Raw genomic sequence first — 110,947 nt, forward strand, 5'->3', positions numbered from 1 at the left:
CTTTACTTTACTTTACTTTAAAAATAATTTGCTATTTCGGGGATGGTTCGCTTACCGATGGGATAGTGTAGGTGCCTCATGACCAGCGAATTTGGGTCGTGACAAGGGACACAAAGACAGACTTCAAGGTACAATTAAATATTTTATTTTTATTTCTGTAATAGAAAAGCAGTTTATTTGAATTTTAATGTTAAAATAAAATTTGAATAAACAGATGTGTCTATTTACGAAATAAGGTGTATTTTCTGAAAGGGTCTGATGGTTGCCTATATAAACAAGAATTCCCAATGAAGTAGCATAGAAAAACCTGCAAGTATATTTTGGCTTTTTGTATCCTGAAGAGAATCATTTGTGTTTCTCCATATCAGTATACGAGCGATAACTCTTTAAAGACAATTGATTTTTCACGCCTCAAAGTCATTCTTTGTTTTATTCTCTGTTAGATTTTCTTTCTATCTTTTTATTTTAAATGAGTGATTGGTGAGGATCCAAACGAGTCGTGTGGGTAAAAAAAACAAGTAACATCAAAAAGTTTCAAAATAGTAAAATATATCACTCTCTTTAGTACAAATTAAGAATTAAAATATGTTACATATAATCATGGCACGTGGAGTAACGATTAAAAGAGACCAAGTATGCTGACTAATATGTTTCTTGCGTCAAATATCTTAGGAAACACAAATGATCAAGAATTGTCGGTCTCTTGGGCCAAATGTCTTGACTCGAGCAATCTTGTTGCCTTCACTTAAAACGAAGAAGGTTTTCTTTGACATTTCAAACGACTAGCACCAAAGATTTCTCATTCTCTAAATGAAAAAAATGAAGTGTTTACCTTGAGCCTATTTGGATAGGCTTAAAAAAAGACAGCTTATAAGTAAAAACAAAAAAATAAGTTGGGCTAGATCAGCGGGCAATTCGCAGAATTGCCCTTCTTTTGGGGTGGTCATTAAATTTTGCCCCTCATATAAGTAATCTTTAAATTTTGCCCTTCGGCTAAAACCCATGGGTTCCAGGTTCGAACCTCCACTCAAACAAAAATTAAAAAAAAAAACGGGAAGGCAGAGTTTAAATTTCGCTATGCCCCCACGGGCAGAATTTTAGTTATGCTTAACCAAAAGCCTGCCGATGGGGTCAGACTTTGCCTTGAGGCATATATTTTTTATTTTATTTTTTATTTTTTAAGGTAAACTTTTAGTTATGCCTTAACTAAAAGTGTGCCCCATAAGACATAACTAAAAGTATGCCCCATAAGGCGGAACTTTTCCTTAAGGAATAACTAAATTTATGCCGGACCCGGCATAACTATATAAGTTCCGCCTTATAAGGCAAAGTTTATTCCTTAAGAAAAAGTTCCGCCTTAGGGGCATACTTTTAGTTATGCCTTAATCAAAATGCTGTACATCAAGGCATAACTAAAAGTATGCCTCATAAGGCAGAATTTTTCCTTAAGGCATAACTAAAAGTTTGCCTTATAAGTTATGCCTATAACTAAAAGTATGCCCCATAAGGCATAACTAGGAAAAGACTTCTAGTTAAGGCTTAGCTAAAATGCGCAATAAGTATCTTGGGGCAGATACACTTGTTAAGGAATAACCAAAGTTATGCGGACCGCATGCTTATGCCAAGTCACGCGTAAGGCATGAGTATGCCGGTCCCGGCATACACGCGACCCAAACCTTGTTGCGATTTTTTTTTTTTTTAAATTTATGCTTGAGCAGGGTTCGAACCCGTAACCTCATGATTTGTGAAGCTCGGTTGCAACGAAGGAAAAGTTTAAAGACCAGTAATATGGGAGCAAAATTTAAAGACCACAAATATGAGGGGCAAAATTTAAAAACCACCCCAAAAGAAGGGCAATCCGCGCAAAAACATGTAGATAAGCTAAGCCAAACGGGCCCAATTATTTTTTGGGGCTTATTTTAAGCACAAAATGGCTTATAAGCTGGCCAGTCAAACACTCAAAAAAGTATAAACTGTTTTCAGCAACTTATAAGCCAATCCAAACAGGCTCCTTGTATAGCCGGCCAAAATAATATCCAGTATATATGTTTATAGTATATAAAAAAAAATATATACTCTTTCCGTCTCAATTCGTTTGTCTTAGTTACAACTTGGACAGTCAAAATATATTTTTTTTAACTATAAATTTTTTAAATACTTTCTCAATATTTGAATTGTTAACTATTATGGCTTATAGTACTTTTTATGTAATTTCTAAATATGTAAATTTTATTTAAAAAATTTATGTCCGAATTCACACTAAACATTTGTTAGTTCAACCGTCGACCCTCGTAAATCAAAACAAATAAATTAGGACGGAAGGAGTATATGTTATTGTATATTGGTTAGCGGCTATAATTATTATTATTTTTAAAAGCAATTTAAAAAAATCAACCGTCAAAACTTATCCAGTTGCAAAATATCTTTCTACCTTATCCACTGAGGCTCACCACAATGATGCTATATAAATTAGAACCCACTCCTCCAAGTACTTCAACCTTTCTGTTAGTACATGATAGGAGTATTGAATTAATCATCTCAAAATGCAGGCAGCACTGTGCTTTACACCACCATATATTCCCCTATGCAGGCAGCATGTGCTTTAGCCTTTACACCACCATATATTCCCCTAGTAACACCATCCAAGACCTTATCAACGTCACCTTTGAGATTTATTTCTACTCTCAAAGCTCACACATGTCCTCCGATCAAAGCAGCTACAGTTTCATATGACACTTCCACTGCTGACTACAGCTCCATGACCTCGTAAGGCAGTTCCCCTATCCTTTTCTTATCATTTTTTTCGGAATGTCTTATCATTATTTAAATGATAAATGATAATCATGGTCAATAATTTTTCACATATTCTATCATAATTTGTTTGCAATGAAGACGTAATTGTTGTTGTGGTCATCGTAGTCTTATCCTTATTGATCTCCAATAACTCCATTTATTTTGATATTTAATAAATTCAGAGTCTTTCCTGCTGAAGCTTGTGAGATAATAGGAGGAGAAGCTTGTGATGTTGAAATGTATCCTGAAAGCAAACTCAAATCATCACCCACAAGCACCCGACGAACCACTACTTTGGAGAGTGTAGACAGAGAATATCTTGCCTACAATGAGCCTAAGACGTACGTTCTGGCTCCACTAAGATAGCTAATTAGTAATATTAAATACTATGGAAAGTGTCCTAATGTTCACTTTTTTTCATATGAATGGGCAGTGTATTCTTAGGAGAAGCTTGTGATGATCTAGGAAGAGAATTCTGTGAAGCCGAGTATCAAACTGGAGTTTACTAAGATCAGCTCGTTAATTATTCATATCGATATGTAGATAATAACCTGTGTATTTATGCTATCTAAATCATTACTTCTACTTATTAACAACTGGTGTATTTTTGTGCTGAAATTCATACAGAAATCTGGTATAAGTAGGCTACAGAGGAACATTTCATTATTTAAATAAAGACCAAAAAGGAAAAGAAAAGGAACAGATTAATGAATATAGTACTACTATATTTTAAATCCCTACATATGTTAGCAACCTAGTACTGGACGCCTAAAAGTTCCAAGGCGTACAACTAAAGTTTTGACCATCACTAGGTTGATCCATCAGAAAATGAAACTCTCTGTTGATCGAACTGTTGCTCTCGTTAAAACTAGTCCATAATTATCAGAGAAGAAATTTAACACATAATTAAATAGGTATGTTACTGTCCTAGCACTGGACCTCTAAATATACATGTAAATATAGAAGATGCATATTTGAAATTGGACATCTTGTATCTGTGGATGCAGCATAGGGATTATATAACTCTGTTACGGATGTAATATTATATACTAATATCCAACTTGTTTTCATCTTAAGTAATACCTTCCAATATTATCGAATACTGAAGATCATTGCAGTGTTTTACCGTTTTGATGCTCTTTGATTGGAAACTTTCAGAATGTTGCTATTGTTGAGAAGTGATGACATAAGGCCGACCCCCTGTAATTGAAGAGACACGGGTAAACGAAACAAGGTGCCACTGGAGGAACTTGACAGATCCCCTACTGGAGAGGATCCAAATCCTTTAAAGATAGTAGAACAGAGAAGACGCAAAGAATATAATCTTCAAAGCACTCAAAGCTGAAATACAACTGTTACCTTTAATCTTGTAAACTAGAAGAATCCATCTCTCTTTCTTGAATTTACAACCAGCAAGAGAAGGATAGAAAATATTTTTGTCACAGTGCTGATTAAATGGATTTTCGACAGATCACAGAGAGAATATGTTCTATTGGGTTAAAGACGTTTTGCCCAAATTTGACTTTCTTTAGATTTTCATTCCTAGTTGGAGTTGGAATTCGCTTTAAAAGAAAGGTCATTCATTACCTATAAACAGAACAACTTTTGAAAAAATTTCTCTTTTCATTGGTATTAGTTTTTGAAAGACTTTTTAAAGCAATAATCTCGAAAGTTCCGGTTCACTTTGTTTCATTACCACTACTACGCGTTTTGTCTTGCGCTTGATTTGTATCTTTTGGCTATGAGATTTAATTTCCTTGTTGTAGTACTAAAGAAATCCAATTATTATATTGGTCTTAGGGTTGATTTAGTGAGTAGAAATATTTGTTTGTACTTGTTCTACAGCTTTCCTATCGCTGTGATTCAGAAAAGATTTTTGTACTGAAACAATTGTTATACTAGAGCTGTTTCGACTCGGTCGTGATTTTTACCTTAGTTGAATGGCTTTCCACGTTAAAAGTTGGTATTCTTTATTTTTTCTATTTTCGAATTTGCCTCTTTTTGATATAACAGTGGTATCAAAAGCTTGGTTATTTATCTGGGATTGCTCTTGATATTATTAACTACAATACAAAATTCATCACTATTTGTTCACTTTTTTGTGACAAAAAATTACATTCGTGGTTAAATACATAAGCCACATACTTTTAGTATTTAAACACTAAATTTTAGCAAAATTTTGTCCCCTAAAGTTTCCCACCAAAAATAAGTTGGCGCCATTTATTGAGTTACATTAGCCACGAATTTTATCGTTTAGTGACATGTTATTTTGTCGGTAATAATGTACCCAATTTGTGACAAACCGTTATTTGTCTTAAAATTGGTTAAATGTTAGACACGAAAAAAATTTCGTCACAAAAAGTGTGTTCTTACAATAGCGACAAATTAGAGTTCGTAGTTACATGTTGTAAGCTTTAGCTATAAAATTTTATGTTTAATTGTGACCTAAGTTTTTGTCACTAAAAATATAAACAATTAGTGATGAACAATTTATTATCTCTAATCAGCATGCAGCTTAGAGACAACAAATTTTTGTCACAAAATATGCAATGTTTTAGATAGCGACGATTTGAAATTTGTAGTTGAATGATTTAACTATTGGCGACGATAATAATTCGTAGCTAAATATAAATGATCTTTGGCAACAATTGTGGTGATAAGTTATCGATGTTCGAGTGTCTACTCATAGCAAACATTTTCGGAAAAGCCTCAGATAATGTTCCAAGAAGGAAATTCAACCAAATTTGGGGGCTTAAAATATGGTAATGATCATATTTAAATTTTGGCCACTTTATTGCAATTATAGTCAAATCTGCTGAAATCAAATTCAAATACTATTTAAAATTTAACCAAATTGAAGTAGAATTGAGATAAATTAATTATCTAATTAAATTATTAAGCTTCTTGAACTTGAACAATAAAATATATTTGAAAAAATAGACTAAATATGATAATTAATCCATATATATAATCAGACATCTATTTTGAAATAATTTTATTTTCAAATTACTAAATATTTATTGTATTTTAGAATTAAAATGTATTTAATTTATATAAGCAAAATAAATACCTTAATTATTAAACAATATATATAGGATATTTTACCAAATGAAATGGCGGAATAGCACAAAAAATAATAGAAAAATATTTTTGACTTTTATAAATAATTATTTTACTCCGTTCAAAATTCAAGAAGCTTAACAAACTAATTTAAAATGGGGTGAGCCAAAAATGGATGTCAACACACACATACGCATAAACACACACACGCGCACAAAAAATTACTGGAACTTTGTAGTTGAATAATTTAACTATTTGTTACAAAAATATTCATAGTAAAATATGAAATGATATTTGGCTACGCTTGTTTACTATTACAAGTGACATTGGCAAATATTTTTCAAGCGCTCTCTATAGAAAATAACAAGATAAAAATCATACAATGATATGTGATAATACCGAACAATATTTTATGAAAAGGCAAGTGTCAATGCAAACATAAAATCTATTGTGCGTTGGGTCCGTGATTTCACATATAGCAATTATACGGCGATTATCAACTTGCAACCCTAGACACTGCAAAGGTGCTAGATGTTTTGTGATCTTCTATTAACTATTTACCACCAATCTAAAAATTGAAATAAACTTTAAAAAAATAAAAATGAAAGCAATAAAGGAAGAAATTAACCAACTAGAAGTTCAAATATATTATGATAAGACACTATAATTGTCAAAAATTGTACGTGCTCGTAACATGTATGGACACATGATATCCAGACCTAATCCAAAGATAACCATCACGCCTAACACAAGCGACCCACACAGCATGACACCGACCTATGGTCCGACTTGCATACGATCGAACCGGAGCTTCAGCCCAAGGTCGTGCGACATATGGGTAAATCCCCCGCATTTCTAGCCTGTACAAGCCATGATCGGGTCCACCTCAACTTGTGTCAATTCCTTTGATCGATCAAGTTTAAAGGGATAAGACACACGTCCAACAATTTTCACAATTAACGGCCTTTGTGAGATCAGAAAAGCATATGTCGGCCCCAATAGGTAATTTAGTTTAATGGACTAACTGAATACCTACAAGTCGGTAGTGGACTCAGGAGCACCTAGACAACTATTAATACAAGACAAATGACCAATTAGTGGGGCATCAAACACCGTACATGACGATATTTTTCTTTCCTTGTCTTACCCTTAGTACTCTCACAAAATAGGACTATGTATTTTCCTTTAACTTCCTCGAAGGACTAGGCTAGTCAACATATTGACTACACTTCATACTTGATCCTTCCTATCTTAGTCCTACATCACTAGAAGGCTATACTATTCTATATGTAGTTAGTTACCAACAATATAGATATGCTTTCTTATCCCTTTTACTTTAATTTTCACCATTTTAATGTCGTTCTTTATGTTTCTTACATCATTATAAGCTTCATTAAAGTAATCAATCACAAAGTGATTCATACGCTTTACAATTTGACGCCCATCGTGGGGCCTTAATAATGATTTCAAAATTATTTCACTAATTACTTACATGATTATGATCTTTCAGCATAGAAATAGAGGAATCTCAATTATCCACTATGACTTTCAACATTCCTTAAGTAGTTGTTTAACATTTGTATATTTACCAATAGATTCATAAATCATCGATAAATTGTGCCCTATGTTGAGGCCACTACCAGGGGTAGAAACAGGCCGAGTAGATGGGTTGGGATTGCAGGACTCATACAGTGACATAGAGAAAAATCAGAACATTTATTGTTGTTACCTGCTGGGGGTCATGCTAGAACTGTTGGTGCCATCACGACATAAGTAATTAGACTGTGACATTTAAAGACCTAAAATATTATTTGAATACTGAAATGTTGTCTTAGCCCTTTTTCATAACATATTGGCTATACTGAACAAGTCACGACACCATGTTTTTATCTTTTATTTTTATTAAATTATGTATTTTATACACACTATATTTACTTGATTTTGATGAGTTAGTTCTATTTATAAATTTAATTCAATTTTTTTTTCTTATTTTACATAGTTCTAAAAAAGAGAAAAAAAGGTGAACAAAAGAAAATTACAAAGATATTAAAATGTCCTAGCCAAATTCCCCCTCCCGCTCCTCCAAATTCTCCTCCCGCTTTCTCCAAATAGGTTCCCTCAAATTCTATTTTTCCATTAAATCATATTCCCTCGCATTTATGCGCATTTCTCCTCGGACCTAGTCGTTTCTCCCTCTAGTTTCTTCGTGGAACTGTTTTCTAGGGTTTAGTTTCATTCTTTCGCTTTCTTTGTATCTCTATTACTTACATTGTTTTAATCTCTTGTGAAGTATTCAGCGCAAAGTGCGGGAATCGACGAGGCAATTGCTATTTTGCAAATTGTAGTCTCTCTCTCTCTTCTCCCTCTCTTTGTCATTGTTACGCTTTTTAATTTGGTGATTATATCTCGTATTTACGCAATGAAATCAAAATAATTAGATATATGTAACCCTACCAACTTGATTTTGAGAAATTGGGAGTGACTAGAATGTAGTCGCAGACGTCCTTAAAGCTGTCACCATATGCTTTGTCTTATTGTTTAGTTCCACGACTTGTTAGTTTTATCTTTATTTGCGTAAGAATGAACTATTCTTAAGATCCATTTTATTTATTAAAAGATTCGCTTCCAAGTTCTGGCGACAAACATTCGGCTTTCCAAAATTCTTTCAAATCTCCTTGGTGTATGTGAAAATTACACTTAGATTTTTGTTCATGATCCTTGAATTTGTGTGTTTGATTCTAATACTGTGTTTTTGCCATCAATGTACTTCCCTCGCTCAACCTTAGGTTCAAACTAGTTGAAAAATGAGACTTCTCATTCAAACTCATTAAGGAGATATGGATAAGTGAATGAAGTTCTTATTGTAGAAAAGTTATCATGGAAAGAAATATTCATTAGTTAACCAATAAAAAATGAAACCTTTTATACGTAAAGGGATGGCGGTACCAAATGCAACGAGATCAAGACAATTGCATATATATATTTCTCATTGACTCAGAAATCTAGCTTCTAATGTACCAATCAGTTATAGGTAAGTGTCTTCATAGCTGAGTAGTAGATCTACTAATTTTTCTAAAGATCACTTGGTAATTTCAATTTACGTTGTACTCACCAATACTTATTTTGACCAAAAAAAAAAAAAAAAAACAGATTTTAACTTAGCAGAAAGTGGAAAACTACTCTTTATATAAGTTTCATTTAAAGAGGACTTGGTTCTTTGTGTTGTGACGCAAGTCCATATTTAAAGGGTTGCATAAATTTCATATCAGCTTATCCAGATGCTTTGTTTGAAGTGCTTCACATATAGTCTCGCACCCTCGCTTACGTGTCCTAGTCCATTGTTTTTGCTAAAGCTGAGAACTATGTCATCATATTTTGTGATTTATCTGAGTCTTTCCTCTTGATGGTCTACATTATGACCGAGATAGTTACATACACATTTTGACTCTTATTTATTTAATATAAACAACTTTTCTGGCTTACAGTGTGCTATGACTAATTTGGGAAGTGGACTAAAATTGAGTTAAATTTACGAGTGCTTTGTGAACTAGGTGAAGTTGGATAAAAAGTATTTAAATTGGTCTAGCCATTTTATTTGAAAGCTAAGCTGGGAATCAACTTGTATGCTAATGTTGCTAGTGTTCTTGTACTACGCTTGTACGGGTGTCTTTCTACTTCTCATACGGTGTCGTCTTTTAGAGGCTTAGCATGAGACATTGAATTGATTTTCATTTGACATACTTCTATTTATGATATGATATTTTGTAGGGTCCAATATATCGGTTATCAATATTGGTTAAGCAAGGAAAATATCAATTGAGTTGAATGACCGAGAAGATAACAATTGTGTTGAATGGCCGGTCTTCCAATGTGGAGAGCTTCACCATCTATAAGTTGGAAGCTTATTACATAACGATTGAGCCATACGAAAAGGCGAAGAAAATAATGGAAGATATAATTCTAGATTTTCATAAGAACTCAAATATGGGTGTCATGATTGAGGTAGATTGTTCTTGTACTCTTTTCTTTTTAGTTTGTGTTTTTTCATCTTTGGTGTGAATTCATCCTTACCTTTCTCTTCACTTTTTGGTTGTTTCTATTTATTTGTATTTCACATGCTCGTTCATGATATCTAGTACATTATTTGTTATGTAAACCCGCTTAGTTTATTTTCTGGTCATCTATCTTCTAATTGACAAGGTTAGATAACCATTTAACTTTCCTATTCTTGAAGGCTCGTGATAATGTTGTGAACTAAGCGATCGAAGTATCTCTTCGGTTGTAAATATTTACCTTCTCAAAGAAATGCTCTCTTTAATTGTTTTCCTTTTGCCTTTTCATTGTTCTTTACCAACTAAACTACAAGCTTTCACTTCTTTGATGTCTGTAAATTCATATATCTTCTTGTGTTACTTTTTTTGTTATATGCCGAAAAAATTACCTTCACTTTATTTATTTGTGAAATTAGAACTATTATATTAGATATTTATTGCTATTTAGAAATTTTAATTATATATATCAGGTAGATATGCTATTTAGCAGTAGCTTCGACTAATTCTAATCATTGATGATTCTTTGGAATTTCTATGTTATTCAAGTCTCAAGGCATCGTTGAAATTCTTATCAAATCTAGTTTCCATTGTATGCAGCACTGCCTTCTCCTCCGAATTTGGTGATTTTGATAAATTCTAATTGTATTGCTATCAAAATTTACTAATTTACTTCTATCTTTCTCCGTTGCTATTTGCGGATTTTATATAGGAAGGATGAAGTTCTTCAACAACGAGAAACAAAGTCTGCGACAACTAAGAGTTTGAAGACAAAGTAAAAGTTTTGGAGACATATTATGTTATTTTTTTGGGTTATGCATATATACAAAGACAATGTATTATAATGTGTATTTTGTATATATTATGTTTGAGTTTTTAGCAATGAGATATTCTTATGTAATTCTATTTTCCAGAATCACCTGCTTATTGTATTAATTATGACAATTTGCAGTGACAATTTTATTTTGTCAGTAAAAGCAATATTTTGAGTGACGACATGATAATTTACCTACAAATTCGTCACTAATTTATACATTTAGGGATGAATTATTTTGTGTATAAAAGGTAGCCTTTAATGACAAAGTTACGTTTGTCGTCACTGATTAATCTAAATAGTTAGTGACAAGATAATTTTGTCGGCATTAGTAACCTTTTTGGTGACAAAAACACACTATCAACTACGAAAATCTTTCCTTTTTATGACAAATATGTTTGTCACAAATACTATGCATTTGGGGACGAAAGGATGATTTCGTAGTTAATAAACTTTATTTAGCGACGAAACATTAAGTTTGTCTTTGTATACTTTTAGCGACCCGCTTTTAGGGACGAATGATTGACGAAATTTTTTTCGTCACACAAGATTTTTGGTGACGAAATATGACTTATAAGTGACAAAATTATTTGTCCCTAATAATCGAATTTGTTGTAGTGCATGGTATGTTTAAATAGGACTAGCTATAATATATGGAAAAGCAAGATGAAAGATCTACTGGTTGTGGAGAAGATGCTTCAATCCATTTTTGCTGCTCATAAACCCGAGTCTATGATTGATGAAAATTGGGATTTCAACCACCAACAAGTCTGTGGATATATAAGACAATGGATTGAAGATAATGCTTGCAACATATTCTAAATGAGACGCATGCTAGATCATTGTGGGAAAAGTTGAAGACACTTATGCTTCAAAAACTCATAATAACTAGTTGTTCCTGCTAAAGCAATTGATAACCTTTAAATACAAGGAGGGTAGTCCTATTATTTTATCACATAAATAATTTTCAGGATGCCTTTGATCAGCTGTCTGGAATGGAAGTTAATTCTGATAATGATATATAGGGACTTTGGCTTCTTAATACTCTGGCAGATTATTGGAAAACTTTTCGAGTTTCTTTGACAAAATCAGCTCCCGGTAATAAGGTGACCATGGAATATGCCAAGAGTGGTGTGTTGAATGAGAAATTAAGGAGAAAATCCCTAGGGTACGTCCTCACAATTAGATCTTTTATTTATAGATGACCTAGGGAGAGATAAATAAGAAGACGAGGAATAGAGGTAAAAGTAGAAGCAAGTCAAGGTCTAGCTACCAGAATTATTCGTGCAACCATTGAGGAAAGAAACACACCAAAAGGTTCCGCGACAAGCTACAAAATGACATTAGAAAAGGAAAAAAGATGAAAATAACGAGAAAAATGTTCTTCTTATTGTTCGAGACGACCTTCTCTCTGCATGTGACGAACACGTCATCAATTTTGTATCACATGGGACTAGTTGAATAGTATATTGTGGAGCTACATCTCATGTCATAACGAAAAAGTCTTCTTTTCATCTTATACTCCTAAGGACTTTGGAGTGTCAAAGATGGGCAATGTCAGTGAGGGTAAAGTGATTGGTGGCACAATTTGTTTGAAGACTAATAATAGTTCAAAGTTAGTTCTTTAGAATGTCAAAAATACTTAGATTTTTTTTCTAAATTGGATCTCTGCAGAGAAACTAGATAGTGAAGATTACTATAATGCCTTCTTTAATAGTCAATGGAAGCTCACCAAGGGTTCATTAGTTGTGTCTTGAGGAAGCAAGTGTTCTAAAATATACGTGGCATAGAGTTATATCCTTAGTGGAACAACCCAACACCTCATTTTGACCAGTTATGCTTTAAATGGTATTTTGATGCTTGAACATATTTGTTTTTATCTTTTGAGACTTAGCGGGGTGGTGGAGATTGAGACCTGAAGGGTTCGCAAAGGGTTTTGCAATGCAATCTTGTCATTTGGAAGGTTAGGGACCAAATCAGCAATCCGACCCCTCTTTTTCCACATTTACATGCCATCGTGTGATTTGAAACCTCACATATGTGTATATTATGTTTTTGACTTATTAGCATACTCGATTTTGAGCACCGAGGGCTTGGGGATATTTCGACACTACTAGAACCTCCTTTGAAATAGTAGATTTTCTAGTACTAGTACCTTCTTCATAATCGTGTGGCCACCGATCGCGATACATAGCATTGGTGGGATGTGTATCATGATCGCGGGCAATGGAGTCGTGAATGTGAAGGAGAAAAAACGTCATACCCCGATCAACTCTTTATCACCACTGTGAGGGATTTAGTTGCTATTACGTAGATAAATCAACCTCGGCTTCGTGAACGCCAGAATGGGCCTCGCAATCGCGAAAGAGGCCATGTAGCCTATAAAACCCGAGTTCAAAATTTCAACAACGTTTTAAGTCATAAACTTGGGTTTTTTGAGAGATAAGCTCTCGGATATGAATCAAGAAAACGAGGAGTTTCCACCTCAAACTCAAGGTAATGATTCCTTCTACTAGTTTCGAGTTTGTATATTAATTTCATTCATTTTGAACCATGAAATCATGTAGATCACGAGACCTTAATCGAATTTTTTTCCCTAATCCTAGAAATGAAAAGTTGTTGATGTGGTCTAGAATTTGATATCAAAATAGGGTTTTTATTATTTTATTGTACTCCTTGGCTTATGGGTAACACACATCTATGCAATTAACTTTGAATTTCACATCGTTGACCCAAGGCGGGTTTGAGTTGACCAAGAGTTGGCTTTGAGCCCATGACATTCTAAAATTGTGAGATTGATTTCTCAAGACTAATTTAGACCCGCTATTGATGAATTTGAATAGATTGAGGCCGTCGAAGTTTGGTTGAGGTGATTTTGACGTTTCAAGTAAGGTTTGATTATCGGATTCCAACCAAGTGAGACTTTAACTCTTAGCTTACTCAGTTTTCTATAAAAGCATATTATATGTATTGTTTATATACATCTAAACCATCTAGTTCGTGTGAGTGGGCAAGCATGAGCTTGGTTGGATAGTTTCAAGTATCTAGAATTGATCATGAAGGGTCCCAATATATTGTTAATCAATTTACGATACAAATTGTTCAATTACCTGCTGGTTGTTACTGATTTTATAGTTATCTTATTTACTTCATTAAATCAATTATTCGTGAGAAAGAAATTGATGAAATATGTAATATTAAATTTGATATCCGAAGGGGTCATCTTTAAATATAAAAATTATAGCCGGTACTCTCCTTGTAATCATTATGTAAATTATTAAAATTATATATTCGAACAAAATATAGTTTATGAATTATAAGGATTAATATATTTGGAAGAAATAATTAATTCATTTAGGGATTCGTATCTCTAAGAAATTAACAAGTAAAGCCACTATTTCCAACATCTTCTCCATCAGCTGAATTCCTATCACGATACTTAAAATTTATTTTCTATAGGCATCACAAAAAGGAAAGACGTTATTTTTATGGTAGTAATCAAAGTAAGAGTACAAAAATATCCAATTTTCTGCAGGATCAACATTTTTTATACTATAAATTTGACAGAGTACGAGTCAAAAAAATTTATACGATAGCCACTTGTCTAGAGACCATTAGACCATGGTGGCAACTTCTTCTTTTAGTGACTTCAGTATCATTCTTTCTGAACTGCATGTCGTACCTTATATTCAGATTTAGTAGCTCCACGACTTGATGTAATTTGGGTTTACTTGACCTTGGACTCCCATGTGGCCTCCTCTGTCGGATGATTAAGCCACGACACCTTCATAGAGGTAATATTTTTGTACCTCGACTTGTCAATAATCACAACGGGTCCCTCCTCATATGCTAGATTCTCATCTAGCTCAATCTCTAGAGGTTGAATTGCATGATTTGAATCACAAGCATACCGTCGAAGCATCGATACATAGAATACCGGATGAGCTGCAAAAATCTCTGGTAGCAAGGACAATCAATAAGCCAGCAAACCAGCAAGCTCCAAGATATCATAAGGACCATGAACCTCAGGCTCAACTTTCACTTCTTACAAAACCTCCTGACGTCTTTCATCGGTGAAACTTTCAAAAAGATTTTTTTGCCCATGGTGAAATCCAAACCACGGACATATCTATCATCATAACTCTTCCAACAACTCAGATTTGTCACCGATCTCTCTCTAATCTGTAACGAACCGTTTGGTCGTTATAGTCTTTCTGGCATTTTCGCCCTTTTTCGAGCATTGATTAGCTCACTTTTGACCCGAGGGGACCGTTGACACGCTTCCCGAGGTGTCTAGATAGAATTCGGGCAACTTTTCGCTGAAATTGGGCTTAAAGTGAAAAATAGTTGACCCAAAGTTAACTTTTGGGTAAACGGACCTTTTTCGTAAATCCGTCGATTCTGAGAGGTTCGGATGGTCGTTTAGAACTAGCATGTATGTCTGGTTCGGTTCCCAATGCACGCGGATGCATTTTGAGACTTGGGTTGGAAAATTGAAATTAAGGTATCGGGGGTTGACTCGGTCAACGAGACCTCCGTTGGGAATTTCGAGGCCAAGGGAGCGTTTGTAGCGTGTTTTTATATGTGTCTATGTGTATGGTATGTGAGCAGATGGACTCGGGAATTAGTCGGAAAATCGGATCAAATTGTGAAACTTGGATGAACTTTCTAGTGTCTGGTGCCTGCTTTGGCTGCACCAGCACCGCGGCAGCGGTACCGCTGGAGCGATCACCCTGCCGCTGGAGCGGTCCAAGCCATTTGGGCTTGACCGCTGAAGCGGTCAAGGGACCGCTCCGGCGCCAAAGCGGGTGGCGGGCAATGGGTATAATTAATGAAGTGTTAAAAGCCTTTAGTCCCTCATTTATTTCCATTTGAAAATTAGAGCTTTGGGGACTGTTTTTGGAGATATTTGGAGAAAACTCTTGGAGGTAGATCTTGCTAATGATCCCTTTACTATTTCATTAATCCTAATCATCATAGATTTCCCCTTCTCTTAATAATCCCTTAGTAATAGAAGTTGGAAGTGGGTTTGATGAACTTTCTCTCTAGGCTTATTAATAGTGGAATTGATGGGGTTTATGCTAGAGTTTGGTGAATCTTAGGTTATTAATCATATATCTTCTATTATTAGAGTTGAATTCTTGAATCAAATAGTTAGGGTTTATACCCAAATTTGGGGGTTTTGCTTCAATTTCGAAATTGAGGGGATTCATGAGTTAAATTAGCAATTAGTAGTTGGGTTATGATCACCTAGTGCTTAATTTGATATTTTGCCTCCGAATTTTCCGTCCCTTGGGGGCCCCGTTTCCCTAATTTCTAGGGTTAGAATTGACCTAAATTGAATGGTAGCAATATTAGTATCATTCTTCATGATTTCTAATCTCGATTTCAATTATGTTTAGACTACTTTGGGTCTGAGGCTCAGCAGAAAGGCAAGGTAAAGGAGTGAGTTGTTGGTGTTGCGGTTCGGCCATCCAGGTATATTATGGCTTACCACTGGTGAGACTTCGCATAGCAAAGCATATATTTAGATTATATCGTCGGAGAAAACATGTGAAACTTCTGGTATGAAGTTGGGATGGATATTGTCTTAGGTTGGGCCCTGTTGTGTTTTTGGGACTAGTCATCCCGTTATGTTGTGATTGATTGTTCTATTGTGTTGGCTTGATGCCACGTGTTGTTAGTAGTTATTGGAATCTGTTGTTCTAGCTTGATCATGATATTGTTGGTGTACCTATTGTTGGTATTTGTTATTAGGATATATTGTTGGCATACCCATTGTTGTTACTTGTGATTCGGATATATTATTGGCGTACCCATTGTTGGTACTTGTGATATTGAGCATGGCTATTGATGATGATACATGCATTACATGCACTCTCATTCTTCATGATATACTGTTGAGATACTGATGATACTTGATGAAACACTTTGATGAGCTGGGCTTAGTTTTACTTGAGTGACGTGAGAGTCCGATATCCGGTGTTAGTCCCGAAATCGTGGATTGAGTGAGTGCATGGACTCTGCGGGTCCCCCAGGGTGGTGCCGGTGAGAACCCCCCATGGGCAAAGATCCGGGGTCCCGTCTGTCTGTTGGGCAAAGATCCGGGACGGGTGGCACTTAGACTTCGCGAGTCACCTTGGGTTGTGCTACCGAGATGTCGATATTTCCGTCCGGAGTACATGTGTACACAACATTTGTATGTCATTGCATTGCACCCATACATTATTGCATTGCACACATACATTATTGCATTGCATTGCATTCACAGATTGATTTGATGTTGTACTTGTGATGTTGGATTTGGACTTGATATATTGTGACTTGGCATGCTTGGGATTAGATGTTCTACTTAGGTGACGACGTATACTTGGCTTCCATTACGTTTGACTTATACTTGTTAGTTTATCTGGTTATCTACTTTATTATCTGAATTGTGTTAGCTATGTTTAGTCGGCCAATTATGCCTACCGGTACCCTGTATTATACGGACCTGCACTTGTTGCATTCCTTTATGAATGCAGAGTATCAGGTTGGTTCTGCTTCCATCTCCCGTGGCTGATCGTCTTCTTCAGCATTGTTCCGAGTCTCCAGGGTGAGCATGGCCGTTCGCTGCCTTGAAGACTTCTCTATCATTTATGTCTTATTCTTATTCAGAGACATAGACACTTTTATGTATTTTATTCCAGACTTGTATTATTTTCTCTTAGATGCTCTTGTATGACTTAGACTAGACCTTGGGGGCAGTTTATTATTCCGCACTATTTCTATTATATAATATCGTGAGACTTACGTATTATTCTATTTTTATTGCTTGATCTGATTAATTATGTATTTATTTATCATTGGTTCGAGGGTTCGCTTACCGAGGTGGGAAAGGTAAGTACTCGCACGGCTTAGGCAAATTAGGTCGTGACATAAACACTTCCACCATATCTAGGGCACCTTAGACAAAATCTTGTCCCAACAACTATGCCTCCTGAGGCTCAAAGCAACCAATAGCAGAATGACATCACGTACCATACAAAGCATATAAATACTTGACTTATTGTTGTAAGCGATTACAGCCAAAGGTAAGAAATCATCCCAATTGCCACCAAAATTGATGACACAAGCCCTAAAAATATCTTCCAGAATTTGAATAATATGCTTGGATAGTGGGTTGGTCTGAGGTTGAAAAGTTGTACTCAACTCAACTTTTGAGCCCAAAAGATCTTTGAAATGACTACCGAAACTCACATGCAAACTGAGAGTCCCGATCAGAAATGATAGAAATAAAACACCATGCAATCTCACTGTTACACCTCGTAAGTTTTGCACATTAAGACTCGCTAGGTGTTAGTGGTTTTATTGCGGACATTTGAGGTACCCCCAAGGATATACGAGATTATATGCGCTTATCTTATGGTTATGAAGGGCAATTTTGGTCTAACTTGGAGAAAGAAAATCTCTTAGTAGATGAAGGGTTTTGAGGAAGAGTAAAAGCCTAAATTGAAGTTCATGAAGTCTAGTTTCCAACACAACAAACCGCGTATCGATCCGACATCGGAGTCAAACGTTATGAGCGTTTTAAGATGGACTGCCAGGGCAGAAATTAACTCTGCGCGAATGCACCTGGAGGTGGCGCGAACGCGCAGAGGACCAACGATCAACTCAGCGCGAACGCGCTGAGCAATTTTTAAGTCCGTCCAGGCAGACTCTAGAACTTAATAAAAGGGGGCTTACCCCCTCATTTCTTATCCAAACACCCCTAGAACCTCTCCAAATTTCTGGAAATTTCCCCCAACTTCCAAACATCAAATTTTAACGCGAATTAAGTATAATCTCCGGATTTAGGTTCGGACAGCGTATAGTTGCGATTATAATATCGTATTATGGGGAATCTTGGTCGGAATTCAAGGTGAATATTGAAGATGTTGTGGTTCTAGCAGAAGTGAGGTATGAATTTCTCTTTATTGCTATTAGCTTAGGTTTAATTATGAAGATAGATCTATTAAATGATCGTATAACAAAGTTGTTGGCTGAGAAGTTGGATAAATATCCTGTGGGATGTTTTATGGAATATTTTGGTATTGAGGATGATGTTATTGGTGTTGGTGTTTTGTTGGTTGTTGAAAGTGTGATTTCGGGCTAGGGATATAAACAGGGGGGATGCTGCCTGAATTTTGGCATATTCTAAAGGAGTTTAATTTAAAGACTTGAGATAGGCATATGACGATAAGTCTAATGGTAGTATGATTTCTCTTGAATGTAGATTTACGAGTCCGGGAGAATAAGCGTTAAGTAGTAGGAGATCAATCAGGTATGTAAGGCTAGTCCCTTTCTTTCTAAAGGCATGATTCCTAGGTTATGATTCCATACATGTCTTTCATAACATTCTTGTTCCCGAATAGCTAGAAGTTCTTGGTTCTCAAGGTTTTTATGATGTTAAAGACAAGATGTTTGCTATGATGGCAATGATGACTCCTTTACTTGTGAACTCATACATATTTTTCATGATGTCCTTATTCCCACGAGCTAGAGATTCATGATTCTTAAAGTTTCTTATGACGCTAAAGATGATTATGTTTTCATGATGATAATGATGATAATCCTAATTCTAGAAGTTCCAAAGTTATGATTTTAATGCTATTATGAGATTATTGAGCTTATTTCATGATTTCCTTGATTTTATTCATTGTTGTTGATCTCACCTTATAATCATTGTTCCTTCAAGGTGAGATATAGCGATGATGATTGTTCCATAATATAATCGGAGGTTACCGACCTTACGTCACTCCGATAAAGTGGTAACTTTTATTTGGGCTCTCGTGTATGCTACTTATATATATATATATATATATATATATATATATATATATATATATATATATATATATATATATATATACGCATAACCACCTAATCAGTTGGTATATTATGACATCGTCCAGGACATGGGATGCCCGGACGCGGGATATATGGGTATGGATCAGGCTGCACGCTCCGCAGCAATATAATATATTTATCGATCGGGCCGCACGTTCCGCAACAATATAATATATTTATGGATCGAGTTGCACGTTCCGCAGCAATATAAAATATTTTATGGATCGGGCTGCACGTTCCGCAGCACTATTATGTCTGTATGAAAAGTGTTTTTTTAAAGAATGCTACGCATGCATGAAGTTCGCCTAAAAAGGCAGTCAGATGTACAGGTTATCCTTAACTTATGTTATATTCCATATCTCTTGTTATGTTGTTTTCATGCCTTACATACTCAGTACATTATTCGTACTGACGTCCCTTCTTGTGGACGCTGCGTTCATGCCCGCAGGTAGACAGGTAGACGTACCTGATCCTTAGGAGTTTGATCAGCGGAGTTTCAGAAAGGCTCCAATTGTCCCGGAGTTGCAGCCTATTAGTACTACTCTTTTGTATATATAGACTTGGGTATGGCAGAGACTTGCCCCGTCCTTATGGATTCCTGTATTCTTTATATAGAGGCTCGTAGACAGATGTATGTAGCTAGATATTCTGTATCCTTATCAGTACATATTGATGTATAGTGTTGTGACAGCCTTGCTAGCTTATGTTTATGTCACACCCCAACCTTGGTGAGGCGTGATTTGCACCAGGCACCTTACGGAAACCGAGCGAACCAACTGATAACTCGCATCCTCTATGTCTTAAACGGCAAAATAAGGCCAAGAAGGACAACTATGAATATAAAATCATGCATACGTATATATGTAATAGGCCTGCGACGTCCACATATCCACTAACAAGACATAACTGAGTTGTACACAGGAATCTGTCTGCAAAGCCTCTATGAACATGACTGAAGTACACAAGTTGGGACAGGGCCCCCGACATACCCTCTTGTCACAAAAAAAAAAACATATACAACTCAGACTCAGCAATACTCCAGGAAGAGATGGAGCCCACGAATAAAAACTGGTACTTGAAAGCAGCCTACTGCGGAAGATCCTCGTCTCATCTACTTGCACTTGCGGGCATGAACGCAGCGTCCACAAGAAGGGACGTCAGTAGGAACAATGTACTGAGTATGTAAGGCATGAATAGTAGCATGATATAAGAATGAAGATAACATAAGATAAAGTAAGTAATTATACCTCGTACTCTTCTGAAGATCTCTGTCATGTAAACTACTCGTCTACAGGAAAACCATTTCATACACATCCATACACAACATACATATATATATATTCACATACACTTACTATACATACATCTGTCATATCCGTACCCGGCCCTTTCGGGACTCGATGTCATCCATACCCGGCCCTTTCGAGACTCGGTGTCATCCGTACCCGGCCCTTTCGGGACTCGATGTTATCCGTACCCGGCCCTTTCGGGACTCGGTGTTATCCCCAACTGATCAGTGGGAGTGCGATGCATACATACATACATACATATGCATAAAAATACATAAATGAAATCAACATCATCATTAGCATTATCATTATCACTATATCCTTCCTTAGAAGATCAACTATCTTAAGGTGAAGTCGACGATGTCATGGGAGTCTCGAGAATCATGAACTTAGATAGCATTGAAAATAGAATCATTATCTTCTCTATATCTCACCTAGAAGGAACGATTAACATGAGGTGAGACCATCAACAATAAGTAAGATCAAGGGATTCATGGAATGGCTCAATAATCTCATAATGCTCTCAAATCATAGCTTCGGAATTTCTAGAATAGAATCATCATCACTGTCACAATCATTATAGAACATTTTTCATTTAACATCATAAGAGCTTTGGAAATCTTGAATTCTTACTTTTGGGAATAAGAACGGCATAGAAATATAGACGAAATCCTAGCTTAAGAATCATGCCTTTGAAAGAAAGGGACTAGCCTTAACATACCTTTCGGTCGCCTTAGTCGTTCAACGTTTATTCTTCCAAGATCGCAACTCTACACATAAACCATCCATATTATCATTAGTCTCAATATCATACACTTGTCTCAAGCATTCAAATGAAATCTTTTTAGAATCGGCCGAAATTCCGGTAGCATCTCCCCTGTTTATATGCCTAGCCCGAAATCACAATCCAACAACCAACAACAACCACAACAATACCAACATCAACCACAATATTATCAATACCAATATATTCCATAAAATATCCCACACGACATTTGTCCAATTTTTCAACCAACCATAACAACATCCATAATACCATAATCAAATAATTATATTTAATTTAATCTCAAGTTGATCCAAAATTCTCTTTCAAAAACACACCTGTCACGACCCAACCGGAGGGCCATGACGGATACCCGGTGCTAACCCACCTGTCACGACCCAACCCCGTAGGCCGTGACTAGTGCCCGAGTTGGGCACCCAAACGCATTCATCAAACCCGAATCACACACAGCTGACTTACGCGCATACAAATATCAAACGCTGTCTCAAACGCATCTCAAACTCAAACACATATATATCGAAAGCCGACAAGGCTAACCGATGGCACATCGGCCCAAAACATATAATATACAAACTCATCCGTACAGGGTAGGCACACAACCCACATATACGTCTACAGACCTCTAAACAAACCAACAGACATATGACGGGACGGGGCCCCGCCGTACCCCCCGAACACACACACACATATGCAACGAACGAGTATATATACCAAGATGTAGGCTCCGAATAAAAGGAGCACTCCAACACAAGCAGACGGTGTCCTAAACCGACGGATCACCAAACCGGGCGTCCGTACCTCGCGGGCATGAAACGCAGCCCCCGAAGAAAGGGGGTCAGTACGGAATATGTACTGAGTATGCAAAGCAGGAAATACAGTAAGTAAATCTGAGTCACATTCGAAACAAAAGTACCGAAGTAAGTACATTTCCAAAATGCCAAATGTTTATTATCAAAATACAAAGCATGCATGGGCACGCTAAAAATATGGTCGCCGCCGTCGTTGGCGCCATAACACAAGATAACACCGTAAGATTTCAAATCTCCGTATCCCCGAACGCAACACATCATCACAACACATCATAAGCCATATCACAAAGATAACTCCATAAACGGAACCCGACCCTATGGCGAGGTCTCGGGAACCGTAACACAGCATAACTCCGGAATATATATCATAATGCGCACGACAACAAACCGGCCCGGGAACCGGTGAAAGATGTTCCAACAAACCGCACGAGCGAGTCGCGAGTAGCTATATGCACAAAATCATTATCATAAGTTCAAAAAGTAAGTAAAACGACCATACTTGGGAATCGGGAAAATCGTCATACCAAACTCTTCCAAACGTCTTCGAAATGCACAAAAAGAAGGTCGCGGGACCCACGGACGAGTGTCGACCCGAGCCGGGCCCGCCTATGAAAAACATACTCTTCACACGCCATACAACCTCCCGCAATGATATCGAGGCAATCCGAGCCCTTAGCCGAAAGTTATGAGCGTTCGTAGTTTCAACACCGTTTAAGAATAAAACTCTTTTGAAAACCAAGTTTTTATGCAACTTTAAAATCAATTTTTCCAACAACATCAAAAACCAATATTTTCTCACATCAACATACGAGTACCAAAAGACAAACGCGAATCATAGACATGCTCGGATTATGAGAATGGAACTTCCTCGAGGCTAGTATCGTAGCCTATATTGAACTAAGACATGCCAAAAGAAAGAAGAGTTAAGCTTTACATACCTCGCTTGCACACAACGGCAATCCAAATCAAACTTATATCTCGAACTCCCCAAGATCTACATGACATTAATAAATACCAACGTCAACCAATCATTTAGAAATTCATCTCCAACTAACACATAATCCTACGGAAAATTGGGCAGCACTTCCTTTATAAATAGACCAACCCCGAGAATTCAACTCGGCCAAATTCAACAACACAACAACACCAACAATCATTCCAATAATATCCATAATCAATTCAAACATATTCGAACATTAATAATCCTTCTCCACACATTCCAACAATATTCCAATTATGCTCACTACAACTACATACACACAAACCAACATGTAATCAAACTAACGCACATTCAATTATCAATCCAAAACCACTCAAACAACATTCAAGAACTCTTTAAGCAATACACACAGTATTTCCAACAATCCAACAAACTCTCCATTCCACCCGAAATGATCCCCAAACCCGAGAACTTCAACTCTAACACATTCCTCGATTTCGAATCATGATTTACTCCAACAATCTATACTCTAACCATGCCATTTCCATAAACATAAAAATCACACTAAATACACAAAATCCTCCAAAACAGCCCATACACTTACAATACCAATTTGCATCATTAAACTCTTATTTCCAACATAGAATCTACATAACAACAACAACCAAAATTCCAAGAAAACTAATTCATTTCTTAACACATACAAAGGGCCATATTCGGCCAACACCCATATATGTATACTTCATGATTTTCATCCATTTCAACACTCTACAATAACCAAACATACTACATAAAACTCATGCACCACCTTTAACACAACATACACACATGCACGGCCAAACTACCATACACACGGCTTCACTTCAAATACAAAACTTTCATGAATTTCATCCATAACAACATACAACAACACACATAAACCCTTCATAACTCATAAAACAATATTAGAATTTACCTTTCTTCACAACCCCTCAACTTATCCAAAGTTGGCCAAAGATGAAAACGAGTGATCCAACGCTTGAAACAACAACTCCACGTTATCAAGCACCCTCAAATTAGTAGGTTTACGTGAAGAAATAAATTTTTGGAAGGCTAGCTCTTGGTCTTGATATTTTCCTCCCATGGCCGAATGGTTGTTGTTCTTGCTCTCCATGGTTCTTGATTTTTTCCTAAGTCTTGAGATGATATAATATGGTCCCTTAGTCATCTTTTCTTTCATATAATAGCCAACCATGTGTCCATGGCCCACTCCTAAGGTGGCCGGCCACATGGCCCCTTTTGTTTCCTCACTTTCTTTCAATAATGGCCAACTTCCACAATTTCCACTTTTGGTCCCGAAGTTTCTTTGATGATTCCATACCAATAACGTCATACACACTTAGGTCTTACGACAAAATCGAAGGTCACACGTCTCGACTTCGTGTCCCGGAATGGTCTTAACCCTAACTTATCATAGTTAACCCGAATCGTCCCAACGTTCAAAATACGGGATGTAACACCACCGGGGCACCTCTTATCATACATTCCCCTTTACATCTAGGTGAGCCACATGGCTAAATCATACTTTCTATCCATCATTCGTACTAATCCCATTGGGTAACGATACATTTATATCACCATCAACAACTATGCCCATATTAATGTACATAAGCCGATGAGGCTAACAAAATGATATACAAAATATAAGACGACAAGGCTAAATACATCTAACCATATATACATGTCTATGAGCCTCTAAGGAGAGTATGTCACATCATATAGGCGGGACAAGACCCCGCCATGCCCATAAGTATGTACACAAAAGAATAGATACCAAAAGCTGTAGCTCTGAATGAAATGGAGCTCCGCTACATAGTACCTGAGTAATAAAGCTATGGATCAAGCCTATCTACCTGGCCACCTGCGGGCATGACGCAGCATCCAGAAACAAAAGGACGTCAGTACGAAGAATGTCCTGAGTATGTAAAGAATGATCAACATCATTATAGAAGCATAATAGACAACATAAGAAATAGCATAAGATGGGAGGTAGTAGAACCATCGTCATAAACACTTACTTGCTTTTCATAGGGACCTTCCATTTCTAATGCGTGATTGTGGACATACATCCATATCCGTATCCATATTCGTATCCGTATTTATTTACATTTCATATCCATATTCATATTCATAATCGTATTCATATTCGTATTCATAGCATACCCGACCATGAAGGATCGGTGTTTCACATACCCGGCCATGGCAAGGCTCGGTGATTATACATACCTGGCCCTACCAAGGCTCAGGGTTATCCGTACCCAACTGCAGTGGTGTGCGCGCAATACATATCATACCCGGCCATATAAGCTCGGTGTTACATAATAGTCATACATAGACACATATACATAAGAGCTCATAAGCATCTTTGGCATCATTACCATCATCGTTTCATTACATCTATCCTTGGAGGATCACTCATCATATAAGGACTTTAGTAGAAGCGTAGCATATCGAGAATCATGAGCTTTAGTAGCTTTAAAGATAGAATCATTTGGAAGACATTATAGGCTCATGAAAGGATAGATATATAGCCAAGGAACCATGCCTTATTGAAAGAAGGGTTAGCCTTACATACCTTTTCATTCAACTATTCTATCACTTGAATGTTCTCCTTCAATGCTCACGTTTCTACCTTCATTAGAGTTATACTGACATTAGAAATCGATAGCTTAGCATACTCGACTAAAGCTAGAGAAAATTGGGCAGCATCTCCTTTGTTTATACAACTTCCTCCAAATCATATATCAACTCCCAAACATCTATAATAACATTCACAACATCATAAGCAATAGTCTTTATTCACCTACATTATCCATATTTCTCAATCCACTTCAAATCATCCATATTCATGGTCATGACACACTATTACATTCACTCATATACAATGTCTATCCCATGTTCTTTAATGCCATTCATAACATAATTATAATCACAACAAATCAAGAATCATGACTCAATCCAAGCTACTACTCAAAAATGATGCTATTCTCACATTCATGACCCATTTTCTATCTCCTTCTAAAATCCAAGTCTTTCAAGCTCTCAATACTTTAAACAATATGAAAAGACCATAAAACTTGCCTTAGATGGTGCAGGAATGGAATTTGGGTGGAAACACTTCACTTGAGCAAAACCCTAGTTCCACTTCCACTTGGATTTCTTGTCTTGGATTAACCTTAATGAGTTTCTTACACTTGATTCTCTTGGTTTGATGAAGTTGATCATCAATTTCTCTTGAATTCTTGTGGAAGAGGTGTGGATAAATATTCTAGAGAGTTTTTAAGAGAAGGGGAGTGAAGATGAAATGAAATGAAATGAACTTGGTCCCCTTTTTAATAATTCATAATTTGTCCCGCTTTGGTTTCACGGACTAACATACGGTCCGTATAATTTATATGGACCGTATGTTTGGCCGTAATTTTGGTCCAGTGAAGGCTTCCAATCTGGGCAAAATATACGGCCTAACATACGACCAGTATATTTTATACGGCCAGTATGTTGGGCCGTATAATGCCTAGCTTTTCCGAACTCGTTCTCGTCGACTCGTTTGATCTCCAATCCTTATGGAACCTTCTTAACACTTGTTTAGCACCTCATTAACAATCTAAGGGATTTTATAACTCTTCACTAAAGCATCATTAAGCCATCATTATCCTGTTACTCATAAATCTCTTCCGATACATAACGTATACCTTGCCTTCCTTGGCAAACTTTCTTCTCTTACCTCAAATGTCTTTGAAATCTCAATTAGGGTAATCAAATGCTATTTCTTACTTATTGAAATATCGTATACTTCGTGCTCTTCGTTAGTCTATTCACTGTGCATTAACGGAAAAAATTTCGAGGTGTAATATCACCTCATGGCCATCAACTTCAATTCAACTCTTTATGATTTTTCTCCTATGATTCTTTCCTCTCTAAGAATTGCTAAACCTTTACATCATCTCAATCATATAAATAATAGGAAGAACATGCCTTATAGTGGAGGATCTTCACTCTATTCACCCTTTTCCAAGATCAAGTTCATCACCACCTTGAAGAGAAACAAGAATAATTACCTTCCATGAATTTTCTTTGAGGTTTTGATGTTGATATTCTCTCTTGATGATATGGAAAGTTATGGAACACTCAAGAGCTCTCAAGAACTCTTTAGAAGTATGAGGGATGAGAAGATGGTGAAAAATGATGAAAAATGAGGGGTTAGAGGAATATTTATAGGTGTGTTGGGCCGGGTACTGTAGCACTCGGGTACTGTAGTATCTCGTTTCTGCTCTGTCAGCCTAACTTGTAACGCCCACAATTCTCTACTCCGATATCGTATTGATGAGCGGTTTGTTACGTTGGAAACTAGATTCGACCAACTTAATTTTAGGCTTTTGAAACACCTTAAAACTCCTAATATACTAGGAGATATACCCCTCCAAAGTTGACTAAAATTCTGCCAACTTTTTTTTTTCAAATTTTCGATAAATTTATTTTCTTCAATTTGCTTGGTCCCGGAGTCTCCCATAGCTTATTATATAAACTTAAACCCTTGTAACTATAGGGTTGGTGCATATAATCTCATATATCCTTGAAGGTAACTCCAGTAACTGTACTTAAAACAACCATCAGTACTTATAAATTTCAACGTACCAAACTACAGGGTGTAACGCATTTTTATGAGCATGGTTGCTGGTGATTACTTAACGAAGTGCCATTATCTTGTGATACATGTCCTTACTGAGTACGATGCATATGATCTAGCTTATGGGCCACCCAGAAATGGTTATGAGATGTATGTTTAGGAGTACTTAGCAGGTTAGCTCCGGTTGCCCGTCATGGCCTTCTAGTTGGGTCGTGACAAAAGTGGTATCAGAGCAGTTCGTCCTAGGGTATATCTATGAGCTGTGTCCGGTATAGTCCTGCTTATGGGTGTGAATTGCGCCACACTTCTAAACAGGAGGTTACAGGTCATTTTAGGAATAATTGACCCTCTTTCTTGTCTTAGATCATGCGATAGAGCTATGTTATCAGGATCCCCTTCTTGCTAATCGTATGTTATGATTTCAGTAATGCATATGAAGAGGAAAGCTACAGCAGCCCAGAAGGGCAAGACGGTGGCAGGAAGAAGGACTGAACGGGAGCCACCGGCAGAGATAGAAGAGGGTGAGTCTCATAACGAGGTTCCATCCCGAACCTCCCCTACTCCACCTCTACCAGAGGAGCATGAAGGGGATTCAGTACCTCCAATTCCTCCGCCAGGCACCTCAGGCCAGTAGATGACCGAGGCTATTCAGTTAATGACCCAGTTAGTTGCCGCCAGGCATAGCGGCAGGGCGCGAGCCAGGGTGATAGAGCGGTCAGCGCAAGAGCCCGTGATTTTATTAGCCTGAATTCTCCAGAATTCTACGAGTCGAAGCCGGATGAAGACTTGCAGGGTTTTATAGATGAGATATTGAGGACGCTACGAATAATACATGCTTCTAATACTGAGTCAGTTGAATTGGCTTCTTATAGACTGCGGGATGTGGCCGTCCACTGGTACAACACTTGGATGTCTTCACGAGGGGAAAATGCACCTTCCCCAGTATGGCAAGAGTTCGTGGATGACTTTCTTTGACATTATTTACCACCGGAGGTTCGACGGGCCTGAGCTGACAGGTTCTTGAATCTCTGACAGGGGAATATGAGCGCCCGACAGTACAATCTCCATTTTAATTCTTTAGCTAGGTATGCCCCAGCCATGGTAGCTGATATGGGAGAGACCGTGTGCACCGATTCGTGAGTAGTTTGGGTCCGCATTTGATTAAAGAGTGCTTGACAGCCTCGCTCCAGGACGAAAATGATATTACTCCTATACAGGCCCATGCTCAGAATTTGAAGGAATAGCAGTAGCCGCAAAGAGACAAGCGTGACTCTAATCGGAGGAACAGTAAGAGAGCCAGATCTTCCGGTGCCACTAGCGAGTTTAGAGGGAGTCGAAAACAGCAATATTCCAATCACTCAGGCCAATTAGCGGCCAGTGCACCCCCCCTCCCCCTCCGCCCCCTCGATTTGCGGGCAGGAGATTTGATCGCCCCATTTATTCGGGACCGGTTCAGAGCTCCAGGATTTTGGGCTCCTAGTATAGAGGTGATTCCAGACAGATGAGACTGCCGTTACCACAATCGCGGTGCAATCAATGTGGTAAGCCACATTCGAGACAGTGCCGCTAAGGTTTAGACGTTTGTTATGCCTGCGGTCAGAGTGGTCATATGATGCGGGATTGTCCATTGAGGGGCGGCAGAGATAGGGTTCAGCCCAAAGGATCAGTAGCCGGTTCCTCATCATCCGTACACCCTGTGGGGCAAGGTTCGCAAGTATCAGCGGGTCGCGGTAGAGGTAGGGGAGGAGCATCCAGTTCCAGTGGTCCCCAGAATCGTATATATACACTAGCTGGACGGCAGGATCTTGAGTCCTCCCCTGACGTTGTCACAGGTATATTGTCGGTATTTTATTATGATGTGTATGCATTGATTGATCCGGGTTCTACTCTGTCATATATTACTCCTTATATTGCTAATCATATTGGGGTGAAACCTAAGCCAATCAAACCTTTTGAGGTGTCCACTCCTGTAGGGGAACCAGTGGTAGCTAGGCGGGTATATAGGAATTGTGTGGTTGTAGTCTGCAACTGCCATACTATGGTTGATTTACATAAGTTGAAAATGTCAGATTTTGGCATTATTATGGGTATGGATTGGCTGGCCTCCTATTACGCTAACGTGGATTGTAGAATAAAAATGGTTCGATTTCAGATTCTGAGAGAACCAATCTTGGAATGGAAAGGTAATACAGCGTCCCCGAGAGGTAGGTTTATTTCCTATCTCAAAGCGAGAAAGATGATTGCTAAGGGCTATATTTATCATTTAGTCCGGGTTCAAGACACAGAAGCAAAATCGCCAACCCTCCAATCTGTCCCAGTAGTGAATTAATTTTCAGATATGTTTCCGGATGAGCTTCCAGGTCTTCCACCAGAACGGGAGATTGAGTTTACTATTGATGTGTTGCCAGATACTAAGCCTATATCCATTTCTCCCTATCGAATAGCCCCTGCCAAATTAAAGGAGTTAAAGGCGCAACTGAAAGATCTACTTGAAAAAGGCTTTATTAGACCTAGTTCATCTCCATAAGGAGCGCCGGTGCTGTTTGTAAGAAAGAAAGATGGTTCCTTGAGGATGTGTATTGATTACAAGCAATTGAACAAGGTGACGATAAAGAATAAATATCCACTTCCAAGGATCGATGATTTATTTGATCAGTTGCAGGATGTCTAAGTTACTGAGAAATTATCCTATGAAGAAGTACCCATTGCCATTCTAGATAGGCAGGTTCGAAGACTTAGAACCAAGGACGTGGCTTCAGTTAAGGTCCTGTGGAGAAACAATAATAAGGAAGAAAGGGCTTGGGAAGCTGAGGAGGATATGAAGTCCAGGTATTCGCATCTGTTTCCACCCCCAGAAGAACTCCAGACAGAGACACCAGCACCCTCAGGTATGTAGTGCTTCTTTGAAGGATTTCTTGGTCGTGCGTGGCCAGTGTGGATATTGATGTTGTAGCCCTGTGAGGCATTGTATATTTTGGGTTGCTATGATAGGGTGGTAGTAGTACAACTACAGGGGAAACTCTGGCAAATTATTCGTAGGAATTCCTAAGAGCTTAACATTCGAGGACGAATTTTCCTAAGGGGGGAGGAATGTTACACCTCGTAAGTTTTGCACATTAAGACTCGCTAGGTGTTAGTGGTTTTATTGCAGACATTTGAGGTACCTCTAAGGATATACAAGATTATATGCGCTTATCTTATGGTTATGAAGGGCAATTTTGGTCTAACTTGGAGAAAGAAAATCTCTTAGTATATGAAGGGTTTTGAGGAAGAGTAAAAGCCTAAATTGAAGTTCATGAAGTCTAGTTTCCAACGCAATAACTTGCGTATCGATCCGACATCGGAGACAAACATTATGAGAGTTTTAAGATGGACTGTTAGGGCAGAAATTAACTCTGCGCGAACGCGCAGAGGTTCGCGCAGAGGACCAAGGATCAACTCAGCACGAACACGCCCCAAGGTGGCGTGAACGCGCTGAGCAATTTTTTGGTCTGTCCAGGCAGACTCTATAACTTAATTAAAGGGGGCTTACCCTCTCATTTCTTATCCAAACACCCCCAAAACCTCTCCAAATTTCTGGAAAGTTCCCCCAACTTCCAAACATCAACTTTTAACGCGAATTAAGTATAGTCTCCGGATTTAGGTTCGGACAGAGTATAGTTGCGATTATAATATCATATTACAGTGAATCTTGGTCGAAATTCAAGGTGAATATTGAAGATATTGTGGTTCTAGCAGAAGTGAGGTATGAATTTCTCCTTATTGCTATTAACTTAGGTTTAATTATGGAGATAGGGCTATTAAATGATCGTATAACAAAGTTGTTGGTTGAGAAATTGGATAAATATCCTGTGGGATATTTTATGGAATATTTTGGTATTGAGGATGATGTTATTGGTGTTGGGGTTGTTGTTATTGAAATTGTGATTTCGGGCTAGGGATTTAAACAGGGGAGATGCTGCCCGAATTTTGGCAGATTCTAAAGGAGTTTAATTTAAAGACTTGAGATAGGCATATGACGATAAGTGTAACGGTAGTATGATTTCTCTTTAATGTAGATTTACGAGTCCGGGAGAATAAGCATTAAGTAGTAGGAGATCAATCAGGTATGTAAGGCTAGTCCCTTTCTTTCTAATGGCATGATTCCTATGTTATGATTCCATACATGTCTTCCATAACATTCTTGTTCCGGAACAGCTAGAAGTTCCTGGTTCTCAAGGTTTTTATGATGTTAAAGATAAGATGTTTGCTATGATGTATTTCCATGATGTCCTTATTCCCACGAGCTAGAGATTCATGATTCTTAACGTTTCTTATGACACTAAAGATGATTATGTTTTCATGATGATAATGATGATGATCCTAATTCTAGAAGTTCCAAAGTTATGATTTTAATGCTATTATGAGATTATTGAGCTTATTTCATGATTTCCTTGATTTTATTCATTGTTGTTGATCTCACCTTATAACCATTGTTCCTTCAAGGTGAGATATAGCGATGATGGTTGTTCCATAATATAATCGGAGGTTACCGACCTTACGTCACTCGGATAAAGTGGTAACTTTTATTTGGGCTCTCGTGCATGCTACTCAGTTGGTATATTATGACATCGTCCCGGACGTGGGATGCCCGGACGCGGGATATATGGGTATGGATTAGGCTGCACGCTCCGCAGCAATATAATATATTTATCGATCGGGCCGCACGTTCCGCAGCAATATAATATATTTATGGATCGAGTTGCACGTTCCGCAGCAATATAAAATATTTTATGGATCGGGCTGCACGTTCCGCAGCACTATTATGTATATATGAAAAGTGTTTTTTTAAAGAAAGCTAAGCATGCATGAAGTTCGCCTAAAAAGGCAGTCAGATGTACAGGTTATCCTTAACTTATGTTATATTCCATATCTCTTTATATGTTGTTTTCATGCCTTACATACTCAGTACATTATTCGTACTGACGTCCCTTCTTATGGACGCTGCGTTCATGCCCGCAGGTAGACAGGTAGACGTACCTGATCCTTAGGAGCTTGATCAACGGAGTTTCAGAAAGGCTCCAATTGTCCCGGTACATTGTAAACGTAAAGTGAAACCGAAAACTCAAAGTAAGAAGAATTTCAGTGATAATAGTTGTGGAGGAAGACGAGGGACAAAAGGAGCAAAGTGTGACCAAACGTTCTATAAAGTATTTTGATGGATTTCAACGTCCCCGTTAACCTATGGATTAGAGAAAATGTTCAGACACAAAAGGTAGAAGTAGAAGGGCCTTAAAGAAGGTAGCGAGAATGGATTGGTAATGCATGAGTGCTTTGGTTAGTTGCAAAGCCCTCGATTAGCAGAGAAGAAAATAAGCCAAGCTATACGGCGGGAGAACCCCAGTATTATAAGAGACCAAAAGAATTAACGGATCGTCAGGATAAGTTAATGACTACCAATACTCGGGAGTTACTAATGTATAAGAACACCCTTAAAAAGGGGGGAACAGCAGATCTAGTCCTGAAACGAGGTATGGCATTGTCAAAATTCCAAGGAAAGAAAGATTTTAGCTTAAAGATGCCAAAATTCAGGACGTAGTGGCATATCAAGAATGCATTAAGAGGGAGCGAGAGACGAATTAAAGATAAGCATACCACAAAGGGTATGAAGGGAATTAAAAATGGATCAAGAGAATACTTCATGCGGATGTGAGATATGATATTTCTAGACCAGGGAAATTTGTGCCGCACCTAAATAGGCAGTGACGTATCCTAAAGAGTAATAAAGAGAGTAAGAAAGGTCTGCAAGCTAACTACAAAGAGAATGACGAAATGTATGATGAGTACAAAGGACACTTTGGGTACAACGGAAGAAAAATCTTGATGTTAAAGGAAAAATATGACAATCTTAACAAAAGGAGTAACGATAAGCGATGTGGTGATCTCTAAGTGGAGGAAGAACGGTGTGGGTGCAGATAGAAAGGCAGCAGCATCACTAGAAATTAGAAAGTATATCACGAGTCACTAACCATACCGAGTACAAGGGTATGTATTATAGAATTATAGGGAACCATCAACGTAAGGTTATGCCCTGGAGATGGGAATGGACACAATGAAAAGCCAACAAGAAATGACGGTAACTAAATGATCACTGGAATAAGGAAGTCAAGGGTAAGTATACCATACTGATGTTAGAAAAGAAGTTGTAGTAAAGTGAGAATTGCCCTAGCTTTATAATTATAAGTTATACTGCAAGATTTGAGGCAAAGGAATTAAAGGGAGAGTTTTGACAAGAACTCGAAGATATTGTGAGCTATAGACCAGTTTGAACTATGATTATTAGTTCATCGCAATCTATAATCCTGCTTTGAGGAATAATAAAGATGGTGATGGAACATTAGGAATGTACGTAATTAAGAAATTGTATTGAGGATATGGGTATAACTGATCATGAAAAGGAATTAAGACGGATGGTTGAAGAAACGTAACCGTTAAGAGTAAGGATTTGTCAGTAGCAGAGTACCGCTGAACAAGCAACTGAACGTTAGTATAAGAAATGAGAACGGAATACTAGTTGACTTGTGACTATATATATATATATGTGAGGATTGAGTACTGCACGACTCACAAATGAATTTGATAAAGAGCTAAGAAAGAACAGGACGAAACTGACCAAATTATACTATAAGTATGCGGTAATTGAACAAAAAATTAAATCAGGCTATTGAGGATCGGCACACTACAACATTCGAGGACGAATTTTTTTAAGGGGGGAAGGATGTTACACCCTGTATCTTCGAAGAAGCACTTATCAAATTTGAAACATAAATACGTTGAGTTATGGTTAAGAAAAATCACTTTGGAATATAAGGAGCAAGCATTATTAAGTATAATTAATAAGTGAAGAATGCATATAAGGCATCTTTTGGAAGGTTTTATAAGGAAATGAGTGGAAGAAATAGAGTAGTACGACTTTGGAGAAAGGATGGGTAATGTTTTGTATGAAAATTTTGGTCTAAATTGACGGATGAATATATCTTAGAATATGAAGTGTTTTGAAGTGAAACAAAAGCCTAAAATGAAGTTCGTCGAGTCTAGTTTTCAACGCAATAAACCGCTCATCGATAGGACATTCGAGTAGAGAATTATGGACATTACAAGTTCAGCTGACAGAGCAGAAACGCGTGTTACAGTATTGCTACAGTGAACCCGACCCGAATTTGACCCCTATATAAAGGGTAATAACCCCCTTTTTTCATCATATTTTCCTGGAAAATTCCAAAAATTGAAGAGAGAGAGAGAGAGAGGGAAACAAAAAGTGAGCAACTTTTAAGTCGCGGAGTAGTGGTTTATGTCCGGGTAACGCATGGTTATGATTATAGTATTGTTTTGCGGTGGATTTTAGCGTGGATATTGAGGATATTGTTGTCTTAACAAGAAAAAAGGCATGAATCTTTCTCTTTTGGTATTATTTAAGGCTTATTTACGGAGACAAAGTCATTAAATAATTGTGTAGTAAGTTGGTTAGTTATGGAAGTTGAAAAAACGTGTGGGCTGTTTTATGGTACATATTGGTGTTGGAAATGATGTTATTGATGTTGGTATTGTTGTTGTTGTTGTTGGTTCTTTGAATTGAGATTTTGGGCTAGGCATATAAACAGGGGAAATGCTGCCCAATTTTCGACAGGATATAAAATAGTTTGACTTGAAAGCTTAGCACAATGATTGTGTGAATCCTTTTAAATGTAGACTTGAGAGCTCGGTCGAATAAGTGTAGATAATTGGAGGCTGAACAGGTATGTTAAGGCTCGTCCCTTTCTTTCAAAGGCCTGATTCCTAAGTTATGATCTCATAAATGTTTTCATAACCTCCTTATTTTCAAAAGCTAGAAGTTCATGACTCTTAAAGCTTCTTATGATGTTAAATCAACTATGTTCTATGATGACTGTGACGATGATGATTCTCTTCTAGAAACTCCGAAGCTTATGATTTGAGAGCATTATGAGATTATTGAGCCATTCCATGTATCTCTTGATATTACTTATTGTTGATGGTCTCATCTCATGTCATTCGTTCTTTCGAGGTGAGATATAGCGATGACGATTCTATTTCTAATGCTATCTAAGTTCATGATTCTCGAGACTCCCGTGACATTATTGATTTCATCATACGATGGTTAATTCTTCAAGGAATGATATAGTGATAATGGTAATGCTAATGATGATGTTGATTTCATTTATGTATTTTTATGTGTATGTATGTATGTATGTATGTATGCATTGCATCCCACTGATCAGCTGGGGATAACACCGAGCCTACATGGTCGAGTAAGATAACACTGAGTCCCGAAAGGGCCGGGTAAGATAACACCGAGTCCCGAAAGGGCCGGGTAAGATGACATCGGGTCCTGAAAGGGCCGGGTAAGATAATACCATACAAGACGCTATGTGTATATATATGTATTACCGCGCCTTAATGGCCGGGCAAGATGTTATATATGTATTATCGCGCCTTAACAACCAGACAGGATATTATATATGGAAAAGTCTTTTTTTGAAAAAGCTAAGCATGCACAACATTCGCCTTAAAAGGGCATTTAGAGGCACAGGTTGATCTCTTTTACATTACTTTATCTTCATACGTTCATTATATTATTTTCCATGTTCGGTATCTCTTACATCTCTTACTATGCTACTATTCATGCCTCACATACTCAGTACATTGCTCGTACTGATTTCCTTTCTTGTGGACGCTGCGTTCATGCCCGCAGGTATGGATAGACAAGACGAGGATCTTTCATCGTAGGCTTCCTTCAGGTACCAATTATGATTGGTGAGCTCCACTTCTTCCTGGAGCGCTGCCGAGTCTGGATGTATATATGTTTGTATGATTTTTGCTCGGGGCTTGTCGGGGCCCCGTCCCGACTTGTATACTTCGTCATGTTCATAGAGGCTTTGCGAACGGTTCCCGTGTATAGCTTCGTTATGTTCCGTCGGTGGCCGTTATATTGGCATCGTGGGTCCATTGGACATATATTTATACATGATATTACGTTCATATCTAGCCTTAGCCTTATTTTGTCATTCGAGACATAGAGAATATAAGTTATAAGTTGGTTCGCTCGATTTCCGTAAAGTGCCGGGTGCCAATCACGCCTTACCAAGGGTGGGGTGTGACAAGGTATGTAAGGCTGGTCCCTTTCTTTCAAAGGCATGACTTCTATATGACGATTTCCTCTCTATGTTTCCATAACCTTCTTACATTCCAAAAGATGAAAGTTAAAGATTCTTAAGAGCCCCTTATGAGAAGGAGACAACATGTGTTCTGTAATAATGATAATGATGAGGATTTTACTTCTAGAGATTCCAAAGCTCATGAATTGATGCTATTATGAGTTTAATGATCTTATTTCATAATTTCCTTGATGTTATTCATTGTTGGCCATCTCACCTCATACTAGCTCCTTCAAGGTGAGACCTAGCGATGATGTTGAATCCATAATATCATCGGAGGTTACCGACCTTATGTCACTCCGATAGAGTTATAGCTTTACTTGAGCTCTCATGCATGCTTTATGTTATGTATATGATAATGACTACAATGTGCCTAGTTGGCCGGCCAGACACCACTACGATGGGCATAGTGGGCGGCTATAATGATGATTACACCACGCCTAGTTGGTCAGGCAGTCACCACTAGTGGGCGGCGTGAGATGATCACCTCGGATGCGGGCCAGTGATGATATATGACCAGACAAATTACTTATGTACACATATACATGATGTGATTTTGTTTAAAGAGTAAAAGTTAACATGCATGATTCTGCCTTAACAGGCGATCAGTTACAGGCTATCTCTTCATCTTATGCTCTCTTATTTCTTGATTATGTTGCTATACATGCCTTGCATACTCAGTACATTGTTCGTGCTGACATCCTTTTTTTTATGGACGCTGCGTTCATGCCCGCAGGTAGACAGAGAGACGGCACAGACGCTTAGGGGCTTTATCAGCAGATATACAGGAGTGTTATGTGATCTCTTAGTGTATACCCTCTGTTTATCATTTTGTAGCCTCGTGGCCTTATGTACATGTATGTTTTGAGAAATATTTAAAGATCATTTCGCGATAAGCTTGTGTTGAGAATGGTGTATATTCAAGTTGAGTTTGATGATAAGTCTGAAGGGTAGTGCTCAGTGGGCTAGCTCTGGGTACCCGTCATGGCCCTCTAGGTTGGTCGTAACAATAGGGTAGAGGCTCACTATGTATACACTTCTAGCCTTCCAATTCTTATCACTGGACCAAGGGAAGAGGAGATAAAAAAAATGAATTTGTCGGTGTCCAAACAGGCTGTTGTAGTTAAAAAATGAAATCTGGCCATTCTAAGTTGTGGGTAATGTTAGAAACAGAAAAGGAATTAGTTAGAAGGAAATCTTTGGTAATAAAATTTAGTCTTACAAGGAATGCTAAAATAGTGAAGTCTCTTGATTTGTTTGAACCTTTGTGTTATACCTTGCCTTTAAGATTTTTCCTGACATAAAAAGGACACAAATTCCATTTATGCTAAACCAAAACCATGACAAACCACTGCATATTTTCCCTATACACTTCTTTTAATTTATTGAATTGATTGGGGCTTGAATGAACACCATATATCTTCTTTGTCTTTCTGAATCTGCCTAAGCTTGTGCTCTTCTGTGTCACCTTATTTGTTTGAGTCTACTGAATTCCTGTGTCCCCTTTATTGCTTGATATCACATAGAACCTTAGGAGTCAGTGTACTTGTTTGGATCTCTGTATTTATCTCATGAGCTGATGAGTATTTGGGCTATATTGAACCCGTTTGAGCCATTGTCCAGTGTTTCAGTTGACTAGTTTGAGTTTGGGTTCGCCTTAGTTCAGGTTTGAACACTGCTGTAGAAGAAGATTAAGGAATCAAAAATAAGCTTAAGCTTAAAAAGAAGGTTTAAAATCAAATATACATAGGGATATATACATACTTAATAGAAAAGAAGAGATATACATGTGGTATACACTTGATATACATATCAGATGTGTATACTATTGGTACATCATTTGTATACATTAATAGGTTGATCCCGTATAGAATGTATATCAACTATTTTAGGAATAGAAGACCCATAAGTTTGAACACTTAGTCAAAAAAATTAGAATTAGTTTAGTCAAAAAAATTAGAATTAGTAGTGCTTGGGCCTAGCCCATTTCATAATTAGTATAGAAGCTCCATATTCCAAACTTACAATAAAAATGAGGGAACACAGGTGGGCTTTGGGATAGATGGTAATGAAACTGGGCTTCCAGCCTGGCCTTTTTTTTTTCTTTTTTTTTTCTGAAACTGAATGTATATATATATGTTTACCTCATATATATATATATATATATATATATATATATATATATATATATATATATATATATATATATATATATATATATGTTGTGTATATTCATAATTATGATAAGTTCAGTTGTATTAATTCTAATCGGGTTTCCCTTTTTTTTCCCTCTCCACTGCATGGGCCACTTGGGCCGGTCCAAGACAAACCTGTTGGGCCAAGGCCAACCAGGTGAATTCGTTCATAATACAAATGAGTCCAACGAAGAGAAAGGGAAGCAAATATTGTAGATGCGCATGAAGGCCCAGCCATGGGTAAAAATGGCCAACTAGGGTTTGGTACACCCCTAGCCTAACCTTCTCTTTTACTTATGTTATTTTTATTTTTGAAATGTTGTATTTGTAAACTTGTACACATTCACATTTATTGGAATCTTTATTTAGAACTAGCTGTCTTAGGACAACAGTACATATGTTGTTTAGTAGACCTTAAGTCCCCAAACGAATTTCAAAACCCGAATTAAGTAGAACGATTTCAAAGGTCAAAGAATAACAAACAATTTTCACACAAGATTAAATTGAAAAAGCTAAAAGGATTTCAAAACTACAAGTAATATGGCATCATTTTTCCAAAACGAAAACAGATCATGCATCTTGTATAAATTGACATAAGTTTGCTGGGCTAAAAACAAACAAGGTTTTTCCTTTTGAAGTTCAGCCAGAGGCAAGCATTTTGGGCCTAAGCCGACCTGAATCTTAAATAGAAAACAAAGGATTTTGGGCCAAAAGCCGACTGATGAAGAACAGAAATACAGCATTTGTTTTTGGGCCAAGCCCACTGAAAGATTATTACGCAGAAAACGTGTTTTTGGGCCTGAGCCCAATTTAAAGAGCAAAAGCAAAGACTAGTTTTATATGTGTGTCTACACCGTTTCACAAAATAAAATCAAACCGTTTTTACGCAATCGGATTAATTCAAAAACAAGTGAAATACGTTCATACAAGGTTTTAGGATAAGACGTTCTAACGTATTATACGGACGGACCTGAGACAAAGTGTGTGATTAAACATAAACGGAAAAGGATACACACACACACACACACACACACACTTATACATACATATCTTCAAAACAAAATAAACCATTTTATAAATTTTATGAACAAAGTACACTATCCTTAGATATAAAGGAAGCTACTCTTATCCGGATATCCTAAATCCGAACATAAACTAGCCTTTATATAAAGGGAATATATTCAAATATTTTTTCAAAGCAAATGATATGCAAGCAAATGACAGATTTTATAAATGCGGGAATAAACACTAAATAAACAGTTCATGCAAATACTCATACATTAGAATTCGAAGGTCAACCGTATAGTACGGATCCTTAATACTAGGGTGCCTAACACCTTCCCTAGGGGATCACCAAAACCCTTACCTAGAACTTTGGATTGCGAAGGCTTTTTCACTGTATATGAATAAATCCTTCGAAACTGGTTTTCCTAATTTCCTAAAAATAGGTGGCGACTCTTTTAAAACAAAGTCCAAAAGAGCACCAACAAGTTCGAAGTAGCTTTTCGAGCGCTAACCCCGCCCGCAAAATGTGAACTGTAACAATAAGGAGGATTCATTTGAAAAAATAGATATCGAATCAGAGCTCCAAAGGACTATGCGAAATAGTCGCAGCATTCAGAAGAACTGCTTTAAGAAACTGGTCCTTACGCAACTGGAGACTTAAGCTATTTCATTACCAACATTGGAGAAACGGAATATTGACTGATTCCTAATCAATGAAGAATTGTATTTTAGTTATGGTATTATTCTACAATATACCATAAGTTGACAAACATGGAAATTAGCATTGTAGTAGGACAAGAAAGCCAACACACGAACATTGAAAGAAAGGAAGATCCAAGTCAAACAAGGTTTGATTTTGGGGTGCAATTAATAAAACTAAAACCTTCTTGGATTCAATCATTGAAGGTGGGGACTACTACTATCTATACACAATCAAGCATTGGAGCTTGGAAGCCACAACCACAAAATACTCCAACGAAGAGAAAAGCGTGACCGGAGTCAACACCTTCATCTCAAGAAGAGCCAACTATCAAACAACAAGGAATCTGAGCATATCAAGATTCACCTATCTAGCTCTTTAGTTGTAGTTAGGTTCTTCTGTGGTTACCACCTATTTACCTTTGCAGATATTATGTAATAGGTGTTCGTTAGTCAGTTACTTCTCCCCACCAAACAACTAGGTTGTTTTAGACCGACTGTTTAAGGAAAAGGTCTCTTAGATTTGACAAGGAAGTTGTAAACCTGTTATCCGCTCGGTTATAGTGAAGTTTTTGGGCAAATCCTATAGGAAGATAGGTTGTGGTTTTTGAATCTCTTGACCAAGGAGTTTTTCTCGTGAAAATTCCTATGTTTATTTATTATTTCTGGTGCATTACCTTCTTAAGAAAACTATTTCAATAATCAGATCCTTGAAACGCATAGGAGTAGGCCGATCCTAACAAGTGGTATCAGAGATACACCTTTCTACAAAGGCTGGTACCTTGAAAGATGGCTACCCCCTCAGCTATTCAAGAAGGCATAAAAATCAACAAATCACCACACTTTAACTGAGTACATTATGGGTGGTGGAGAATGAGAATAAAAAACTATTTTATTAGGGAAGACTCAAAGTTACAGGACATCATTAAATACGGTCCAAGAAGTCACAATGACACAAAACACCAAAAGCTAGAAATTCAGATAGATACCAAGGTAAGAAGAATTCTCATATGCAGTATTGGGCCTAATGAATTCAGCAAAGTCTCCACATGTTTCACAGCCAAATAATTATCGGGCACGTTGCAAAGCAACCTTAGAGATATGAAAACAAACAAAGACTGCAAAGGAGAAGTTACCAAAGAAAAGACTTTAGCTTTTGAAGCCTAGACAATCTCAAAAATTGAGAATGAGATGTCAGATGTACAACTTTCCACTCTAAAGACTAACATTCATACCTACTCAAAGAGGAAATTGGAATGTAGAGCACACATGGTAATGAACTTAAAGATCGAGTTGCTAAGAAGGAAAAGTCTAAAATTACTCAGTCCGAATTAAAGAGAGACTATTAGAAAGGAATGAAGAAGAAATGAAATTTGATGAAAGCAACAGTCTCCCCAAAGGAATTATCCTGGAACACAAAAACACAGAGGAAATAAAGAAAGTATTAACAATCGATAGAGATAGAGAATCTAAGAACTCTCAAGATGAAATAACAAAGGAACAAAAAAGAACAGCAGTAGCCTTCCAAGCTGAACTCGAGATAAGCAAAACTCTTCCGAATGAGCTTAAGAATCTTAAAAGAAAGTGCAATAAAGCAGTTCAAAGGAACAGTTCCTCAAACAAATGGACATTATCACATCCAAAGTACTACAGTACCAAACAAATTGAAAGACCAAAAGGATTCCATACTTATCTCAACCATAGAGACAATATCACTTCACCACCAAAATAAGTTGTTATGATAGAAAGAAACATGGAAATAGGTCAAGAGAAAACCCCTATGCTCAGAAAAATAAAAGACAAAATTCTAAGAGGAAGTGTGAAAGTAGACCAAGAAGAAAACGAATAAATCTACTTCACACAAATAAGTGGAAAGATACAGAACCTGATCCTCTCCAAAAGAAAAGCAGCCTACTAATAAGGACCAAAAAATGCCTGATTCACCCACTATCTCATAAATGGGAACTCAAATTAATGTAGGTTCCTAAGGTTATTACATGATCAAAACTCAAGGGTCTAGGTGAGAAATAATAGGAGCTTGGTTACTATACTCTTCTCACCTAAGTGCCTCTAAAGAGGGAACAAAGAAAGATATCTCCCTCCTAAAGAAATTTCACCTGAATTGGAGACGCTCAGTAGGGACACATCAAAGGAATGCTTATAAAGAACTTGTTCCTTAAAAATTTCAGGTATGTATCAATTTCTAAATATATGTTACTTCAGTAATATCAGTTGCCACGTTTCTTAAATTTATTCTTAGGATTACAGCACATAAGGAACAAATACCCTAGTAAGTTCAACACATACTCCTAATTTCAAATTAAAAAAATCCCTCTCATAAAGTCTAGACTAATAATCACATTGCAAAAAGGGGGAACAAAGTTTTAATTATCTTAAATGCTCCTTAAGTCAGTTCGTTAAGGTCATTTGTGCTAACATATCTGTAACGACCCTCCCGGTCGTTATGAAAAATATAGGATCGCCCTACCATATAGGACCTTCGTAAGGGTAGAACGAGCAAATAGAAACTCAATTTTACAAGTCTAAGAACTGAAAACTAGGCTTGTGTGTGATTATCGTTGATTTGTTTTTAGGCCATTGGGGGTGACGTAGGAGATTAAAACTCGTTTAGAATTTCGAGGCCAAGGGTGAGTCCGTATGGTGTTTTTATATCTATATGCATGTTTTGTTTTTGTTTGTGAGGCCTCGGATGAAATGTTGGGTGGTAGAGTTGAAAAACTGTGAAATTAGGGAGCTTACTGGCTCGGTAGTACCGCTACAGCGGGACCGCTATAGCGGCGGGTCTCTCGTCACCGCTATAGCGGCGGGTCAGCCGAGTTTTCGTGTATCTACTATTGCAGGAACTGGACCGCTGTATCGATAGCGATATAGCGAGATCAGGCCCGCCACGACAGAGGAAGAATTTAGTGAGGCCCGTTATAGCGGGCAAGTGCGGGACCGCTGCAGTGAAGGGTGGACCGCCGCAGCGGTCGACGGGGACAAAATCTCGAGTTTTAAACACTTAGTTCTGAATTCTTTATTCATAAAACTCCAAAACAGTTCCCCACAAGCACCTGGGGCGAAATTCTAAGCAAGGCAAAAACATCCTTGAGAGGTAAGTCTCAGCCATTCCTTCTATCATTGCGCTCTCATCTCTATGATTAGCATCCCTTTTATGGGTCTACAATGGTGAATTGGGAATAGTAACCCTAGAACTTAATAGACTTTCAATAGTTGGTGGGTTATGAATATTATTGTATGGTTATCATCTAATGGCTTGGGTGTTTATCATCTAATGGCTTGGGTTATCACTTTTTAATCAAGAATTGAACCATTAGAGACATGAACTAAATGAATTAAGACTTAGGGTTTCGTAAAAATGGTAGCTTGACCATGGAACTACTTGTAATAGATGTTTTGATTAAATAGCCTTGTAAGTTGATAGTTGGTGGTTGCTAAGGCCAATGTTAGGCTGATTTACACCTAGAAATCATTCACCCATTGGAATGGGGAAAAAAGGGAAGGGTGTTCTTTGAATTGATTTTGTGACTAGAGTGATTGTGACTTATTTAGCATCTTAATTGCTAAGATTGTGACTTATTTAGCATCTTAATTGCTAGACTTTGAGCGTTCCGAGGCTTTACGGAAGGGAAAAGCTATAGCAGAGTAATCTGCATTGTTCCAGCCCTACAGTTGAAGGTAGATTACGGTCTACTTTAGTTAGACTTTGATTAGTTGATTGTATGTGTTGTGAAATTGATAGGAGAAAGCATGTCTAGTCTTCAAGCATAATGTGTGTGATTGAAATTCCTATATGCTATTGATTGAGTGATTATGTGGGCTTCGTGCACTTATTCGATATGTTGGGACTACGGAGTTGATGATCTTGTGGTGAGAAGTTAATATGATCTTCTTGGTGGAATTGAGGTACAAAATGATAAATCGACTATTGAAAGCGATGTTACAATAAATATGAATATATATATATATATATATATATATATATATATATATATATATATATATATATATATATATATATATATATATATATATATATATGAAAAGTCTCATTTGATCGGGGGTGAGGATGAGGCCTAGATATGACAGGCACATTTGACCGGAGGTGAGGATGTGACCTAGTTATGAGCTCGGGTCTGAGGAGTGAGTTCGAAGTGAGTGGTACATGGACACCATGGGTCCCCTGCAAGTCATGACTACTGAGCAATGACATTAGTTAGCATGTGTGTACAGCGTGTATTTGGTTGTTGTTCGTAGACTTATTTCCGCTGTCTGCTTCCATTAGTCTGATTTTTGGAATCATTGGTGACTTCATTATTAATATCCTTGGTTGACTTGTTGTTGGGTTATTTGATTATGTGTTGTTGACTGGTCTGTTTATTTTATTGATTTTATGATTCATGCTTGATACTAATCTTAGTCGGCCTATGATATCTACCGGTACATAGTGTTTGTACTGATACTACTTCTTGTATTCTTTTGAGTGCGATTGTGATCGAGAGGCCACCGCCCTCTTATCTAGCGTTGAGGCCATTTTTGACGTTGAGGTGAGCTTTTATCCATACCAGGCCGCCCGAAGATCTTCTTTTCCTAATGTCTATTTCCATTCCAGACATTCATAATTAGTTCTTTCAGACAGTATACATTTCTTAGACATGTTTTGGATTAGAGTCCTAGTACGGGGACTTTCGAATTTTGGGGTTGTAAGAGTTAGGACTTCCGCACTTACGTTCTTACTTTATGGCATGACTATTTATTGATTTACCTTGTGTTTAACTGTTATGAATTGGTTAAATAAAAATGAATTGAATGAGTAGATGGTTAGGCGTATTGGTTCGCCCATTAAGAGTTAGTGTGGATGCCAGTTGTAACGGTTCGCATTTTTGCGAGCGGGGTAAGCGCTCGGAAAAGCTACTTCGAAATCGTTAGTGCTCTTTCAGACTTTGTTTTAAAAGAGTCGCCACCTAATTTTTAGAAAATTAGGAAAATCAGTTTTGAAGGGATTATTCATACGCCGTGAAAAATCCTTCTTAATCCAAAGTTCTAAGTAAGGGTTCTGATAATCCCCTAGGGAAGGTGTTAGGCACCCTAGTATTAAGGATCCGTACTATACAGTTGACCTTCAAATTCCAATGTGTGAGTATTTGCATGAACTGTTTATTTAGTGTTTATTTCCCGCAAAAGATTGTCGTGTTGCATATCATTTTTTTTTAAAAAGAATTGAATATATTCCCTTTATATATAGGGTATTCAGGTTCAGATTTATGATATCCAGGTATAATTAGTTCCTTTTATATATAAGGATAGTAGTTTTTCTATAGAACAAAAAGTAGAAAGTTTATTTATTTTTTTATGATTTGGGTGAATAGGTTTTATTCATGCTTCTACTCACATGTAGGTCGGGTCAATCCGTCTAATATATTTCCAGAACATCCTTACCTAATATTTTTTTAAATATAGGCGTGTGGATCGGACTGTTTTTAATTTTACAAGAAAGAGATCTTTCTTATATTTTTTGCATATTTTGCCGTTTAGAAAGAAAAAAATGAATCATATTTATGGTCTAATAACTTGTATATGCTCCCTTAAAGAATGTACTTGCTACATATCTATTTTTATAAAGTCTCAGATTTTATTTTAAAAGGTAAGACTTTGACTTTTAAAATCCATTTCGATTTAAGACCCAAAATGCTTTACTGAATTTATTTAAAACATGGGCATTGGCCCAGAAAACGTTTAATCATGGGTTCATTACTTGGAGAAAATCAAATTGGTCTTGACCCAAAGAAATGGTTTTATTTTAAAGGGAAAAAACTGCGTGGGCCTTGGCCCAAATGTACCTCGTTTTGACATTTTCACTATGGGCCTTAATTTCATTTTATTAACCCCAGATCTATGTAAGAACCCAAACGGAATTTCTAGCCCAAATAGTGACTTTATGTAAATTTGTTTTTCAAAGACCAAACTAAAATGGGCTCTGGCCCAAAAATATCTTTTGAAACACTCAGTTTTTAAGGAAAGGATTCAGGTGGGCTCTGGCCCAAAACATCACATTTTTATTGACTCAAAACCCATAAAAAAGAGACGTGCTTCAATAATTTGAAAAGAAAAAAAAAAATTCGCCTAATTTCTCATCCTCTTAATTTTACACAAGTTGTTATACCATTTTTTGCTTTTCGAAAATCTCTTCAGTGTATTACTTATTAAGACTAAAGTAGTTGCTTCCCATTTTTTAAGTCTTCAAAGTCAGTACGAATTTTTCCAGATTTTCAAAAGAACATTTTAGGTGCTAGAGTCAATCTAAACGGCATATGCATCGTTTTGCCTAAGAATGGTTCCAATAATGTTTGTGGGTTTTACAAATAATGAATGCAATACAAGAAAGCAATTTAAGCAAATAGAGAAAATATAATAAAGAAAGTAAATTGGGGTGTACCAAACCCCAACCATTTTCACCCATGGTTGGTCCTTCGTGTCATTTTTACCCATGACTGGGCCTTCAATATATTAGCTTCCCTTTCTTTTCTTTTAGACTCGATAAACTTGCAAGAATTTCCCTATTGGGCTTTTGACCGAGTAGGGCAGCTGGACCTTGGCCCAAGTGGCCATGTAATGGAGAGGGGGAAAAAACAAAAGACCCCTGTTAGTTTAGATTTTACTATTCCTATCATACACATGATATACACACACATATACACAGTGTACTATTCATTACAAGTTCTATTCTATACATAAATATACACATGTACATGCAGTGTATCCTATTTATTTACAAGTCCATATAATGTGTATATGTGTTTTCCATGTCCTTAAAATCAAACCCCAAACCTAGGTGGTGGGAAGGCCAAGTCATCACCTCCCTTATTCCTGATGCCGCACAAGTTCTAAGAGGTTTCATGAACCTCCAGCATGGCTGGTCACCAGGGAAAGGCTCAAACTAGACCCCTCTTTTCACCTAAACTGCCATCTCAACCAACAATAACTGTGGAAGATACAGATCCAGATATACACACATGGCTTAGAATAGATAGGATAGGTCCAATATACATGTATATGGCACAATTATAAGTCCACTAGAACAGATGAAGACAAAGGGGGAAAAGATGAATTGACTCAGCAGGCAATTTGATCTCATGAACTAAAGCCAAGACATCAAGTATAACTTAAACATGGGAAAAGAAGGCAATCTGCATGGGCCCAGTATGGCCAATATGCGAACTTAAAACAAGTAATTACAACACTGGCAACCACATAGGAGTAATGCAGTTCTTAACAATATTAACTCAAATAGATATGGCAAAGTATAAAGACACACAAGGATGGGGTGAATCAGCTTCTTGACATGGCACAATACCACATATTTGGCTTTCCTAAAGTATATGTAAAACTATCTGAGCAAAATCCTCAAATGAGCCTAGACATTTTATGCATAGTTAAAGTAAGGGTTCTTTCCACTTTTAGGAATTATGTTTTGAAATCTAAGTGATCCTCACAGAGAGTACATGAAGGAAATAGAGGGAACCAAACTTTAACAGACATGATATGTACCAATCCAAATAGGTAAAATTAGAGTTCTTCTTATTGAAACAGCCTGTGGATGCACAGAAGATTTACAATTTTTTAGGTTCAGAAATTGAGATTCCTTTAGACCTCTTCTCGTTACCCTATTCTATTGCAGAAAAGAAACAAGTTGGTTTTTAGAGAGGAGGCACATAATTTAAACATATTCACAAACAGTGGTCTACTCCTAGTTTTCATCTCTTCAAAATTGGACAAGTACATCATATTCCTAGCTGATTTTAATACTGCATAAAGGAGAAAACACATCTATCCCACATGACCAAGTTTAATTCTATCTTCTGCTTAGACATTAGACTAATGAACTCAAAACTCATCACAAAATGGAAAAACATGCCATATTGTCCAAAGTATCACAAAGAAGGGTCAAATATAACCCCTCATGTCACACCCTAATTTCCGATAGGGCATGATGGGCACCCGACCCTTACCTAGGGCCGAGCGAACCCGCTGACTCTCGTCATACTCATAATCATACTGGGCCCGCAAAACATGACATAAGCACATAATAAAAAATTACAGAAAATAAACATGCCTTTCGTCTTTTTCAAATCAAATAAAATCTGTAGTCACAACAAATCTGTAACATAATGCATCATAATACACCGGCTTACATAGCCGCTTACAAACTGACGTCTTATACACACGACACTGTCTGCAAAGTCTCTAACATGACCCAAAATACCACAACTCTAACACTCTGACTCGGCAGCACTCCGGGAGAAAATGCAGCTCGCCAATCCCGCTGGAACATCTTCTACTCATCCGTATATACCGCGGCATGAAACGCAACCCCGAAGAAAGGGGGTCAGTACGGAATATGTACTGAGCATGTAAAGCATAGCATACAGAAAACGAGATCATAACCGAAGTAAGGGGTACAGAAAGTGCACAACAGCCAGAATACCAAGGTGCTTGCATCTAAAATACAAATCGTACATACGAGGTACAGAAGACAAATATGATAATCAGAATGCCAAAATGCTTACTCCTGAAATATAGACCACACAAATCAACGTCCTGTATCCTATCCGGCCCATAATGGGACTGAGTGACATAAGCGAATAATCATCATATACATACCGTAACACCCCATAACATCATAAAACATTTCTGTCTTATATATACTGAAAATAGAACATATCATATGAGCTGACATTACCGATGTGGATTGGCCTAAACCAGTGTGGGATTGGCCTAAACCAGTGTGGGATTGGCCTAAACCAGTGTGGGATTGGCCTAAACCAATGTGGAATTTTGCCTCATCATTGGGTTTGCCCCACCACTGGGTTTGCCCCACCACCGGCTCTGATTCCAACTGATCATATTCCAGAATCCATACATATAACATATAACGTAGCATATATACACGATGCCGCCGAAAGGGGCTCTACAGCGTACCGGACACATCATAACCCCATAATATATACACGGTTCCCGGCCAAAAAGGAGCTCGGCCAACCGGACACATCATACTCCGGAATAAAGCATAGTGCGCACGATAACATAACCGGTCCGGGACTTGGCGAAAAATGTAACCACAGAACGCACGAGCAGAATCATGAGTAACCAAATACAGTTTAAAACATTTTCAAAAACTTAATAGGTTAATCAAAACGAACCATCATTTATAAGCCAAAACAGTAGTCAAATCAGATTTTCTTCCGAATATTACCCGGGAACATATCAAACCGAACTTCAGAAACCATAGTTACGTATCAAAATCACATACATATAAATCCTTATTTCAGACTCAACAGATAAATAAGTAATCATACTCGGGGGTCAGAAAGATAGTCATATTGAATTCTTTCAAAAGCCATCAGAACTATACAGAAGAAAGTCACGGGACCCACGGACGGGCGTCAACCCAATCCGGGCCCGCCTACGAAAGTCATAGTCATTATACGTTATAGAATCATTTGCGAGCATATCAAAGCCATCCGGTTCGTCCGTGGAAAGTTACGGACGTTCGTAGTTACAAAACTTTTTTGAAAACAAAACTTTTTATGCAACATTTGAAAACCAATCATACAAAGACATATAAACCATAGCTTAACCATATAAGGGTGCCAACATCAAGAAGCAAATAAGCATCGTAAACATGCTCGGACTTTAGGAATGGAGTTACCCCCGAAGCTCGTAACGTATCATAACTTAACCATATCTAAGACATGCCGAAAGAAGGAAAGGTAAGCTTTACATACCTTGATTGCTTCCTAAGCTAATCCAAACTCAAGTCTCGGCTTCTCAAAATCTACAACACGTCATTAGACACCAAACATTAGTCATAGGCACCTCGGAATCCTATTTTAAGCTCGCACTTTATTTACGAAATTTGGAAGCAGCATTTTCCCCGTAAATTCAACACCCCCGAGAATTCAACTCGGCCAAATATCCAACAACAATACCAACAACCACATCAACAATATCCATAAGCAATTCCAAACGCATTCTAACATTAATAACTCCTTTCTACATAATTCGACAACATTCATGCATATTCAATTCAACTTCATACATTCAAACTAATATCAACGATCGCATATTCAAATACCAACCCAAAACCATTCAAATACGATTCAAGAACATTTCCAACAATCCGCACAATATTTCAAACAATCCAATTAATGCTCTACTCCACCCGAAACCTCAAATTTCCATAAGAACGACAACAATACATTTTCTTCCTTCCAAATTCATAAACTACACCAATAATCCACATATTCACAACATTAACCTTAACAATACAAGAAACTAGACTAAATTCACATTATCTTCAAAACAGCCCATAAACGTTCTCTACTTCAACTTGGACCATTAAATCATCATTTTCACCATAGAATCCATACAACAACAACCAAAACATACTAAATAAAATTAGTTGCATCATGTTCTACAAAACAACACCTATACACGGCCACATACCAACTTCCATATTTCCATGAATTTCATTCATTTCCACACTCCACAACATACACAAACCATTCATAACATATTAAAAAGAGGATTAAAACTCACCCTTTCCACTTTGTTCTTCACTTGGCTAGGTTGGAAATTGCATGAACAAGGGATTTGTTTGCTCCAACAACTACTTCATATTGTTTAGGACCTTTCAATGAGTGGAAAACATAGAAGAAAATAATTTTTCTTCATCAATTTCTCATGGCCAAATCTGGCCAGCTATGGCCGAACAGCCCCCTCATCTCCTCTTCATGTTCTTCAAGTTTCTAGACTTGTCAAAGATGACTGAATAACTTGCTTGGTCATCTTATTATACACATATGTTATTAACCCAAGTGTCCCATGGCCCACATACTCTTGGATGAATTTTATTTGGCCACAAAATGTGTGGGGACCATTTCCAAGCCACATGGCCAACATGGCCAATTTTCATGAATTGCCAACTTTCCAATATTTCACTTTTAACCCCAAATTTTCCTTAATACTTCCATCCAATAAAATCATAAACAACTTGTACCTTAAAATAAAGTCGGAAAATAGCCTTGTCATTAACTTTTCGCAATCAACTTAAAATATTTCAACGTACAAAATGCGGGATATAACACCTCAGACTATACTGCCACCTTAAATGAATGCAAGCCACTGATTTCTTCATTTTTTTTAAAGGTATTACTATGATTTAGGAAACAAGGAGAAAACAGGCTACCTTTCAGATATATAATTTGGAACTACATCAAATGCACACAGAATTTACATGAAGATCCTAATTATGAACTTAACTTAACCAAATGTTAAAGAATCTATTGCACAATGTCATGTTATCTTCATAAAAAAAAACTCTTCTTGCCTTATTTTCAAAATAAACAGTATTCCTTTATGAAAGGCCTTTTCCTCTTTCCAGTTTTTTACTACAGTCTTTCAAATCACCATACATCATCTAAACTAGTCAAACCACCTCCCTTAAGACACAACTAGACTAGGTTTATTAATCTGAGTGGATAGTTGATAAATACACAAGAAACTCACTTTTTAGGATCCATTTAATTTTAAAAAATGGCAAGGAAACACCAAATGGGAAAAGGGAGGAGGTTACACCCCATGGGCCTATGAAGAATGTCATGACAATCTTTTATTTGGGAAGAAAGATACTATAGGTCAAGTAATGCTTTATCCTTTCTCAATCCTCTCCTAAGATGTCTTTAAAAGACTTTTCCCATTTAGCCAAGTGGTTTTCAACCCCCCCCCCCCAATCATATCTACACTTATGGTCCTTTTCATTACCCTTTACCACATATCAAAGAATGACTAAACAGTTCACAGGTCAAAGCCAAACATTTCCTTAAGGTTTCAACCACAGTTTTCCCTCTTCTTCCATTCCTTTTATCTTCTTCTTTTACTTAGACTAGAATTATAAGGTATTCCCTACTTGTTTACATCTTTTAAGCCTAGACAAATTAAAGACCATGAGTCATTATCACTATATCTATTACACCTCTCGTTTTTGTCGCAAGCGGTCCTTGACTTATGAGTGGTTTATACCCATAGTGTGGAGATTTGCATCTGAATTTTGAGAAATTAAGTGCTTTACCCCGCGTGTACCAAAATGTAAGTAAACGCTCCTTGCGATTTGATAGGATTTGAAGCTAAACGAATCGAATCGACGCAGGTCGAAGCGACTCAGGAGATTCTGCAGAACTCAGTCACCATCAGCGGGCCGTCGAAAAGTCGACGAGCCACTGTGGCGCACCGTCCCTGCTCTGCCGCCTCTGAAGTTTTAGGTGGCAGGTCGACGGAGCACGTCGACGAGCCGTCGACCCACCGTCGACCCACACCCCTGGAACTTTCTAGTTTTCTCTATATATATTTGACCCTCACATTTTTTCTCATTATTTACCATTTCCAAAAATAGAGAAAGGCCTAGAATATTCCTCTCAATATTTTCCAACACCATAGTGAAGATTTAGCAAGATCCGAGCCTCGTAAACCCGAACTTGTAAGGGGAAAGTTGCTCCTAGGGTTCTATTGGAGTTGTTAAGCTTTGGGATTGGGATTGGAGTTGGAGTTTGATTCTTGGAACCCTAGACTCCTCAAGGTATGTATATGATTTCTATCTTTGTGTTTAAGTTAATTATCAAGAGTTTTAGTGGCTTTAAGCAAAGGGAATTATAGTTATGAGAGTTGTAAGTTGAATAAGAGTAGAGTTGGACTTGAGGGTTATTTTGAGGGATGATTTGGAGTAGACTTGATTATATTTTGATATGTAAGTATTGATATGGTTGTTGTTAGTATTTTTGTTGATGCTTTAGTTAAATTGGAAGATTGAGGACTTAGCGAGTTATGAAGGGGATGTCGTCTGAACCTCGTCAAGTCCCCTTTTCACTTGAATTGGATGGTAAGTGTTATAAGGCTCTAATTGTGGCCTATGTTATCTTAATTGTAGACTTACGAGTTCAATAAGTAGACGTTGGACAAGTAGATACGCTTCAAGGTACGTTAAGGCCGTCCTTTCTTTCAGTTTGGCATGATTCTTATTATCTGAATGAACAAGTAAGCGAGCGAGTTCCAAAAGACTCTACTCGTAGATGGCACAGGATTCATCGTATTCTTGATTCCTTATATTCATGTTCATGACTCTTAGAGATCTCTGTTATCCACAGTATGTCCTTCATGAGGTTTCAGGCATTATGTATATATACATATGTGTACAGCTATTTTTCTCACACCGTGCCTACATGGCCGGGCAGAACCACTACGGTGGGCGGTATATGGATATTGATAGTAACACCGTACCTATATGGCCGGGCAGCACCACTACGGTGGGCGGCATATGGATGATGACAGCACCACTAGTGGGCGCATGAGATGATTATCGTCCCGGACACGGGATTAGATGAGATATGGATCGGGCCGTACATTCCTCGGCACTATTATATGATATTTAAAATAAGAGCATGCATATTATACAGTATCTTCAGTCATACAGATGCATGCAGACAGTCAGTCTGTTTATGAGTTTCAGATTCCCTCCATGATTCTTATGTCTATGTTTCTCTTATGCCTTACATACTCAGTACATAGTCCGTACTGACTCCCCCATTGTTCGGGGGCTATGTTCATGCCCACAGGTACAGGTAGACAGATAGGCGGTCCCGCTCAGTAGGGCATTCATCCAGCGGTGGTCGGTGCGCTCCACTTGATCCGGAGCAGCAGTTTATTTTGGTATGCTATTTTGAGATATAGACATGTACATAGGTATGACGGGGCCCTGTCCCGTCCTTTCTATAGCTTTTATTCCATTAGAGATATGTAGACAGTTATGTGTAGATGACATGTGACGTAGCCTTATCGGCTCCTATTCTTTTGTGTACAAGTTATGTGGCAGCCTAGTCGGCTTGCATGGTTATCATCAGTGTATATACATGTACATATGCATAGTCTTTGGTGTTATTCTTTCGCGAGTCATATTAGCCCAGATTGAGTTGCTAGCGGGCCCTTAGTATGTAGTGTTATCCAGATACGAGTATAGGGGTGTTTGGTCATTAGAGATCAGGCACTCGTCACGGCCCATCGGTTTGGGTCGTGACAATATCCTTCGCTTATGCACACAGAAAAAGCAAAACAGAATCCATGTCTCAAAACAAAAGCATCAGCCTCCAAACTATTCAAGACTGGAAAAATCAAAACCAAATTGCTTCATTTCATTCTTCTTTTAACACTTAAATTTATTTAATTGGAACACTTATGATCATCTACCAAATTAGGATCTATACATGAATGAAATGCAACAAAAATGCAAAAGTATGGCATATCAGTCCATTTTTTATAATAAGTTTACTTCATCCTTTGGATAAAACAACTAATGTGGATAGGACCAACAATAGGGAATCACAAATAGGAGAACAGACTTCCCTCCTAGACACTACTTCTTTACATTTTTATACTTTTCAATTCCAACATGATCATGACCAAATTACAGAATGGGCACTTAGTCCTACATTTCCTAAAGTTAATCACTTCCTTTCATTTTCCCTTTTTACTAGACTCTGAACCCTTAGGAGTAGACTAATTTCAAATGTAAGACTTGTGACATGAACTACACAAAACCAGTTATGGACACTATATGTTTAGGCAACAACTTTAGACAAGGAACTAAAGTCTTTGATCAAACCAAGGAAAGAAAAGATTTCACACAAAAGCACCTTAACCACATTAGCTCTGGAATTTGCTACAAATCATAGACCATTAGCACACATTTACTGCAAGTCATAGACAACCAACACACATTCACCATAAACCATAGACAATTATACACAATCTGACCTACATTGGATGAAAATACTGATCATAGATACTGTCATTAACAGTCTACCAATCTACAAACTCAAAACTGAACTTGATTCCCCTTTAATCTTATTATTAATTGACGAAACGAGCAAACCATTGATTTATCTTGTCTTAACTCTGTTCTATGTGAGTAAGATCATTTAAGAGGGAAGGAAAGGAAAAATAAAAAAACTACTGTTATATCTTCAAAGGATCAGCAAATAGGTTTAAGTGTTTATTTATTTTTTAAAATAAGAGAATACATCAGGAGTTGTATCAAAATCAATTTGTTAAGTCCAAACATTCATAGTTAAGACTTTGATAAAAGACTTTACTTCACAAGAGGGGCAGTTCATGATGTGATTTCTAACTGTAATCACAAGCACATACTACAAGTAAACTATCCACATTCATCTAAATCAACACATAGACTGCCTCATCTCTTTCAGAATAAGTTGTCTGCCTCATCTCTTTCAAAATAAGTTGAACTTCCCTATGTTGATTCTACTTAGGATTATAATTAATGAACTAACAAGACATTCAAGAAGGAGGGAAAAGGGAAAGGGATTTTTAAAGTACTTCACACACACTCCTTTACAGTAAACATAGAACCTTAGGATCACATGAACATGCAAAGTCAATAGGAGGTTCAAACAGCCTAATTTCCAAGTGAGTTCCAACACAAGCGGTCATATTAATTCCAGTACATCTACCTCAAACAAATCCATAAGTTAAGCACATAACTAAATAAGGCAACCCCTTAGCAGCAGGAAATACCATTAACATGTATCAATCACAAACAAACAAACTAACTTAAATAATATAAATACACTTAGACTAGGCAAAACTATAAATGACAAAATAAAATGAAAAAGGAATTACCTTTTGTGTGCGAAGCCAAGAAAAGAACGAATTTGGGAGCCTTTGTGCTTCCAAACCTCAATAACTCAGCCACACACGAAAATAAATGAAGTAAGAACAAATATTTTAACTAAGAAAAACCCCAACTATTTCAATCTAGGTTTTAAAATTCTTTTACTGAGAAGTTTTCAAAAAATCTAAATTTTCCAACTTCTTCCACTTTCAAATCTTTCTCTATTTTTCAATCTACTATTTTTTCTCTTTTTTCCTGGCCTCCTTTTCTTGTGAGAGTGGGGTTCTATTTATAGAACCCCAAAAGTTCAACTAGAACCAACAACAACGATGTGGGATAAGCCCTCTTTCACAACCAAAACTCAGTAAACAAAGAACCAACGACCCAGATCTAAAAGCGTAGCCAACATACGGTCCGATCTGACCCTTCTTGGGTTGATCTGACCCAACAACCATGAACCAATAACAAAATACGAGCAAAAATAACTTAAAAGCAAAAGAAAATTACGAATTTGACTAAAAAAATTGAAAATAAAGAGTAAACAGAGATTTATACCATATTCGGGTAAAAGAATCATGGAATCGAGTAAATTTTGATATTTTCACCACAATGAGCATGCAATAGCTGTCTATGTCAGCAAAGCTCTGTAAATATGCCATTTTTTGGCATGAGAGAGGTGAGAAAAATCATGGCGGCTGCTAGGGTTTCACAGATATAGGAGAGAGAGAGAAAGCGGGGAAGGGGAGGGGGTTTATTTTTTGCAAAAGAAGGGAAATAAAAATCTGAAGGGGGTATACCCTCTTATGCATTTAAAAGAATTGGGCCAGGTCTCATCCTGGTCTTGGGCTGGACTGGGTCCAAAATCTGAAATAATTAAAAAGGGGCCCAATGGTGTATACATATGTATATCTAGTATATAAAAAGCAAATAATTAGAAAAATATTAAAATTGAAGAAGTTTTAATTATAGGAAAATTTAGGCCATAATTATTTTATTAAAATAATTTAAAAGCCGGCCAAACTGTTAATGGGACTAAAATGGCCTTAATTAATTAACCTAGCATGATTATTTCAATTATGGCCTTTTTGGCCTAATTAGCAAATTTTGAAACTAAAATTAAACTGGTTATTTCAAATAAAACATTAACAGGCCGATTTTGCAAAAATAACTCTAATTTCTTTAAATCATGAACTGATTAATTTAACTATGGCCAAGGCAAAATATATTTATATAAGAGGGACAAATTTTGCAACAAACATTATGGGCAATTATACATATATCATGCAAATTATATAAAAATCAGAAATTTAAAGGGTTAAATAGTTAATTACTTAAATTATTTATATTGCTCAAACTTCATGGATTTAAAAGGAAATAAAGTATTTGCAAATTTTGATAATTTTAAATAATTATATAAATGAAAACCCTTCCCTCTCTTTCTTTTTTTCTTTTTAATTAATTAATTAAATTCAAAAAAATCTCCTAAAATATCATGAAAATATTTATTAATTTCTAAAAAAAATTATGATGCATGAAAATCTCTTTTATTAATTTAAGGGAGTAAATATTGACCTGGACAATTTATAAAAATCATTTAAAGCGTTCAAAATGCCCAGCTCATTTTATTTATTATCCGGGGACTCTAAGTGATTAAAATAAATTACAGGAGCTCAAAAATTAGGTGTTAAAACTAGTCACGGCGGGTTGGGTCGTGAGAGAGTTGGTATCAGAGCATTAGGTTCATCGATCTCGTCGTACAAGGACATGTCTAGTAGAGTCTTGCGGATCGGTACGGAGACGTCTGTACTTATCTTCGAGAGGCTACCGGACACTAGAAAAATTTCCTTTTCTTTCTTTCTTTCTTTCGTGCTACTTGATTCCAATTGGTATCTGGATAATTCAAATTGGTATCTGACTATCCTTCATTCTATCGCACATGGCGAGAACACGCGAGGCAGCAGCCAGAGGCCAAGGTGGAGGTAGAGGGGTGGCACCGGCTGGGGGCGGAGTCCTAGCAGTTGATCCCGCGCCTCCAATGGTTCCTAATGAGGTCACGAGAGATGCGGGCCACCGGCTCGGCGCGGCGGTGCCGATTCCGCCGGGGGCCACGAGCATTTCCAGGTATACCCGGCGATGCGATAGAGCGAGGTCTTTGAAGCGGTTACATGGGTTGGCACGGCCGGGGGCGATGCGGCCATTCCAGTAGGTAGGGGTGCAGGGATAGCAGCCCCAGTTCCGGACAAAGTTCAGGCTCCGGGAGATCAGCATGCCGCAGCAGTGGCGTCTCTCTTGGATGAAGTTCTGACTTTTGAGGCATTTCCAAGGCCAGTTGGAGGGTCGGTGATGACCGGTGAGGAGCATGATTTATTTTACAGGTTCACTAAAATGAAGCCTCCGATTTTCTATGGTACTGAGTCAGAAGATGCGTATAAGTTCATTATAGATTGTCATGAGAGGCTCCACAAGATGGGGGCGGTGGACAAGTATGGTGTTGAGATCGTGACCTTTCAATTCTTGGGTGATGCCAAGTTGTGGTGGAGGGTTTATGTAGAGTGCAGACCAGCTGGGTCACCTCGGTTGACTTGGGTTCAGTTTTATTCAGTGTTTCTAGATAAGTATGTTCCGCGTACTCTTAGGGACAGAAGGAAGGATGAGTTTGATAATATTGATTAGGAGAAATCATTTGTTGCTATTTAAGAGTCCAGTTTCCATTCCTTGAACTAATGTGCTCTTCAGTTGCTGCCTATTGAGGAGGAGAGGATCAGGCGATTCGTGAAAGGATTGAACACTGGGCTTCAGCTATCATCTCTTTAGCTTGTAGCCACTGGGGCTTCATTCCAGGAGGTAGTGGAGCATGTCTGTGTTGCTGAGGGGATTAGACAGGAGAGCCATGCAAAGCAGGTAGAAAAGAAAGCCCAAAGAGGTGGGAATTTTAGCAACTCCTTCTCAAGGGGTCAGAGTTCACAGGTGTATTCGGGGCGTCCGGTTCAGTCCCCTATGAAAGTGTCTGCTGGGGGCCCATCATTGGCCAATTATCAGTCTTTAGGTCAGCATGGGGGTTATACTGCTTCATCAGCTTCTGTTCAGCGACCTACGCTGGACCGTGCTTGTTACGAGTATGGTGAGGTAGGGCATATTAAGAGGTTTTGCCCCAGACTCAGATAGGATGGTCAGGGGACTCAGTATCAGGCTCTCCAAGCTCCACTTACACCAGATAGAGGAGGTAAGGACCATGCACCGGCAGGGCGGGGCGGCCAAACCGCGGGTAGGGGTGGCGCTCAGCCTAATCGAAGTGGTCCTCAGGTAGGCAGAGGTGAACAACAGCCTGGCAGGGACGGGGCTCAGACTGGATAGGGTAATCTTCATGGTTTGCAGGCTACAGGAGGGCGCAGTCACTTGTACGCTTTCCCAGGTAGACCTGAGGCTGAGGCCTCCGATGCTATCATCACAGGTACTATCTCAATTTATGACCGAATGACTTCTGTTTTATTTGATCCGGGTTCTAATTTCATTTGTGTCTTTATATTTTGTTGTGGGTTTGGATATGATGTGTGATACTCTTGATGCCTCTATTCATGTATCTACTCCAGTTGGGGATTCGGTGGAGGTAGATAGAGTCTACCCTTCTTGCGCGATTACGTTTATGGGATATAGTACTTGGGCGGATTTAATGATCCTAGGCATGGTAGATTTCGATGTCATCTTAGGCATGAGTTGGTTGTCTCTGCATTATGCAATTCTAGATTGTCATTCCAAAACTGTTACCTTATATATGCCCGGAGAGCCTAGACTTAAGTGGAAAGGTAACCTTAGTCCCCTCACTAAGAAAATCATATCCTTCATTCGTGCTAAGAAGCTAGTGGAGAAGGGTTGTTTAGCTTATTTGGCACATATCCATGATACCAGCACAGTTACTCCATCTATTGATTCAGTTCCAGTGGTACGCGAGTTTGCGGATGTGTTCCTCGCGGACTTACCAGGTATGCCACCTGACCGTGACATTGACTTTCTGATTGATTTAGACCCAGGGACTCGTCCTATCTCTATTCCACCCAATAGGATAGCGCCAGCAGAATTAAGAGAATTGAAAGAACAACTGCAAGATCTTTTGAGTAAGGGGTTTATTCACCCGAGTGCCACTCTTAGGGTGCTCATGTGTTGTTTGTTAAAAAGAAGGACGGGTCTATGCATATGTGTATTGATTACCGTCAACTGAATAAGGTTACTATCCGAAACAAGCATCCCATCCTCCGTATTGGTAATTTGTTTGATCAACTACAGGGAGCTTCTGTGTTCTCTAAAATTGATTAAGGTCAGGATATCACTAGTTAAATATTCGGGCAGAAGATGTTCCTAAGACAGCCTTCAGGACCAGGTATGGACACTACGAGTTCTTGGTTATGTCTTTCGGGTATACTAATGCCCCAACTGCGTTCATGGATTTGATGAACAGTGTTTTTATGACCTTTCTAGACTCTTTTGTGATAGTGATCATTGATGATATCCTGGTGTATTCTAGAAGTAAGAAGGAGCGTGAGAAACATTTGAGGATTGCTCTTGGGGTATTGCGGGGAAAGAGGTTGTATGCTAAATTCTCCAAGTGTGAATTTCGATTGTCTTCTGTGTCCTTCTTGGGGCATGTAATTTCAAAGGATGGTATTATGGTGAATCCGCAGAAAATTCAGTCAGTCAGGGAATGGGTTAGGCCCACATCAGTGACCGAAATCCATAGTTTTATGGGTCTGGCTAGCTATTATCGTCGGTTCGTGAAAGGGTTTTCCTCTTTTGCTTCTCATTTGACCCATTTAACTCAGAAAGAGGTACCGTTTCAGTGGTCCAACGAGTGTGTGGAGAGCTTTCAAAAGCTCAAGACATTGTTAGCGACAACTCCTATTCTAGCATTGCCCGTGGAGGGCAAGGATTTTGTTGTTTATTGTGATGCTTCACGCTCTAGTTTAGGTGTTATTTTGATGCAGGAAAAGAAGGTGATTGCTTACGCTTCTCGATTGTTGAAAGTGCATGGGAAGAACGATCCTACTCATGACTTAGAATTGGCAGCAGTAGTGTTCGCGCTGAAAATCTGGAGGTACTACCTATATGGTGTCCATTCTGAGGTGTACACTGACCATCGCAGCTTGCAGTATGTGTTCACTCAAAGGGATCTGAACCCTAGGCAGCGGAGATCGATGGAACTGCTGAAAGATTATGACATCACCATTTTGTATCATCCGGGTAAGGCAAATGTGGTGGCCGACGCATTGAGCATAAAGTCAGCAAGTATGAGAAGTCTGGCTCGTTTGATCTCTTCGGAGCGTCTGTTAGTGTCACGACCCAACCCCATAGGCCGTGACTAGCGCCCGAGCTGGGCACTCGTACCCACCTATCAGCTATAATCAGATCATAATCAACATAATAAGAACTTATTCGTACATAAAGGCACAACATCGCACACACATATATACATATGGCATATATACGCTCGAAAATATACGAACGCGAACACCACTAAACAATGCTACCCACAACCCACATTTATGTCTACGGACCTAAGAGTAATAACGAGAATCATATGACGGGACGGGGCCCCGCCGTACCCCCGAATAAGCATATACATATATAACGAGAGAAGTACGTACCAAATACGGGCTCTGGACAGGGAGCACTCCCGACGACGGTAATGGAAGTCCTAAGGCGGCGGCGCACCGAAAATGATCGTCCGTACTGCGGGCATGAAACGCGACCCGAAGAAAGGGGGTCGGTACGGAATATGTGCGAGTATGTAATGCATGAAATACAAGAAAAAGAAACATAAGCGAAGTAAAAGTACGAAGTGAGGGCAATAATCGAATATCGACACTCGCTTTACCCTTAAACACAAACCAGCCTAACAATATCATATCCAACCCGTCATGGGTTTAGTGACACAATCAGACAATCATTCTGCGCATCTGTATACATATAGCGTGTCCCGGCCCTCTAGTGAGGGACTCGGTAGATAAGATCATATCACCATATACATATCCATATAGCGTGTCCCGGCCCTCTACTGAGGGACTCGGTGAATAGCGTGTCCCGGCCCTTTAATGAGGGACTCGGTGGATAGCGTGTCCCGGCCCTCTAAGGAGGGACTCGGTAAATAGAGTCATGTCATCATCATATCATCATATACATAGCGTGTCCGACCTACTATCGAGGGACTCGGTGAATAATAATATAGCAAAGCCGCGCACGAAAACATGTCCGGCCGGGACTCGGTGAATAGAGATCATAATCATACGCGCGAGAGAGTAGTAAGAAGTCACACACACATAATCATCATTACCAATTCAACAGAATAATCAAAATGAACCTTCATTTAAAAGCTAACCAATAGTCAAATCCAGTTTCTCCCGAATGGTACTCGGGAACATATCGAAGTAGAACTTTAGCCATCATAGTTACGTATCAAAATCATATATACATGCAATTCCTCATTACAGATTTAACAGATAAGTAAGTGATCATACTCGGGGGTCGGGGTGGTAGTCTTTAAGTTTTTTCCAAAAGTCGTCGAAGTATACAAAGGAAAGTCTCGCGGGCCCACGGATAGGTGTCAACCCAAATCCGAGCCCGCCTATGAAGGTCGGGGATGTTATACATTATGGAACCTCCTATGAGCGTTTCGGAGCGATCCGAGCCCGTTTGTGAAAATTACGGACGTTCGTAGTTTCAGATTCGTTTAAGAACAAAATTCTTTTAAAGACAAAACTTTTATGCAACTTTTAAAATATAGTCATACGAAAGACATAAGAACTATAATCCGACTACATTAAGAATACGAATATCAAGAGAGAGCTAAGAATCATGGGCATGCTCGGATCACCGGAGTAGAGTTACCTCGAGAATCGTGTCATAGCTTATTTACTCTAAGACATGCCAAGAGAAAGAAAAGGTAGCTTTACATGCCTCGTCTATTCTCCAAGATAATCCAAACTTACGTCGCGAACTCCCCAAGATCTACAATATGTCATTAAATGCCAAATATTAACCAAAGGCACTTAGGAGTTCAATTCCAACTAACACTTATTCTCGAAATTTGGGCGCATTTTTCCTGTAAATGCAACACCCCGAGAATTCAACTCGGCCAAATCATCATCAACAATACCAACAATCATAATAACAACATCAACGATCAATTCGAAATGCATTCTAGCATTAGTAACTCTTTCCCGCATACTTCAACATTTTATTATAGTCAATTTGACTACTCGCATTCAAATCAACATAAACACTCATACATTCAATTACTAATCCGAACCCATTCAAACAATATTCGAGAATGTTTTAAACAATTCATACAATATTCCAAACAACCCAAACAAAACTCTAACTCACCCGAAACCATGCCAAACCCGAGAACAACAACAACCTTACATTCCTCTCTCCAAATTCATGATTTACACTAGCAATCCACACATTAGCAGCATTACTTTCATAAATATAAAAACTACATTCAAATCACATTAACTTCTAAAAACAGCCCCTAACGATCCCCCTTCAATATGCATCATTAAATCTTCATTCTACATTATAAAATCCACAACAGCAACAACCAAAACACTAGGTAGAATTAGCTTGGCATGCCTACATCAAATCAGCCCCTACACGGCCATTCCTCAATATACATAATCTCATGAGTTTCATTCATTTTCTACACTCTACAACAACACATAAACATGCTAAGTACAATTAATTCATCACCCCTTCTACACTACACACACCACACGGCCAAACACTCCTACACACGGCTACACCCCAACATGCATGTTTTCATGAATTCCATTCACTTTCTACATACTATATCATGCACAAACCATTCATAACACATGAAAAGGAAGATTGGACCTTACCTTCTTCACTTGGTCCTTCCACCTATCTAGAGTTTGTTCTTGAATAGATTCTTGTTCTTGCTACTCCAACAACCACTCCATGTTGTTCTCCACCTTCTAATGAGTTGAAATGCTTGAGGAAATAATTTTTCTTGATCAATTTCTCCTTACTCTTTCTTGGCAAGCTATGGCCGAATGGCCCTTATTTTCTCCTCCAAATTTTCTTGAAATTTCTAGATAGTGAAGATGATGAATATGTGATGACTTAGTCATCTTTACTTGCATATATTAAACTTCCATGTGGCCTTGGCCCACGTCCGTGTGGCCGACCACATGCCCTCTTCTTTTTTTTTTTTTTTTTTTTTTTTTTTTTTCCATGAACTAATTATTTTCCAAATTTAACTTTTGACCCCAAATTTCCTTAATACTCCATACCAACCATATCATGCACACTTATATCTTAAAACTCAATTGTGGTAAAAATCTCGTCTTCGTATCCCGGAATGGTCTTGTCCTTAGCTTATCAAGGTTGACTCGGATTATCCCAACGTGCGAAATACGGGATATAACAGTTAGCTAGAGAGGTTCAGACTCTAGCTAACAGTTTTATGAGCTGCATATTTCAAAATGGGAAGGGTGTTGGCTTGTGTTAAGGCTTGGTCATCGTTTCTGGAGCAGATTAAGGCTAAGCAGTCTGAGGATGCTAAGTTGTGTAAAATTCGTGACAAGGTGTTGCGTGGTGAGGCCAAGGAGGTCGTGACTGATGCAAAGGCGGTGTTACGGATTAAGAGGCGAGTTTGCATGCCACGTGTGGCTGATTTGATCAAGACTATTCTGGCATAGGCTCACAGTTCGAGGTATTCTATTCATCCTGGCTCTACAAAGATGTATCGCGATTTGAGGCAACACTACTAGTGGACTAGGATGAAGCATGATATAGTGGATTTTGTTGCTCAATGTTTGAATAGCCAACAGGCGAAGTATGAGCATCAAAAACCTGGGGATACACTTCAGAGGATGCCCATTCCTGAGTGGAAGTGAGAAAGAATAGCAATGGATTTCGTGGCTGGTCTTCCTAAGAAGTTGGGAAAGTTTGATTCTATATGGGTTATTGTTGACAGGTTGACTAAGTCTGCCCACTTTATTCCGGTGCAGATAACTTATGACGCGGATAAATTAGCCAAGATCTACATTCGTGAAGTGGTTAGGCTATATGGGGTTCCTATCTCCATCGTGTCCAACAGGGGCACAACGTTCACATCTCAATTTTAGGAGCATCTGCATGAGGAACTAGGTGCTAGGTTGGACCTTAGTACAGCTTTCCACCCTCAGACTGACGGTCAGTCCGATCAGACTATTCAGGTTCTTGCAGATATGCTTCGGGCTTGTGTGATAGACTTTGGTGGTCACTGGGATCAGTTCTTACCCTTGGCAGAGTTCGTATATAATAATAGCTACCACTCAAACATTGACATGGCTCCATTGTATGGGAAGAGATGTAGGTCTCCCATTGGTTGGTTCGATGCATTTGAGGTGAGACCTTGGAGTATGGACCTTCTGAGAGAGTCCTTAGAGAAGGTGAATGTGATTCAAGCTAAGCTTCTGGCAGCACAGAGCAGCCAAAAGGAGTATGCGACCGTAAGGTATGAGAACTTATGTTTGGGGAGGGAGAGCAAGTGTTGTTAAAGTCTCACCCATGAAGGGTGTGATGCGGTTTGGGAAGAAGGGCAAGCTTAGCCCTAGATACATTGGGCCATTTGAGATTCTCAAGCGTGTGAGGGAGGTATCTTAGGAGTTGGCTTTACCTCTGGCATATCAGGCGTTCATCCAGTATTTCACGTTTTCATGTTGAAGAGGTATCATGGTGACGGTTCGTACATAATCCGTTGGGATTCGATTTTGCTAGATGAAAATCTGACGTACGAGGAATAGCCTATTGCTACCTTAGATAGAGACTTCCATAATTTAAGGTCTAAGAAAATAGCCTCCGTAAAGTTTCAGTGGAAGAATCACCCAGTTGAGGAAGCTACCTGGGAAACAGAGGCAGATATACGTAGCAAGTATCCTTAGCTTTTCACTGAGATAGGTACTTTTTCCTAGATTTCCTCATCCTTGCCAGTTCAAGGACAAACTGTGTTTTAATTAGTATCTGGTGTAACGACCCTCCCGATCGTTATGGAAAATATAGGATCACTCTACCATAGAGAACCTTCACAAGGGTAGAACGAGCTAATAGAAACTCGATTGTATAAGTCTAAGAACTGAAAACTTAGCTTGTGTGTGATTATCGTTGATTTATGTTTAGTCTATTAGGGGTGACGTAGGAGATTAGAACTCCGTTAGCAATTCCGAGGCCACGGGTGAGTCCGTATGGTGTTTTTATATCTATGTGCATGTTTTGTTTGTGTTTGTGAGGCCTCAAATGAAATGTCGGGGGGTAGAGATGAAAAAGTGTGAAATTAGCGAGCTTATTGGCTCAGTGGTACCACTGCGGCAGGACCGCTGTAAGGGCGGGTCTCTCGCTGCCGCGGTCAGTCGAGTTTTGGTGTGTCCGCTATGGCGGGCACTGGACCGCTGTAGCGATGGCGCTATAGTGGGATCAGGCCCGCCACGATGAAGGGAAGAATTTAGTGAGGTCCACTACTTGCCCGTTATAGCAGGACCGCTACAACGACGGGTGGACCGCCGCAACGGTCGACGGGGACAGAATCTCGAGTTTTAAACACTTAGTTCCGAATTTTTTATTCATACAACTCCAAAACAGTTCTCCACAAGCACCTAGGGCAAAATTCTAAGCTAAGGCAAGAACATTCTTGAGAGGTAAGTCTCAACCATTCCTTCCATCATTACGCTCTCATCTCTATGATTATCATCCCTTTTATGGGTCTACAATGGTGAATTGGGATGATTAGGGCCGGCCAGCCCAAGGGTAAGGCGGCCCAAGCTGCTGCTTTAGGCCCCGTCACTATGGGGGCCCAGAATTTTCTTGCACATAGTACATGTTATTTAAAAAAGGAAAAAAAAACAATTGAAAGTACAATTTTCATAAAAATTGGGAAGTGAAAGTATTTTTGGGAAGGCCCACATTATTTTTACCCTTTATTATTATTCTCTCTCTACTTCTACCTCACTTTTACTTTTATATTTCACTTTGACCTTTCTCCTTTCTCCATTCTCCATATTTCAAGTCTTGTTTTTCATTGGAAAAACGCCAATTGTCAATTCTTTTGTTTTTTTTCTCAAATTCTAGCGTTGCGTCAAGAGTACTCGAGCAGTGAAAATAATACCAAGTCTTATATTTGTCGAACCAGTTTGATTGTTCTATATTTTATTATTTTGCATTTAAAATTTGTTATTTTTTATATTTTTTCTTCATAATATATATTATCTTTCTAGTTATCTTTTAAAGTTTAAATATGTCATCTAGAAAGTATGAATCCGGATATTTAAAACTCCAAAAAAAGGGAAAAATTGAAACTTGAATATATGTCAAAATGGAGCCCTTGATAAATTTTATTAATAAACAATAAAAATTCTACAATCGAAAAATATGTGGGAACTTATTATAGATAAGCAAATTGGGGATAAAGTTAAGTTAGACAATAAAATAAAATCCAAGAAGAAGAAGAAGAAGTTGGTAAGAAAACAACAGGTATCTTCAAGAAAATCAATGGATTAGCTATATTATTAATTGAAAATGAACTCTTGGAAGAAATCGATTATAAACAAATTATTATAATAATTTTGCATCTCAAAAACTTAGAAAAAATAATTTTAAATAAGATTATACATGAATTATTTTTCTCACACCGAAAAACTTAAAGCCTCTCGTTAAAGTTTCGTTTTAGGTCACATATATCGTTAAGCCGCCCCGAGGATGATATGCCTCAGCATTGACAGACAGCAATTAGGTACAACAGATTGTACTGCGGAGGCTTATTCCAGTGGGAAGTGGTGGGAGCTTAAAGGCTATAGCCCACCACTAATGACCTCTTGGCTCACTAGTTGATTCTGTGTTTCTAATTAGTCAATCAAACTTCTAAGAAATAATAGTTAAAAACACATCTCAAGTATTGGTCTTTTTTTAAAAAATTTACCTGAATTATCATGTGTGAGAGTTTCCTACCTAAACTATCACCAATTAGTTTGCAAAACACACTTCAATTAAACACACTTTTCTTGCCCAAACTATCACCAACTAGTTTGCAAAACATACCTTAACTATTAGTTGTTCAATTTTAATGACCCGTATTTTACAAACTAGTTAGTAATAGTTCAGGTAGAAAAAGTGAATAACGGATAGTTGAGGTGTGTTTTGCAAATTAATTAATGATAATTTAGGTAGAAAATGAAAAATAAAAAAAAGGTGATTTGAGGTGTGTTTTTCACTCTTTTTTATTTTTAATTAAATTTAAAATGCTACTGCAATAGAAATTCACCGAGTGCACGCATGCAAAAAATAAATAAATTGGCCCTTTAATTGGTACGATGTCAAGGGTTAGTGTGCAAAGGCTTAAGGAACTGTGTTTTCTAGCTTGGTGACACGTTGAAGTGATCTTCCTTTATATGCCAACGTGTCAACTGTTATTTGATGGGATGTGTGCTTTTTCCCTCACTAGACTTAACTCATTTTTTAAACTAGTTGAACTCATCTTATCTAGTATCTAGTGATAAAATGACAAAGAAAAAAAATTAGTAAAAGGAGCTCCCCAATAAGAACAAATTCCACTTTAATTGGCTAGGCCCTAATTACTACTCGAGCAGTACTTTTAAAGTTACACTATTAGCACACTTTTCAAAGAGTATACGTTAGTTAGCAACTACACCACAGAGTTTTTATTCTGCTTGTTTACCCAGTAAATGAAATTCCCACTATCTAATCACAACCATACTAGTGTACAAAATGCTGCAGCAGGCAGCAGGCAGCAGGCAGCAGGCAGCAGCTAATGTCCTTTGGTAGCAACAATGCCAACTTCATCTCACATCCTTAAAAATAGGATTTTTGTTCATGACATATATAGTCTTCGTTTTACTGTTCATCAAAACCTTTATATATGTGCATGTCACTGAATGGAAGTGATTACAATTTACACCATTATTATAATCGTTCCCAAATGAATACTTATAACTTTTTAAATTGAAAATAATTCCATTTAATTTTTTTCATTTTTTTCTCAATAACAAAGTTTTATAGCCACATTATGAGATATTTAAGATCACAAGTTTAAAAAATATTACCCCCTTCATCCATATTTATGTGAATGTGTTTGGTTGAGCACATAGTTTAAGAATAAATGATAGACTTTTGAAACTTGTAATCTAGTACCCATAGATATTTGTATGGTTATAAATTATCTCATTAAGGAAAAAATAAAAAGTTTAAAATCAAATTGTTAGTATATATAGGCGACTAAAAAAAGACCACCACATAAATTGAGACCAGGTGAATATAACCACATAATATATGACATGATACCATAGACAGGGGCGAAGCTAGGTTGGGCCGAGGGGTCATCCGAACTCCCTTCTCCAAAAAGAATTAATTACACCTTTATGTAACAATTCAATTTAAAGTTCTCCTTTTTATCTTTAATAAAAATAATTTCTAACCATACAAATTTTTATGATTTATTTTAGATCACAGTTTCAAAAGTCTTTCTTTATTTTTAACTTTGTATCAAATTAAACACTTTTATATAAAATGGAACGGAGGAATATGTTTTTATAGTTTAAGATAATTTAATTTAAAATTTTAAAGTTTCACCTTAATGGTGCAGTTGTACATAGGTAAAAAATTGGCCAACATGATACGGTGGGCCAATTGGAAAGAAATTACTAGTAGCAGTTCATGGTTAGGGACCAATGAGATGGGGTAGACGGAAAAATAAAATAATGAGACCGCCTTAATTCACTATGTCACCACACCAGGTTTTTCATTTTTATCCACTTCTGCTGATGTCACTCCTTCAGCTGCTTCTGTCGGTCTCTTTCTCTCTCTCTCTCTCTCTCTCTCTCTCTCTCTATTCTGTGGTCTGTATCTATCAGCTGCTCTTTCCTCCTCTATACTTCCTCCTAGTTTTACTTCTAAGTTCTTCCTTCAGATTTTTACAAGTTTTTTCTTCTATTCTAGAGGTATTTAATTTATACTTCTCTTTTTACTTTCTTCTCCAGTAGTATTACATTTGCTTCAATTACAATGAATTTGATGATGTTCCTTATTTGCTGCTCTACATTCTGCTTCTTCTCACTGCCGCATCTTTCTTTGCCTGAAACTCTTTTCCCTCTCCCACTTTGTTCGATCTGTCTATGTAACTCTTAACTAATGGACAGGAGAGGTATAATTTGGGCCAATAATTGTTTCGTAGGAGTACTATTATACTGGAGTAGTAATTCTTTCACAACAACTTGCTCAACTTGCATGAAAATTTGGCTGCATGTAGCTTGAATATCCTTCCTGAGCAGGAACATTGTTTCTTTGAAAACCAGAGCTCTGAGATTATTTTACTGTTATTTCAGTTAGTGCTGTTTCACTGTTTTTAAGATTTTGCAATCAACTCAGTTACAGGGCTAGCCAATCAATTGCCATTTTATGGATAGCGTGCTCATCTTTTTTAAAATACTGCTAGATACTTAGTTCTTTTTTCTTGAATATAAAAACAAGGTGAAGTTTGTGCATTTTCTCATCTTAATTGCAGGCATCTCAGCTAATTTTATTTAATTATTTAGAAATACCCATTCTTTAATTGCTATTTGGAGCTGATGGAAGTCAAAGACAGAAATTCTGCTCCATTGGCGTATGGGGAACCTCCCTGGATTTTTAAAGGCAGGCAAGTGTTGCTCCATTTTCTTACAATATAATTGCCACCAGTCTTGTGGATTTAGATCAGCCTAGAATTGTAATGTCTTAATGTTGCAGTGCTTTATACCAGCTTCATCTCGTCAAAGCAGAGACCGCTCGAGCTTTCATTCCCAAAGAATGCAGACTAGTTGAGGCATTTGGGTATCCATTTTTCTTTATAGCATTTTAGTAAGCTTAGTTTAGTGAATTAAATAATGCCCATTATGCTTAAACTAAACTGAATATGCACTTTGTACTTGCAGGTATACTCTTGGCGGTTTCTTTCTTGCTAGCTATGATGATAGTCCTGCTGGAATTTTCGACGAGGTTTCCTGTCTTATATTTTATATTATATTCCTCTTGATGAAATGATTAGTTTAGTAGACCAAGTGATTTGTCTGTATTATTAAAGTTGAATCATCTCATTCTAAATTGCAAGAGGGGCTTTTTGCTGCTTGCTTTGTACAGGAACATGCATTTCATATAGACAAATTAAAAGAATACTGCTTTTTAGTTTATTTAATATATAGTAGAATGTGTTATTCTAATGCAAGTTGTTCAGCTCGTTGTGATTGCAGGACTAGTATGGAATCCACCTACATCTTGTGCGTAAGTATTTACTCTATTGCCTCTTCCTCTGCTTACTAGTTATTACTAATACATTTTGAAACAATTATGGAAGAACGCATGCAAATTTGGAATTTCTTCTTGTGAAAATTTAGTATGGCCTCTTCCCAACCTTTACAAGTCAGCCACAACCAAATTAATCTGGACCCCTTGTCCGGATTCATGTACTCAATTTGATTTTCTTTAACCATATCTGGTTTCCTTTTGTTGCTTTCTTTCTTGTCCTGAAAGTTAAGGTTACGCCCCTTCTCGTGTCTATTATTTTTTTTTTTCTTCTCTGGTGGTTTAGAAGGGGGAATTTCTGTTTGTAGTTTCATTACTACAACAACAACAACATACCCAGTTGAATCCCACAATGTGGGGTGTTTGTAGTTTCATTATCATGAGTAAATCATTGAACAATAGGAAAAATTATTTTATGGACCTAGTAATAATTTAATTTCCTACTATCTCAGAAGACAATTGAAAACCAATAACTAGGGACAAGATATGAAGAAGTATAGATTTGTACTATGACCAAGGAGTGGGATGAGATGAATCTCACCACCCTTAACTAGAGGTCTCGTATTCGAGCGATGGAAATAGAGAGACTCATAGTAGGCAGGGCTTTCCGCCTTTTTGAACCTTATGCTGCGCAAATCTAGATTAGTTGAGACAGTTCATTTCGTATACCGAATGGTTAAACCAAAAAATATTTGTGTACTAACGAATATGCTTTTGTTAATAATAGATGGGCTGCCAGGGTGCTGGTGGGCAGTGATGAGGCATGCCTTCATGGACGGAAGGTGGGTAAAGATAACTTTCTCATATACATCTATCCTCCCAACCTCAGTGTCAATAAGAATGACTTTTTCTTTTAATCATTTGATTAAAAGAGAAATTCCCAGCATGTGTTTGTTCTAATGAAGGCGTGGAATACCAATAAAGATAAGACACTCACTAGACTTTCTTACTAAGAATCTAGTTTGCATCACTGATTTGAATTTTATATATTCCAGTATTTTAGCATCATCTTAGTCATGTCTCCTGTGTAACAGGTTGTAGGTCTTCCAAGTCAAATTGCCAGGTTTTCAAAGGTACATCTGAGTTGGTAGAGTGGATCTTCTGTTGTTGAATATTTGAATAGCATTTTTGTCTATCAAGCATCATGCAGTTCAACTCTTCTGGTCAAAGTTATGTAAAATGCTTTAGATTATCTTACCTTACTCTTCTTAAACAAAGACTCTTTTCTGCAATATTGCCTATGAATTCCTTTTACCACAAGGTGTGCACGTGGATTCGACTATGCTATTGTAAGGTTTACCAAAGGTAGGTGAAAATGTAGTTGTAGCGAATATTTGTCCAATTACTCGGCTGATGTTTCAACAAAAATTAGAAGTGATATTCTGAGCTAGAACTCACTTTGTTGACCTGCATGCAGAAAATTACAGCACTTCCACGGATGAAAAGTAAAACGAGCAGTTTTCTAAGCACGATTGGCTTGAGGACATCTCCTTGTAGCTATAGGAATCACATGGATATAGAAGTGAGGGAACTCAAGAATCAGAAAGCAATGAATATCTGTAGTATCAACCTTAATGTCACTGGTAAATAAGATGACACCACATTATTCCTTGATAGATTAAATTCATAATCCAATAGTTGATTATCTGCAACTTCCGTTGTAGCAATAGCTGTTATGTCTGATTCAGGACCTGGTCTAACTAGGTAGTTCCATTTTCAATAGGATAAGCAAAATATTCCTCCATTTTTGCATTGTGGCATAATATGCTCATCCCAATATCCTTCCTTGCCATGGGAAGGAGCGTTAATCCATTGGCAAAATCTTGCAGTTTGACCAGTAGTGGGTTATTTGGAAACTTTATGTCAAATATCATACCCATTTTATCAATGTTTCAATGTCCATTTGGAATTGGCAGTTTCTCAGCAGGATTCTAAGGGATGGATGGGTCCATTAATCAAAATGTCACTCCCAAACTTCAGGTAATTGTTTCTATCTTGGTCCTTAGGTTGTTTACCCTTGAAGTAACTGTGGACTTGTAACTAGCAGTTCTGCTTGAAATTTCAGCGGACGGACAAAGTACAATTCTAATCTCCTCAAGTACTCTTGCCAGATTGAGTGTAGGTCTGTGCTGCTAATCTGACCTGTTCATTGCCATAAATCTCATTCTGTATAAGTAAATTCTGCTAATATTCCATTGGTCGCTGTAAAATTGGGCAAGTGAAACTGAAACATCTTCTTCTTGGACACTAATTGGCATTAGAACTAGTTGTTAGGGTTCGTGATTTGTGGTTTTTTACTTTGCATATATAGGGTAAGAGCAGTGCGACCAGCAAAAGTCTCGGGACCATCTGCATTGGATGCAGACGTGGAAGATTCATCTGAATACCAGAGCTCGAATGTGGAATCAGTAGGCAGAGCGCCCATAGGGACCAAGAGAAATTTCAGCATATCCGTTTTGCTGTCCAAGCCTATTTTGGCTTTAGAATTTAATCATCTGAAAATGAGAGTTGAAGCTCCTACTACAGTTATCGCATGCTCCCAGAATACTATTTGATAATCAATGCCTAATTAGATGGCTGATCTTATTTATGCGTGTACATTTATTAAATAAATCACTTTTGTTCATTCCATTGTTCTCGCTAGTAGAAACTTGGACCACATAATACTATCTCCCACTTGTTAGTCGATGTCACATCATTTTCACCTCCTTCAACGACTATTCACATATACAAGAGGCTTTGTTATCCAGTGATCGTGCACACTCTTTGATTTAATTGCCTTGGAAGAATACACAAGAGAACCTTGACATGTTAAACTGACTTAACTTTCTAGTCGAGTCAAAGATCAGCTGCTTAAGAATTGGACAATACCCAATAGAATTAATTAATGCATTAGACTTCAATTTCATTAAACAGTTGGTACAAAGGCAACAATAAATTCTTTATTTTGACAACTTTACAAAACATCTCATATCACGTCCTTTCTATTTTGAATTAGTGATACAAAAGAGTAATTGCATGCAGATTCCTCCAAAAATATGATTAAGAAACGCCTCAAATCTGTGTAAAGCTTACTTGCACATTGTCTGAACTAGGTGGTACCGAACTAATGAAAGAATCAGAATGCATCAGGCAAAGGCTTGCCAGCGACTTGAATAGCACAAGCGATCTCTCCGGTTGCGAGAATGGAGCTTCATGAGACGCCCCTCTTATCGTGGCAAATGATAGCATATCACCATAAACTTGAGTCCAGCCACCAACCTGGAATTATAACAGTCACATTGAAACAAAACACCAGAAATTAACATTTCGTTCTCGTGAAGCCTCACACAAAACAAGAGATATTGTTAGAATGTGATATCCATTTTCATTTCTTGACTTTCTTTTCATATGGCTCTCCATAGCAGCAACTACTACCGGTACTACTGCAAGGAAATAATTACCTGCATTCCAGCAAACCAAACTCTGTAGGGTGTGCTTGTGCTCAGTGCAAGTTGTTCTGCTAGTTTATGGACCAATGTTCGGCTTCCGGTCAGAGGAATGACAGAATCCTGATCCCCACTGTAATCAGTTAACAGGGCTATTATTACTCCACGGAAACAGTGAGCAACTAAAATGAGTGCGTTTAGGTTCAGATGCATTACCTGTAAACCAAGACTGGTATTCCAGCCTTGATGATATTACCCACAGTAGAGATTGTTGGTAGCTCAAGATCAAGATGCTCATAATCCAATATACTGAAATCAAAATTCAGCAAGGATGATTTAGTTAAATCTATGCTTGTCAGGAATTATTGCAGCCCACGTATATGTGCTATACCAAAGCGTAGTTTTTTTTCTCTCAATTTTCCTATAGCATTTATTTTTCCTTTTATAAAGCTTTTCAGGGTGAGTAGAAGGATAATTACCTGCTGCAAACAAGCCATCTGTTAAGCCCTACAAGACATGCATGGAGGGCGTTCTGAACGTCCCTTCTGTTCAAGTAATTTACAGTTTCATCTTCAACACATACATCGATGGTCTCTGTAACTAGCTACGGGAAAAATATATAAAAAGCCAACGAGTTTAGAACTGAATTGATGTCAAAAATCCAAAATGAGACTGCCTACAATGACTACCTGAGGATTGAGAAGCCTGGATTTTGAGAAGACGGATGATATACAGACATCAAGTGTTACGTCGTATTTGTCTACAAATCTACTAGTTTCTTGACTGACAATGCTCATCACTTTTGAACAAATTGGAGACAGAGAACCTCTGTAGTATTCACTAACATAACGTGAATAGTTGCAAGTGGAAGTGAACAATTTGTATGTACCATCTGAAATCAATCCATGTGACCAGAAGTACTCCGCCCTTGAGTTAAAATCAGTCGCAAATTCCAGCACTGGATTGCCTAGCTGCAATAAATACCCAATAACCTAACTTTAGATGAAAGCTAAAGTTAAAATCAGAAGTACTATTCTAGAATTAAAGAACTCTCATCCTTTCTATATTTAATATTACTATTGGAATTTCAAACACATCCAGCTGATCACCTCAAATCAAGAGAATTTGACAAAGGGTAAAAACAACCAAGTATGGAGTAATTTTACGTGAATTTCTGAACGTAAAACTCACAGCAATTCCCTTTAGATGGAACAACTTGTCCTTCCTGTTGGACTGGAGTATCATTTCTGCAAGCTGAGGAATATAGTGGCCTAATTACAAAGAAAAACCATTTTTCAGACTCCAGGCCTATTAAAAGAAAGGTCAAAGATATTGAAACTTTTGCGAAAATGCTTTATGTATACCAGCATAGCTTTCCCCTGCGATGAACAAGCTTCTGTTTTTGTACTGTGCGAATTTCACAAACCACTTTTGCAAGAACACCAAATTGTCTCTAGCTATAATAGACAAAAACAAAGACCAAAAGACAAAGTTTCAATATCCATAAAGTGTGGCTTTCTTAATAAAAGAAAACAAAAACAGTCGAAATTGGTCATGATAAAGTGCAGACTTGGGCGGCACCACACCCATTATAAACTACTTCATTCTAAGATCTCACATGGAAAGGAAATATAAAGAATTAGAAAATAACAAAAAGTTAATTTGTAGTTTTAGCATAGAGAAACAACTTTTCTAGGAATGTGGATAAGGAGCAAAAAGATATTGGAGAAACATACCTGTGATCTTGTCATTCACTCCCTCATAAGAAGAAGAATTTGTAGCGTACGAGAAACCTACTCCTATAGGAGCCTCCAAATACAGCATATTTGCTTCTGCAAATCAATTAGTAGTAAAAAAAACATAAAGATCCCTCTTTTCCTTTTTTTGTTAAAAATACTAACTTTAGAATTCAGTGCAAGAAAAGCAAATGAGTAGTACCTTTATTCCAGCTATGTTCATTTCTGACTAGCACATTTCTACTTGGCCTAAATGGCCCATTTTCAGAGAATACTCCCACCCCCAATGAAGAACACCCAGGTCCTGCCAACACAAAAATGAATGAATTAATAAGCATTTTGTAACTGCAAGAAAAGGGGAAAAAAGAAGTCAGTTTTAAATGTAAGAGACAAAATTGTAGAAAAGATCAACCTCCATTTAACCATAGAACAATAGGCTTGGATATTGGATCCACTTGTGCTTCAACAAAGTAGTAAAAGAGAGCCCTCTGTTTGTTGTCATCAATGGTGACATACCCAGAATATTGCTGGAAATTTACAAGGGGTTGACCAGGTAATTGACTAATTTTGTCAGCAGCTGTTGACTTCACTGATAGATTATGTAAATATTTTGTAATATTTTGTAATCTCTTATTTAGGTTAGAATATTTTGTAATATTTTGTACTCTCCTATTTTGAGCAGGATATTTTTGTATATTAACTAATTCAAGTTTAACGAAAAAAAACTACGGAAAATATTCTTTCACAGACGAAGATCAGGTTTTCTCTCTCTCTCCTCTCCGTCGCCCTAGCTCGCTGCCTGCCACCTCTTTTTTTTTTTCCGCCACCATGTCCACCTCTAAATCATCCCTCCACCCCGCTTTCGCCGTCTCCAACATCCGTAATCACATTCCCGTGGTTCTTGAAACGGAGAATGCACAATATGGCACACGGGCGAATTGTTTAGGATCCACGCCATATCCCATGGTCATACACCATATCATCGCGCGCAGAAAGGGAAGCAGGCGGCCCTCCCTCCGATGACGACAAAGAACTTTGGTCGACCCTTGATGCGACCGTGCTCCAAAGGATTTATTCCACGATTTCGAACGACCTCCTTACAACTATTCTCGAACCGGAGCACCCGCCATGAAGTCGGGATCGCTTGCGTGATATCTTCCAGACCATCAAACCTGCCGTGCCGTTATGCTCGAACAAGAGTTCTCTACAACTAGGATGGGAAGACTTCCCGAACGCGCGTCCGCGTATTGTCGTAGGCTCAAGAGCATCTCCGATGAGTTAAAAAACGGCGGGCCCGGCCTCACCCCGCCTTGTTCTTTAGCTTATTTCGAGTCTCACCGACGCATCTGCGGCGCGTGGGGAACGCATTCATCACAAGAAACCATTGCCTCCTTTCACCGAGGCGCGCTCCTCACTCGTTCGGGAGGAACGAGAACGAGCCGGGTGCAGCGCCCACTCTACTCCTTCGCCATGGTGGTCGCCACACGTGCGAGGGTTCGACTAATTTTTTTTGATAATACTCATTGTCCGGTCAGCGCCGTGAATACTGTGGGGCAAAAATAACAACAAAGGCCGGCACTCGGCCGTCGAATGGCGCCGCCGTGGCAACGCCGGCGGCAAGCCGGCCGTAGCGGCGCCGTGATCACAACCCGGAAATCACCGCCCACCGCCAGCACCGGGCCGCGCGCCCTCTCCTCGCCCGTGGCAGCCTTCCCACCATGCTTGGGACGGATGCCACAACGGGTCGTGCCACCGTGCCCGCATCCGTCCACTTGGCCGACGTTCGCAGGTGGCCCCCGCCAAACACCTCCCGGCATTCTCGGCCCTCGCCCTCCCCGCCCTCCGCAAAGAAAGCGTATGTCGCCGCCCGTTTCGGAGATGTATGCCCCGTCTTATGCTCCCACGGACATCGAATCGGCATGCATACGATGACTTTGAATCCTTCACTGCAAGTGGTACACGGACACCGTGCACACATCTCACATGACATCCACGAATGGTAATCTCTCGTCTTATTCTAATTTGAGCAATAATCATCTTGGTATTGTTGTTGGTAATGGTCATTCAATTCCAATTCGCGGTTGTGGTCATACTCATTTGCCTCCCCCAAACCCTCCTTTCTCGTTGAAAAATGTCCTTCACGCCCCAAAACTCATTAAAAACTTAATCTCTGTTAGAAAGTTCACTACTGATAACTCTGTGTCTGTTAATTTTGATCCATATGGGTTTTCTGTGAAGGATTTTCGTACGCGGATGCCACTAATGAGATGTGAGAGCGGGGGCGATCTATATCCCATCACCACCACCATCACAAACAAAGCCAATTCTCCATCAACCTTTCGCTTTGTCTTCTTCTCTTTGGCATGATCGTTTGGGTCACCCGGGAGCGTCAATTTTGAATTCTCTTAGGATAAATAAAAGCATTGAATGTAATAATTCTAGTTGCTCTAGTATTTGTCATTCTTGCGTGCTTGGAAAACATATTAAGTTGCCTTTTGTTCCATCTAATTCGAACACTTGTATGCCTTTTGATATTATTCATAGTGATTTATGGACTTCTCCTGTCTTAAGTTCCACGGGTCATCGATATTATGTTCTTTTCTTGGATGATTTCTCGAAATATTTGTGGACTTTTCCCTTAGCTAGGAAATCGATGTCTTTGCTAAGTTTTTAGAATTTCGGGCCCATGTCCGAACGCATTTTGAACGAGAAATAAAAAAATGTCCAATGTGATAACGGGAAAGAATACGAAAATAATGATTTTTGGCGTCTTTGTGAGTCGAACGGGGATGTCTTTTCGTCTTTCTTGTCCTCATACGACCTCACAAAATGGGAAGGCCGAAAGGAAAATTCGGTCTATTAATAATGTCGTGCGCACTCTTCTTGCCCACGCTTCTCTCCCGCCTTCCTTTTGGCATCATGCATTGCAAATGGCAACTTACCTACTTAATATTTTACCATGCAAGTTATCAACTATAAATCTCCCTCCATGCTCTATATCGTAAGGAACCGACGTACTCGCACCTTCGGTCCGGGTGTTTGTGCTACCCTCTTTTTCCCGTCAACTACGATTCATAAGTTGTAGGCCCGGCCACACCTTGTGTATTTTTGGGGTACCCATCGAACCATAAAAGCTACAAATGCTATGACTTATCATCACATAAGATCATCCTTAGTCGTCATGTTGTTTTCGACGAGACCCTGGCTTCCCTTTGCTAACTTGTCTACTCCTCCACCCCATACATACGATTTTTGGATGAAGGGATCTCTCCTTATATTTTTCATCACCTTCAAAAAAACCGCACCTCGCCCCCTCCATCGCTCCTCGCCCGCCGCCCGGCCACCCCACCGCTCCTCCGCCGCTCCCGTCACCGCCGGGTCCCACCGCGAGGCAGTTCCCCCACCGGACCGACCGCCCCCGCCTAGCCCGACCGCCGCCCCCGTCCACTTGCTCCCCGTCCCGCCCACCTATCCCCACCCCCGTCCCACCATGGTCACCCGCAGCCAACGGGTATTGTCAAGCCTAAATGTCCGTTTAACTTACATACCACTTGCCATGAAATCTCTACCTCGTAACCCATTGGGTCGCTCTTTTCGTGACCCGAATTGGAAAATGGCTATGAATGATGAATTTGATGCTCTTGTTAGGAATAAGACGTGGGATTTGGTCCCCCGTCCACCTAATGTTAATGTTATTCGTTCTATGTGGATTTTTACTCATAAAGAAAAGTCTAATGGTGATTTTAAGAGGCATAAAGCCCGACTCTAGAAGTGATGGCAAAACTCAAGCAGTTGGCATTGATCGTGGTGAGACGTTCAGTCCGGTGGTAGAAAACCGCAACTATCCGCACTATTCTTAGTCTTTCGTTGTCAAAGCATTGGCCTATACATCAACCGGATGTGAAGAATGCTTTTTCTTCATGGCGAGCTCAAGAACCCGTGTATATGCATCAGCCTATGGGTTTTCGGGATCGCACACATCCTGATTATGTTTGCCTATTGCGTAAGTCTCTCTATGGGCTTAAGCAGGCTCCACGTGCTTGGTATAGACGTTTTGTAGATTTTGTGTTTTCGCTTGGCTTCTCTAATAGCAGTCCGATAATTCGTTGTTCATCTACCATGCGGACCGAAATGGTATACATATATTACTCTATGTTGATGATATTATACTCACCGCATCCTCGTACGTTCTTCGTCGTTCCATCATGGATAGACTTGGTTCCGAATTTGCTATGAAGGATTTGGTCCTTTGAATTATTTTCTTGGCATTGCTCGACCCGTCACAAAGGAGGGATGTTCCTCTCAACGTAAGATGCCGAGGAAATCATTGATCGCGCGGGTATGTCATCTTGCAAGCCCTCTCTCACTCCGGTTGACACAAAACCGAAGGTCAGTGCTACTTCGGGTGCTCCTTATGAAGATCCCACTCATTATCGTAGTCTCGCAGGTGCTCTTCAGTATCTCACTTTCACGAGACTAGATATTTCATATGCTGTCCAACAGGTGTGCTTACATACGCACGACCATGGGACGATCATATGCTTGCTCTTAAGCGGATTGTGCGGTATGTTCAGGGCACTCTTGATCACGGGTTGCATCTCTACCCATCATCGATCACCGACCTTGTCTCCTACACCGATGCAGATTGGGGTGGCTGTCCGGACACTCGTCGTTCTACGTCGGGGTATTGTGTATTTTTGGGTGACAACTTGATTTCTTGGTCGTCAAAGCGACAACCGACTCTTTCTCGGTCTAGCGCTGAAGCAGAGTATCGGGGTGTAGCTAATGTTGTCTCTGAGTCTTGCTGGATTCGCAATCTTTTATTAGAACTACATTGTCCGGTTCGCAAAGCTACGTTGGTATATTGTGACAATGTGAGTGTCATATATCTGTCTGGCATAATCCGGCAGAACATCAACGCACCAAACATATTGAGATGGACATTCATTTTGTGCGTGAGAAGGTTGCGCGGGGACAAGTTCGAGTCCTTCATGTCCCGTCCCGATATCAGATTGCAAATATTTTCACTAAAGGTCTTCCTCAGGTCCTTTTTGAAGATTTTCGTGACAGTCTCAGCGTTCGTAAACCTTCCGTTTCGATCATGGGGTGTGTGATAGATTATGTAAATATTTTGTAATATTTTGTAATCTCTTATTTAGGTTAGAATATTTTGTAATATTTTGTACTCTCCTATTTTGAGTAGGATATTTTTGTATATTAATCAATTCAAGGAATGAAAGAAAACTACGGAAAATATTCTTTCATTCACTTTCATTATAAACCACATTTGGAGAAATACGAGGCCCAATACTACCATGTTTCGAAACGCCATTAGAGAAGAGTTAGAATTTACTACTGACTGAGTAGGCAGCTAAGAATGAGTATATAAAGAAACGTTTCTTTTCTTTTGTAATGAATTTTGTCGTTCTTGACAGTTGAGCGTGGAACTAAGGGAGATGCGGGAATGGTATAGTCAAGAATCAAGTGTAATGGGACCCTTTAACACATATGTTGGGCCCCACTTCCTCTTTCCTATTCGATAATTGTGATGACTGGGAATAGGGAATGGAGAACTCATGAGCTGTGAATGTTGAGAGTAACGTTTGTCCCTTCGTTGTTGCTTTCTTTTTTGGATAATTATAGTTTAAAATTTAGGTGGACAGTCTTCACTATAACAGAAGAAAGGATAACTTTACAGAATACTTTTATTTGAAGTGCATTATGACATTTGAACAGCTTGTGTTACTATTATTTCGTGTAAGAAAACCTTGCAGCAGAAGATTCAAAACAGAATAGAGGTGACCTTCAGTGAGAGATTTTGGGCTTTTAAAAATTCCCAACCCCAAAGTACAATTATGTTGACATCTTGTGTTTTTCTTTCCACTGATTTTCTGAAATTCCCTGTTTATCTCAGTGCATTCAAAGCTCCTTTTCTTTTTTATCTTGCGAAACAAACATTTTATTTGGTTAGTTTTTCTTTTGTGCAGTAAAAGAATTATGTTAATCAAGATTTATTATGTATTTAAAATCATTTCTTCCTGAACTTCACCTTTCTTTAAGATGAACATTTGTAAAGTTTTCGAAAGAAAACCAATACCACTAATTTATTTCTTTACAATTTGGAAAGGTTGCTTTATGTAACTTTTAACCTTGGTTTCATAAATATGAACAAGAATAGACCAAAGAAGAAAGACAAAAGGCTTAAAGCGGATAACTCTCTCGTATACTGTCACATGAGTTGCTACACTTTGAAAGCCTCTAACTTGTCCAGTCTCTTTTGGCCCATATCCTTCGTGTTTTTGCTTTGATGTTCAAGCTTTGTACACATCCTTTTTACCTTAAAAGATTGACCCAGCTTTAAATAAATGGCAAGAAAGTTTATTTTTTTATAATCCAGTAAATATGTATATACTCCTATATTCTACAAAATCATTCCTTCTTCGACCATCTTGTTAACCATAATAACATGAAATTTTGAAAAATGCGAACAGAATGCATTTAAAGGTCGCAATGACTAAAGATTTTTCTTTTCCTTTTTTCCATTTTATGTTTTAACAAAATGTCAATAGTAAAACAAGTCATAGTGGGGTTTGGACAATTTGACGAGAAGTGCGGATAAAATGATGATGAGAAGTGAGACTTTACACAAAAAGATGAGAGGAAAAAAGGTAGGTATTAGAATTTGGAACATGTTGAGCCTGGAGAAGATGATGATGGGGTGCTGGTGGTGGAGTCTTGCCAAAGATGAAATTCTAATTATGTCGGAGGGCATGCCAACAGTCTTTGCATTTCTTGCACTTTACAGCTTTGAAAATTTTTATTTTGTGTTCACAACTGACACTAATTATGTAAAAAAAAATTATATTTTATTAGTGGAATAAAAAAATTATAAGATTCGCGTCTACAAATTTGTGGGACAATAAAACATTCACACAACTAACATTTATCGCGTGAGACTCAAAATAAACTTGTTCTCACCACTTCTGCTTTTACAAGCTTTTAGGATTAATTTTGTTGAAAAATGTCTTTGATATAAAGTATTATCAGTGTTTAAAACCCAACGCAACCCATCGAAACTGGCATTCTTGGGCGTCATGTCACGACACGACAGAACGTGCTTTCCCTGCTACTGAATTGACAATTGACTGAGAACTGAGAAACTACTCACTCCGTTTTGTCTTTTGACTCTCCAATACTTCCCTTTCATTTGAGCACTTCACTAGCCCATGGCACAACTTTTTGGAATAGGAACTAGCTCACCCCTAGCAAAGATTAATGTGAAACATTTAGATGTTGAATAGAAAAATATGATATGGTACAAATATATTCCGAGCAATTGTGTTTTGGAGATGAATAAATGCTCGGTTATATAAAATAAACGCTCGATGATTTATTCTGAAAGATGTCAATATAGGTTACTCTTCATTCATAATGATAAAAGGGTTTTATATAATAGATGCATCGTGGATTATTGATCGGAGTCACAAATATTAATCCGCATCAGTTGTTCCATCCTGATAACGGGTGACTACAGAATGAATAAACGTTATGTTGGAGTTATGAGTACATTTTAATATTAAAATTAATATATTAAGTTGCATGTACTGGTGAGGATAAAGTGGAGAAAGTGGTCATTTATTCTTGTAATCGCTGAGACATGTTTTCCCACATTATATCCTACTAATTATCCCTCTAAGCCTCAAATAATCATCCATTTTCTTGACATTTAATTGTTGAAGGAATTCTACACCTATATAAAGGAGGCTTTCTTCCTTGTGTTGAGTAGATGAAAAATAGATGAGGAGTGGATGAGAAATATTATATGTTGTGTTTATATTTTGAGGTTGGTGTGTAGAGAAAGAGATAGTTGAGAGAAAGATAAATACTCTAATTCTCCAACTTAGTCACTACAAAGAGAGTAATTTTATGTTGAACGAAGGTGTTGGTATGGTGGAGCTTTGGACTCTTCAACTAGTCCGGAATTGTTTGAGTCACACGACGTTGACAGGCTGTTGTATCCTAGTGGGGGCAAGTTAGAGTTGTACTGCTGGACTGGTGAAGATTATCTTTGCAGTGGGCTTGAGTCTCCTGAAAGAGAGCGAGATATCTGCACCTCAGCTTGAAGAATATTTATTTTTTCTTCATTTTCATATTATTTTTCAACTGTAATTTGTTAGTATATTCACCGACAGTTTTAAGGAGATTCATTTTTGTTATAGTTTGAAAAATTGCTGATATCAAGATAGGAGATGTCAACATTATTCCGCTTCAACATCGCTAGATCTCTTTAAGAGATGGAAGGGTAAAGCACTTTTTTCTACTTGCTAAGGAAAGGTAAAATAAATTTACCTAATATTTTTTATGAATAGAGTGACATTACTTTTCTTCACGACCCAACCGGAGGGCCATGACGGCACCACTAGACATATGTACATCATATATATATATATATATATATATATATATATATATATATATATATATATATATATATACGGGTCATCAAGCTGATCTCAAGTACACAAGCCGACAAAGTTATCAAAATAATAATACCACAAAATATAGACCGAGAAGGTCATGAAACATCTAGCTGTGCATATCTGTCTACGAGCCTCTACTAAAATGCATAATATAATAAGGACGGGACAGAATCCCGCCATGCCCAAATGTGCACAAAAGAATCATACCAAGCTAAACTGCAACTCCGGAACAAGTAGAGTGCTTCTGTAAAACGCTGAGAAAGCAGCCTAAGGGTCTGATCCATCTCTCTGTCTACCTGCGAGCACGAACGTAGCATCCACAAACAAAAGGACGTCTGTACGAATAATGTACCGAGCATGTAGGGCATGGAAAACAACATAATAAGGATATGAAGGTAACATGAGCTAAGAGAATAACCTGTACATCTGAATGCCTCTTGGCGGATACCATACATGCTTTCCTTTTTCAAAAAAAAAAAACTTTTTTCATACATATACCATAATACCGTACCCGGCCATAATAGGCTCGGTATCCATACCCGGCCATAATAGGCCCCGTATCCATACCCGGCCATAATAGGCTCGGTGTTATCCATACCCAACTGCAGTGATGTGCACAATAGGTGTCGTACCTGGCCGACTATAGGGCGGCTCGGTGTGAGAAATAGCTACATATATATAAAGCATGCATGAGAGCTCAAAGAAACGTTATGACTCTATCGGAGTGACGTAAGGTCGGTATACCTCCGATTACCATTATGGATCTAACATCGTCGACATATCACACCTTGAAGTCAATGACCATAAGATGAGATCAACAACCATAAACAAGATCAATAATCATGAGACAAGATAAATAACATCATAAGAAGATCAATAACATCATAAAAAGATCAAGAACATAAGCTTCCAATATTTCTAGGAATGGAGTCATTATGAAGGACATTTGTATATGTTCATATCAATATGATCATGCCAAAAGAAAGAAAGGGACAGCCTTAACATACCTCAAGTCATCCAAGCAATCCAACAATCGAGCTAAGTACAACTAGCACGCCAATCCTATAACAAGGAATATGCAAACTTAGATGACGCTAGTATATCATGTATATCAACGATAACTTGATTCTAAAATGAAACGGGCAGCAATTCCCCTTATTCTCTAGCCACATCAACATATACAACAACCCACAATAACAAGAAGCTGCTTACAAGAGTCCTCAAATACTTCTTTCACTATCCAAACAAAGATTATACACCAAACAAACCAAAGTATACCAATAGACAATAACAATATACACTTCCTTTCCTTCTCAAGGAGCATAATATCATCAATACATCAACAACATTAGATACTACTCATATACATAGAAATCAACTTAACAACACCACCACAACATGCTCAAAACAGTCCATAATCTCCAATGGTTTCTAACTCGTTCTTGGACTCCCTCTTTTACTTTCTTCCCTCAAACAAGTTGTATAACAATCAAACAACCTCAAGAACATGCATTAGAGATGAAATCTTACCTTAATCATGCAACAACAAGCTCTGGATCAAATTACTCCACTAAGATGAAACCTCCAACTTCAACACCAAGAAATATTTGAACTCTATTAACCCTAGTGAGCTTCTTAGCACTTGATTCCCTTGAATTTTGCTTTGGTTTGACATAAGAACTCATAGAGAGGGTTTAGGAGTGTATTTGGGTCTGTTTTGAAAGGAAAAATGAAGCCCCAAAATGTGAAAAACAAAATTTAAAGCAACTTTTAAAATCCACCGACATAAAGTACAGCCAAAATGTAAGGCCCGTACTTCTATGTACGTCCAATACTTTCAGCCCGTACTGGAAGGTTAAAATTCCAACTTTTTGAAAAATTCGGGTAAAGTACATCCAAAATGTACGGGACATACGTTTTTGTACAGGCCGTACTTTATCCCGTACTTCTCAGAATTGCGATCTGTCAATTGCATTGGAAAGAAAACTCGCTGAACTTGAATTTGTATAGGTTATGCATTCCATAACTCCTCATATTTTAGGATATATACCTCTCTCAAGTTGGACCAAAATTTTCTGTCCAAAATTCTGTCAAGTTTTCCCAAAACTTTGACAAACCTAATTGCTTCAATTTGCTTGATCCCGGAACCTTTAGACACTTGCTTAGCACTTGTTAAAAGTATTCCTTAACCTTATAAGGGTTTCATGACCTCTCCGAGCATACGTTAGTTTACTTACAATGCAAATGACGTGAAAATTTTCAAGGTGTAACATTTTCATAAACATAAAATTGATATTTAAATTCTCAAAATAGTGGGGGCTAAAGAAATGAGAAAAATATTTATCTTGAAAAGTGATTTCCGCATCTTTGAGCATGTTTTAAAAAGTGTGGCAAGTGCATGTATTAATCTTGAAAAATTCACATGTTATTTTTGCCTCAATGGTTGATCATTTGTTGATCTATGGCTCTAACATTGGTGTTGTTAAATTAAAATAAAAATATGTGTAGCAGCCTTTTTGACGTGAGAAATTTGAGTGAGGCAAATTTAATTCTTGGAATTAAAAATATATATATAAAAAATAAAAAATAAAAAATAAAAACATGTGATAAAAACTTTTCTTAACCAGTCACATTATGCTGAGAAAATTGTGAAGTACAATTTTGTGAATTGTACTTGTGTTGCAATTTCTTTTGATTAAGTGTTTATTAATTTTCAATTCAAAGTGGAAATTTGTGATAAATCAAAAAGGAGTATTCTAGCCTAAATATGAGCTATGTGACTGATTGCACTTGATCTGATGTTGTGTATGCAGTAGAAGTACTTAGCAAATAAAAGCAACCAGGTATACTTACTTGGTAAGAAATTTTGTGGCTTATTATATAAAAAAATTTCCTGCTGTACTCGAATACTATTTTGATGCAGATGAGAAAATTTAGTGTTATGTGTTAGAAATAAAAATTATTATTGGTAGCTCTACCATGGAGGCTGAACTAATTGTGTTAGCTTCAGCTAGTAAAGAAGAGAATTGATTGAGAAATTTATTCATTGTGATAACACCAATATTGTTGGTAGAGTTCAATACCATTATCTGACCCATGAGGAGAAAATATAATACTGCGAGATTATTTGTGAAAAGTGGTATACCATAAGTATTGATTGTGTTAAAACTTGTGATAATCTTGCAAATTTATAGACAAGGGCCTTTGCAAGAGAAAGGGTCTGGAGCACATCGAGGGGGATGGGACTAAAGCTCGAAAAATTCATGAGTCATATATGAGGAAACCCAACCTGGGGACTAGAGATCCTATAACCAGGTTCAATGGGAAAAATGAATCATATGATGACTTGTTGTGAAATGCACTATAATATTTATTTTATTCCCTCCCTATGGTGTGAGTGCATTTTCCTGTAATGATTTACGGAGGTTGAGTCTATGAACTCTTAATGAAAATCTGTAGCTCGTATGAGTGGGTTGTTAAAGTTACAAGAGCACCCTTGACAGAATTTTACCTATGTGAGTGTGGAAGTAGGCCGCTTCCTATGAGAATTGGGCTTGTTCTCAAAAGCACTCATGAAAATCGGAATAGCACAAGGCCGTAATGTGTTGGCTATTAAAGCTCATGTCAATACCTTAATTATTATGTGTAAGAAATGATACTTGATTTCCCCTAAGCAGTCATAGTTCAATGAGAAGCACACTACTAACTCTCGAGTAGAGATTGCTGTTTTACTAAGTGGAGGTTCAATGCAGAGCACACCTTCATTATGCATAATAGTCTCCCCTCAACTAAATTGGTGAACTCTCTTATTTCAATATTAAAATGACTGGGGGAATGTTGGAGTTATGAGTACATTTTAATATTAAAATTAATATATTAATGTGCATGTATTAGTGAGGATAAAGTGGAGAAAGTGATCATTTATTCTTGTAACCACTCTCCCACTAATTACCCCCCACTAAGCCTCAAATGATCATTCATTTTCTTGACATTTATTTGTTGAAGGAATTCTACACCTATATACAGGAGGCTTTTTTCCTTGTGTTGAGTAGATGAAAAATAGATGAGAAGTGGACGAGAAATATTATATGTTGTGTTTAAATTTTGAGATTGGTGTGTAGAGAAAGAGATAGTTGACAGAAAGATAAATACTCTAACTCTCTAACTTGGTCACTATAAAAGCGAGTAATTTTATGTTGAATGAAGGTGTTCGTATGGTGGAGCTTTGGACTCTTCAACTAGTTCGGAATTGTTTGAGTCACACGACGTTGACGGACTGTTGTGTACTGGAGGAGATAAGTCGGATCGCATCTTCTTTGGACGGTGAAGATTATCGTTGAAATGGGCTTGAATCTCCTTAAAGAGAGCGAGATATCCGCACCTCAGCCTGAAGAATATTTAATTTATCTTTTCTTCTTTTTCATTCTATTTTTCAGCTGTAATTTATCGGTGTATTCACCAACACGTTATAAATTGAATATATGGTTTAAACCGAGAGAAAATATCTCTTTACCAGAATGAAAGGAGGAATAATAATAATGATGTTAATAACAAATTGGTCCCTCTACGTATAACCTCTCCTATCACCTTTCACCAAATCTCATCATTTCACCAATTTGAGGACCCTTTTTATTCTCGGCGTGCCCGACTACACGCCAACATTGGTGATGGGTAAGACTAATAAGAGAAAAGATGCAAAGAGTCCTTACATGAAAGACAAAAACTAAAGTAATGCCAGCTACCCTGTGTTGTATAGGCAAATGTAATAATGAGAATCTTCCCACGAGTAAGATGACATCCGTTTCTTGCTTTTCAAAATTCTTCTCTGTAGAGTTTGTACTGTCGATTTTGCTAAACGTTTGTGTATGTCTTAGCCAAGGGCCTATCGGAAACAGCTTCTCTACCTCTCAAGGTAGGAGTAAGGACTACGTACACTCTACCCTCTGTAGACCCCACTTGTTTGTTATTTGTGCCTGTTTTATACTATCTCATATTCTCATTCATATATGCAGTTCTGCCTTCTTTTTTTTTTTTCCTTGCACCAGTGGATAGCAACAGACCTGTGAAATTTGCTATACTGTTTTACTAACACACCAACGAAAGCATTCTAAGAGGACCCTATCCTGAAACATAAAACAAAGTGACCCCCAAATAGAAATATGTCATCAAACATCTCATCTATGCCTACAGATTTAACCTGCTGGGGTAATCAATTGCAAGCTTAGTCCTTCCCTTCAAACCTCGAAATACACAAGTTATGACTTTAACCAAGAACATCTAAGTTGGAAATAGCAATTGCTGTTACTAAAAGGTTACTATCGTAGACAAAAATGTGGATATTAATGATATAAGAAGTCGGTGTAGTAATGACAGTATCAAATCCCGGAACTCGGAGCTGAGCAAATCAATCCCAGAACTACAAGCATAGCCAAATCCTCCCTTCTAACAGTTCACTTCAGAATTTACGTACGGTCATCCTCAAGATACTCTTGATAAAGGGCGGCTTCTCCTATGTCGTATCAAATTCGCATCGAAAAAAAAGAGATTTGTCCTCTCCTATAAAGAAATCAAAAAAAAAAAAAATCGTAAAATCTCGTCTAATACTAATATCTAATCACTAACTAATCTAACAATCTAACAATCTAAAATCTAATTCTAATAATAAGTAATAAATTAAGGTTCTATTTCAACACGGAACAAAGGGGACAATATAGAGGATGGGTAGAAATAAAATAAAATTCCGTGTAACCTTAACTGGACCTCCTCCTTTCCTGTTGGACCTAAACAGAAAAAGATTGGTACCTTGTATTACATGACTCTTGAGAAGAACACTAATGTAAGTGGAAAAAGAGAGAAATACTCTTTAATGCAGTGAGCAAAATAGATCACAAGTATTAATATTAGACGCAGGGAAGACTTCTCTCCAGTAACGGAAGAATCTTCAACCAATGCCCAATTTATCTCCGAGATGATTCCCATAGTTTTTGTTCAATGGCCAATTTTCTTAGCTCCATCAGACCTTGCTCAACTGAAATATCAGCGGCAAGAACCATTAGAAAATGAATCAGGCTTTATGCGATAGTAACTAATAATATCACTACAGTAGGACAATTCAAAAAATTAACCTTGAATAGCTGTGCATGTGTGTATGATTTTCAAGATACTATTGTGCAGTAAATAGCTTATTTTATATTGATAACGATAATCACGAAGTTTATGCAAAATATTAAACTATTACATTAAAGTATACTCTCTCCGGTTCAAAATAAGTGTCCACTAAGCCTTTTCGCACCTCTTAAGAAGACACTAACTCCTATGAGAAAACACTAACTCCTATAAAAAAATTAGGTCTTTTGACTAAACGACCCTTAATTAATAAGACTCTAGTCTATTTATTGTCTCGAGTAAATGGGGGCAAATCTGAAAAAATAAAGTTAATTTCTTTTTGATTATGTAAGTGGACACTTATTTTGCACTAAAATAAAAAGGCTAAGCGGACACTTATTTTGAACCGGTGGGAGTACTGTTTATTCAACATACGCTTGCACTACAAGTTTGCTTTACTAACTCTACCTTTCTGAGTAATTTATTGTACAATTTACTTTAACTTTCTAACTCATTATGCAATTTTATTTCAAGAAAAAGTAAAGTCAATGGAGTCCCTAAACTTTTCAAAAGAGTCTTAAGTGTAAGTAATTTTTAGCTCTTTCTCTATGTTAACATTCTTTTCAACTTGTTGTTCATGCAGATATTAAGCTAATATAGAAAAATGATTTAGAGATCAATTTACTGCGAACACAAAAAGTCAAAGCAAGACACAAATTGAAATTAATGGAATACTACCTTTTTTTTTATACACCAAATTGCTTATTTACTAACTTGAGTGTCCACAACACAATCAATATTCTTGTGTGCAATACAATATAAAACACATGATGGTCTAACCAATTAAGTACTTCTGAACATGGTTTATCAAAAAATAAAATCTGGGTAATAGGCTTTAGGTATGGAATGTACCATCAACAGCATCATGAGAAGTTGGTGCGTGCCCACTGCGACTACTCCAAAATTGAAGCCTTCTATTGGCTTTTTCCTCCTGTATACCATGGGTTTTGGCTCTCCTCCAAAAGTAAGTTAGCCATGCCTAAGAAAATGAAATTTTGAAGGTAAACGTAATGTAGAGAAAAGGAGGAGACAAGTTTGAGCTAATTGAAAGAGGTCATTCATCTCAATGCTGTCCTGATAAGAACACAATTAAGCTGGATTTTCCGAAAACTTTGGTGTCATAGTGATAAGATAGACGCTGGTATCATAGGGTGATGAGATACAGACACTTATGTAAGAGAAGGAAATTGTTATTTTGTAGTTTATCTTCGAAAATTGATAACTTCAATTAAGAATAGAATTAAACTGTTTTTACATTTATCACAGTAAGGGGAGAAGTAAGCAGACTTCTGAAAAATCAAAAAGGAAGTACTCATTGACATAATGGTAAATGATCACAGTTCGCTAGACATGTGGTATAGCAGGAATCAGAAAGGTAAATATAACTACAGGATGAATTCAATACCTCCTTGAAAAGGACGTCCTCAGACTCCTCGGGGCTGAGTTCTGAAAAAATTGAAAAATTCAAATAATTCTCTCTAAAAAGGATCCAGCAAGACATTACAAGATCAAGGCATTGCAAAACATTTAAATTAGACAGGACCACCGATTTGCCCTAACAGGCTCAAAATAGGCACACCCTTCTTTTGCCGCATGTCTAAGCCAATAAACAATATGTAAATCAATAGACAAGTTTAGACAGGCACCTCATTGTTTTCCATGTTTAATCCAACAAGCAAAATGTGAAAATAAAAGGAATAATAATCTAAAAGGCAAGAGAACTTGAGGAGATTTAACACATAAGCTGCTTGTTTATTTCCAGCTAGTTAAGTAGGATTCTGAGAGGGACAATATTTGATGGTGATAAAGGAAATCTAACAACCTAAATGCAAAAAGTTGTATCGTCACTAGAATGACAGATCAGATGGACTTACCAAATGCCTCCATATACTTCGGATCACTTGGTGATTTGATGTCTGCAATAATTAAATCAGATAATAAAACACAATCAATCTATAAGGATCATACTCCTATTGTTGAAAGAGAAGATGACTTCGAGTTGTAGAACAGATGGATGCAATTAATAAAGAAGTAAGCAGGGAACGCCATCTGTATTTAAGATCAGCGGACAGGTTTGCATATGCCACCTAAGTTGCTAGGAGACGGGTGCGGGAATCCAATAGGGGTACGGATCCGAGTGTCGGATCCAGCAAAATCTAATTTTAAGATTCGGGGGTGTGAATCCCGGTATGGATACGGATGCTGGGATTCGGCAAAGAATATTCAAAGTTACACAAATAGAGCTATAAAGATATTCTACATTTTGAGAGATATTCTATGAAAACTTACATGTATATTGTAGAATTCAATCTTTCATTCTCCAAGATGGGCATTCCATTTCACATGTCTTAAATCTGTTTTATATTTTACCCCTTTTTTTTTTTTTTTTTTGATCTTTTACTTTTACTTTGAGAAATCAAAATCTCAATTTTCCCCCCAAATTTGTCCATGGACTCCGGTCAAAGCATCCGAAGTTGGTTGACCGAATCCGAGACGTATCCCGCACCCGCACCTGTCCCAGTCTCGTGTCGCGATGGGTTCGGCATAAAAAATGAAGAGTCCGCGCAACTTAGTATGCCACAACATAGGAGATACTTATTGAGAAGGCAAACTTAGATGTGTTATGGATTTATAAATGATGTAATCAACCGATTAAACTCATATGTTTACTCCTCCACTTGACTTCTATGACAATGGACTTCTCCAACTGACCAGCACACCAGCAAAGAAAAAGCTTATTAGTCGATCTATGTAAAGTCAATAATTGCATGAGAGCTCTGCAGTACATTTTATACGGTTATTAACAGTGTCTTGAAAGAACAGAAGACCAGGTGGTGTTACCTTTGAGGCGCAGTATGTGATGAGGTTTATTTATATAGTTTCAAAACTAAAGAGAAGAAATAGATCTTTTTAAGAAAAGCATATTAAAATTGTATAAAAAATACTCCCTCCGTCCCATAATAAGTATCACTTTAGTCAAATATTTTTGTCCCATAATAAGTTTCACTTTAGGAAACCAAGACATAAATTGACTAGTTTTTTCCAATTCTACCCTTAGACAATAAAGTAACATCTAAATGATGATTGAAAAAGCCACATAGTAACTTGGAATGTTGGATTCCCAATATCAAAAGGTTTACTTCTTGTGCATGCTCTAATCAAAAGGTAAAAGTAATTTATTTTTATTATATAGGGGTAATTTGGTAAACTTCACATTGCATTATTGATTTCTTAATGTGCGTGTTTTTGGCTAAGGTGACACTTATTATGGGACGGAGGGAGTATATATTACATAAGGGCAGCCTGGTGCACTAAGATCCCCCTATGCAGGGGGTCCGGGGAAGGGCCGGACAACAAGGGTCTATTGCATAAAAAAAAATGTAGAAGTTAATTCAAAATTATCTAGCTGTAATAACATGTGTACATTACAACAATAAAAAAGAAATAACATGTCTACATTACAAACACCGTCACCAAATAAAAAATTATGGAGAGAAAAAAGTCAAATACTTAAAGAAAAGTTAAGATGCTATGTTCTACAGTGTATAGTGCTAACAACCCAAAACATGAAAGATGCAACCCTCAATCCATTGGGGTATTAACCCCATGAGACTTTTGTACTTGTGATCATCCCAAGGCATTTAGCCTTTGGCTCACACAGGGCGAGCCATGAGCAGTGTTGTGAAAGGCGAGCGCCTTCTCGCCAAAGGCGAGAGGCATGGCGAGGCGTGGCTCTGCCGCCTTTTAGGGCTGTGGCGATGTCACCTTCAAAAGTCGCTAATGGCGCCGAGGTGAGGCGCCAGTGAAGGCGAGGCGATAGTGGTTTTTTTTTTTTTTTTTAAAAAAAAAAGCAATTAAAAGAAGTTGAAGACTTAAATGAAACTTATCAAAAGAAAAACAGCGGCTAGGGTTTTTTTTGCCTCCTCCTCTCTTCTCCTTCAAGCTTTTCAGGTACGCTCTCTGTTTCTCCTTCTTCTTCAGTTCTTCTTCTTTCTTCCTCCTCTGTCTTCGACTTCTGCTTCTTCTTCAGTTCTTCTTTTTTTTTTTCCGGCGACTTCTCCATTTTTTTTTCCTTCTTCTATTCTCTTCTTCTTTTCCTGTACGCGTCCCTGTTTTTTCTCCTCTGTTTTTTTCTTTTTCTATTTTCTCCTCTGTTTTTTTTTTCTCAACTGCACCAGTTAGGCAGTGACTGTTTTGCTCATGTTTTTTCTGTTCAATAATTGTTAACTTTTGTTATACAGTTATAAACAGTAGGTTCAAATTCAATGGCATCGTCGGACACTAGCAAAAAAGACATAAGTCGGAATTATGGTACCAAAGGCTCAACAAAAGATTCTGTTATATGTAACTTTTGTCGAGGCACTTTCAATGGTGGAATTACTCGTCACAAACAACATTTGATTGGTGGTTACAAAAATGTAAAAAAATGTACAGTTTGTCCACCTGAAATTAGGGAAGAAGTAAAAAAGTATGTTGAGAGAAAACAGTTGATAAAAACTCAAATGTTGCACCAAGCATCCTTGAATTGAAATATTTGCTAATATGTTATTGCTAGTGAGATTTTGATTATTTATATATGCAATTAAATATTTTAATTTTTTGGTATTTATTGGCGCCGCACTTCAAAAAGGCGAGCGCCTCGCCGCTCGCCTCGCCTTAAGGCGAGGCAGGCCCTTGTCGCCGCGCGCCGTCCAAAACACTGGCCATGAGGTGAGTCCCATTGATTTAGACGTTGCCTTTCCAAATGCTTTTTTTGTCTCTATTGGTATTTGAACACTGGCCTCCAAGATGTACACCCACTTCGTTGACCACTAGGCTGCACCCTTGGGTTATAAGACAGAACATCTTCAAGCAGCAAACCACAATCCTTGACCTTGGCTTAGAGTCTCTGCTGAGTACTCCCTCCATCCCAATTTATATGATGTAGTTTGACTGGGCAGGGAGTTTAAGAAATAAAGGAAGACTTTTGAATCTTGTGCTCTAAAAAGAACCAGAGATATTTGTGTGGTTATAGATCATCCCGTTAAGCGTAAAAGGTAAAATTTAAAGCTAAATTGTTGCCAAATAAGGAATTGTGTCATTCTTTTTGGGACTGGCTAAAAAGGAAAGTGTCATATAAATTGGGACAAGCGGAGTATCATTTCATTGACAGATATATAAATGTGCAAACAATGACAGCTGATTATAGCATGTAACAACAACTACAACAACGCCTCACCTAGTGATTAGAGCATGTAACATGTACATTTATTTGCAAGTAGGGTTAAGGCACTTCGGAGATCAAAACACAAAAGCATATGAACATATCAGTAGTTAACTAGCAATGTTTAAACGATAAACAAGAGACAAACCTGAAATTGATGTCCGAGCAGAGTTTGGACGTCGTTGTTGAGCCAGCGCAAGCATTATGGCATCCTCAACCTGGATCAGGGATATCATTAAATGGAAAAGCAGTGCCCTATTCTTCTGACTAAAAAGGATAACAAAAGACTACCCTGGTGGACATTATTTCTACTTGCAAGAGATGATTTACACCCCAACTATTCTAGAGGAAAATAGGAAAAGAATGGATTGAAGGAGTATATTTCATCCCTGTCAATATGAACTTGGTGTTCCAAATCCAGAGACTAGCCTGATATTGGCCTGTGCCCTAAGTTACTCAGACTCTTCAGTTTCGGTGCCACACCCGTGTCGATACGATATGGGTGTGGGTGTGGGATCCGTACCCAATCTGGTCAACTATTTTTGGGTACTTTGACCAAAATCGATGGAGAAATTCCGGACAGATCAAATGATTTCTATAATCAAAACAAAAGCTAAGCTGGACTTGAAGAAAATGGAATACCTTGTATATTGAAATTTCTATGTCAGTCCTCTTCCTTTTCTCCTCTTCCGGGATTCTCCTCTTGATCAATATTTTCTCCTTAGGTTTTCCATATAATATCTCATAATTTGGGTTTTATAATTCTATTTTTAGATATTTAAATTACTTTTAGCCGAATTTCAGCACCCGTATCCGTACCTAGATCCGTATCCCCGAAACTTAAAATTTAGATCATGAAGGATCCGACCTCTAGATCCGCACCCGTATTGGACACCCACACCCTAGTCCGAGCAGCTTAGCCTGTGCCTTATTCCTCGGCTGAACACCGTAAGTATCACAATTCCATCTTCTAGTACAAAACCAATGATTTTCACTTTCTGTAATAACCATTATGATACATATTCAGTAGGTCCTTTCTTATTTTTACCAAAATTTCACCTAAGATCAACTTAAGACATAATGAATTCATAATATCAATCTAACCTGATCATGTTATCATTAAACTGCAATGTGGAAATTTTAAAGCTTAAATCAATAATTGACTTGGTGAAGAAATGAATGAGTATTGGAATCTTTAATTTGAACAACAAATTTGTGATGTTAGTGTTGACAGAATTTATGATCTTCGAAAAAACAAGATGAGAAGAATTTAGAAGCTAAAGATTAGAAACAGAGCAAGCAATGCATGTTGTACCTAGTTCAAGCCTTCAAGGAACTAAAGAAAAATACTGGAGCAAGAACAACATAATGACTCTAGTTATTAGAGTAACCTTCAAAGAAACAAGTTCATTTAAGCCCATTTCAACAGAAAGCATGCTTTCTATATTTCCTTCACCAGTGAGATCATTCAAATCCTGAACAAGCTTTCCTCTCTCTGGATTTTCATCACCTACAAAGGAAGCACTGATTATGCCTATTGGAAATATTTACCATGTAGACAAACCCTTAGCTTGGTTTAATCCACAAAAGCAAATAGAAAACCCATAAATATATGCTTGCCTTTTTCCAAACATTCTTCCTTTGCCTTTTGGCCAGCAGAGATAACCAATTCAAAAGGAAGAGGTGCGAAGGATGACCAGTACTCATGTTTTGAAGTAGCAATATCTGCACAAATGCCTGAAAGGCAAAGCAGAGCAACATTAACTTATCTAAGAAAGCAATTAGATAAGTACAAAACAGTAGACAGCATTCATGCACGGGAAATAGTGAAAAAAGTATTCCCTCCAACCAATTTATGTGATGGTGTTTGACTAGGCACGGAGCTATAGAATGAAAGGAAGACTATTAAAACTTGTATCTCAAATTAGCCACTGACATTTGTGTGGCTATAAATTTTCTCATTAAGGGTAAAATGGGTAGTTTAACATTAAATTGTTACTAAATATAGAAAGGTGTCATTCTCTTTGGAATTGACTAAAAAGGAAAGAGTTCATTTAAATTGGGACAACGAGAGTATTTTATTTTTTGTTTTGATAATTATGATGTCTGGGTCAGCTTGCGTGCACCTCGACTAATTCCAGTACTTGCTACCTCCTACCAGCATAGATACTGTATAACTCTATCCACCAAGGCTTGGACATATGAAAAGAAATCACCTAACGTTTTTGCTTCCATTGGGATTTGAACTTGTGACCTCATGGCTCTCAATACACTTCATTGACCACTAGGCCTCACCCATGGGTGCATCTAATTGATGCAATCCATGACGGAAAGTCAATCTCTTCGGTATAGTTGTAAAACAATGTAATCATAGTGAATTTGCAATAAATTCTCTAGGTGAAGTTAGTGCCAGTACTTTTTTTTTTTTGATAAAGTAATAAAATTTCATTAGTAAAGCATCAAGAAGATGCAAGGTTACAGATGGGCAAAAAGCTGCTTCAAACAAAACATGAAGCAGACTTAGCAAAAACCTGTAGAACAATCTAAAGATATCCCATCTCTACTGTACTAGAGAAAGGGAGCTAACAAAATCCAGAAAATTATCCATCCTGTTTACAGGGGCAAAAAAATGCCAACTGAAAAGACTAACTAAACACCTAGACTTTAAAATGCAAATAGGAGTTGAGATTCCATCAAAGCATCTATTGTTTCTCTCCTTCCATAGGGTCCAAAAAATTTCTGCTGGGATCATTCTCCAGATTCTTTTGATGGATTTGTCAACTCTCCAGAGTATCTAGCTAGCATAGGCATCTTTGATGTTGAAGGGCATTACCCATTGGAGACCAACAATAGAATAGAAAAAATACCAAAGGCTAGCTGCTGCAGGGCAGTGCAAAAATAAATGGTTGACACTTTCATTGGTCTGCTTGTGCATGGCACACATATTAACGACGATTACACCTCTCCTCCTGAGATTGTCTTGTGTTAGGCATACTTCCTTCAGTGCAGTCCAAGTGAAGCAAGTAACTCTGAGAGGCTGTCTGGTTCTCCATACAAGCTTCCAATGCCAGACCTCTAAAAGGCTATTTTGAGAACTCCAGTTGTTGTAACATTGCTTTACAGTGAAAATCTTTTCCTTAGAATTGCCCCAGAGGATTCTGTCTTGAGATTCTGCCACCAAATTACTTTGTCCCAATCTTTCTAAGAGAGAAAGAAAATCATCAACTTCCCAATCCTGTAAGTTTCTCCTTAAAATTGGTGTCCAACAGTAGTTATCTCTATATTGAGCTAACGTTGCTTCTTTGTTAGAAGCTATCAGAAATAGTGAAGGAAATGAGTCTTTTACTAAAGTGTCCCCAAGCCATTTATCCTGCCAAAATCTGATCTTGAGCCCATTTCCAGCCTTGAATGAGACATTCCGGAAGAAATCCTCTTGGAGACTACTGATGTGCTTCCATACTCCAACACCATGTGGTTCATTGCTTCTCTTTGCAGTCCAGTGGTCTTGAATACCATATTTAGCTTTGATGATTTCCTTCCAGTACCCTGCCTCATTTTGACCGTACCTCCAAAGCCACTTCATGAGTAGGCTATTGTTATTAAGCTTAAGATTTCTGATTCCCAACCCCCCTTGGCCTTTGGGTTGAATAACTGATTGCCATTTGACCAAAGAGAATTTGTGAGTAACACTGTTACCTTCCCATAGGAATTTCCTTCTGAGTCTGTCAATCTGCTTTAGAACTGAGCTTGGCATAGGGAAGAGTGACATACAGTAAGTGCGAATGCTGTCTAGGACACTGTTGATGAGGGTGAGCCTACCACCCAATGAGAGGTATTGCATCTGCCAAGTGGCTAGTCTTTTCTCCATTCTTTCAATGACTCCACTCCATATCCCAGATGATTTGAATTTAGCACCCAAAGGAAGTCCCAAATAGGTGGTGGGAAAGGAGCCTGTTTTGCAGCTAAGAATCTCAACAAGAGCTTCTAGGTTGGCCACTATATTCACTGGGTATATAGTGCTCTTAAGCATATTGATATGAAATCCAGAAATGGCCTCAAAGATCATGAGGGTGGTGTTGAGATTAGAGACCTGTTGACAATCAGCTCCACAAAATATAAGGGTGTCATCTGCATATACTATATAGCAGATGAGAAACTGAGACTGAGGTAGAAGGATTTCTGCCCACTTGGAACCCTTGAATCCACTGAAGTTCTTTGGCCTTCGCTAATAGCTAAGATAATCCTTCCATGGCGATGATAAAGAGGAAAGGGGACAGTGGATCCCCCTGCCTGAGTCCCTTTTGAGAAGAGAAAAACCCAACTGGACTTCTGTTCACCAGAATTGAAAACTTCACTTTCGAAATACATAAATAAATCCATCTTATCCACCTTTCCCCAAAACCCATTTGCTTCAAAATGTTGACTAAATAAGCCCAGTTAAGCTGATCAAAAGCTTTCTCAATATCCAATTTGCATAGGATCCCAGTCTCTCCACTTTTAATTTTCCAGTCTAGCACTTCATTGGCAATCATGGATGCATCAGTGATCTGCCTATTCTTCAGAAAAGCACTTTGCTGTCCAGAAACTAAGGAATCCACCATTTTTTCCAACCTCTTAGCCAGAATTTTGGCCAGCAATCTGTAGACACTGCCTATAAGACTTAGAGCCCGTTTGGATTGGCTTATAGGTTAAAGCTGTTTGCAACTTATAAGCTGAAAAAAATAAGTTGGGGTAGTCCAACTTATTTTTTTTGGCTTATAGGCCTTTTTCAGCTTATAAGCCGCTTTAGATAAACTAAGTTAAATGGGTCCAATTATTTTTTTGAGCTTATTTTAAGCACAAAATGACTTTAAGCTGGCCAGCCAAACACTCAAAAAAGCTGAAAACAGCTTATAAGCCAACTTATAAGCCAATCCAAACGGGCTCTTATAGGCCTATAATCTCTAAGTTCTACAACACCTTTCTTCTTTGGGATAAGAGCAATGAATGAGGCATTGCATGATCTCACCATTTGGCAATTCTGATGAAAGAAATTAAAAGCTGCTAGCAGGTCTGCTTTGATGAAGTTCCATGATTTCTGAAAGAAGGCCATAGTGAAACCATCAGGGCCTCGAGCTTTGTCAGGGGAACAAGTCATGAGAGCTTATGAGATCTCCAATTCGGTGAAAGGAAGTTCAAGTTCCTCTTTATCAACTGTGTTGAGACTTGGCAGACCTAGACAGCTGAGGGTCTCCAAGATTCAGTCTCTTTGTAGATTTGTTGATAGTACTCCAGAATACCATCCTTGTTCCTTTCTTTATCTTCAATTACTTCATTCCCTATTTTGAGTCTGTCAATGGAATTGCCCTTGCTATGTGAGTTGGCCATTCTTTGGAAAAAGTTTGTATTTTTATCCCCCTCTTTCAACCATAAACATCTTGATTTAAGTTCCCTCTTTGTAACACAGGAGGAGCGAAGGCGCTCCCTTTCAATCTAGCAACTTTCTGAATGTGTTATTGCAATGTTTCATTCCTCTTTCTTGATTCACGATCTCTTATGTGCTCTTTTGTCTTTTTCTTTTTTTTTTTCTTGTGGTTGCGGTGATGGCAGGGTTTCAGGTAGTTCATATGATAAAACAATTGGAAAATCAAATACGGTAGTTAAATTGACGTAACTTGGATGACTTCATAAAACCATTTCAAATCTATAGCTGATGATAAAGGCCAGTGTGAGCAGCATACACAGGAAACCAAAAATTAATAATGAAACCTTAAAGGAAGAAAGAAAAGGATAGAAGTCAAGAAAAAAGTTTCTCTAGTTCAGAAAAGAAGAGAGATCATGGATGTGACTAGGAAACTGTGATTCATTACTTACCAAACTGAGCAGCTAAACCCCAATAACGTGCAAGCCAGCATCTTTTGAGAACAACATCTTCCTGCAATATAATATGCCAGGTAATTAATTTTGTGATGAAACTTTTTGCAAATGATGAAAGCAACGTCAGAAAGTGCAGCTAGATACCATCTCATTCTGGGTTAAAATCATCCTTTGTGTCATAGAACGTAGAGATTTAACCTCTGATTCAGTCCCTTGAAGTTGATCTACAGCAGCAGCTGCCTCATCTTTTGCTTTCTATGTCAAATATAGTAACAAAAAATTAGATAGAATAAACCAGACGTTGCAGTAGCACATGGTGGTGATGTTTACCTGAACATTAGAACGGAGGCTTGCAAGTTCCACATCTATCCCATTCTTTGCTTGTTTTGCATCTTTCAGTGCAGCCTGCACCAATTAATCTTCCGCAATTGCTTTTGAGGTGTAAAACATTATTTGAAACTGTAGCACACTTGAAAGCAGTTACAAAGAGAGGGGACAATGCTGTTGTAACATGTGGGCATGATATTTTGGAGAAAACTTAGACAGTTTAACATATAATGAATAACATAAACTCGAACTTCTATATGAAAGTTTAGCGAGAATAAGCAGGGAAATTAGTATACTCTACCCATTGTCATGTATCATAATAGAAATAATTGAATGGTCCATGCTACTCTAACCATGTTTGTGTGTGTGTTTTCCTCAATAAGTGGAGTCATGTCTAGCCAAGATAAACTTTTTCCTCTGGATTCTACTATTTGTTGGATGAAGAATGACTTTTTATGCTTTTTAAATAAACTTCCTCTCACACAAAAGACCAAAGGAAGAAGCAGTGTGACCAAATTAATCTGCAATTAACTCAAATATCCAAACTGACCTCCCTTTGGCGCAAAAAGGCTTCCTTCCTGCAATTGACAAGAAGTGTTATCATGATACTGTGGTATATGCATATCCGTCAAAAGACCGATCGCGATATAAATAACAAATTCAGTGGTAAGAGGAATATGTGGAAGACTTTTACCTGCTTAACAACTTTGTTTCTAAAGATACCCCTTCTCCAAGAGCGGCAACCTGATACATAAGAAATGTCTTTCAACTGTCAGATGAACTTGAAGTTTAAATTTAAGATATCCATGGTGCATAAATCACAAAATGAGAATCAATAACATTTATCCAGCAAAATTTCTAAATAAGGTGTCCATTATCATTATCATCTTCTTCTCTCTCTCTCTCTTTTTTTTTTTTTTTTTTTTTTTTTTGGTGATAAACGAGGTGTTCATCATTTCTATGACACGCTGACTATATTTAAGTGTTTTCCTCTCTTATTTTTCCCAAAATAAAAAGACAAAACATAAGTTTATTCCCTTCATCCTCTTACAGTTAAACCAGTAAATTTCAGTAATGAAGCACTGAGGATCTTATATACAAGGGAGAAAAAGCAAATGAATGTTACAGGTATTTATGAGCAACAAAGAGAAAGGTGTGCACAGTTCAGGAATAATAATGGGATAACCTGTTTCTCAAGCTCCTTCACTCTAGCTTCTGTTTCCTCGTGACCCGTTTCAGCAACTCTAAGCTGCAACAGAATTTTTCAAATTCAGTATAAACACATTCAGAGATGCATGGCTTAATGCAAGTAAAGCAGAGGAAAAGAACAGCTGAAACGTGCACCTTTCCAAGCAGATTTTCATTTTCTTCTTGTAGCATATCAAGCTGCCGTAAAAATTTAAAGATCAGAGCAGAAAGGGCACACTGAAGTCAAGTCATATATCAAGTAATTACATGTGTATGGAGACACAAGAGACACTTTACGTGTCTAATGACTGAATACTATGCATGTAAGAATAGAGAATGTCAATTTGATAGCGCAATGAACATACTTCATCACGAAGCGCAGAAGCAGCACGGTGATCTCCTGTATCTTTCAAGTTAACTTGTCTTAAATCTGGCGAGAATCTGCATAGCACATTAGATGATGAATGCAAAGAAAAGGAACTAAAGCATCTATATCTATCTATCTATATATATATATATATATATATATAGACACACACACATTGTACTGCTTTATTGTTGCACATTAACAGAACTACACGGATGTGCAGATGATTAAGCCAGTCAAATATCTTTTTGAAATGTCATAGCAAATATTTTTAGGCTCTAAAAATTGATTAAATGACACAATTACAAGAACTTGGCAATTCTGGAATACATGACACGTAATAGATACAACCTACGAACAAAAAGCAAAAACACATCTTTCAGACCCTTTGTTCCAGCTGCTTGTTTGTAGGAGTGACAGATTGAAAAAGGAAAAAGGAAAAGAGGTATTCACTATTAGAACCTTTTCTCTCTCAGCTTGTCGGTAGGAGGATCGATTGGTGGTATAGGTGAAGGAGTCTTCACAGGCTGTCGGGCACTTGGTATTGATGGTGGAGGACGAGCTGGCACAGTCGATCTTCCTGCTGATGTCGAACGAAGAGACGGTGACTCCTCCACAAAATTCCTAGCTAGCTACTCATAGAAGCAAGAAATGGAAACAGTAATCATACAGAGGTAATCACAGACAAAAAAATAATAATAATAACGTGCTGATGCTTATGCTCACTTAGCTTAAATTTGTCTAACTGTATCCCCTTTTTACTTTATATTACTCCCCTCCTTTTCAATTTGTTTGTCTAGTTTTGACTTGGCACGGAGTTTTAAGAAAGTAACGAAATTCTTTGAATCTTGTGATCTTAAATTAATGAGATGTGGAATGTACTAAAATAACCTTTAATTTTGTAGTCTTAAACATGCCATGTGGAAAGCCAAGAAAAAAGAGGCATTGAACTAAAAAGGAAAGTAAGACAAACAAAATGAAACGGAGGAAGCACAACTTTTACAACAAATTCAGGAACTAAATCCTAAGAGATTTAACAACTATCCCAGTTACTTGAGCTATAGTCACTTTGTGAACAGAAGCAACACAAAAAGATTTGTAGAGATCATTTTGGAAAGCTTCAATCTTTTTTTGCGTTTCGTTTGACAACAGACTTATATTACTGAAATCACCGACAAATGAAGCCAAAAAGTAAGACAGGAAAAAAATTAGTATGAAAATGAAGAGTGAGATAGATGGAGGTGGTTGAAGATTACCTTAGGGGAAGATGATCTGTTATTGAGCTTGGCAGACTGAACAGGAGGCTTGATAGCATTACCATTGGACCTGGAAAAAGATGGAGGAATAGGAGCAGCAAATCGGAACCCAACATCATCATTATCATCATCATCGTCATCATCATTGCCAGTGGCTGCTTGAGATGCCATGACTTGAGCAAGACGCTGAGCAGCAGCTTTAGCAGCAACATTCTGAGTACGCTTAATGTTGGACATCCCCGACACTGAGGATGACCGACCGTGATGATGATGAACACGTCCTGGTGATGAAGAGCCGGTAGTAGAAAGAGTGGGAGCTCCGGATTCGGTGCTCCATTTCCTTAACTGTCTTGGACTTGCAGTTCGTGCCCGATCCATTAATAAGTTGTTTTTCTTAGTTGAGTTCAGTACAAAATCATTAATAATTAAAGATGAGGGAGAATGTAGGTTGAGAGCATGGCTAGATTTGGGGGTTCATTTTCGGAGCTTCTTTGCCGGAGAGATTGACGGAGACAGATATTTACCTTCTGAAAATGGTTGGCCGTCTCTTCTTTTTCTTTTCTTTTCTTTTCTTTTTTTTTCTCTTTTACTTTTTCTTATAGCTAATTCTCATTACTATTATAATATTATATTATTATATGGCACCGATAGCAAAACTGCGCATTCAACATTTAAGATATTTCACCTGGTTTAACATACGAGTGCTATTCCACAATACTTGCATCCCTTTTGTGGTGGGGGTGGGGGTGGGGTTGGGCGGGGGGGCTGCATATCACGATGCAAGTACAAATATTCAAGGCCATACTACTCCACGTTAGGTTTTCGCACTCTCATCTATTAGTAAGCTACATTTGATCTTTGGGCATAGTTATCTTTATTTTAGCATTTTTAACTATTTTGGCTATGCTAGGGCCTTGTCTCGATAAACGTTTTGATTCATCATTATGTTAGAGGTGTATAGGGTAAAATCTGTCAACACCAAGTGGACGTATTAAAGGATGATACGTGGCAATGATTACATGTCAGATTTGAATCAGCAAGCGAGGGGCTCTAGGAAAGCATAACGACGCTCCGGAGGAGTAACTTGGCAACCGCTACCTGAGACATAAACTACAAAGGGTCCGGAGAAGCATGCTAACTAACCGATCAAACATCATTCAATGTGCAACCGTTACATGAAACCCCAAGTCTTCCTCCTGTCTTAAATGTGCATTATTGCCCTTCATTGTCATTCATTGTCATAGCATTAAATCTCTTTATTATCTTTTATTACCTTTGGCATTAATATTGGTAATGAAGAGGCATGATTTGTGGATCATGCACCCCATAGCTCTAGTATAAATAGATGTGTTCATCTCATCGTAAGAATCATCTGAAAATATATACAAAAATTACCTTACTCTTATTTTACTCTTAGTTCCTAATTGCTTTTGTTCAACCAAGCAAAGATTTGATTGCTCGCTTGCCTGGCGACTCTAGCTCAAAAGCTTCTCCAAGGCTGAGGCTATTGCTTTAAATTCCTTTAGCTTGCTTTATAATTATCTTGCTTAATTTTACATATTATCTCATTATTCGGTCATATTGATCCATGTGTCCTTGACCACTTACATAAATTCAACTGTAAGGATTTTTCGTGTAAACAGTTTGACGCCCATCGTAGGGCCAGGACAATTGTGGTATCATTGTGACCCATTGTCTTATACTAATTCTCTTAAGTCTTTTTTGTTAGAACATATATTTCAGATATGACAAACACTACCGATGACCAAACTCATCTCACTCCCAGAAACAACGATGGAGCAACCGTCTGTAAAGATCTGTTTGGTTGTTATTGTGTTTCCAACCCTTTTGATCCCTTTCCAAGCTTTATTAGCTCATGTTTGACCAGCAAGGACCGTTGGCACGCTTCTCGAGGTCATCGAAGTTGATTCGGGTAAGTTTTGGAGAAATTTGGCTTAAAAGCGAAAAATGATTGATTCAAAGTTGACTTTTGGGTAAACAAACCTTTTTCGGGAATCCGTCGATTCCGAGATGTCCGGATGGTCTTTTAGAACTTGTGTGCATATTCGGCTCGGTTCCCAATGCACTCGGATGCATTTTGGGACTTGGGTTGGAAAGTTAGTTTTGAGGTATCTGGGGTTGACTCAGTCAACGAGACCCCGATGAGAATTCCGAGGCCACGAGTGCGTTCGTAGCAAGTTTTTATGTATGTCTACATATCTGGTTTGTGAGCAGATAGTCTCGGGTGATAGTCAAAATTTCGGGGTGAATTGTGAACTTGAGTTTAAGATTCTGGGGTTTGGTGTTCGTTATGGCAACACCATTACCGCTATAGCGGCACCGCAACCGCAACAACGACGTAGTGAGAATCTAGGTAGACCGCCATAGTGGTCTGAGAAATCGCCATCGCGGGACAGCTGTAGCAGTCCCGATGCCGCAAAGCGGTGATGACTGAATCTGTGACTTAAAAGTGATTAAAACTCCAGCCTCTTATCATTATTTCACATTCATATCTTAAGGCTTAGGAGGCGATTTTTAGAGCATTTTGGCTATTTCTTCACAAAGGCAACGTCCTTAGTCTTAGAATCCTCCATTTACTTCTATTAATCCGTAATCTAAGGCTAGAATCCCTAGAATCAAGAGAAATCAATTTGGGTTTCATAAAAGTTCATAAAAATGGTTTAGACTTTTTAAGTTGTTTATGTTGATGAAAATTGGTCGGGTTATTATAGAATTTGATATATCTAAGGTTGTTAATCATGAATCTTCCATTGTTTGTGATAAATTCTTGAATTAGAAAGTTAGGGTTTATACCCGAAATTGGGGGTTTCACCTAGAATCCGAATTTGAATATTTCATGAGTTAATCTAGCTTCTAATTGATAGGAATTGATCACCTAGAACATTAATTTCATGTTGAGGCCTATACATTCCTAATTTCACCTTTCTAGTTCATAAACCCCATTCCATAGGTTGGGATTTGAGTCTTGAATAGAAGTAAGGTTTGAATGATGTTTTTCTTGATTCTAATTTCATGATTCGGATATATTTAGACTTCCATTATCTCGAGGCTCAAAGGAAGGGAAGGAATGAGGTTTGATTTTGGTGACTTTGCTGTTCGGCTCTCCAGGTAGGTTATAGTTTACCTTATGGTGAGACTTCAATTAGCGCAGCGTATGTTTAGATGATATTATCGGAGAATACATGTAAACCTTCGGGTATGAAGTTGGATTGGATATTGTCTTAGTTTGGGCCTTGTTGTACGATTTAGGGGCTAGTCACCCCGTTGTGTTGTTGACTTATCTTGATCTATTTACTTGTTGGCTCGTTGCCACGTTGAGACATTGGCTATGATATTGCGGTACTTTACTTGATTGATTCTGAGATGAGAATGGTGATTCCATTGTGGCTTATTGTGTAGCCTTACTATTGATATTACTTGTGTGCCATGTGTGGTACTGTTTCAGATTAGATTGGTTATTGATATTACATTTCATCGTATTCATACGTATTTTCATGATACATTGATATATGCATGGCTATGGTACTGATGATGATAAATGAGAGAGTGTAGCCTCCGAGGTCTTTGCTGGAGAGCGTAAAAGGGAGATGAGTGTACGCTGCCCGAGGTTTCTTACCGAGAACGATTGAGTGTCCGATGCTCGAGGTCTTTGCCGGGATTGTGAGAGTGGTATATGGACTTCGCGGGTTCCTCGTGAGTCATGATCGCCGTACGTGGAGTTATTCCGTCTGGGACATGTTGTACAAAGTTGCATATGCATTGCATTAATTATACATACATTATTGCTTTGCATTGTACTTTCTAGTTTTTGGTAATCTGTTGTAATACTATCGTGATATACTAATTCTGATTGATTACACTGAGACTTGGCACATTTGGGTTTAGATGCTATAACATAGGTGATGACTTGCACTATGATTACGGATTCGTGTTGACTTGTACCTGTTGGGTTATGTGTTTATCTTGCTTTGATGTCTTTATAAACGTTATCTAGTCTTAGTCGGCCTATGATATCTACCAGTACTTGTTGTTTGTATTGACCTGCACTTGCTGCAATCTTTTATGAATGCAGAGTATCAGGTAGGATCGACTTCTACTCTTCGTGGCTGGGCTTCAAGTTTGCTAATTCGAGTCTTTCAGGGTGAACACGAGGGCATTCACTTCCTGAAGACTCTTTCTTTATTATGTCATTATTTCCATTCCCGAGGCATGATTTTTGAGACTATTGATGTATTACTATCATTCAGACTTGTAGTATTTAGTTAGTGGCTCTTGTATGACCAGACCAGCTACTGGAGTGTATTTCTTTTACTTTCGCATTTTCTTATATTATTAGCATGAGACTTACGTATTTCTATCTTCTTCCACTTTATTTGTGTTTTTATGATTATTGGGATAAGTGTTCGCTTACCGAGGTGGAAAAGGTGCGTGCCCGCACGACTTAGTGAAAATGGGTCGTGATAAGTTGGTATCAGAGCCCTAGGTTACCCGGTCTATAATACAAGAGCGTGTCTAGTTGAGTCTCGTGAATCGGTACAATGAGCTCCGTACTTATCTGCGAGAGGTTATAGGACATTTAGGAAACTTCCAATTCTTTCATTCTCTCATGGAACTTCATTCAAATTGGTATCTAGTCTATTC

At 37.9% G+C, this 110,947-nt stretch overlaps 4 protein-coding genes across 9 annotated transcripts; 2 read left to right on the forward strand and 2 right to left on the reverse strand.

Moving 5' to 3' along the window:
* Nucleotides 1–2,503: 2,503 nt before the first annotated feature.
* Nucleotides 2,504–3,389, forward strand: LOC132067133 (light-regulated protein, chloroplastic). Its single transcript, XM_059460268.1, has 3 exons — nucleotides 2,504–2,766; nucleotides 2,976–3,134; nucleotides 3,227–3,389. Exons 1-3 carry the CDS (start codon nucleotides 2,585–2,587, stop codon nucleotides 3,300–3,302), a joined length of 417 nt encoding a protein of 138 aa, XP_059316251.1. The 5' UTR covers nucleotides 2,504–2,584; the 3' UTR covers nucleotides 3,303–3,389.
* A 67,349-nt stretch (nucleotides 3,390–70,738) lies between these two features.
* Nucleotides 70,739–74,905, forward strand: LOC132067135 (protein NEOXANTHIN-DEFICIENT 1). Of its 5 annotated transcripts, none has more exons than XR_009417054.1 (11): nucleotides 70,751–70,943; nucleotides 71,538–71,638; nucleotides 71,728–71,811; nucleotides 71,913–71,976; nucleotides 72,212–72,258; nucleotides 73,007–73,061; nucleotides 73,314–73,352; nucleotides 73,697–73,862; nucleotides 74,196–74,259; nucleotides 74,327–74,401; nucleotides 74,591–74,652. XR_009417054.1 is itself a non-coding variant. In XM_059460270.1 (11 exons), the coding sequence occupies exons 2-11, from the start codon at nucleotides 71,571–71,573 to the stop codon at nucleotides 74,832–74,834; spliced, it is 888 nt and encodes a 295-aa protein (XP_059316253.1). In that variant the 5' UTR covers nucleotides 70,782–70,943; nucleotides 71,538–71,570; the 3' UTR covers nucleotides 74,835–74,905. The 5 variants fall into 5 exon arrangements, 4 of the variants coding, with proteins under 4 accessions (XP_059316256.1, XP_059316253.1, XP_059316255.1 ...); XM_059460270.1 differs by having other exon boundaries at nucleotides 70,782–70,943; nucleotides 74,345–74,401; nucleotides 74,591–74,905; XM_059460272.1 differs by having other exon boundaries at nucleotides 70,803–70,943; nucleotides 71,507–71,638; nucleotides 74,345–74,401; nucleotides 74,591–74,905.
* Nucleotides 74,906–75,154: 249 nt separating this feature from the next.
* On the reverse strand, nucleotides 75,155–83,067 carry LOC132067134 (serine carboxypeptidase-like 45). Its single transcript, XM_059460269.1, is given in 12 exon segments — nucleotides 75,155–75,426; nucleotides 75,429–75,540; nucleotides 75,723–75,840; nucleotides 75,924–76,016; nucleotides 76,187–76,311; nucleotides 76,397–76,678; nucleotides 76,899–76,978; nucleotides 77,072–77,164; nucleotides 77,444–77,539; nucleotides 77,646–77,747; nucleotides 77,856–78,028; nucleotides 82,708–83,067. Coding segments are annotated over 12 exon segments (1,371 nt in total). The 5' UTR covers nucleotides 82,776–83,067; the 3' UTR covers nucleotides 75,155–75,397.
* Nucleotides 83,068–91,650: 8,583 nt separating this feature from the next.
* Nucleotides 91,651–106,951, reverse strand: LOC132067136 (coiled-coil domain-containing protein SCD2). 2 transcript variants are annotated; one of them, XM_059460274.1, is made up of 17 exons: nucleotides 106,286–106,943; nucleotides 105,492–105,661; nucleotides 105,028–105,103; nucleotides 104,819–104,860; nucleotides 104,661–104,723; nucleotides 104,169–104,218; nucleotides 104,025–104,052; nucleotides 103,478–103,552; nucleotides 103,292–103,402; nucleotides 103,145–103,205; nucleotides 98,912–99,028; nucleotides 98,683–98,801; nucleotides 97,440–97,509; nucleotides 93,963–94,004; nucleotides 93,494–93,534; nucleotides 92,941–93,067; nucleotides 91,651–91,951 (listed from the first exon to the last, which is right to left on the reverse strand). In XM_059460274.1, exons 1-17 carry the CDS (start codon nucleotides 106,661–106,663, stop codon nucleotides 91,881–91,883), a joined length of 1,641 nt encoding a protein of 546 aa, XP_059316257.1. In that variant the 5' UTR covers nucleotides 106,664–106,943; the 3' UTR covers nucleotides 91,651–91,880. The 2 variants fall into 2 exon arrangements, with proteins under 2 accessions (XP_059316257.1, XP_059316258.1); XM_059460275.1 differs by lacking the exons at nucleotides 91,651–91,951; nucleotides 92,941–93,067; nucleotides 93,494–93,534; nucleotides 93,963–94,004 and adding an exon at nucleotides 94,446–96,297 and having other exon boundaries at nucleotides 106,286–106,951.
* Nucleotides 106,952–110,947: the final 3,996 nt, after the last annotated feature.

This window comes from Lycium ferocissimum, chromosome 8 (genome assembly GCF_029784015.1).
Source record: "Lycium ferocissimum isolate CSIRO_LF1 chromosome 8, AGI_CSIRO_Lferr_CH_V1, whole genome shotgun sequence".
Taxonomy (NCBI): domain Eukaryota; kingdom Viridiplantae; phylum Streptophyta; class Magnoliopsida; order Solanales; family Solanaceae; genus Lycium; species Lycium ferocissimum.

Bases quoted from the DNA above. Each gene is read 5' to 3' on its own strand.
- LOC132067133 (XM_059460268.1), top strand. From the start codon at position 2,585: ATGCAGGCAGCATGTGCTTTAGCCTTTACACCACCATATATTCCCCTA. The intron at 2,767-2,975 runs GTAAGGCAGTTC...TAATAAATTCAG, and splicing joins GACTACAGCTCCATGACCTC to AGTCTTTCCTGCTGAAGCTT. The intron at 3,135-3,226 runs GTACGTTCTGGC...ATGAATGGGCAG, and splicing joins GCCTACAATGAGCCTAAGAC to TGTATTCTTAGGAGAAGCTT.
- LOC132067136 (XM_059460274.1), bottom strand. From the start codon at position 106,663: ATGGATCGGGCACGAACTGCAAGTCCAAGACAGTTAAGGAAATGGAGC. The intron at 105,662-106,285 runs GTAATCTTCAAC...TTCTATGAGTAG, and splicing joins ACAGATCATCTTCCCCTAAG to CTAGCTAGGAATTTTGTGGA. The intron at 103,553-104,024 runs GTCAGTTTGGAT...TAATTGGTGCAG, and splicing joins CCTTTTTGCGCCAAAGGGAG to GCTGCACTGAAAGATGCAAA.
- LOC132067135 (XM_059460270.1), top strand. From the start codon at position 71,571: ATGGAAGTCAAAGACAGAAATTCTGCTCCATTGGCGTATGGGGAACCT. The intron at 71,812-71,912 runs GTATCCATTTTT...TTGTACTTGCAG, and splicing joins AGACTAGTTGAGGCATTTGG to GTATACTCTTGGCGGTTTCT. The intron at 74,260-74,344 runs GTAATTGTTTCT...TTGAAATTTCAG, and splicing joins ATGTCACTCCCAAACTTCAG to CGGACGGACAAAGTACAATT.